General features: G+C 54.9%; 6 protein-coding genes and 1 non-coding gene across 19 annotated transcripts; 3 read left to right on the forward strand and 4 right to left on the reverse strand.

Moving 5' to 3' along the window:
* The first annotated feature begins 7,408 nt into the window (after window positions 1-7,408).
* ITGB4 (integrin subunit beta 4) lies at window positions 7,409-38,970 on the forward strand. 4 transcript variants are annotated; one of them, XM_043460994.1, is made up of 41 exons: window positions 7,409-7,629; window positions 11,139-11,227; window positions 12,231-12,313; window positions 12,529-12,630; window positions 12,784-12,988; window positions 13,942-14,038; window positions 14,222-14,393; window positions 15,366-15,629; window positions 15,905-15,994; window positions 16,270-16,392; window positions 16,831-16,995; window positions 17,163-17,239; window positions 18,129-18,331; window positions 19,915-20,018; window positions 20,122-20,220; window positions 20,357-20,486; window positions 21,043-21,165; window positions 21,262-21,368; window positions 22,104-22,137; window positions 22,318-22,509; window positions 22,749-22,852; window positions 23,152-23,210; window positions 23,350-23,373; window positions 24,631-24,779; window positions 24,866-25,045; window positions 25,859-26,007; window positions 28,848-29,052; window positions 30,209-30,366; window positions 30,711-30,891; window positions 31,019-31,156; window positions 33,370-33,552; window positions 33,643-33,774; window positions 35,349-35,528; window positions 35,944-36,180; window positions 36,331-36,489; window positions 36,870-37,019; window positions 37,552-37,740; window positions 37,829-37,984; window positions 38,070-38,234; window positions 38,336-38,443; window positions 38,557-38,970. In XM_043460994.1, the coding sequence occupies exons 2-41, from the start codon at window positions 11,149-11,151 to the stop codon at window positions 38,694-38,696; spliced, it is 5,595 nt and encodes a 1,864-aa protein (XP_043316929.1). In that variant the 5' UTR covers window positions 7,409-7,629; window positions 11,139-11,148; the 3' UTR covers window positions 38,697-38,970. The 4 variants fall into 4 exon arrangements, with proteins under 4 accessions (XP_043316929.1, XP_043316936.1, XP_043316941.1 ...); XM_043461001.1 differs by lacking the exon at window positions 36,331-36,489; XM_043461006.1 differs by lacking the exon at window positions 35,349-35,528.
* Window positions 28,050-28,121, forward strand: TRNAA-AGC. Its single transcript has one exon. It is a non-coding gene; the product is annotated as a tRNA-Ala (tRNA).
* A 117-nt stretch (window positions 38,971-39,087) lies between the features above and the next one.
* GALK1 (galactokinase 1) lies at window positions 39,088-46,002 on the reverse strand. Its single transcript, XM_043461022.1, has 8 exons — window positions 45,767-46,002; window positions 44,853-45,042; window positions 44,292-44,411; window positions 43,965-44,100; window positions 43,672-43,853; window positions 39,587-39,737; window positions 39,330-39,492; window positions 39,088-39,229 (listed from the first exon to the last, which is right to left on the reverse strand). The coding sequence occupies exons 1-8, from the start codon at window positions 45,929-45,931 to the stop codon at window positions 39,158-39,160; spliced, it is 1,179 nt and encodes a 392-aa protein (XP_043316957.1). The 5' UTR covers window positions 45,932-46,002; the 3' UTR covers window positions 39,088-39,157.
* A 9,066-nt stretch (window positions 46,003-55,068) lies between these two features.
* LOC122436858 (histone H3.3A) lies at window positions 55,069-57,458 on the reverse strand. The gene is made up of 4 exons (XM_043461036.1): window positions 57,305-57,458; window positions 56,706-56,843; window positions 56,437-56,590; window positions 55,069-56,341 (listed from the first exon to the last, which is right to left on the reverse strand). Exons 2-4 carry the CDS (start codon window positions 56,831-56,833, stop codon window positions 56,213-56,215), a joined length of 411 nt encoding a protein of 136 aa, XP_043316971.1. The 5' UTR covers window positions 56,834-56,843; window positions 57,305-57,458; the 3' UTR covers window positions 55,069-56,212.
* A 3,269-nt stretch (window positions 57,459-60,727) lies between these two features.
* On the forward strand, window positions 60,728-94,211 carry UNK (unk zinc finger). Of its 4 annotated transcripts, none has more exons than XM_043461117.1 (16): window positions 60,728-61,121; window positions 80,000-80,209; window positions 81,364-81,540; window positions 81,678-81,808; window positions 82,483-82,618; window positions 83,148-83,265; window positions 83,636-83,720; window positions 84,848-84,990; window positions 85,355-85,555; window positions 86,121-86,186; window positions 86,644-86,818; window positions 87,563-87,664; window positions 87,802-87,990; window positions 90,947-91,128; window positions 91,729-91,986; window positions 92,799-94,211. In XM_043461117.1, exons 1-16 carry the CDS (start codon window positions 61,018-61,020, stop codon window positions 92,952-92,954), a joined length of 2,433 nt encoding a protein of 810 aa, XP_043317052.1. In that variant the 5' UTR covers window positions 60,728-61,017; the 3' UTR covers window positions 92,955-94,211. The 4 variants fall into 4 exon arrangements, with proteins under 4 accessions (XP_043317052.1, XP_043317024.1, XP_043317041.1 ...); XM_043461089.1 differs by having other exon boundaries at window positions 60,899-61,121; window positions 80,000-80,170; XM_043461106.1 differs by having other exon boundaries at window positions 60,899-61,121; window positions 91,729-92,008; window positions 92,799-92,968.
* An 877-nt stretch (window positions 94,212-95,088) lies between these two features.
* UNC13D (unc-13 homolog D) lies at window positions 95,089-110,139 on the reverse strand. 4 transcript variants are annotated; one of them, XM_043461069.1, is made up of 33 exons: window positions 109,838-109,924; window positions 109,576-109,720; window positions 108,793-108,828; window positions 108,450-108,557; window positions 108,303-108,362; window positions 108,148-108,214; window positions 107,750-107,930; window positions 107,179-107,223; window positions 106,986-107,054; window positions 106,739-106,808; window positions 106,476-106,580; window positions 106,299-106,391; window positions 106,120-106,223; window positions 104,606-104,723; window positions 104,372-104,496; window positions 104,140-104,230; window positions 104,000-104,056; window positions 103,817-103,914; window positions 103,673-103,724; window positions 103,464-103,594; window positions 103,274-103,394; window positions 102,765-102,908; window positions 101,832-101,930; window positions 101,523-101,729; window positions 101,269-101,337; window positions 99,676-99,755; window positions 98,341-98,446; window positions 98,186-98,257; window positions 97,704-97,787; window positions 97,498-97,618; window positions 97,178-97,301; window positions 96,504-96,700; window positions 95,089-95,742 (listed from the first exon to the last, which is right to left on the reverse strand). In XM_043461069.1, exons 2-33 carry the CDS (start codon window positions 109,690-109,692, stop codon window positions 95,630-95,632), a joined length of 3,264 nt encoding a protein of 1,087 aa, XP_043317004.1. In that variant the 5' UTR covers window positions 109,693-109,720; window positions 109,838-109,924; the 3' UTR covers window positions 95,089-95,629. The 4 variants fall into 4 exon arrangements, with proteins under 4 accessions (XP_043317004.1, XP_043316995.1, XP_043316986.1 ...); XM_043461060.1 differs by lacking the exons at window positions 97,178-97,301; window positions 109,838-109,924 and adding an exon at window positions 110,073-110,139; XM_043461051.1 differs by lacking the exon at window positions 97,178-97,301.
* Window positions 110,140-110,871: 732 nt separating this feature from the next.
* Window positions 110,872-118,526, reverse strand: WBP2 (WW domain binding protein 2). Of its 4 annotated transcripts, none has more exons than XM_043461131.1 (8): window positions 118,385-118,526; window positions 116,060-116,168; window positions 114,718-114,853; window positions 113,868-113,960; window positions 112,946-113,080; window positions 112,620-112,742; window positions 112,101-112,242; window positions 110,872-111,981 (listed from the first exon to the last, which is right to left on the reverse strand). In XM_043461131.1, exons 1-8 carry the CDS (start codon window positions 118,441-118,443, stop codon window positions 111,768-111,770), a joined length of 1,011 nt encoding a protein of 336 aa, XP_043317066.1. In that variant the 5' UTR covers window positions 118,444-118,526; the 3' UTR covers window positions 110,872-111,767. The 4 variants fall into 4 exon arrangements, with proteins under 4 accessions (XP_043317066.1, XP_043317075.1, XP_043317083.1 ...); XM_043461148.1 differs by having other exon boundaries at window positions 111,689-111,981; window positions 112,101-112,177; window positions 118,385-118,525; XM_043461140.1 differs by lacking the exon at window positions 112,946-113,080.
* Window positions 118,527-121,057: the final 2,531 nt, after the last annotated feature.

A 121,057-nucleotide genomic window follows, 5' to 3' on the forward strand; every position in this document is an offset into this window, starting at 1 on the left:
GGTAATACTACTGCTTTGCAGCATCTGTCCACACCGTCCAACAGCACTGTCCCAAATGCCCGACATGAGATAAGAGCCCAGGTGATGGGAGGGATTGAGGGGGTGTTTTTTGGCCACACCACGCAGCATGCAGGATCTTATTTCCCTGATCAAGGGTTAAACCCATGGCCCCTGCCTTAGGAGCACTGAGTCTTGACCACTAGATCAGGCTTCCAGGGAAGCCTCTGTACTCTCTAATTTTATGCATGAGGGTTTTTTTTTTTGTTCTTTTATTTTCAAATCAGGGTGTGGGAGGTGCATGCAGAGAAACAGTCTGTTTCTTTTATTTAAGACGGGAGCAAGGCAGAGATGCACACCTGCAGAGGGAGGGTGTGGGTGTTCTCCCTGATGAGGAGGAACGCCTTTAAGCATGTTGAAGCTCTCCAGGGACTTCTCTGGTGGTCCAGTGTTAAGATTCCACACTTCCACTGCAGGGGGCGCAGATTCAATCCTTGATCAGGGAACTAAGATCCCACAGGCCTGTGACCAAAAAATAAAATCTTCATAATTAAAAGAAAAAAAAAATCAAGGTCCTTTGAACCATAAAGAATAAGAAAGGTCTCTGTGACCAGATTTGGAGTGGTCCTCAGGAGAAATAAAATGAAAAAGGGCAAGGTGCTGAACAGTGCAGGGTATATGCTCTTGTGTAAGACAGGGAGGAAATACAAAACCAGAAGTATAGAGAGGAAAGAAACACAGAAAACTCGTTTTAAATTTGAATTGGAAATGTCGACATAAGCTCATGATTCAAAAATAAGAAAAAAGTCCCAGCTATGTCCTTCGGAAGGACCCAGAAGCAATGGCTGGCGCCCTGTAGCAAAGAGTACATGTAGCACCCAAATCTTAATCTTCCCTCCCAAAAGGAACCAGGGCTGCTTGCAGAGAAAGGGCTAATCCAGAAATCTAAATGGAATTGCACCAGTTTGTCCCAGAAAGCAAGGAGGACTGCAAGGGGGGTTTCAAAGGTCAAAGGAACTGGTTTGAAAAGACCTCCCACTGACCAATTATTGTGAAAAAGGAAAAACTCCCTTGCTGCCTGTACACTGCTGCTCACAATACACATAAAACGCTCTGGAACCAGGTGTGTGGGCTTTTCCCAACCAAGCACTTCTGACACCAACTGCCTGGAGTCAGCACGGACCCCACAGGTGAAAAGGGCTCCATCCCATAAGACTGTCTCCTACCCAGAAGCCAATTGCAAGTCCGGGCCTCCCCGACTTCCAACTGACTGGCTGTTAATTGGGGGTTCCCATGACCTCTCCTTGGGCTCAATAATTTGCTAGAAGGTCTCATTCAAATCAGGAAAACAGTTTACTTACTAGATTACTGGTTTATTATGAAAGGATACAACTCAGGATCTCAGGATCGGCCAAAAGGAAGAGAGGCACAGGACACAGTATAGGGTAAGAGAGCGGAGTTCTCTCTGGACTCTCCACCCTCCTTCCCAGCACTCGACGTACCCAGCAATCTGGAGGCATCTGAACTCACTCTGGGTATGGTTTTATGTCAGGTTGATGACTAGGCAGGGACTTCCCAGGAGGCCCAGTGGTAAAGAGTCTGTCTGCCTGCCCATGCAGGAGACACAGAAGACGGGGCTTTGATCCCTGGGTTGGGAAGATCCCCTGGAGTAGGAAATGGCAACCCACTCCAGTATTCTTGCCTGGAAACTTCTATGGACAGAGGAGCCTGGCAGGTTACAGTCCATGGGGTTGCAGAGTCAGACATGACTGCGCACCTTCATTACTAGGCATGATTCATTAAACCGTTGGACATTGTTTTGGAGATGAAACTCAATCTCTAACCCATCCCCCTTCTCTGGAGGTTGGGGGTTGGGGTGAGGGTGGGGGAGTATTGAGGCTGAAAGTTCCAGCTCTAATCACATGGTTGGTTCCCCTGACAACCAGTGCCCCTAACTTTAGTGACTTTCCAAAAGTCACCTCATTAACATAAACTCGGTTGTTATTGAAAGGAGCTTCTTATGAATAACAAAGACTCTCCTTTCACTTTTACCGCTCCAGAGCTTTTCCAAGAACCACGGACAAAAACCAAACATATCTTGCTTATTATGTCAGAACATCACCAGTGTAAACTATTGGACAAGTGAAAATCCATTCGTGCATGGTATTTGATGTGAAAGAAACAGAAAAAATGTATTTGCCACCATTTGAGTTGAATATATCAACTCTTTACTCTGAAAGTTAGAATTAAAAGAATTAACCCTTGTGCACTGCTGATGGGATTATAGAATGATGCAATTGCTGCAGAAAACAGTATGGTGGGCCTCAAAAAATTAAAAATAAGACCACCACGTGGTCCATCACTTCTGGGCTTATATCCCATAAAACTGAAAGCAGGGTCTGGAAGATAATGACTGCACACCCGTGTTCACAGCAGCTAATTTACAATAACCAAGAGGCGGAAGCTACCCAATGTCCATTGACAGATGAATGGATAAAAACAATGTGGTCTATATATACAATGAAATATTATTCAGTCTTTAGGGAAGAAAACCCTGCCACATGCTACAACAGAGAGGAAGCTTGTGGGCATTATACTAAGTGAAATAAGCCAAACACAGAAAGACAGATTGTGTGATTCCAACTACATGAGGCACTAGAGGAGTAGTAGTAGCCCCTTGGGCTGCAAGGAGATCCAACCAGTCCATCCTAAAGGAAGTCAGTCCTGAATATTCATTGGAAGGACTGATGCTGAAGCTGAAACTCCAATACTTTGGCCACCTGATGAGAAGAACTGACTCACTGGAAAAGACCCCGATGCTGGGAAAGATTGAAGGCAGGAGGAGAAGGGGACGACAGAGGATGAGATGGTTGGAGGGCATCACCGATGCGATGGACATGAGTTTCAGCAAGCTCCAGGAGTTGGTGATGGACAGCGAAGCCTGGAGTGCTGTAGTCTGTGGGGTTGCAAAGAGTCAGACACAACTGAGTGATTGAACTGAACTGAACTGAGAGTGGTCAAAATCACTGATTCAGAAAATAGAATGATAGTTAATCAGGGGTGGGGTGGGGGACGTGAGGAGCCATTTAATGGGTATAGAGTTTCAGTTTGCAAGATGAAAAAGTTCTGGAAATCTGTTTCCCAGCAATGTGTACATAGTTAACACTGTTGATCTATACACTTGAACTGATTAAGGGAATTCCCTGGCAGTCCAGTGGTTAGGCGCTTTCACTGACCTGGCCTGGGTTCAGTCCCTGGTTAGAGAACTAAGATTCTTCAAGCCACGAGGTACAGCCTAAATAAACAACTGATTATGATGTAATTTTTATGTTTTTACTACAATTTAAAAAAATCTTTGGGGTTGTTTTGTAATGTAATAGTAATTGTTTAAAGTTCTATAACTCGAAAAGATTTTACCCTGTATTTTGGAGGTGTATAATTCATTCCCAGTTGATGAAGGAAACCTTTTTTTTTTTTAATTTGAAGGATACCTTTTATTAAATATAGAAACAGAAAGTCACTACTCTTCAACCCCCAAAGATAATTGATTCAAGCAAGGATCAACAATGGATGCTAGAACTGTTCAGTGAAAGTTTGTTGGGAAAAGGGCAGGATGACAAAACACCATCACCCCCTCTTAATTACTTCTTAATCATAAAGTGAAAATGCATTTTTACAATTAAGAGAGATGGTGAGGCAGCTAACAAGCTGTGCCATCCAATAAAACACAGCACCTCTTAAGACCATCCTTGCCAAGAAACTTTAAATCTAATCAGGCTTTTAGACATAACTTCCAGTTTACAGGAGGATAAAAGTCAAGTTAAAGAACACCATGAGGAAGTAATCAGACAAATACAGACAGTAGGACATTCTTCTGGTCAACTGGCCGATCTCTTGAAAAGGTCAGTGTTTGCGGGTGGGGGAGGGGAGAGGCTGTTCCGGGGGTAAGAAAGATAAAAACACTAACTGTAGTGGGGGTTGAGATAAGGTCTCTAGACGGGTCACCAAACTGTCCCGGTCATACATTCACTGTCCATTTATCATTTAAGCTGTTTATAGAAATGGGTACCACTCTTCCAATAAGTGACATACATTGTCAAGCCAAAAATAGTGGAGGGCTTCCCTGGTGGTCAGTGGTTAAGAATCCACCTGCCAATGCAGAGGACAGGTTTGATCCCTGGTCCGGGAAGATCCCCCGTGCCAAGGAGCAACTAAGCCCATGTGCCACAACTACTGAGCCTGCGCTCTAGAGCCGGGGAGCCACGACTACCTAATTGCCCTCACCCTCCACAGCAAGAGAGACCGCCACAATGGGAAGCCCTTGGACAACCACTAGAGAGTCACCCCTGCTCCCTGCAAGGAGAGAAAAGCCCCAAGAGCAGCAAAGACCCAGCACAGCCAAAAATATAGAAATAAAATGATTTTTTTAAAGTCAATGTTTGGGGGTGAGAGAGAGGAGAGACTGTTTTAGGAGTAAGAAAGATAAAACAGTCAACAGTGGTGGGGGTTAATACAAGGTCTCTAGATGGGTCACCAAACTGTTCTGGTCACACATCCATTGTCCATTTATCATTTAAGTTGTTTCTTTATAGAAGCGGGTACTGTAAGTGATGCACACGGTCAAGCAAAGAGTAGCGCATCTTGTGGCGCATCCCTGGAAAATACACAGCCCACCTCGGATGCCCGTGGTTTAAACTGTAAGCTCTGTGAAGCAAGTAGGTGGTGTGGATCCTTCTTCTGGGATCCCCGGCACCTGGTATAAGAGCTCGTTAAATGCTTGTCAAATGAATAAACGATTGACCTAATAAGGGAGCAAGTCTGGCCTCCCTGAGGCTGTGGAATGAGCGTGGGCAGGTGGGAGCTGCCATCTGGGGTTCCTGGACCTCTGTTTCAGGGACCTCAGCTCTTTGACAGAGTCTGCAGAAAGAAACCCCACTACATACCAGACTCACTCTGGCCCTAAGGCTGCAAAATCAGACAATAGGGGTTTTTGTTTAATTACTTTTTTTGTAAGGAAGTAATATGTAGTACAAAGCTCCTTAACCCTTTGGGGACCAGTACCTATTTCAGAATTCAGTGTAATCGAAAGATCCTTTTCCCGGCAAACCCACATTCCCGGGTCAGATACACCTTGAGCTTCACACGTGATCTCAGATGATTCATGGACCGCCCCCCTGCCCCAGGTCCATACTCAGGTTCCGTGTAATGAAATTCCAGACTTGAAGAAACCGGAGGGACCTCACGGGTTGTCTTCTGAGGGCCTCTCAGGGTGCACGTCCCACCTCTCAGCTGCTGCCAAACTCCTGCTCCCCTAGTCTTTTTTTTTTTTTCGGTTGTGCATCATAGCATGTAGGATCTTAGTTTCCCAACCAGAGATTGAACCTGCAGCCCTTGCATCTGAAGCACCAAGTCTTAACCACTGGACCACCAGGAAGTCCCCCTAGTCACTTTTTATATATGATTTTATTGATTTTTCTTTTTGGCCGTGCTAGGTCTTCCTTGTTGTGCGGGCTTTTCTCTAGATGCTGCGAGCGGGGACTACTCTCTAGTTGAGGTGTGAGGGCTTCTCCTTCCGGTGGCCTCTACTGCGGACCACGGGCTCCAGGGTGCTCGAGCGTCAGTAGTTGCGGCTCTCCGGCTCTAGAGCGCAGGCTCAGTTAGTTGCGGTACACCGGCTTCGTTGTTCTGCAGCATGTGGGATCCTCCAGGACCAGGGATGGAACCTGTGTCTCCTAAATTGGCAGGCAGATTCTTTCCGACTGAGCCGCCAGGGAAGCCCCCCATCAGTCATTTTTAAAAGGGTCTTGAATGAGGAGAGGAAGGGGCTGCTGGGCCCAGTGGGGTCTGTGGCATTACTGCCCCTGGGCCGGGGTCTCCTTCTCTTGGAGGGCGCATCAGCAGCCCCCACTGCGGGGTGCACCCCCTGATGGATAGTGCTGGCAGGCTGCTCCCTGACCCTGTATTTCCCAGGGTGGACTGGGCAACTGCTGGAGCAGCTCAAGTCCGTAGGGCATGACCTGGGCACCCCAATCAAAGTGGGGCTCCTGCCACAGAGCTCCCGAGTCCAGGAGCCAGCCCCTGAGCCCCTGGCCCATGCAGAGCAGAACTCAGAGGACCGGGCAAGGTGGCCAAGGGGTGACCTGTGGCTCGCGCAGTTGCAGTGAGCGCTTGGCGTCCTCGGCGCCTCAGTCAGTCCCAGCTGTTCCTAGGGTCACTCTGAGAGTTGGCGGTGTTTGCGCCTGTTTACAGATGAGAAGGCTGAGGCTAAGGAAGGCGTGTGACCATCCCTTCTGGGTCGACTACACGTTCACTGAGCAACTGCTACGTGCCAGGCACTGAGCTAGGTGCTGGGGATCAAAAGATGTGCTACACCGTGTCCAACCTTGGGGTTCACCGTGCAGTGGGGAAGAGACCCCTAAACAGATAATTTCAAACCAGTATGGCAAATGACAAAAAAAACCAAAAACATGCCACAGGGGTACACAACCCAGTCCAGGGTTCAGGGAGGTCAAGGAGGCTCCTTGGAGCATGTGACATCAGCGTAAGGCCCTCAAGGATAAGGAGGATATACCAGGCTGGGTGAGAGTAGGAAGACCCCAAGTAGAGGGACCAGCCTGGTGTAAAAGAGCCCTGGTCCCTGTTTGCAAAAGCACGCTGGCTTGAAGCTGCTTGGTTGGGGGAGAGAAGGGGGCATTTTGTGCAAGGTGGGGCCAGAGAAATAGACCAAGTTGAAGTCATGGAGCAACAGGAGAGGGTTGGATCCACTTAACCTGCAGTACTTGAGAGAGGATGGGTGGGGGTGGGGGGGCGGTGGTGGTGTCAGATTTGTGAAGCAGCTTGTCAAGAACAGTTGTAACCTTTTGAGTGCCTCTCCACCTCAGGTGGGTGCTACCTCTTGAGGGGCATTACTCTCGCTTTAAGGTTTAATTAGCTTGCCTGCAGACACTCAGAGAACCAGTCCTTGCCCAGAGCTCCCTCTGGGCACACGTGGTGAGTGCTTGGGGAGTTGGGGAGGCTAAGAAGACGGCGGGAAGGCAGACCTGGCCTGGGGCAGCCCAGGGTTCGTCCTCGGCGCTGGCACGCAGAGAGGGGATGCGCGGTGTTGATTGTCGGGTTGTGTGTCTGGGGCACCCGATGGCTCCCCAGGGCAGGGGTGATGGCTCCCGGCCCAGGGTCTGGAGGAGAGGGACGGCGGTCCCAGAAGGGGGCTAGGCGGGGCCGCCTCCAGCTGGGGGCAGCCCGGCCCCCGAGTCTGAAGCCCCGAGGGGCGAGGAGGCGCCGCTCCCGGGGCTGGACCGGAGAGAGGCGGGTGGCTCCTCCCCGGCCCCGCCGCCCTGGGTCGGGGCGCGGGGCCGGGCGCCGCGGGAGCCGCAGCCCTTTCCGGGGGGCGGGCCCAGAGGCGGCAGCGCCCGGCTCCTGCCCCGACAGGTGCGCGCCGCGCGCAGGAATGCGGCCGGCCTGACTCACCAGCGCCTCCTTCCTACCTGCCGCCCGCCCCATAAAGCGGTCCCCTCCCCGCCGCCGCCCGCCCTCCCTGCAGCCCGCCCTCCGCACCGTCCCGGCTCGCCCGCGCGCCGCATCTGGAGCCGCCGAGCGGAGCCCAGCGCGGGGAGGGCGCGAGTCCGCCCCAAGGTAGGTCCAGCCATGCCCCCGCACTCCGCCCGCCCCTCCAGGGCCCCGAGCCGCCGAGGCTGGGCGCGCTCTCGGAGATCTCCGGGAGGAGAAGCGGAAAGGGAGTGCGCACCCCAGCCCCGGGCAGCCCCGCGGGGAGCTGATTGGTGGGCCGGCGGCTTTTGTTTCCCCAGCTCTTCCTTTCCTAAAGGCCGGCCGCCCAGGGCAGGTGCCCAGCCTGCCTGGGTGTGTCCAGGGGACCCCCGGGGCCAAGGGGACGGCAGAGCTGGAGAAGGCGCTTGGTTGTCAGACTTCTGGGTGGAGGATGGCAGCGGGGAGGGTCTGGGCGTCGGTTGGGTGCTTGGGAGAAAGTGGTGGGCAGGGTCCGGGAGGTGGCAGGCAGGCCTCCTGGGCTGCGCCCTTTTGGGGTTCAAAAAGAAGCAGCCACCTAGGGGCAGAGGCCCTCCGATTTGGCTGGGCGGTGCCACCGTCCAACTGGGGTCTGGGGACTCCCTGACTCTCCCCTCCTCCTGGCCGGGCACACGCCTGCCTTGCTCGGGACACCCTTCCTCCAGGAAGCCCTCCTAACCTCACAGCCCACCACTGTGTCCTCCTCCAGGGCCAGCACCCCCGTCCCCACTCCCTCAGCCCCGGGTGGCCCTGTCGGTTGTAGGTGGGAGCTCCTCCTTCTCCCCAGTGGCCTCGCCACACCCTGAGCCCAAGGCTGGACGGGGTTGTGGCTGCCTCGGGCCACAGCTGGAAGTGAAGCCTGCGGGTCTCCGTCCCGGGGGGCTGAACGGGTAGAGGAGAGCAATAGGGACAGCGGGGAAGGGGTGTCTGTCTGTCTCCTTGGCCTTGAATCTGCGGGTGATGGAGCCGCAGAGAGGCCAGAGGATAGGGAAGAGAGCCGTGGAGGGTGGGTGCGGACGTGCCAAGCGGGGGTCCCGTGGGGTGGGTGTCAGAACACTGAGGCCACGTTATGTGGGCCATAGCGCGTGTCCAAGAGTATGTGTGTGTCCCTGAGCCTGCCAGCCTGGGTGTGCCACTATGTGATAACAGTGGGTGGCAGGCACACACTTCCGGGACCCGGCTGCTACATGAAAAGGCCCCGCACCTGGTGGGACCCAGAGTAGCCTGGAGAGCCCAAGGGCTCTGCCCATGCCACCACAGTCACGTCTTCCAGGAAGCCCACAGTCCTAACTCTTATGTCAGATCTTATTTTTCCACCCACCAATGACTACTTTGAAAACTTTTTAGGGAGTCCCCTTGGTGGTCCAGGGCTTCCCAGGTGGCAAAGTGGTAAAGAGTCCGCCTGCCAATGCAGGAGACACGGGTTCGATCCCTGGGTCAGGAAGATCCCCTGGAAGAGAAGATGGCAACCCACTCCAGTATTCTTGCCTGGAAAACTCCCATAGACGGCGGGGCCTGGCGGGCTCCAGTCTGTGGGGTAGCAAAGAGTCGGACACGCCTGAGCACGCATGCAGTGGTGGTCCAGTGGATAGGAATCGGTGCTCTCACTGTCGGGGCCTGGATTCACTCCCTGGTCAGGGAACCAAGATCCCACAAATCACGCAGTGTGGCCAAAAACAAAAAAGCTTTTTAGACAGTTCCCTGGTGGTCCAGTGGTTAAGACTCCATGCTCCCAATGCAGGGGGCACAGGTTCATTTCCTGGTTGGGGAATTAAAATCTCTCATGCTGCAAGATTCAGCCTAAACAAAAAAAAAATTTTTTTTTTAAACACAAGTTGAGTCAAACACAACACTCCTGTGTGCATCACTGCTATTTCAGAGTCTCTGAATATAAGGTGAAGGTTAAATGGGGCGGGGGGTGGTATGCTGCTGCACTGCCCCGTCTCATCTGGACAGAGGGGATCAGGCTGTCCTCCCCCACTGGTTCCCGTGCAGATTAAATGGCGATTATGTACGTGACATGCTGGGCACTCGCCCATTGTGTGCCCGGCCTGCGGGCACAGGAGAGTGAGTAAGAGCCAGGCTGGGCAGTGCCTGTACCTGCATGTGTAATGGTGCCCCAGGGAGGCCTGGGGAAGCAGCCAGCATTGTGTAGCCTGTGGGTGTGGTGCCTGTGCCCCAAAGCCACGGGAAAACCATTTCCCCCCAAGAAGCACCCCTCCTCGGCTGGCTCGGGGCACCCTTACTCCAGGCCCCTCTTAGAGGCGGGCTCCTCCCCAGCTGACTGCCTGCGGACATGTTGGAGCTCCTGGTAGCCACCTCGGAGAGACGGAGGCATGCCCTCCTGCAGCCCCTCGGGTCTCCCCAGAGCCTGGGGTGTGCCAGCCCCATAAGCCAAGGCCTGAACGAGGACCCAAGGATGAGGGCCAGTAGGCATGATGTAGTCTCGGGCTGCTGGGTGACTGGCTCTGCAGAAAGAGGCCGGGGTGGTCACTCTTGCCCTCAGCTCTGCCAGGCCAGGCGCCTCTGGCCTGCCCTTCTCTTCAGCAGGCTATCCATCTTGAACCGTTCTCAGGGATGCCACTGCCTGCCCCGAAGGTCACGAATGACTTGAGATGGTTTAATAGTTGAACCAAAGGGGCCTTCCCTGGCTCAGTGGTAAAAGAATCCACCTGCCAATGCAGGAGACACGGGTTCATTCCCTAAACTGGAAGATCCCACAGGCCGAGGAGGAACTAAGCCCGTGTGCCACACTATTGAGCTTGTGCCCTAGAGCCTGGGAGCCGCAACCAGAGAACCCTGCGCATCGCAACTAAGGAGAAGCCCATGCAGCAAGGAAGACCCAGCACAGCCAAAAAAAAAAAGAATAAATAAATCATTAAAAAAAAAACAGTGAAGCAAAGGCAGATGGGGTGTCCTGGGGTGGCTGGCAGTGTGTGTGTGTATGAGTGGGCTGCAGGGGTTTGTAATCCCGCTCCAGGCTAATTTTCTAAAGGGTGATCTGCTCAGGGCCCCCCAGCTCAACTCTGGGGCAGGCAGAGGTGAGGGGACCCCTCCTCCAATGGGCTAGGCAACCATTACAGAACTTAGCTGAGTAGCAAATCATGTCCTCCCTTCCCCAGGCCCCAAATACTGGGGAGGGCCCCCCTCCTCCTGGGCTGTATCCCATAACCAAAGGGCAAGGAAGTGGGCCAGGACCCTCTAGGGTGGCCCTGTCCCTGCCAAGCCTGACCCAACCCAGTGGGGTCTGAAAGGCGAGGGTGGAAAAAGCCCTGGTCTGCCCTCCGGGGAGCCCAGCACAAGAGACCCGGCACTGGGACTAGCTCAGAGCACAGCGTCCTCGGTGGTGAGAGGGTAGGGGCCTCCCTGGCAGGGCGTCGGCCTGCAGGGCAGCTGGCCGCTCTGGGGATGCCAAGGAAGGGGGCAGAGGAAAAGAGGGGTCAGGGGCCCTGGGCCCTGCCACTTGTAGGCCAGGTGGCCTTGGAACGTCACTAGCGTTCTCAGAGCCTCAGTTTGTACATCTGTGCAATGGGAACGGTGGAGCTCTGACGAGGACCCAGTGAGCTGACACGTGGACCAGGGTTGTCAGGCATCGTGTGTCAATTGTGGCTGTTTTACAGGAAGAGGAGGATGGCAGGGCCACATCCCAGCCCGTGGACCAGGCTGCTGCTGGCAGCCCTGCTGAGCATCAGCTTCCCCGGGGCCATGGGTGAGTCAGACACGCCCCTGCAGCACCCTTCTTGGCGGGGCCTCAACTTTCAAGGCACTGCCGTTATTAAGGTAGCAGGGTGTGGGGAGAGGCTCTCACTCAGAGTCTTACCCAGACCCTCACTCAACCATTCAACAAACAGCCACCACCCACTTCAAGGGCTGCGGAGCCGTGATCCTGAGCTCCGTGGCCCACACACTTAGGGAAGCGGAAGGAGACTTGGTCTAAAGGAGGGAAAAGACATCCACTCAGAGAAGGCCCGCGCTTGCAGGGTGTACTGACGCTTGGACAGCGAAGTTGAGAGATTTTATGGGAGTTAGAAGGAGAGGGAGGTGATCGTCACCCGCTCTCTGAGTGTCTGCAGTCCGCAAAGGGCGCCTACTGAGGCGATAGTACCTGTCAGTGGATGCCATGGCTGGTAGCTCAGAGCAGTCTGTGGTGAGAACACTTATACTTTGGAAATTGGTAAATGCTGCAAGTCAGGGCTTCCCCGCCCTCACTGGAGACAGTGCTAAACATTGACAGCACACTTTTTCCTGAAAGTCCGGGAGCCCCGCCCACTAGTGCACATACTAGGTCCTCGCTGTGATTTTAACTGAACAAAACCACAGGGTATCTATCCCAACCTTTGGGAAAACTGAAGTTTCACCTCATTTATTTATTAAAAACTCATCATGTGCAGGGCATGGGCTCGGCATTCAGGACACTGGTAAACGATGCACCATCCCAGAGGGGCAGGTAGGGGGGCTGGTTAGGGTGTCCCCGCCAGCAAATGGGCCAGTGCCTCCATCCCAGCCCCTACCCTCCTTCCCTCCAGACTTGGGTGGAAAGTCCCAGTTTGAGACCTAGCTCTGCTGGTTGCTAACCACGTACCATTGGCCTCTATTTCCCCCTCTGTGTCTTGGGAGAGAGTCGCTATCTCTTTCAAATGAAGATGCTTAAGGGAAGGGCTTGGCCCTGGGTAAGGCCCATCTCAGTGGGTCCACCCCGCTCTGCTCCCCAGCGAACCGCTGCAAGAAGGCCCAGGTGGAGAGCTGCACGGAGTGCATCCGCGTGGACAAGGACTGCGCCTACTGCACGGACGAGGTGTGTTGCTGCCCAGCCCGGGGCGCCTCCCCTACCTACGCACCCCACCCCTGGGCTCTGGCCAAGTCCACGCTTGCCACACCCTCGGCCCAGCCTCGGGCCAGGCGGGAATGGGAGAACGGGCAAGGGTTCAGGAAAATCAAGGGGTGTAAATCCTGGGTTAGGACAGCAGTGGGGATGGGCCCTGCCCTCCTGATTCATCTCCTTCTGGCCAGGTGTTCAAGGAACGGCGCTGCAACACCCAGGCCGAGCTGCTGGCTGCTGGCTGCCGGCTAGAGAGCGTGGTGGTCATGGAGAGCAGCTTTGAGATCACGGAGGTGCCCGGGGTCGGGGCTCGGGGGAGGCTGGGCCGGCCAAGCTCAAGGCCGGCTGCTCATGGGGCATTATGGGGTCCCCTGGCTGAGCTGAGCGGTCTCTCCGTTAGGTCTGGAGAGACCCCCCAGCCAGGTATCCCCCTTCCCCGGGCGCAGGAAAGGCAGATCGACACCACCCTGCGGCGCAGCCAGGTGGCCCCCCAGGCGCTGCGGGTGCGGCTGCGGCCGGGCGAGGAGCGGCGCTTCGAGCTGCAGGTGTTCGAACCCCTGGAGAGCCCCATGGACCTGTATATCCTCATGGACTTCTCCAACTCCATGTCTGACGATCTGGACAACCTCAAGAAGATGGGGCAGGATCTGGGTATGGAGTGGGGCAGGGCATGGGGATGGTGCCCCCCCCCAACCCCCGCCAGCTGCTCGGGAGGCCAGGGCTCAGGCTAGCTATACCCACTCCTCAAGGAAGGACAGGACTTCTGAGCACCCCAAGAATTCCTTCTTCCCATTCTCAGAGGAGAGCCCCAGCCAGACCCCCAGTAACCACTCAGCAGCACAGAGGAGGGCCCCACTGGGTGGGCCCTAGACCCCCTCTGGTCCTGTTTGGGTTTTTTGGCTGCACCGTGTCACGTGGCTTGTGGGATCTTAATACCCTGACCAGGGATCAAACCCGTGCCCCTGCAGTGGAAGCCCAGAGTCCCAGCCATTGGACCGCCAGGAAACGCCCTCCTCTGGTCCTGACAAGGAGGGTCCCAGCTGCTATGAAGCTGAGGTTAAGTCCTAGCTCGACAGATGGCTGGTCCAACTCCCCACCTGCCCCCTCCAACTTGCTGCATGCCTGACTCTGGGTCCCCCGAGTCCCATTCCCTTCATCCGTAAATAATGACAGAGCTGTTGTGTGCAGGAACTGATGCCAAACATGCAGAGCATTGACGTTAAGTTATTAAGTTATTCTTCCTCTTCCTCCTTCCCAAACCAGCCCCCAACACCTATGTGGACGTGGGGTTCTTGGGGCTCAGCTGCCCCTTCTTTTTTATTTTTAAAAAGTTTATTTTTCATTGAAGGATAATTGCTTTACAATATTGCACTGGTTTCCGCCATCCATCAACATGAATCAACCCCTCACCCTTGAAGCTCCCTCTCACCTCCCCCACCATCCCACCCATCTAGACTGTCACAGAGCCGCCCGGGTTTGAGGTCCCTGAGTGACACAGCAAATCCCCCCGGCTACTATTTTACATGGTAGTGTATCTGCTTCCGTGCTACTCTCTCCATTCATCCCACCCTCAGCTGCCCCCTGTCTTTCCTACTGATGCCCAGCTCAGGTCTTGAGGCAGCTCACCAGCGACTACACAATAGGATTTGGCAAGTTCGTGGACAAAGTCAGCGTCCCTCAGACGGACATGAGGCCTGAGAAGTGAGTGACCGAGTGGACGGGGGTCCTGGCCAGGTGGCCCACCTCCTCTCCACCTAGGCACTTTGAAAATCTTGGGGTTGCAATGAGCCATGGGGGTGGCCCCCCAGGAGGGTGGACATGGGGTGTGGGGGTCTTCTTCCCTGACTTTCTCTCTCCCTGACGCTCCCCTTCCCACCTTGCCAGGCTGAAGGAGCCCTGGCCCAACAGCGACCCCCCCTTCTCCTTCAAGAATGTCATCAGCCTGACGGAAGACGTGGAGGAGTTCCGGAATAAGCTGAAGGGGGAGCGCATCTCAGGCAACCTGGATGCCCCTGAAGGAGGTTTCGATGCCATCCTGCAGACGGCCGTGTGCACTGTGAGTGTTGGGAGGCTCCTTCCGGCCTAGACCAGGGCTGTGTTTCTCTACAAGGTCAAGAGCTGCCCATTGGGAAAAAAAAAAAGAGCTGCCCATTGGCCTGCTCTGGTGCCGCGCTGGGGCCCCCATGCCCTCAGACAAGCTCAGACCCTCTGGGGGACTCTCAGTTCCAATCCAGGTTTAGTGGTTGGGGCCTGAGCAGTCTTACCCTGGCTTTGTATTGGTCAGCGAGCCAGACCTGAGCCTCGGCTTCTGGAATCTTCAGTGTCCCGAGGCCAAGCTCCCTGCTAATACCCATCTCCAGCTGTGCTGGGAGAGGGCACTTTTTACGTGCACATCAATTTTTTCATTTAAAAAATAATGCACCGATGTTATAGACAATTTGGAAAACAAAGAACAGAAATTGCCTATAATTCCACCACCATCAGAGAGCCAGCTGCTTGATACCCCGCCAGCATGTATTGTTCCCTTATGTAGTTGAAATCAGTGCACGTTACAGTTCTGCCTTTTTATCCCCCCACTTATTGCTTTCATAAACATTTTCTCTTGTAAGACACGGTTTCCAAAATCACCCTATATATTTCTCAAACACATGGCCACGTGCAGCTGTCCCTGTTTTGTCTTTTGTTGAATGTTGCGTGGTGTCCATTTTTCTGTGTAATTGAGAGATGCTCGCAGACTGACTGAGACCTTGAGGGGATAGCTAGCTGAAACTGGCTCCCATCTTGCATGGTGCCCGCTGTGGGCACAGTCCATTTCCCGCTCCCCATGGCTGGTTTCTGTGCCCCTTCTCCACCTCCATCATCCTTCCGACGCTGTTTGTCCTGAGTGTTGCTCATGGAGGCTGTGAATCCCGAGTCCTCGCTGAGCCCCACGTTAGGACGTGCCTTCGCCGTGATGGTGAGCAATGCTGTGATGTTGCCGTCAGCAGGCCGCCTGCTCCACGGGCACCCCCCTCCTTTCTCTCCCCAGAGGGACATCGGCTGGCGCCCCGACAGCACCCACTTGCTGGTATTCTCCACCGAGTCGGCCTTCCACTACGAGGCCGACGGGGCCAACGTGCTGGCCGGCATCATGAGGCGTAATGACGAGGAGTGCCACCTGGACCCCACGGGCACCTACACCCAGTACAAGACGCAGGACTACCCGTCGGTGCCCACCCTGGTGCGCCTGCTCGGCCAACACAACATCATCCCCATCTTCGCCGTCACCAACTACTCCTATAGCTACTACGAGGTGCGGGGCTTGGCCTCCCTGGGCTGGGGGAGGGACCCATGGAACTTCTCAGACACACCCCCCACCCTCCTTTCCTTCCTTCCGGAAATTTCGGATGGGCCCTGGTGGGAAGAGGTGGTCACGTGCCCATCCTCTGACCCCACTCCCAACCAGGCAGGAGCTAAGAGCGTCCCCCACCCATAAAGTGGGTGAGCCCCAAAGCTCCTGTCTGGATCTGAAGCGATGACACTCACTCGTCAGAGGCTGAGCCCCAGGTCCGACTCTCTCTCCCGCAGAGGCTGTCATCATATTTCCCTGTCTCTTCGCTGGGGGTGCTGCAGGAGGACTCGTCCAACATCGTGGATCTGCTGCAGGAAGCCTTCAACGTGAGGGCCAGTGCGGGGTCCGAGGGTAGTGGGGGCGGGCGGGAGAGACAGCTGAATGACAGAGGATTGCAAGAAACAGGATGGGAGGGCGGAAGGGTCTCCTGCGGTCCCTGAGGAGCCCCCTGGGCCTGGCCCCAGGCTCCTGCAGGCTCTGCTCCCATGACCCCCCAGCACCCAGGCCTCCAGGCAGGTAGGACCACAGCTCAGGCAGCCAGGCCACGGTGGGTGGGTCTGGGCCCCACCTCCCAGGTCATCGATAACCTACTCCCTTTTAGCGCATCCGCTCCAACCTGGACATTCGGGCCCTGGATAGTCCTCGAGGCCTGCGGACAGAGGTCACCTCTAGGATGTTCCAGAAGACGGACACGGGGTCCTTTTTCATCCGGCGAGGGGAAGTGGTATGCCTCTGTGGGGGCCCCGAGACAGGGGAGGATGGGGAGAGTGCCTGCAGGGTGGGGTCTACCCGAGCAGAGATCTGGAACGTGGCCTCCCGAGTCAGACAGATCTGGGTTGAAGCCCCCTGGAGCAGCCCCTTGGCTGAGCTCTGCACCACGCTTGGCTGGTGCTCAGCCGTAAAGTGGAGATCAGTCAGCACGGAGCCCAGGTTGCTCAGCTGAACAAGCAGGCCGAAGGCAGCCCTGCTTCCTGTTGGGCTCTTGTCATCCTGACTCTGCCTAGAGGGAGCGAGTTGGCAGCCCCGAGGAAGGACGGGCAGGGAGCTGGGTGGCAGGGGCCAGACACATTCCTGAAGCCTTAGGGCCGAGAACCTTCAGGTAGAACTGCCATCCCGGCTGGTCCAGCCAGGCCTGCCTCGGCTAAAGGTGGGGTCCCCGCAGGGCACATACCAAGTGCAGCTGCGGGCCATCGAGGACTTGGACGGGGCTCATGCGTGCCAGCTGCCAGAGGCGGACCAGAAGGGCACTATCCATCTGAAGCCGTCCTTCTCCAACGGCCTCAGGATGGACGTGGGCATCATCTGTGACGTGTGCTCCTGTGAGCTGGTATGCCACGGCCCTGCCCGGGGGGCGCGGGCAGGGAGAGGGTGAGCTGACTTCCCTGGGGACCCAAGTAACAAAGCAGAACTCCCTGTTTAGGGTGCCCTGAGGGGCGGCGGCCAGCATCTCCTGCCCCTCCCCTCCCCACCCACCCCACCACAATTTCATTCCAGCAAAAAGAGGAGCGGTCTTCTCGCTGCAACTTCCACGGGGACTTCATGTGTGGACACTGTGTATGCCATGAGGGCTGGTAAGTGTAGTGGGGGTGAAGCTGGCACCCAGGATGCCAGCAGCTCCCAGAGAAGGGGCCCGCGAGCGCTTGATGCTGGGCACGCCATGGAGGCGGACTGAGGAGGGGGTGGCAGCTGGGCATAGAAGGGGCTGAGAAAGGGGCACGTCCAGTTGGCAGGTGGATTGAATTCAAAGCACTTTGAAAACATGGATATGGGAATTCCCTGATGGTCCAGTGGTTAGGACTTGGTGTTCTCATGGCTGGAGCTGTGGGTTCATTCCCTGATCGGGAAACTTAAGACCCTGTAAGCCATCCAGTGCAACACCACCCCGCCCCCCCCAAAAAAAAACCCTGGATAATTCTTGGAAAAATACCTGGATATATAGGATTATCTCTGGAAAGTCATTTAAGAATCAGGACAGTGGCCATCAGGGGTTGTGGGTCGGGCAGAGAGGGAGGCTGACTTTGCCCTCCATCCCTTTTGAACCTTTAGTGTCTGAGCCATCCTGGAGAAGGAATGGCTACCCACTCCAGTATTCTTTCCTGGAAAAATCCCATGGACAAAGGTGCCCGGTGGGCTACAGTCCATGGGGGCACAAAGAGTCGGACACGACTGAACACACAGCACATCTGAGCCATGGGCCCCTATTCCCTGAGCAGAAGTGAGTCGCGAATGAGTGATAGTGAGAGTAAGGGCTTTTCAAGCTTCAAGACATTGAACAGATTTGTCATGACTGGAGGGGACAGAGGGAGGGTCTCAGGGAACTGAGGTTTGAGTTCAGTTCAACCACTGCTGTCTGCTTAACTTAGACCCACTTAGAGCCTCAGTTTCCTCATCTGTAAAATGGGATGGTGAAAGCCCAGCTGTCTTGCTGGGCAGTGGGGAAGTGACTGGCTCCTCCCGCAGGAGTGGCAAGACCTGTAACTGCTCCACCGGCTCCCAGAGCGACCTGCAGCCCTGCCGGCGGGAGGGCGAGGACAAGGCGTGCTCCGGGCGCGGCGAGTGCCAGTGTGGCCACTGTGTGTGCTATGGTGAAGGCCGCTACGAGGGTCAGTTCTGCGAGTACGACAACTTCCAGTGCCCCCGCACCTCCGGCTTCCTCTGCAATGGTGAGCTGCTGACCCGAGTGGGGTGGCATGGGGCTTTGGGGGTGGCCTGCGTGCCCAGCCCACACCCTGCCCCGCTGGCTCTCCCATCAGAGTCCAAGTTGGGAGAGCCACAATAGGAGTCAGAATTCCCGTGTGCAGGCCTAGCCCTCCTCCAGATTCCCTGAGTGCCTCCCCCAAGTCCAGCCCCAACCTGGACCTCTCTCCTCCTCCAAAAACTTGATGCCCAAGGACCCTGCCAGCATGACATTACCCTTATGTTTAAGACTCTGGTCCCCTGAGGTCCTCCCATCCATGCCCACCTTCTTCTCCACTCTCCCATCCCACTAGGGTGGGTACCACTCAGCTCAGTCTCAGGGATTGGTGCTATAAGGCATGGCGATCTTTCCTCTCTTGGAAGATGCTACATCTCAGGCAGGCAGGGCCTGGGATAATGCATCACACAGGGCCCAATACAGTGTGGGTCCAGGCCAGGGGCCCATAGGCTGGCCAGAGCTTCCGGAACTGGGCAGGGGTCACAGAACCCACAGGGGCCACATGGAAGGACTGACTGGGTAAATGGAGGAGACTGAGTGAAAATCCACTGACCAAACACTTATTAAATCCCAGCTGTATACTTGCCACCGGGGGTCTACTCTTTCCTTCATTCTTGCTTTTATCTGCCTTCTCTTCTCTTTACCTGCCCACCCCACAGTGCACTCAGAGAAATGAAAGGAGAACCCAGGATGTCTGGAGAAAGACAGGTATTTAGCACAGGCGGAGCCATTAGATAGGAAGGGAGGGAGATGCAGCTGGAAAGGCAGAGCCAGAGTGTGAGGGGATTGGATTCCAGGCCAGGATGTATCCAGTTTTTGTCTAGTCCACACTTTTTCTTAAAGAGCCAGACATTAAGTGTTTTCAGTTTTGTAAGCCAAGCCGTTTCTGTCACGACTACTCAGCTCTGCCATTGTAGCAGAAAGCAGCTATAGGCAATACGGAAGCAAACAAGTGTGGCTCTGTTCCAATAACACTTTTGCAAAGGCAGGTGGTGAGCTGGATTTGGCCTGCAGGCTGCAGTTAGTCAACCCCTATTGCAGCAAGGATATTGGACTTTATCCTTTGGGCAAAGGGAGTCATTGGAGGTTTTAATTTCGTTTTCTAACTCTTTATATGTTAACTTTGTATCCAGCCACCTTGCTCAACTAACTTATGAAACCTAGTACTTTATCTATAGATTCTTCTTGCTATTTGGGGACATTTCTGATATTGGCAAATAATGACAGTTTTTTGTTTCTTACCTTCCAATACGTATGTTTTATTTCTTTTTCTTACCTTATTGCATTGTCCAGGACTCATCAGAGGTTCTTAGATAGGGGAGACATGCGACTGGGTTTGTGTTTTGGGGTGATCACTCCCATCTGCAGAGCAGAAGGTAGAGGGCAGAATAGAGTGGGGAAAATGGAGAGAAGGAACTCCAGGAAAGAGAGAAGGAGATGGCTCTGCCCGTGGCTGGAGACATCCCAGCTCCCAAGGCAGCTCCGCCGGGCGGGCAGCCTGGACTGCAGGTGCGCATGTGCCCCTCCTCTCTCACCTTCCCTTCTTTGCAGACCGGGGACGCTGCTCCATGGGCCAGTGTGTGTGTGAGCCCGGCTGGACAGGTCTGAGCTGTGACTGTCCTCTCAGCAACGCCACCTGCATCGACAGTAACGGGGTAGGCCTGGGCATGAGGCAGGCCGTGGGGGACGGTGGGCGGGGCCCCCTCTCAGACAGGGATGGGGGCGCGGCTGGCTCATGGGGGCCTCCTCTCGCCTCAGGGTCTCTGTAACGGGCGTGGCTACTGCGAGTGTGGCCGATGCCACTGCAAGCAACAGTCGCTCTACACGGACACCGTCTGTGAGATCAACTACTCTGCGGTGAGGCCAGACGCGCGGGGTGTGGGCGCGGGGACCGCATGCCGCGGGGGCTGCCCAAGGGGGTGAGGTTGCGGGAGTGGGCCTGGCAGCGGCCGCCCAGCACAGTGCCCGGCTGCCCCCCTCCTCGCCCACCCAGATCCACCTGGGCCTCTGTGAGGACCTGCGCTCCTGCGTGCAGTGCCAGGCGTGGGGCACCGGTGAGAAGAAGGGGCGCACGTGTGAGGAGTGCAGCTTCAAGGTCAAGATGGTGGATGAGCTTAAGAAAGGTACAGGGCAGGCAAGAGGACTCGGCAAGGGGAGACCTCTGAGAGGCGGGGGTGTCTCTCATCGGGGCGGGGCTGTAGAGCTGGGTGGGGGCTCGCAGTCCATACTGAGGACAGGCCATCCACAAAGAGGGGTTCCAGACAGGGCACACAGACCCAGGGAGGGGACCCCCCAGTCTGGCCAGGGCACTCAGTCCTGGGGAAAGGGCCATGAACAGAGCAAAGGCGCATAAACGGGCCCTGGGAGCACACAGCCTCCTTTCCTCTGGATCAGAAACATGTTCTAGAAGCCTAGCTCCTGAGTGAGGCCCAGGACAGGCACAGATTTGCAGACTTTTGACGGTCCTGTGCAGGGTAGCCCCCACTTCGCCCCCTCCGCATGCACAGTCTGCTGGGAACTCACATTCTTCCCAAGGGAGAGGCCTCTCCCTGCGACCCCGACCCCGTGATGGGTGGGGTGGCCCCCAGAGCAAGGCCGCGGTGAGGAGCAGACCCCTCGCCAGGCCCGGAGGTGCTCCGGGCTGGGGTTGAGTGTCCTGCTGATTGTCCGTGCCTGCAGCGGAGGAGGTGGTGGAGCACTGCTCCTTCCGGGATGAGGATGATGACTGTACCTACAGTTACACCGTGGAGGGTGATGGCGCCCCCGGGCCCAACAGCACTGTCCTGGTGCAGAGGAGGAAGGGTGAGCTGGCGGGCCGGCAGGGGTGGGCCTGGGTGGCTGATCAGACCTGGGTAGGGGGATGGCACTGGCTCCCTCCTCTCCCTCCTTCCTCCCTAGAATGCCCCCCGGGCTCCTTCTGGTGGCTTATCCCCCTGCTCATCTTCCTCCTCCTGGTCCCGGTCCTGCTGCTGCTGCTCTGCTGGAAGTACTGTGCCTGCTGCAAGGTGGGGGCTCCCCCGGTCCCCACCCCACTGGGGTCCCTGTAGGGGGCAGAGGCCAAGTGAACCCATCACATTCTGCACAGCTCTGGTGCCCACCCCACCCCAGCCCCTCGCCTCTGCCAACCACCAGTGTCCGGATTCCTGGGAGTCCCTGGCCCGGGAGTCAGCTGCATGCCAAGGGTCACGAGAGCTAAGAGGGAGGAAGGGCTCTGCCCACCAGGAGCTGGCCGTCTCCCTGGGAGGAAAGACTGGAGACAGGAGAGCGCGGAGCATGGCCCAGCGGGGGATACTGAAGCGGGCAGAGGCGCCCCTACGGCAGCCCTCAGGGTCATATTCGTGTGTGTTACAGGGAAAAACAGTTCTGTGATCAAATACTTTTGAGAAAGCGGTTTCTCCTCTGCAGGGCTTATCGGAGCCTTTGAGCTAGTTGTTTGCATAATGAAACTATGTGAGGAAGGAATTCAGTGCTTCTCAAAGGAGTTTGATCACAGAACCTTTTACTTTCCAGAGTAGATAGCGGGACCAGAGTCCCATGGCATGCATTTTGGGTACCCTCTGCCCCTGTTCCCCTCTGTGCCCACACCCAGGCCCCTGTAACTGCCTGGATATCCCAGTGTCTGGGGAAGGCACTGCTGACCCCTCTGGACCACTGGTGTGGGCGGGAGGTGGTAGCCGGAGGGACTTCCGTGGGCCGGGGCAGCCGTCTCAGCTCTCATCCCCACCCTCCTTGCCTCCTAGGCCTGCCTGGCCCTTCTCCCTTGCTGCAACCGAGGTACGGGCCTGGCCTCGGCAGGGGCGGTGGGCCTCTGACGGCTCCTTCCTTCAGCGGGGGTGGAGGGGAAGCAGGGCGCCAAGTCTGGGACAGAGGTGGGGGATCGTGGGGGGGTCCCACGTGGGGGTGTGGTGGGGGAGGGTCTAGGAAGCAGCCCCTACTGAGACCCAGGTCCCCCAGGCCACATGGTGGGCTTCAAGGAAGACCACTACATGCTGCGCGAGAACCTGATGGCCTCGGACCACCTGGACACGCCCTTGCTGCGCAGCGGGAACCTCAAGGGGCGTGACACGGTCCGGTGGAAGATCACCAACAACGTGCAGCGGCCCGGCTTCGCCTCGCACGCCGCGGGCATCAACCCCTCGGAGCTGGGTGAGGGCCGGGGCTGGGCGCCCTTGGGGCCCGGGGCCCGTTCACTGCTCCCCGGCCCGGGATCCAGCATTCCTCTTTTCTCTGGGTGTCGGGTGCAGGCACAGGCCTGGCCACCTACTACCCTTCCTGAGTGGTACACGCCCCCAGTGCCCCCCAATCCGAGCACGGCTTCTGGAGGAGGGGGCTTCTGCGGTGCCAACCGTGGAGAGACTGATGACCCCCCTTCCCGCCTGCCCTAGTGCCCTACGGACTGTCCCTGCGGCTCGCCCGCCTCTGCACCGAGAACCTGCTGAAACCTGGCACTCGAGAATGCGACCAGCTGCGCCAGGAGGTGGAGGAGAATGTAAGGAGCCGGTCGGTCCCGGGCAGCGGGCGCCTCTGGGCCGGGTGTGGGCCGGGTGGCGGGATGGCAGAGGGAAGCCGCCGTGGGGCCTGGATGCGTCCAGGTGGGAAAGAAGGGCTTCCTGGGACACGTGCGTGGCCGGGGGCGTCACCCTGGGATCTGCCCACACTGTGAATGCTTCCAGAAGGGTAGAGCCACTGCGCATGCCCGTGGCCACGCTCCCAGCCATGCCCAGGAGGTCCTCTGGCTGCGGGGGCTCCCCCAGGGCCCGAGCCTCACAGCCCTCCCTTGCCCGGCAGCTGAATGAGGTGTACCGACAAATCACAGGCGCGCACAACCTCCAGCAGACCAAGTTCCGGTGGGTCCTGGGCGCCCAGGGTGGGGTGGGGGGGGTGGTGCTGCCCCCATCGCTGACGCCAGGGAATGTCTCCCAAGCAGATAATCCCTCCCCGCCCTGGGGACCATCTGGTTCACAGTCTTCACTTTGTCCCCTACAGGCAGCAGCCCAACGCCGGGAAAAAGTGAGTCGAAGACACATAGGTGGGGCGGTACCAGCCCCAAATCCCACCTCCCCCATCCCCACTTCCATCTCCATCATCTCTGCCCCATGGGAGAGGAGGGCTGTCCGGGTCTGTCCTGGGGTAGGACTGTCACTGAACACATACCCGTACGAAGCCCTCACCAAGAGCTGGCCCCAGTATGAGAACAAGAAACTTACAGGGAAATGAGCCAACCCAGTCCCTGGCCTCACATGGGCAATAGCCCCCACCCAGGGCCAGGGACGGCCGGTGCCCAGAGCCAGCGCTCCTCTGAGGCCAAAGGCCTTGATCCTGGAGGCGCCGCTGGTTACCAGCCAGATGGTCCGGTGGGTGACCCACTTCTTTCCCAGTTCCCACCCCGAGTCCCAGACCCCCCAGGGAAGAGTGGGGTGGGGTTCAATACCAAGAAGACAAAAAAAGAAGACAGCTCTCACCGGGCACTCTGAGAGCTGATGGCGGCCAGGCCTTGTTCTAAGGACTTGTGTGTGTGGTTCTTATTCACGTGGGTATCATTGCTATTCCCATTGTACAGTTGAGGAAACAGAGGATCAGAGAAGTTAAGTAACTTACCCAAGGTTACCTAGCCATTAAGATATAGAACCAGGGGAATTCCCTGGTGGTCCAGCAGTTAAGGCTTCCCAGGTGGCTCAGTGTTAAAGAACCTGCCTGCCAGTGCAAGAGACAAAAGACGCGGGTTCAGTCCCTGGGTCTGGAAGATTTCCTGGAGTAGGAATGGCAACCCACTCCAGTATTCTTGTATGGAAAATTCCATAGACGGAGGAACCTGGGAGGCTACAGTCCATCACAAAGAGTCAGACATTGAGCAAAACACAGTAGCAGCAGTTAAGACTCAGGCTTTTGCTGCCATGGACCAGGTTCAATTTCCATGTGGTTTGGTAAAAAAAAAAAATTTTTTTTAAAGATAAAGAGCCAGGATTTGAACCCAGGCAGTCTGGCCTGTCCCCTTAGCATCTTTGCTGTTCCGCCTCTACGTGGGCATCATCAGCCCTTCTGGAAGAGGTGGACAGGGAGCCTCATCTCACAGAGCAGGACCCTGAGGCTGCAGGGGGCGGCAGTGGGGCCAGCCTGGGCCTCTGCGCCTGTCTGGCTCTGAAGAAACCGCTTTTTGCTGCCTGGAATCTTGTGCCTGATGCAGAGAGGACAGGCAGGAGGGGCGGACAGGGATGCGTGGCAGCCTCCCGGCCGGCCTGACATCCCCCCCGCCTGCCCCGCCCCCAGACAGGACCACACCATTGTGGACACCGTGCTGATGGCTCCCCGCTCGGCCAAGCAGGCCCTGCTGAAGCTGACGGAGAAGCACGTGGAGCAGGGGGCCTTCCATGAGCTCAAGGTGGCCCCCGGCTATTACACGCTCACTGCAGACCAGGGTAGGTGGGCAGGCTCCCTGTGCCCCCCCTCTCACCTCCCACCCCCATGCGGCCCCCTGACCCCTGTCTTGACGGCTCCCCACCAGACGCCCGGGGCATGGTGGAGTTCCAGGAGGGCGTGGAGCTGGTGGACGTGAGGGTGCCTCTGTTTATCCGGCCCGAGGACGACGATGAGAAGCAGCTGCTGGTGGAGGCCATCGACGTGCCCGTGGGCACCGCCACCCTTGGCCGCCGCCTGGTCAACATCACCATCATCAAGGAGCAAGGTCGGTCAGGGTGGGGGCCACCAGGGGGGGACCCAAAGGGGGTTTCTGGGGCCCTTGTCTCTCCTCACATCCAAGTGGAAGTGGGACCTGGCCATGTGGCCTAGGCAAGCAACTCAACCTCTGAACCTTGGTTTCTCCATCTGCAAAATGGGTATCAGACTCTTGTGAGGGGTGTGGCTGTACCTCTCTGCACAGTGCTTGCTCATTGTGGGGCTTCTCTTATAATCACCAGAGGGTACTGAGTTCTCCCGGAGCTGTCCCACGACCCTCTCCTTGACCTGTGACCTTTGACCTTGAGACTGAATGGGTCCCCAGGATGCCAGAACATCAGAGCAAGAAGGGGCCTGGGGCTGCTTCTGCCCAGGCCTGCCTAGAGGGCGGGCAAGGCATCACACTACTGTCACTCACCTTGCCTCCTGTTCTGGGTCCTCGGGCAACCTGGACTTGTTGATAACCATCCTTCCGGTGTCCGGAGGGTCTGTTCTGGTCGCTGACCCCTCCTCCCCACTTGCCGTAGGACTTAGGCCTGCTCTGCCCCCGCCCTCAGTCTCAGCCCTCATCTCTAGTCTTGCCGCCGCCTGGCCTCACTTCTCTGCCCCGACCCTTCCAGGATGTCAGCTGGACACTGTTCCAGCCTTGTCAACTTCTCCTGGAAGACTTTTCCAGCCCCTCTGTCCAACCTCCCCAGAGAGCAGAGGGGTGAGGGGTGACAAGAAGACTCCTGAAGTCTGTGCCGGGCTGGGCCAGAGGGAGGGCGGGGGCTGAGAGGGGGACTGTGGTCAAGACCCCTGACCGGCGCCTGACTCCTTGCAGCCAGTGGGATCGTGTCCTTTGAGCAGCCCGAGTACTTGTTCAGCAGCGGGGAGCATGTGGCCCGCATCCCCGTGGTCCGGCGCATCCTGGACAGCGGCAAGTCACAGGTCTCCTACCGCACGCAGGACAACACCGCCAAGGGCAACCGGGTGAGTCCTCGCCACGGCGTCAGGCACATCCCAAGGGCCCGGTGGGAGCCGGACACAGCGGCATCCTGGGTCTCTGGATGCTGGTGGCGGGCACGGGCTGGCCTCCCAAGGACACGTTCCCCCTGCCACCCTGCAGCAGGGGCTCAGCTCAGTTCAGTCACTCAGTCGTGTCCAACTCCTTGTGACCCCATGGACCGCAGCACCCCAGGCCTCCCTGTCCATCACCAACTCCCGGAGTTTACTCAAACTCATGTCCATTGAGTCGGTGATGCCATCCACCCATCTCATCCTCTGTTGTCCCCTTCTTCTCCCGCCTTCAATCTTTCCCAGCATCGGGGTCTTTTCAAATGAGTCGAGATCTCCTGGAGAAGGAAATGGCAACCTACTCCAGTATTCTTACCTGGAAAACCCCATGGACAGAGGAGCCTGGTGGGCTACAGTCCTTGGGGTCGCAAAGAGTCGGACACGACCGAGTGATTTCCCTTTCACTTTCACCAAAAAGGCCAGTGATACCCTGAATAAGGCCTCATCATGTCCAGACCATCCGTGTCCCCCTTGTAGCATTCCAGGATTCACCCAGGCACTCTTCAAAGAAATAAACTGCCCCGTCTGTCATGGTCCAGGGGCTCTGGCCTCCTTGATGGGGGATCACAGGCCTCATGTCCCCAGACTGTCATTGCCAGGCAGGCCCTCTCTGGGCCAGGCCACAGGACCAACCCTTCAGGGAAGGGAGGGCCTCCTGGTGGGCTGGTGTCAACTTTATCACAACTTTATCACTCTTAGACAACAGCCATGTCCATACTTAGTTTGGCTTCTACATCTGTTTGTTTTTCTAAATTAATTACCAACATTTTGTGTATTTTGATTGTTCTGGCCGTGCTGCTTGGCTTGTGGGATCTTAGTCCCCCAACCAGGGACTGAACCTGGACCCAGGGACCTGGCAATGAAATTGCAGAGTCCTAACCACTGGACTGCCAGGGAATTCCCTATTACCATTACCAATTTTTTTAAATTAATTTTTTTATTGGCATACAGTTGATTTACCATATTAGTTTCTGTTGTACAGCTAAGTGAATCAGTTAAACATAGACATATATCCACTCTTTTTTAGATTCTGTTCCCATATAGGTCATTACAGAGTGCTGAGTAGAGTCCCCTGTGCTATACCATAGATTCTTATTAGTTATCTATTTTATACCTATTACCAATATTTTAAAACTAAAAATATTCATATCAAAACTTCACTGAAAAAAAAAAATTCACTGGATTTTCCTCTTGGACCAGTGGTTAAGATGCTGTGCTTTCACTGCAGGGGGTGTGGGTTCAATCCTGGTTTGGGGAAGTTCCATATGCCACAGGGTGTGGCCCCAAATTAAAAATGAAACAAAAAAACTTCACTCAAAAAGTAATAAAGGAAAAAAAAAAAAGTAATAAACGTTAGTCTCACTGGCCTGCAGGCCCACTTGGCGATCATGAGAGCAACTATGCGCACACACCCTATTCTTTATTTCTTTTTATAGGTAGGAATGTTCTCACTACTGCTGTAATGCTCCCAGTAAAAATTCCAAAGAGGAATTTGTACAAACATAACTTTTCAATGAAAGTGAAAAAATGAAAGTGTTAAGTCACTCAGTCGTGTCTGACTCTTTGCGACCCCATGAACTGTGGACCCCCAGGCTCCTCTGCCCATGTGATTCTCCAGGCAAGAATACTGGACTGGGTTGCCTTTCCTTTCTCCAGGGGATCTTCCCAACCCAGGGATCAAACCTAAGTCTCCTGCATTGCAGGCAGATTCTTTACCATCTGAGCCACTAGCGAAGCCCTTTATAAAGATCCTTTGGTTGTGAACTATGGTTTTTTTTTTTTTTAACATTTTTTAATATTTCTCAACTTATTTTGAAAAACTTCAAACCTACAGCAGAATGGAAAGACTAATAAAATTAGCACCCATTTACTCTTGACATGGATTCACCCATTGTTGATAGTTGCTTTGTCTCTTTCTATACAGATGTGTACATGTATGTATATACAGACAGATGCCTGGGGGTATAGCTCAGTGGTAGAGCGCATGCTTAGCATGCATGAGGCCCTGGGTTCAATCCCCAGTACCTCCATCCTTTCAGTTTTGGGCTTCCCTGGTGGCTTGCTAGCAAAGAATCTGAATGTTAGTTTGCAGCGCCACCTAGTGGCGTCAGGTGAAAAGGCTTCCCCTACACACACACTGCAATCTATCTGCCCCATACAGGTACATGTTAATCCCAGGATGTTCAGGAAAAAGCTCTAGGGCATTGAAAAACAAAAACTGGAGAGAATATAAGCACCCCATCCCGGAGGCAGGGCCTGGGGGCTGGTGGGATCCAGACTTTAGAGCCCCAGGGTGGGGAACGTTTCCTCCCTCCTAGGTGAGGCCTGCAAATCTCAGCGCCCCTGGCTGAGTGCCTGCCTGTGTGGGACCCTCCAGTATCTGCATCCTTGTCTCTCTCACCCCCTTTATCTTCATCCCTGTCTCTCTGTGCCTTGGTTCAAATCCCAGCTCCACCACAACTACCTGTGTGAACTTGGGCAGCTTTCTTTACCTCTGTGTTCCTCAGTTACCTGATCTGTAAAATGGGGACAGTAATATCTCTACCTCACTCTGCCCCGAGGATGAAACGAGCTAGTATCTGGAAAGTGCTTGATGCCCACGAGGTGCTGTATAAACAGGAGCCATTCCGTGTCCATGTGGGACAGTCTGTGCGTGAGGGTCTCTGCATTGGCTGTGGGGTGGGGGTGGAGGATGGGGGTGTGGCCATGGCACATCTCCCAGGCCTGCTCCAACTCTGACCCCTTGCCATTCCTAGGACTACATCCCCGCAGAGGGTGAGCTGCTGTTCCAACCTGGGGAGACCTGGAAGGAACTGCAGGTGAAGCTCCTGGAGCTGCAGGAGATGGACTCCCTCCTGCGGGGCCCCCAGACCCGCCGCTTCTACATCCAACTCAGCAACCCCAAGTTCGGGGCCCGCCTGGGCCAGCCGCAGTCTGCCACCGTCATCATTGGGGACCGAGGTAGCCGGAGCCTGGGGTCAGGTTAAGCAGGTGGGGAGGGAGGGCTAGGGGCTTCTTGACAGTCTCAGCCGGTAAAAATACAGGATGCTCAGTTAAATTTGAATCTCAGACAAAATACAACTGAGCTTGTAATATAAGTATATCCCATGCACTATTGGGAAAGTACTTATTCTTTAAAAGTATCTTTGCGTGAAATTCCAGTTTAACTAGGCATCTTGTATTTATCTGGCAACCCTGCTGTCAATCAGAGAGACTGGGGCCATGTGGCCACCGGCCTGCCGCTGGCTTGGAATCCCGCCATTTGGCCTTAGCCCTTTGACGACTTCAGCCTTAGTTCAAGCTAAAATGCAAGTGTTCCAGAAGGGGTGAAACACTTCTTACGGGCCCTTAGGTTCCAGTATAGAGGGGCCTGTGAGCCCACCCTGGAGAGGCGATTTGCCAAGAGGGTGGGGGCGGAGGAGGAGTCTTGGGGTAGGGGAGAGAGGAAGGGCATTGGGAAGAGAAAATGTTCTCCGTGGGGCACACCTTGGCTGCCAAAGGGACAAAGAGGGCAAGCCCTCATCCCTCTAGAGATCCTCCTGGGTCCTCCTGGAGCAGGAGGAAGATTCAATTCAGTCACTCAGTCATGTCTGACTCTTTGTGACCCCATGGACCGCAGCACACCAGGCCTCCCTGTCCATCACCAACTCCTGGAGTTTACTCAATCTCATGTCCATTGAGTCTGTGATATCATCCAACCATCTCATTCTCTGTCGTCCCCTTCTCCTCCTGCCCTCAATCTTTCCCAGCATCAGGGTCTTTTCCAATGAGTCAGTTCTTCGCATCAGGTGGCCAGAGTATTGGAGTTTCAGCTTCAGCATCAGTCCTTCCGGTGAACATTCAGGACTGACTTCCTTTAGGATGGACTGGTTGGATCTCCTTGCAGTCCAAGGGACTCTCAGGAGTCTTCTCCAACACAGTTCAAAAGCATCAATACTTTGGTGCTCAGCGCTCTTTATAGTCCACCTCTCACAGCCATTCATGTGATGTGAGAGAGAAGGAGCCTTGGTGTTTAACTGGGCATATGGTGCCCCCTGGTGGTGCAGATGGGTTCCTGCCCCCCAAAGCCAGAGAGGAGTCTCTGCTGACTGCCCTGCCCTGGCTTGACACCCTGCAGATGAGCTGGACCGGAGCGTAATGAACCAGACCGTGTCATCACCCCCACCGCCCCGGGGCGACCTGGGTGCCCCACAGAACCCCAATGCCAAGGCTGCTGGGTCCCGGAAGATCCACTTCAACTGGCTGCCGCCTCCTGGCAAGCCGACAGGGTACCGGGTAAGGTGGGGGGGCGCGACGAGGCAGGTGGATGGGGGGGCCGGGCACACGTGGCAGAGATGGGCCCGCCGAGGCCAGAGAGGGCCCCAGGGAGAGGAGAGGGCGTGCTTGGCCTCAGTGGGTGGGGAACCCCCATCTGCCCCTGAGGGAGAAAGAAGTCCCTGGAAAGTGGCCCCCCAAACCCGGAAACACCTGTGCTCTGTGCCAGCCCTGCTGCGTGCGCCTGGCAGGGCGCTCAATCCTTCCACGTCTGTGTGCCCACGGGACCGTAAGGGCGGGGCTCAGCGGAGGGACAGTGGGCTCTGCCAGCTGCCCCCCACTGACCAGCCCCGGCCTGGGCACAGGTGAAGTACTGGATCCAGGGTGACTCCGAGTCCGAAGCCCACCTGCTCGACAGCAAGGCGCCCTCGGTGGAGCTCACCAACCTGTACCCGCACTGCGACTACGAGATGAAGGTGTGCGCCTACGGGGCTCAGGGCGAGGGCCCCTACAGCTCCCCGGTGTCCTGTCGCACCCACCAGGAAGGTGAGGCCCCGCCACATCCATCCCCAGCCACCCGGATGCCAGCCTGCCCGGCCCCGCCCCGCCCAGAGCTCTGCCCCTTTGTCTGCTGTTGACAGCGCTCTTCCTGCACCCCCTCTGCCCCACCCAGTGCCCAGTGAGCCCGGGCGTCTGGCCTTCAACGTCGTCTCCTCCACGGTGACCCAGCTGAGCTGGGCCGAGCCGGCCGAGACCAACGGCGAGATCACAGCCTACGAGGTCTGCTACGGCCTGGTCAATGAGGACAACCGTAAGGGCCCGCCCTCTCCTTCTGCCCCCAGGGAGGGGGGTGGGGTAGGAGGAGGTCACAGCCCCCAGGTCAGTGGATGAATCCCCATGTCTGGTTGCCTGGGGGCATCATTAAGTTTGTGGTCAGGTTTGGGCTGAGTTAGTTGCATTCCAAAGCAGAGCCCAGAAGCTCCCAGGGCAGGTGAGGATGGAAGGGCCTGAGGTTATGTGTGTGCAATGGGGTCACAGTGCCTGCCCACGCAGGTCAACGAGAGAGGCTCAATTCTACACGGGTCTCTTCAGGCCAGGGTAGAGAGATTTAGCAAATAAAAAGCAGAGGACGCCCTGAACTTCAGACAAACAATTTTTCTAGTACATTTCATGCAATATGTTATCTGGCAGCCCTAGGCCAGAGCACCTGGCAGAACTCTTTTATTTTTCTCCCGTCCTGGAAGGGAGAGGTGACCCCTGCAATTGTCAGGATGGAAAACTTTTCAAGGGAACTCAGTGCCCTGCTCTTGCCTGGTGCAGGGCCCTCCTCTTTGCATCCTCACCAGTTCATCCCAGGGATGCAGAGCTTCGCACCCCCAGATGCAACCTGTGGACCCTAAAGTGGGTCAGGCTTAGCACTCCCTAGTGGCCCACCAGGGATTGTTCTGGGCCTCAGGCTCCTTGCTCTGTTAGCTTGGCCGACCAAACACAACCTTCTCAGCTGCTGCGTCACACCTTGGCTCTTTCTGTTGGCGACTCCTGGTCCACCCATGGACCACTGTCAGGAAGTCTTTTCTGACCCGGCCTTTAATCTTAACCAGGCGTGACTGATGCTTTCGGCCCACAGTCTTAGCTCCTGTCTCACAAACATGTGAGGAAGCCCTCCTGACTCAAGGGCATCAGCACTTTGGGGTGGCCCCCTTCCCTTCTCCCCCTGGCAGACAGATGTAAGGGGGGCCCCCACCTCAGCACTCAGAGACCTCCCCCAGGCAGTGGTCCAACATCAGCCAGTTCTTGGAGCACAGCCACTTTCTTATCAGACAGCATCAAGCTTCATAGGTGGGGTTTTCCCCAAGAGCCCTCCTTTGGACCCCTCGGACACTGGGATGTCTTCTGATCACCCAGAGGGCCCCATCTTTTCAGGTCAGGGCCCCTAGGCACTGTAAGTCAGAGCAGCCTGGGGTCTCTTCCTCCCCCTCCCAGGGCTGCGTGTCCTCCCTCCTGGGTGTGGGGGAACTGCCTCACCTCTGCTCCCGGCTAACTGACTCTTGTGCAACCTCCACCCCACCCCGGCGCCCTCAGCTCCCGCAGGCCTCAGCCTGTCCCCGGCTGCAGGATCAGGCCTGCCTCTCTCCTCCTGTCCTTGCCCAGATGACCAGGGCAGCCATGGCGAGTGTCTGAGTGTCTCCACTTTTAAAATACTTTTTATTTATTGTTTTGGTTGTGCCGGGTCTTCGTCGGGGCATGCGGGATGTCCAGTCTTCATTGTGGCACGCAGGATCTGGGGCTTCAGTTGTGGCCTGTGGGATCTGGGGCTTCGCTAGTGGCTCAGTGGTAGAGAATCCACCTGCCAATGTGGGAGATCTGGGTTCGATCCCTGGGTTGGGAAGATCCCCTGGAGGAGGAAATGGCAACCCACTCCAGTGTTCTTGCCTGGGAAATCCCATGGACAGAAGAACCTCAAGGGCTACAGTCCATGGGGTTGCAAAAGAGTCAGACACAACTTGGCCACTCAGCAACAACATGTGGGATCTAGTTCTTTGACCAAGGATTGAACCCGGGTCCCCTGCATTGGGAGAGCAAGGTCTTAGCCCCTGGACCACCAGGGAAGTCCCCAAATGTCTCCACTTTGGATTTCCCAACAGAGCATGTGGGGTTTGGTTGGGGACGGTGAGGCACAGGTGGTGATGGCACTCTTGGCTCTGGAGCCAGTCTCGCTCAGACGCACGTGAATGTAGGACCTTTACCAACTGGTTGAGGTGACTCGGGGCTGACCTGAGTCTAGTGTATCTCTGCCATTCACCTTAGCGATGAACCCCGTGGAGCCCTAGCAACACTTCTCTAAGCCAGTCATACCCAGGTTCTCAGGGCTTGGCTCGTGGCTGGGCATCAACAGTTGCCCTTTCCCTGCCTTGTCCCCCTGCACCCCTGGGTGCAGTTCAGGGGCCGCATGACGGTCCTGGGGCATCCAAGACCGGGGCCAGGCTGGGGCCAGACCCTTCTGAGGCGCTCTCCCTGCCCCAGGACCCATCGGGCCCATGAAGAAGGTGCTGGTGGACGGCCCCAAGAAGCGGACGCTGCTCATCGAGAACCTGCGCGAGTCCCAGCCGTACCGCTACACGGTCAAGGCTCGCAACGGAGCAGGCTGGGGGCCTGAGCGGGAGGCCATCATCAACCTCGCCACCCAGCCCAAGCGACCCATGTCTAGTGAGTAGGGGGCAGGGAGGCACGGGGCGGCCAGGGGCGGGCAGGGGTCTGAGGTCTGGGCCCTGGCTCACCCCTCCCCTCGCCCCACAGTCCCCATCATCCCTGACATCCCCATCGTGGACGCCCAGAGTGGGGAGGACTACGAGAGCTTCCTCATGTACAGCGATGACGTGCTCCGCTCCCCAGCCGGCAGCCAGAGGCCCAGCGTCTCTGATGACACCGGTGAGTGGGCCAGGGATCCTGGCGAGGATGGTGGGGGTCCTGGGTAGAGAGTGGGGCTCTCGCTGGTGTCCAGAGACAGCGAAGGGGCCAGTGACCACTGGGCACGAAGATCAAGACGGAAAGTCCCCTCTGCAAAATCAACGATCAGCATTCTGGCTCTGGGTACAGAGGGGACAAAGCCGACACGGTTCATAGGACTGGTGTGCACGTCTCTGTGTGAGGACAGACAGACAGACAGACAGACATGGGCTTGGGGCACATGCACACGGGCTTGTGCACATGAGATTGGAAACACAGGTTTGAGAGTGGAGGGCTCACCAGCTGTGCAGTGCCGTCAGGACACCCAGGGCACCTGCCAGACACAGGGCTTCAGGCGAGGAGGCAAGCCTGGTCCAGGAGCCCCAGAATAGCCACTGGCTCGGGGGCCCCAGAGCAGTGCTCCTTGCATGGCCCTGTTCTGCTTCCCTCTTGGATTCCTGGACAGTGTGATGCAAGGAGCCCTCGACTGGGATGCTTGGGGTCTGTTTTAGCTCTGGCTTCACTGCGGGACAGCTTCCCTTATAGCTCAGTTGGTACAGAATCTGCCTGCAATGCAGGAGACCTGGGTTCAATTCCTGGGTTGGAAAGATCCCCTGGAGAAGGAAATGGCAACCCACTCCAGTATTCTTGCCTGGACAATCCCATGGACAGAGGAGCCTGGCGGGCCACAGTCCATGGAGTCCATGGGGCAAGAGTCGGACAGGACTTAGTGACTAAACCACCACTGTGGGAATTCAGATGAATCACGTACATTCTCTGCCTCAGTTTTCTGATCTGTGGAATGGGATGCCAATCATACTAGGCTGAGTGAAAATCCACCAGGATTTGTATTTCCTTTTTATGTAATTTATTTTTGACTCTGCTGGGTCTTCGTTGCCAGGCAGGCTTCTCATCGTGGTGGCTTCTCTTACTGTGGAGCAAGACGGGCTCTAAGGCTTGGTAGTTGCAACTCAGTAGTTCTGACCTATAGGCTTAGTTACTCCGCGGCATGTGGGATCTTCCAGGTTCAGTTCAGTTCCGTTGGGTCACAGACCAGGGATCAAACCTGTTTTTCCTGCATTGGCAGGTAGATTCTTTACCACTGAGCCACCAGGGAAGCCCCAGGATTTGTGTTTTCGTCCTTCCTTACCTACATGAGGCCTCCATGGAGTCAAGCTAGGGTTCAGAGGTCTTGAGGGTTTTGAGAGTATGGGGTAGAGAGAGCAGCTGGTATGAATCAGGTTCCCCAGCTTGTCGGCACTACACAGATCTACTCCGGCTGCTGGAACTCGCTGGGAGGCAGGCCGGGGAGACATCACTCCCTCCCTCATCCAGACCGGAAGCAGGCTCAGAGCAGAGCCAGGGCTCTGGTCCAGGGCGTCTTCCCTCGCCAGCAGCGGCCCAGGCCGCCCTCTTAACACCTCCGGGCTGAGGGTCCCGCCTGCCGCTGGCTCCCCGCCGCAGCACACCCAGATCTGAGCCGGGGGAACGCCGGCCCTTCTCCGCGCCCCCTGCGCCCCCTGGCGGTGCCAACGCGGCCCTTCGTTGTTCCCAAGGCGGCGGCTGGAAGTTCGAGCCCCTGCTGGGGGAGGAGCTGGACCTGCGGCGCGTCACGTGGCGGCTGCCCCCGGAGCTCATCCCGCGCCTGTCCGCCGGCAGCCGGCTCTCCTCTGACTCCGGGCCCCCGGGAGACGGCGCTGCCGATGGGGGCGCGCGGGGCGCCGGCGGGGAGGGAGGTGACCGGCACGCCCCTACCCGCACCCACCTCAGCTCCAGCCAGAGCCCACCGCAGCCAGGCTGGCTTGCCAGGGGACCCCAGAGCCGGGGGACCCCAGGGAGGCGTGTGGGCTCTCCCCAGGGCGGGGCCGACTGCAGGGGCTGCGAGGCCCCAGCGGAGGTCGGGTCCGTGGGGGGCCTCCTGCTGGGCCAGGGGACCTGCGTTCCAGAAGCCTGCGGGGGTGGGGGGCCGTGGACTCCTCCAGGGGCCTCTGTCCCTGGTGGGCAGAGGGAGGCTGGGTGTTTTGATGCCAGGAGGCCCCCGGAGGGTAGGTAGATAAACCCCCGGAACTCCCAGGGCTGCAGCAGCCTGACCCTCGGGGCTCCGGGGTCTGCGGCCGGGCCTGTGGGAGTGACCCTGCCCTGTCCCCGCAGAGCACCTGGTGAACGGGCGGATGGACTTTGCCTTCCCGGGCAGCGCCAACTCCCTGCACAGGATGACCGTGAGCACTGCGGCCCACGGCACCCACCTGAGCCCGCAGCTCCCCCACCGCATGCTGAGCACCTCGTCCACCCTCACGCGGGACTACCACTCGCTGACCCGCACGGAGCACTCACACTCGGCCACGCTGCCCAGGGACTACTCCACCCTCACCTCCCTCTCCTCCCAGAGTGAGTGCCGCCCCCTCCCCGGGCCTCCGGCCCATCCTTCCTCTCTTCCAGCTCCTGGAGGCGGGGCGGGGGCTGCTGTCCCCCCGCTGCCCATCGTCCAACACGCACACCCGCCCCGCCACGGCTCACTCATATTTTGTCCTGCCCTAGGCCTCCCTCCCATCTGGGAACACGGGAGGAGCAGGCTTCCGCTGTCCTGGGCCCTGGGGTCCCGGAGTCGGGCTCAGATGAAGGGGGCCCCCCGCTCCGGGGACTTGAGAGACTCTATAATCCTGGCTGGGCAGCCAGCAGCGCCCTCTTGGGGCCCAGGTAGTACAGGGGTGGCCGTCCTGCGTCTCCCTGGCTGTCCGGCTCCATGTCACCATCCACCCACCATCAGCATTGCCCGCGCCTCCTCACTCTCCATTCCATCCACATCCACGCTGGTGCCTAAAGCGGCCTGTCCTCCCAGGGTGCTGGGCTGGGGCTAGGGCAGGAGAGGGACCAGCTGAGGAGGGTGGGGGGCCGGCCAGCTCAGGCAGAGCCCGCTCCCACCGAGTGCGGTGGGGAGGCCCTGGGCGGCCTGGAGAGGGTGCTGCAGGGCTGAGTGGGCTGCCTGGCCAGCGGTCAGGGAGGTGTGGCTGAGAACCAGGGACTCCTGCCCAGACACCCCCGCCGCAGGCTGACTGCGCCTCCCCCCGCATCTGCAGGCTCCCGCCTGGCTGCGGGTGTGCCCAACACACCCACCCGCCTGGTGTTCTCCGCCCTCGGACCCACGTCTCTGAAAGTGAGCTGGCAGGAGCCGCAGTGTGAGCGTGCGCTACAGGGCTACAGCGTGGAGTACCAGCTGCTGAACGGCGGTGAGGCCTGGCTGCTGGCGGGCTGACACACAGGGGCTCGGGCTGTCAGGAGCCCAGCCGAGCCACTTGACCACTAACGGGCCCCACTCCCACCCCCCCTGCCTTTCTGAGAGGGTCTTTCTCTTCCGAGTCCCCCACTGTCCCCTTCACTGCCTTCCCTATTCCGCTGCATCCTCAGCCATCTCCCTGAACCTCTCTCCGATCAGTTCCCCTGCAAGGTTTTGCTTAGGGACCCAGGGCCTCTCTGCTGGGCTATGAGAAGTGGCACTTCTCTGGACAGGCATGACCTGGGCCCGTAAACAGCCATCATACACAGATGGGATTTCAGGCTCCACACACCCTTTGTATAGTGCACAACCTGAACCACCAACCACACCACACAAGGCCGACCCCACCTGTGCCCCAAACACAGCTGACCCTGGCTGAGTGATGACCAGGTCTGGGCTGCAGTCTCGGGGAGGGGCGGGATCAGGCCAGGGGTTAGGAATGAGGAATGAGGCTGCTCCGCTGTCTGCCTCCGTCCCCCACCCAGGTGAGCTGTATCGCCTCAACATCCCCAACCCCAGCCAGACCTCGGTGGTGGTGGAGGACCTCCTGCCCAACCACTCCTACGTGTTCCGCGTGCGGGCCCAGAGCCAGGAGGGCTGGGGCCCAGAGCGCGAGGGCGTCATCACCATCGAGTCGCAGGTGCACCCGCAGAGCCCACTCTGCCCCCTGCCCGGTGAGTTGCCGCCCCCACCCCCTCAGGTGCCCCCACCTGGCACTCAGACACCCACCCAACCCCTGACAAGCTTCCTCGCTATCCCCAGGCTCCGCCTTCACTTTGAGCACGCCCAGCGCCCCCGGCCCGCTGGTGTTCACGGCCCTGAGCCCCGACTCTCTGCAGCTGAGCTGGGAGCGGCCCCGCAGGCCGGACGGCGACATTCTGGGCTACCTGGTGACGTGTGAGATGGCCCACGGAGGAGGTGCTGCCCGCCCCGGGTAGGGGGGCAGGGGAGGGGAAGGGTGGAGAGGGAGCTGCAGATACTGAAAGGGATCCTCCCTGCCCAGAGCCAGCCACCACATTCCTGGTGGACGGCGACAGCCCTGAGAGCCGGCTGACCGTGCCTGGTCTCAGCGAGAACGTGCCCTACAAGTTCAAGGTGCAGGCCAAGACCACCCAAGGCTTCGGGCCGGAGCGCGAGGGGATCATCACCATCGAGTCCCAGGATGGAGGCAGGCTTCCTCGCCCCTTCTCCAGCCCCGCCCCTTCTCTGGCCACGCCCTCTCCTGGCAGCATCCTCTAACTACGCACCCCCCGCCCCCCCCCTCTCCAGGACCCTTCCCCCAGCTGGGCAGCCACTCGGGGCTCTTCCAGCACCCAGTGTCAGGGGAATACAGCAGCATCACCACCCACTCCAGCACCACTGAGCCCTTCCTACTGGGTGAGTTGCCTGGTGGGGGCTCCTGGCTCTCCCCGGGGAAACAGAGCTAACAGGAAGCGGGGGGCGTGGTCAGGACCCCGGGGGTGGGTCCTTCAACGCTTCTTCCCCTGCAGATGGACTCACCCTGGGCTCCCAGCACCTGGAAGCAAGTGGCTCCCTCACGCGGCACGTGACAGAGGAGTTTGTGAGCCGGACGCTGACCACCAGTGGGACCCTCAGCACCCACGTGGACCAACAGTTCTTCCAGACCTGAGCCCCCCGCAGCACCCCGCCACACCCCCTCCCCCAGGCGCTGCCTCAGCTACTCCATTCTTGGACCCCTGGTGGCCCAGCGCACCTGCATGCTGATCACAGGGCCGCTGCCTCTGGCCGTGTCCTCTGGGCGGCACGGAGGGGGCAGAGGTCCCGGAAGGCCCTTCTGGCTGCCCCCTTGCCCCAGGCCCGAGCCCCTTTGTAACCAAAGAGCTGGACCCAGCATGACAAGGACCTGGCTTTGTTCTGCACTATAATAAAGGATTTTACTACTGCTTGGTTCTGCCCTGACCATGTTTCTGGGGCCTGCCCAGAGCAGGGAGCGGTTCTCACACACCCCTTTTCTGATGCCCCAGCACACATCCACCTCCTGAGGCAGGTGGGCATCAGAGTCAGAGATACAAGTTTATTGAGCACCCAGACAGGAGGGGAGGCCCACCGCGTGCCGTCCCGGCGAGGGCCTCATAAGCGCAGCACCTTGGCGCCATCAGCCGCCTGGGAGAGGTAGAAGGTGGCGGTCCCGCGGTACTGCTCCTGTGGGCAGGGGGTGGGGGGGGGGGTGGTATGAACTCAGCGGGGCCCTGGGAGCCCATCTCTCCTGCTCCCCGCGCCCCACAATTCCAGCACTGCCCACCTGGATGTGCTGCATCACCCGGGGAGCGGCGGAGGCCTCCAGCAGGGTCACCGTGCAGCCCCCGAAGCCACCGCCCGTCATGCGGCTGCCGTAAACCCCGGGCGCGGAGAGCGCGGCCTCCACCAGTTGATCCAGCTCGGGGCAGCTCACCTCGTAGTCGTCTCTGCGGAGAGGATAAGGGGGGAGGGGGGAGGCCTGGAGCCGGCCCCAGCTAGAACACGTGTGCCCGCGGGGTGCCGGGCACCCAGGGGCCTCACCTGAGTGAGTGATGACTCTCCACCATGAGGCGGCCGAAGGCTCTGTAATCACCACGGCGCAGGGCGGCTGCCGCCTGGGCCGTGCGCTGGATCTCGCCCACCACGTGCCGCGCCCGCCGGAAGGCCTCCATGCTCATCAGATCCCGGCCAGCTGGGGAGGAAAGGGGCTCAGCAGACCCGCCACCACAGCCTCTGGGCCCCTGTGGACTCCAGGCCGCTGGCCCCGGGGGTGCACGGGGGCATCTCCACTCTGGTTCTGACGAAGCCGTGGGTAGAACCTCGGGTTGGGGAGCAAGGTTTCAGACCTCACCTCCTCAATTACAAAAGGGGGTACCCAGGACGTCCCTGGGGGTCCAGTGGTTAAGACCCCAAGCTTCCACTCTAGGGAGCATGGGTTCAGTCCCTGGTTGGGGAACTAAGATCCCACGTGCTGGGCAGTGTGGCCAAAAAAGGGGGCATGACCCACCTCATTCGGGGTGTGGGGAGAACTCTGAGCAGACACATGCAGAGCCCCCAGCGTGCCCGGCACACAGTGGGTACTCAATAAACAGCCGTTTGAGCCCCAAACTCACTGCTTCCATAGCGAACAGGACACTGCTGCCTTTCAGAGGCCAAGACAGAACAGAAAGGAAAGGTTCTGCTGGTGTTTTTGCTGGACTAACAGTGAAACCTCCAAGGGCCAGGAATCCAAAACTGGGGTACAACCCAGGTCTGCCTGGGATACCCCACGGAACCAGCAGGCTGTCCAACTGGCCAATGTTGAAGTGAGCACAGCCAGCCGAGTCACTAAGGGCGGCCCTGAACACTGAGGAGACTTCCAAACTTAATTCCGGGTGCCAGTGAGGTTCTGGAGCCGGGGAAGGACAGAGCTGAGCTCTGGATGACAAAAGTAACCGCCTTGGGCAGGGGCCCCGCTGGGAGAGGCGGCGCCAGGAGTCCAGCTGGCGGCTGTTAAACGTCAGAGACCAGGAGGGGCCCGATGTGGGGAGGAAGGGGAGGAGGAGGAAGAGGTCAGAGACCCGAGGGGGCTGGGGGCCAGGAAGCACTCAGGGGTAACTGAAGTTTCAAACGGGAGTGACAAGGGTGTGGAAATAACAGACAGGTGAAGTCAGGAGCGGTGCCCAGGAGAAGGATGAGTTCTGCCAGGGCCAGGTGAAGGCTCCAGGACCCCAGATGGGAATGGGGGTTGGACTCCCATCTGAGTCCTCAGTGGGGCGGTGGTGGTGTGGCCAGAGTTGAGGTGGGGACAAAGCCTGGGGCCTGGGGCAGGCCCGGGAGGAGGAACAGGGCTCTGACCAAGCAGATCCAGCACTGGGGGGGCGGCGAGGGCAGCCCCCAGGAGAGCTGTCATACCAGGTGGCATGGGAAACCAGCCACCGGGTTCAGAGGATTCAGAAATGAGTAGAGAGGAGAAAGGAGACAGGCGGGCAGGTTCAGAGGACTCAGAAATGAGTAGAGGAGAAAGGGCTTTCCAGGTGGCATGAGTGGTAAAGAACCCGCCTGCCAATGCAGGAGACACAGAGAGACATGGGTTTGATCCCTGGGTTTGGAAGATCCCCTGGAGGAGGAAACGGCAACCCACTCCAGTATTCTTGCCTGGAGAATCCCATGGACAGAGGAGCCTGGCAGGCTACAGTCCATGGGGTCGCAAAGAGTCGGACACGACTGAAGTGACTCAGCACGCACACAGAGAGGAGAAAATGCGGGTCGTGAGCATCGGGCACCCTTCCCAGAGGACTGGCATAGGAAGGAGACTCCACATGAGGATGTTAGAAGACGGGGCATGTTTAAAAGCAGAAGGTGGGGAGGCAGGCGGAGGACAGAAAGGCAGGCAGAGAGGAGCACGATTCCTGAGGGAGACAGAGACCTCCAGGGCTGGGGGGTGGCGGGGGGTGGCGAATGGAAGGGCCGAGGAGGAGGGGAGAAACAGCCAAGTGCTCAAGGGTAAAAAGCTCAACCACCGTCACCTGCACAGAGCAGGTGGGGAAGGTCTAAAGATGTTGGTTCACCACGAAGGACAAGATGGTCCCTGAAAAGGGCTCCCCACTGCCAGGGAGGGCAGCTCCTAAGGCCAGCAGCCTGGCCCGGAAGGTAGCAGGCCGGACTGATCTGCCTGGGATCAAGTCTTAGCCTTGCCACTCACTGTATATCCCCATCACAAAAAAGTGAGAGGGATTCCCCTGGTGGTGCAGTGGATAAGACTCCACCTGCCAGTGCTGGGGCCACGGGTTTGATTCCTGGTCTGGGAGCATCCCACAGGCTGTGGAGCAGCTGAGCCCGTGCACCGGTTACTGAGCCCAGGAGCTGCCACCACCGAAGCACTCGTGCCTAGAACCACCAAAACGAGAAGCCTCAGCACCGCAGCCAAGAGCAGCCCCGGACTGCCGCAACTAGAGAAAGCTCAGGCAAAGCAACAAAGGCCCAGGGCGGTCAAAAGTAATAAATAAATAAAAACTGTTTAAAGATGAGAGTAATATCTGTCCTACAGAGTTGTGAGAGAATTCAATGAGTTTATGTTTACATGACCTTTAAACTGTTCAACAGACTACCTTCCTGGCCATGTATATCTGGAAACTTAAAAATACATGTTATCTTTTGACCCTGTGATCCTACTCCAAACAATCTAATCCTGAGAAAAGAGGAGAAAAACGCAGAGAAAGAATTATGTATAAAAACATCCCTCGCGGTGTTAGATGTGATTATCAGAAACTGGTTAAGTAAATTAAAGGGCACCTATATGCTAAAATGCTACAGTAGCTTTAAAAAGCCATGTTGATGGGGACTTCCCTGGTGGTCCAGTGGCTAAGACTCTGTGCTCACAAATCAGGGGGCCTGGAACCAATGATTGTTCCCTGGCCAGGGAACTATTAATAGGCCTCACATGCTGCAACTAAGAGTTCACATGCTGCAACCAAAGATTCCACATGCCGAAACTAAAGCCCCAGACAGCCAAAAAAAATAGCTTCCAGTGGCAGGGTCTGGGGAAGGGGTGGCAGGCACCATGTCGGACCTCAAAGATGGCAAGAAGAAGCCCCTGATGCAGCCCAAGAAGCAAGCCAAGGAGATGGGACGAGGAAGATAAGGCATTCAAACACAAACAGGAGGAGGAGCTAAAAGCCAAAGCCGAAAGGCCCCCTGCCCACAGGAGGAATTAAGAAATCTGGCCAAAAAATGTTCCTTGTGCCTGAGGCAATGATGATTCTTAGTTCCATTCCTGTTTAAACTTCTGGACTCCCTGCCATTAACATCTGTTGCCACCTATAGCTACAATGAAGTGTTGTCTTGTCTTGGAACCTATTGTACATTTAAGAGTAAACTTTTGTTGGGGAAAAAAAAAGCCATGTTGATGACCGGCCTTTCATGGTATAGGGAGTGTCCTGAGGGAGTTAAAGGTGATAAAAGGGCAGGTAGCAATACTGTATTTACTCAACTTTGAAAATACAGGTGATGAAACCAACACAACAGTGTAAATCAACCATAATTCAATAAAAAAAATTTTAAGTATTTTTAAAAAAGAAAACACAGGTACAGAAAACCACTAAAGGAGATATATCAAAATGCTAACAGTAGGACTTTCCTGGTGGTCCAGCGGTTAAGAATCTGCCTGACGATGCAGGGGACACAGGTTCTATCCCTGATCAAGGAAGATTCCACATGCCAGGGAACAACCAAGCCTATGCGCCACAGCTACTGAGCCCATGGGCTGCAACTACTGAAGCCCGTGTGCCTGGAGCCCATGTTCCACAGGAGAAGCCCAATCATCACAACAAAGACCCAGTGCAGCCAAAAAAAAAAAAAGCTTAGTGGCTATCTCTGGGTAGCAATCTTATAGCTTGTTATTTTCTTCTTTGCCCTTTTCTATATTTTCCACGGTGCATATTTAATTCTTAGATTATAAAAAAATGATATCGAGATATCAAGCAGTCCTATGTTAGCCGTGTCAGGAGTGGGCAGACCTTGGCAGAGATTCCGAGAGGCGAGAGGAAGTACATCTGGGCCCCGCCCCGCCCTGCTCAGCAGCCCCCTCGGGGTGCCGAGCAGTCTCCAGGACAGAGCGCACCCGCCAGCCGCCACCCTCCACTCACCCTCTAGCTCCTCCAGCTGTACCTCTCGAAGGCTCTCCTTGCCCAGCGCCCGGGCCACCTCTTCACACTGGCGCCGACGCAGGGGATACTCGCTGGAGCCCAGTGAGTGGCGGACGTTGGAGTTGGTGATGAGCACGGCCAGCTTGGGGTCTGACAGCGGCACCAGGCTTGTCTCCAGGGACCTGGGGTGGAGATGGAGCGAGGGGAGATGACAAGGCCGGGTGTCTGCTTGCCTTGCAAGCTCCATCCAGGAGCTCCTGTGAGGTGGGAGGTCCAAGGGGGGAGCCCCTGACCTGCAGTCAATGAGCAGCGCATGGCCTCTCTGCCCCAGCAGTGCGATGAACTGGTCCATGATGCCACAGGGCACCCCTGCGAAGCTGTGCTCGGCCTGCTGACACACCTGGGCCCGGGCAGCTATTGTCCCCGAGTCTGCGGCACAGGGCGAGGTGGGGAGGCTGGGGCCCAGGACGGGGCACGAGGGGTCGGCAGGCGGGAGCAGCAGTAGCTCCAGTGACGTTCCAGGGAGATTCCCCCCCTACCCCGCCAAGGCCACGGTTGGCGTAGGAAGCTCTGATCACAGGACCTCGGGGAAACAGGGCTGGGTGGGGGCTGGGAGGTACCTGGGCAGAGCTGCTGTAGGAAGGTATACGTGGCCACTTCCAGGGACGCCGAGCTGGAGAGCCCACCCCCCAGGGGCACGGAGCTGACCACCACTGCGCTGAAGCCAGGGAGGGGGGCAGCTGCAGGGGAAAGAATGGATGACAGTAAGATGGGCCACCGGGAAGGATGAACACAAGAAGGGTATGCGGCGTTCTGATGCAAAGGGAGGCAACTGCCTGGCAGCTGCTGCTGGGGGAATGTGTCTCAACTGTGAGAGGTCACCAACCTGCTGGACCAAGGGGTCCGCTGCCCTCCACCCTCCCACCCTAAGGGTCCTGAGACACAGTCTCCCAGTTGTCCGGATGCAGGGCTCTGGAGACCAACACGTTGGGGTTTGAGTCCTGGCTCCTCGGATCGCTGGATGGGCAACCCAGGGCTAGTTCTGGAACCCCTGGGGGTATCAGTCTCCTCACCTGCCCACTGGGGAATCTCCACTCTGCACACCTACCCCACAGTGGGTCAGACGAGCTAACGGGCTTTGTGGCCCACGAAGGAATCTGACCCCGCCCCGGGCCCCATACCTGGGTAGTGCTGAATCACCCCCTTGACGTAGTTGGCCCAGTGAGGGGTCCCAGGCTCCAGTGGCTTCTGGCTTGTGGGCAGGGGAAACTGCAGCCGCCGGGGCTCGTCAGCATCCTCAGAGGTAGTGAGGAGGGAGACAAGCCCGTCCTCACGGGGGCTGCCCGCCAGCACCGTCACAAGCTCCAGAGCCTGGCAGGAGAAACAAAAGTATGCAAAACTCCCAACATCAGGGGCCCTGGGGCAGACAGGGAGCTGACCTCCGGGCTCCAGGTGAAGGGAATGGGGAGTGTCCCGGGGAAGAGCCTGACGGCTCATCAGGCCTTGGGGGGCTTGAGTCCTGCCCCAGGGGGAAGGGTCAGTGCTTCCGGAGTGCAGACCTGAACTCTGCCCTGAGCGTGGGCTCCTGGCTGTGACGCAAGGGGGAGAGAGAGAGTTCAACAGGGAAAACAACAGAAGAGCTCCTTTTGGCGCTTCCCCATTTGGAGGCAACCTCAGAGGCACTGTACTCACTCAACCTGCCAGGCTGCACCGAGAATGGACACGGCCCCAGGCTAAGGCAGTCCAATCGCCGCTGTGTGACCTTGGGCAGATCTCTAGCCCTCTCTGAGCCTCCTCTGCGAATTGAACGGGCTGGACCAGGAAGCTTAGGGCTTTACTTCGCCCGGATCTACCCCTGCGCCCCCGCTTCCGCATTCCCCCACACCGCGAGGAGGCTCCCAGGGAGACGGCGAGGATCAGCGGTCCACAGCCGACTTCCTCGAGGATTCCCGCCTTCCTGCCTGCCGACGTGGGAAATGCCCCATCCGAGGGCCTCTCTACGTGCTCGGGCCCCACACGCGGCGGGAGTGAAACTTCGGAGCGGCCCGCGCAACGGTGCACGCGGGGCGCGGGCGCCTCCCGCCCAGCCCCTCACCATGGGCAGCACCAGGCCCCGGTTGTAGTCCGTGTGTTCCCCGATGAGGTTGACGCGGCCCGGGGCCGACACGGCTAGCTCGGGCTCGGCCCCGAACTCCTCCAGGAAGGCTCTCCGGGCCTTGGCCAGCAGCTCCCCGACCTGGGGCTGCTCCGAAGCGGCCATGACGCTCTCCCGGCGGCTCCGCCGGGCGCAGTCCTGTAGGCGCGGGATGCTGGGGCGGGGCCGCACGGCGTCGGCTCGCAGTAGCTGCTCGCGCCGCCCCAAACCGGGCCGTGCCGGCCCGGCCCCGCCCCGCCCGCCGAGCCGGCCCAATCCACCGGCCGCGGGCGAGGGGGCGGGCTGGCGGCGGGCTTCGGGAAGGATCGCTGGGAGCCCACCGCGGCGGGGATTGGCCGGACCGAGAGATCTGAGCTGCTCTTCCTTGGCCTCTGTGTCACACCCATCCACCCAGCCGTCTACCTCGGCCAGAGCTACAGAGCTGGCCTCCAGCACACCTGGGTCTCCCAAAGGGCTTTCCCAGGTCCTAAAGTCGTGCAGAGGTCACCAACCCCTGATCAGGAATCTCTAAGAGGGTGGCCAGACAATCAGTATAGAGATAAGGACAGCCCGAGTTTGGTGGAGTCACTTTCTGTAGGATCCTTTCCTGGAGTGGACCCGCTGTCCCAGCTCCTAGCAATGGGGCAGTAAGGAGGGTGGTAGTGGGCAGTGATGGGCCCAGCTGTCAAGGCAGGTGCTTCCTCAGTCAGGAACCTTGGTTCCAAAGTCGGGTGTTCTGAATGTGACATCCTCTCTCACCAACCTGCATCCTAAACCTTCAAGCTTGTCCACAGTTGGACACTCCATAGGAAACCTTGGAAGGGAAAGGCTGAAATATAAGCAGACTGTTTAAAATTAGGGAGGGGAGTTTTGTGGAGGGCTGTGGCCCCGGCTGTAGCTGGGGATCTGCTCAGAAGTTGCCCCAAGAGCATTCAAAAGTTAGCTCTGAAAGCTCCTAGAAGTAAACATAAGGGTAAACCTTTGGGATGTTGGCTTAGTCAGTTGTTGTTTAGATATGACTCCAGAGCACAAGCAACAAAAGAAAAATAGGCAAAGTGTACTTCATCAAAGTAAAAGACTTTTGCACATCTAAGGACCCCATCAAAAAAGTGAAAAGACAACTCACAGAATGGAAAAAATAGCTGCAACTCATATATTTTAAGGACTTGTATCAGAATGTATAAAAGGGACTTCCCTGGTGGTCCAGTGGGTAAGAATCCGCCTTGTATGAACCCACATAAAAAGTAAAAGTGAAGTCGCTCAGTCTTGTCTAACTCTTGTGACCCGTGGACTGGAGCCTACCAGGCTTCTACATCCATGGGATTTTCCAGGCAAGAGTACTGGAGTGGGGTGCCATTTCCTTCTCCAATAAACCCACATGAAGGGGGAAAAAGCAGCTCTTGTGCTGCAGTTGAAACAGTTTACCTCATATTGGGACTTAAAACCCATGTACTAAAAAAAAAAAAAAAAACACCCATGTACTGGGACTCAACCCTGGAGAAGGAGATGGCAACACACTCCAGTATTCTTGCCTGGAGAATCCCATGGACAGAGAAGCCTGGCGGGCTACAGTCCATGGGGTCACAAAGAGTCAGACATGAGTGAATCGACTTAGTGCTGGGACTCAAACCCAGTCAAAACCCCACCTGGGACTTGAACCCACGTGGCTGCAGCTTGAACACGGCCAAAACCCAGAGTCTTCCAACTGAGATCATAGACCTGGTTTCATGACCTAACGAAGCTTAGGTTCTTGATCTTCATCGCACAAACAATTCAGTGAGAGACAAAGTGATAAGTAAGAAGTGGATTTATTCAGATCAGAGAGAAACACACTTAACAGAGAGTATGGGCCATTACAGAAGTCAAGTGTGGTGGCCTTGAAAAGTGGCATGGTTAGTTGTTATGGACTGGATAATTTCATAGGCTGAGTGGGATATTATTTCAACTATTTGGGGGAAGGGATAGCGATTTCCAGGAATTGGGCCAGTTTTTGGTGAACCGTCCTGGAGCCTCTGGCTGTGTCATTTAGCATGCTGATTGAGAATCAAGGTCTAGTGGAAATTGACTTGTCTGCCATCTTGGATCCATTTGATTCTAATCGGTTTATGTTATCGGTATATGTCCTCTGGCTATGTCATTCTTTCAAAAGTTGTGTCCTGTCCCTTTCCCTCCTATTTCACTACGTAGCGCAATCGCTCTGGAGCTTGCTCAGCACAGCGAAAGATCCCACATGACGCAACGGAATTCCCACAGGCCGAAACTAAGACTCCATACAACCAAATAAATAAAAATAAATAAATAAAAAATGAAGTGCTGAGTCTTTAAAAAAAATCTTACAATAGGAAAAAAGACGACCTTAAAATGAGGGGGGAAGAAGATTACTGATAAGTCCTGGGGATCAATAAAGAAAAGTTTTTAAAGCTAGAAAAAAATGGGCAGAAGATTTGAACATTTTTCCAAAGAAGACATGAAAAGATGTTCAACATCATTAGTCATTTAGAGAAGGCAAATCAAAGCCACAATGAGATACTACTACACATTCATTACGATGGCTAAAAATTTTTTTTAAAGACAGAAAATAACAAGTGTTGGTGAGGATGTGGTGAAATCAAAACCCTCATACACTGCTGATGGGAATGTAAAACTATTAAGCAGCGCCATAACATGCTAATCGTAGAGTTATCGTATGACCAAGCAACTTTACTCCTCAATATACACTGAAGAGAATTGAAAACGAAAACATGTGTCCCCACAAAAACTTGTGTACCAATGTTCAGAGCAGCACTAGTCACATTAGCCAAAAAGTGGAAGTGATCTGAAAGCGATAAATGGATAAACAAAAGGTGTCCTATTTTTTAAATTATTTATTTTTGGCTGTGCTGTGCCTTCGCTGCCCCAAACAGGCTTCCTCTAGCTGCAGAGTGAGGGCTCCTCTTCAGTTGCGGCGCGTGGGCTTCTCTTAGCGGTGGCTTCTCCTGCTGCAGTGCACAGGCTCTAGGGCGTGTGGGCTCAGTAGTTGCAGCTCGAGGGCTCTGGAGTTCAGGCTCAGTAGTTGTAGCACACGGGCTTAGTTGCTCTGTGGGATGTAGGGTCTTCCTGGACCAGGGATCAAACCTGTGTCCCCTGCACTGGCAGGCAGATTCTTAACCACTGCACCATCAGGGAAGTCCCAGTGGAATATTTAGCTATGAAAAGAATGAAGTTCTGGTAACTGCTACAGCATGGATGAGCCTTGAAAACATAGTAAATGAGGGACGCCAGTTACAAAAGACTACAAATTGTGTATCAATCAAAAATGTCCAATAGGCAAATCTAAAGAGACAGAAAGTAGATTACTGGTTGCTTGAGGCTGAGAGAAATGGGAGAATAAGAGGTGATAAGTAAGAATACCAACTTCTCTTTGTAGTGACGAAAACATTATAAAATTTACAGTGGTAATGGTTGCCATATCTGTGAATACATTAAAACCACTTTAAATGGGTAACTTGTATGGTAGGTGCATTTTTATTTTTTTAACTTATTTGGCTATTCTGGGTCTTAGTTGCGACATGTAGGACCTTTAATCTTCATTGCAGCCTGGGGAATCTAGTTCTCTGAACAGGAATCGAACGTGAGCCCTCTGCATTGGGAGCTTGGAATCTTAGCCGCTGGACAACCAGGGAAGTCCTTATGCATTGCATCTTAATAAATTTTTTTTAAAAAAACAAGAATAAAAGCAATTCCAAATTTCATCTGGTGGCCTGCTCCTTTTGAGCACTCCTCAGCTTCCCTGGTGGCTCAGATGGTAAAAGAATCTGCCTGCAGTGCACGAGACCAGGGTTCGATCCCTGGGTTGGGAAGATCCCCTGGAGGAGGGCATGGCAACCCACTCCAGTATTCTTGCCTGGAGAATCCCATGGACAGAGGAGCCTGGCAGGCTCTAGTCCATGGAGTCACAAAGAGTCCGACATGACTGAGCGACTTTCACTCACTGATTCCCAGTAAAGCACAGGCATTTTTTGGCATAGGTAAAACAAAACAAGATAAAACAATGAGTGGTTCTTGGGGCTGGTTGAAATGGAAGTAAACTCAAACCTGGCCTCCATACAAGGCAAAGATGCATCCTTGTAGGGAGTAAGGACCCCTTGTAGGAGCAAGGATCCCTTTCTCTTCGAATCATTTACCCACCTCAACTCTGATGGCCAACCACTCTGAGCCCAAATCTCTCTGTCCTTACTAGTGTGATATCTGAGTCAGATGACTTATCCTCTCTGAGCCTCAGTTTCTCATCCATCTCGTGGGGCTGGTGTTTCCTTCCTGACAGACTGTTTCAGGAGGAAGTGAATGAGATCATCTTCACAGAGTGCCCAGCCCAGCCTCTGGCACTTGGTAAGCACAGAATAAATATTTGCTGTTATTATCAGTCATCCATTAATACATTGTTGGACTCTCCTGCAAGCAATGGGCCAGATAAGAGCCTCTGGCTCTCACTGTCCAATAGGGGATAGTCTCAATCTAACCCTCATCCCTCACTGAGATAAATGTCCCGACAGAGGAGGAAAGAGCTTTCTGAGAGAGAGGAGGAATTCTGACCACTAAGCAGCTCACACCATTTTTTTTTTTTTTAATTTCCATTGTTTTATTTTGATTGAAAAGATGCCCTTTTCACCCATCTTCATCTTTTGTATAGTTTCAGTCGTTCCTGGAAAACCTTAATTTGACCCAAGGTCGAGTTCTCCTGTTGGCTCACACTGGACTCTGAAATACTGATTTCATCTACAAGAACTGTTTACTATCAGTGTTTGAATGCTGTCTAGCATGTTACATAAAATTTGTTCAGAAGGAAGTCTGCTTCTGACCTTTGACTCTCCCTCCCATTTCCTGGCCAAATGTCACAAGATTGGGGGGAAGGTGGCACCTTAAAGGGGACACTGCTACCCAAAGTCTGTCCTCTGCTTGTCCATATGCTCAATTCTTAGTCCTTGGGGCCTCGCTGCTAGACCTGGTCTTTCCTCATGCAGTGAATGTCTCTGTGCTTCATGCAGCTCTGGCATCTCCACTGCAATTACAGACAAGACTGGTTTCCTTTAGTTGTGGCTGTGGGATCTAGTTCCCTAACTAAGGCTCAAGCCCCGGCCACCTGCATTGGGAGTGCAGGGTCTTAGACACTGGACCACCAGTAAGACTGACTTCCTGGTGGGGCTTGGGTCCACATCTCCCAAGATAGTCTCTGAAAATACTTGCTCTCAGCAGATGGCTCTCCCTCACACGGATTCTGGGAGGCTTATTTGTTGTTCCCACAGGGTTAACCTATCTTCTGATTTGGGCCCCCTTTGCCCTTCTGTTTCATAATGATGACAACTTCTATAGTATTGATAATACTGATAGTGAGTTTGTGGGGGGCCCTGGTATCAGGACTGAGATGCAGCCTCTAGGGCTGCACTGGTTGTTCAGTGCCTGTTCTGAATGGTCAGTGCTCCAGACTTTTGTTGTCAAATCTTTTAAAAGGCACCAGACTTTGCACGGATTGTTTTATTAAATCCTTACAAGCCTATGCGGTAGGCATTGGCTTTATCTCCATTTTATGGTTGAGGGAAAGAAGCCCAAATGGATCAAGGAACTCATCCAAGTGGGACAGCTGGGCCTTGAACCCGGGTCTGTCTGACCCTGAGATTGTTCTCTCAGCAACCACCCTGTCCCCGGGAGCACTCTGACCTCCTGTGACATCTGCTAACTGAAGATCCCAAACTTAGCCTCTTGGTAAGGAACAGGAGGGGTAGCAGCTCTCCTGGACCCCTGGAGCCCCCATTCCCAATTTGGAAGTCGACCGACCAGTAAGCAGAGCTCTTGGGAACCTGACTGACTGCCACCTGGGCTGGGAACAAATCCAACCAGCTGTGCTGTGGGGCTGCCAGGGCCATTGGGTTGGCCAGCACCTGGAGTCTCTGCTGTGTGCCAGGCGTGACTCCAGAGGCCCTGCCTCTGGAGCGCCAGGAGCTTCTCGTCCATCCCTGGCCCCAGGGCCCCTGCTAAGAGGGGGCCAGTTGCAGGTCCCGTCTTTATTTGGTGAACCCCACTGTGTCCCTGAAGTTCCTGCCCTCTGATGACTACCCGGCTGATGGCCAGGCAGGGGATGCCGCTGCAGCTGACGCTCCCTGTACCTCGCCCTAGGCACTGCAGCAGGACCAGTGCCCAGGCCACCGTGGGTGGGCAGGAGAACCAAGACTGGCCGTAGACGGGGCACTGAGCGGGCAGAGGCCCCCGGGCTCAGCCAGACTCTCAGGTTGCATGAAGGCTGGGCCTTGGACCCAACCCCATCCTGTCCCCTCTCCTGGTGCTCTTGGCTCAGTGCTAAGGCAGTGAAGAGTTTATGGGAATGGTCCTGGGGCCCAGTGTGTCCAAAAGAGGGGGAGTAGGGGGTAGAGGTTAACAGAGCCCGGGCACCACCACCCTGGGAACGTGTGCAGTCCCTCCCACACCTCTCAGCAAAGGCTGCCAGCCCCAAGCTTGCAGCCCAGCGCCCCCTCTCATCACTGGGACTGGTGGCTGGGAGACGGCCTCCTCCCTTTCAGGCCACTCTCAGTGGAAGCACTGTGTATGGTCCCAGAACTGCAACTTCCTAAACAGGGGCTGCCAGCTATCAGAGAAGACCCCAGACCCTGACTGCCTGACCACGACCCTCTGCACATCACTGGCCTTACAGCTCCTCCAGGAGTCACAGCCTCACTGACGAGCCGCCTCCACTCCATCTTGCTGATAGCAGAGGTGACTGCACCACCTCTTCCCCTCTCCCACAGGAAGGGCATTGGGGTAGGTGGGATGGGGGTGGAGGGTCCTCTGCTCAGGGCAGAAGCTGAGACGTGCCGCTCCTGGGCATGAGTGATGGTCCTCACCCTTGCTGGACACTGCACGCAGTGCTCAGGTGGGGACACCTCACATGGAAGTCCCATGACTGCCTGGAATAACAATGGTTGTCAAGGCGGGATCCGTCACTGCCTGGGACAGCTGGACAGTCAGCCTGACCACAGGGAGCAGGCACCGCTCCCCTCAGCCCGGAAGGGACGACAGCCTCTGACGCCACCTTGCAGCTCAGCTTCTGTGCATAAGCTTGAACCTGTTCCAGCTGCCCCCACCCACCTTGGCCCAAAGCCTTGCTCAGTCCCTAGACCTGTGGCCAAAAGGGAGTCCAGAGGCTGGCCACCTGGCCAAGGACATGAGCCCTCAGGGAGTGCGGCATGATTTGGGTCGGCAAGCCGAGCTAAGGTCTGTTCTTCCTTCCTCCAGCCTCACCCTGAGGCAGACAGGTGGAAGGTGGGTTTGCTTGTGGGAGTTGCTGGCCAGAAGCCAGGCCCAGCTGGATGAGACGGTCTGGGCCGCTGACATCCCTAAGGAATGCTGAGGCAGGCAGGACCACCAATGGGGTGAGGAAGAGGCTGGGGAGTGCAGACAAAGAGCACTCAGCTCAGCTGTGTTCTATCAGGGCCTGGGGTGGGGCTTATTTGCAACCCCATGGACTGTAGCCTGTCAAGCTCCTTTGTTCATGGAATTCTCCAGGCAAGAATACTGACTGGTGTAGGGGGCCATTTGCTTCTCCAGGGGATCATCCTGATCCAGGGATGGAACCCACTCCTGCATTGGCAGGTAAAATTCTTCACCACTGGCCCCATCTGGGAAGTCTGATTAACTACCATGAAGTGACTTAAGTCAAGGGATGGGGAGGGAGTGGGGAGGACTGTGCCCAGGAAAAGTGCTCAAGGCTCTGCGCCTCATGGGCCACACCACCCGCAGTGACAACGGCCACAAAAAGCGTGCAGAAAACTCACCCTTCTCCATGGAAGGTTGGCCGTAAGCCTGAGGCAGACTGCTGACCTGCTGTTGTTCCCGTCCCCGTGTACAGGTTGGCCTTTGCCTGTAGAAACTTCAGGGCAAGCCCAGTTTCCTGCTGATCCAATGACAGCTGACAGGGCCCACTCTACCTTCCGCTGCCCTACTTGAAAGTGATCCAGAAGGGGCCTGCTCTCCAATTGAAGCACAGGTCCCAGCATCAACACCTACCACCAGTCAAGAAGCAGTGCTTGCAAGGGGCCAGGACAGGGGAGACCTGAGCAGGGTCCAAAGCTTTCTGAACATTTCCCCAGAGAAAATTTTGTGGAAAAAAAACGTATCATCCAAATGAAGACCATAAAGATAAGTCTAAACTTTAAAAACTTTATTTTTGTTTTTTTCATACTACCTAAACCCAGGGATATAACATATGGGAAGTTTCCTAACCAGAAAGTACTTTTGCCTTCTGGGTTAAAAATAAACTCTGGAAGCGCAAGCTCTACTATTTACGCAGCAGATTCTAAGTTGCCCAATAAAATTCGACCTCAGGATGCAGACTTCAGGCAAGTTCACGCATCAGCCACTTGAGTGGTACTCAAGGAGACTCACCACCACTGGCCAGGGTTCCCACCACCACACATTCCACTGGCTAGGATTTCAACATCCTTCACGAACACAATGAATCAACTGTCAGAACTCGTTATGATGGACCTTCTAGGAAACCAGTTTATTATATCAGATTCCACTTTTGGCACCTCAAAAAACTATCAATTCTCAACCCTAATTTAACTCGCTGCTTTCCAATGGAACCCCTTAACCCTTAGTATTTGAAACTAGTCCAAACTTAAATCCCACTGAACTGTATCAGTGTATCTTTCTATAGCCACTGACTTCAAATTATACAGAATGCTTTTGTCTGACTGTAGTTCTTGTGTCCATATTCACACTTCACTGGTAGCCATCACTGGCTAGGAACACTAGTTTCACACGAAACAGGCAGCTTAAGACTTAAAACGAGTTCTACACCTGTGGGCACTTGTTATAACTTGTATAAAGAAATCTATACTGGGAGGGGACATATGTACACCTACAGCTATGGCTGATTCATGCTGTTAGAAAACAAAGTTCCGTAAAGCACTTATCCTTCACTTAAGAAATTTAAAAACGTTCTTCACAAATAGGTTCAAGAACAAACCCCAAATTTGAGTTCTAGAATTAAATTTCCTTTCCTTGACAGATACGGGGGAGGCAGGGAAGCCTTTTAGCGGTAGGTCCACACTGCAAATACGTTGTCATAGCGTCTTTATAAAGCCTCTAAAAGGCTGTTTACATGCTTTGTAGAATTATTCTTGTAAATACTGCTTTCGTCTATCAAGCAAAATTTGAAATAAGCTAAACTTAAAAGAACCTAGACAATGACTATTAAAGCTTTGCATTCAATTTAGGTTTTTGACACTTAGTTGAATAAACAAGTTTATTTGTAAATTTAGTCAACATACATAATTGACCTAAAAACTTCAATAGAAGGATAAACTTTAAAACCACTTGGAAAGCCATCTCTATGAAGTGATTTTCCCAGAACCTATGCCACATGAACACCATTTTAACTGGCAGAGGTTCCATAAGCTGAAGCTGTGTCCCTCCCCCACAGCAAGTTTACCCTAACAGTTATTATAATACAAACCCCACAAGGAAAAAAAGTTCGGTATTGTTTCCTCTTGATAGAGAAAAGTTCAACCTAGTTATGAGACCAATCACAACACAAAGAAAAGCTGCACTAACTACTGTATTAGTAACAGATGATGCTGGTGTGAATAACTTGTATTATAGTCTAGAGCCCTTATAAATAAATCCCCCTCCCCGTTAGTGTTTGCATTATCAGCTAGAGGGTTAGTTTAACATGTGGTAGAATGAGGACTTATGCAAGGTATAACGCGCCAAGCATTTTACTACGTAAACAAGTGCAGTCTACTCAGGAGAAAACCAATCGAACTCTAAATTACACACACCTTAAAGACAACACTCCCCACCACATGTCAATGTAAAACATTTAATTTAAAAATGTTGACACTACAATATATAAAATAGCTATTATAAATGCACATAGTGTATTCTATAGCTGCCAGGTTTACTTTTTTTTTTTTTAAGGAAACTGTAAGTTACACTGTGGTTAAGACTTGTATCTTCACCCTTGAAAAAGCCCACATTCTATCACAGTGATGTATGGTCAGACTTAACAGCCCCAATTGTTAAACACTTGGATCAAGTCATAACCAGTTTTATTGCAAAAGGACCCTGTACACATTTATCAATTCTAGTACCTTAATAGCTACCCAACAAGTCATTAACATACAGAAACATGCATCATGAGAAGCAAGAAGTATCACCCATCCCTTCTGCATATTAGCAACTTGTCACTCCTGAGCAACAGTGCTCACATCACTGAGGTCTGTGAACAGTCACTTTTCGCATTCATCCTGAGTGAAAGATGGAATGACTTAAGTACAAATGCAACATATAAACAATTTCTTACAAAAAAAGTCACAAATTAAACCGAAGTATTTTACAGAATTTACTACAAAACACCATAAAAACTGCCTTCACTTAAGCTCTCTCTCCCCGTATCCGGCGAGCCAATTGGATGTCTTTGGGCATGATGGTGACTCTCTTAGCGTGGATGGCACACAGATTAGTATCTTCAAACAAACCCACCAGGTACGCTTCGCTAGCCTCCTGTGGAGGATAAGAGCCACACTATTAGACTCTCTCCGAGGAGGGGGCCGCGCACCAGCCCTCCGCCCGGCCGCACACAGCCCCCGCCAGCTCACCTGCAGCGCGCCGATGGCGGCACTCTGGAACCTCAAGTCGGTTTTGAAATCCTGGGCGATCTCTCTCACCAACCTCTGGAAAGGCAATTTCCGGATCAAAAGCTCGGTGGATTTCTGGTAACGACGGATTTCTCGAAGCGCAACAGTCCCGGGCCTGGAGCGAGCAAAAGAGCGCAAAGGGACACCGGTTACTACAGCGCCCCACGAGCCGCGGGAACCTTCCCGCCCGCAGCGCCGCCGAGTCATCGTCTCCCTGTCTCGCTGCCTACCTGTAGCGATGAGGTTTCTTCACCCCGCCGGTAGAGGGGGCGCTTTTCCTGGCCGCTTTGGTGGCCAGCTGCTTGCGGGGCGCTTTCCCACCCGTTGACTTACGAGCAGTCTGCTTGGTTCGGGCCATTTTCTTTTACCTGTAGAAGACACCCGTGACTCCAAGGCCGAAGCACGCTCGCCTCCCGGTGTGCGGCGGCCCGGACAACCGGAGCCCCGACCCTCCCGCCTCCTCGCGCCCCAAAGCGGACGGCAGATGGCCGAGGGCCGCCGCCTCCTCCCCCCTCCCCTAATGACTCAGGGTGTGAGTAGCAGCAGCCTCCTCCGGGAGGGGGGGCGCGGGGAGGAGTCACTTCCCCTACTCGACGGGCGGAGGCCCGGCTGCCCGGAACCCAGCGTCGGGACCTCTGATTCACCAGCGGGAAAAAGGCGGAGACGCGGTTCCGGAACTAAACCCCAGGGGAAAACTACCCGCCCCCACAGCCGGCGCCAACAGCCGGGGTAGCCCGCACCAGCCGGCACTTGGCTCTCAACGGCCGCGAACCGCGACATAAACGGCTGGCAATGCCTCAAGTCACGGATAAAACCCAAGAACACTTACCTAATGCCGAAGTTATACGCCGCTTCTCCAACCACCGCGCAGCCGCTGCTGCCCAAAGAGCCGCAGTAGCTGAGACAGAGAAAGTACCCCTCCCAACGAACCACCAAACCGCTCTGCGCTCTAAGCCCCCCTATGCCTCCGTTTTTATACCCACGCTTCACGCTGCGTCTCTGCGTCATAGGACCCTAATTTGCATACACCAATGACTTTTTCTATTGGCTGACGCTTTCGCCGACGCGCTGACATCCCCGACACAAAGGCCGTGCTTCGGCCCCATTCCCTGATTGGCGGATATCTAGACCACTGATTGGCTGTTAAAGTGGCCTAACGATTGGATGAATGCAAAGAGGAATGGGCGAATCAGAGTTTAGCACTAAGCCGCTCTTCTGATTGGATAAAATGGAGCTATGTTTGGATCCTTCCCTTGGTTCCAAAGCTCTACAATAGAAAGTCAATGCAAATGAATTGCACTGGTCCTTATCAGGACTGGTCCTTAATCAGGACAGTCGGGAGGGCAAGGGGCCTAACGTTATTTGCATCAAGCTAATACAATGAAGGAGAGGGTATTTTAATGAAAATTTTGTAAATATTTTCCAATGTAAAATAAAATGCATTCCTTGTGATTATTTACTTTTCATGAACGTTTTGATAGGTGGTAAACGAAAATTAGAATTCAGTAAAATCATGTTATCGAGTATTTTATCTATCAGGCATATACATTTTAACCAAAATGCAGTTCTTTTGTTTGGTGGGATGGGGAGAGGTAAATAACAAATACAAAGAAACAAATGTCAATAAATTATTTTATTTATAAGGACTGTTTTCTATGTCCTTAGACCATCACAACACACTGTGATTTCAATATGCTTACAGTTAAACAAGGAGTAACTTACTAGACAACGTATTTTTTTAAATTATGTAATTCAACTGAACGAAATCACTACAGCCAGAATGGGAAGAGTCAATTCTAAACCAGTATTTGGAAATCCCTAAAGAATAAACAAAAGACATCTAAATTAAATATGGTTCTTTGTATTTAATGGTCTATCCTGGAATATATTACTTCTGAAGAAACATAAAATGGTAATCCCTACCTTTGCCTACATGTCTTGAGTGGATTTTCATACTTAGTTCTTCAGATGATTCACTTATATAAAATATCAAAGCAGGCTTAAGGTTAAGACCAGCCAAACAAAGTTCAGAAAATTGAAACAAAGCCTTGGGCATTCTACTCCGCAGTTTTTACCCTGGATTCACCGAATATTTTAAATTATTTAAAAAAGCAGAAAAATCAGGTACATATAGATTCCAACAGAGAATTATACTACATAAATACAAATATCTCAGAAATTTACATCTGACGTCAAAAGTTCCTCCTCTCATCAAAAGTGAGAGGGAAAAAATGCACAGTTTGATTTAAAGCAGCTATGGCAAAAAACACCTTTGGCCCAACCTCTAGCTCCAAATTCGTTATTTCGACCCTCTCAATCATAACACACACACTATGTATTTAATTATCATATATCTATAAACTTTTATATTAGAATAAAGTCAACTTCAGTTTCTTTCCTCTGCTCAAAGTTTAGGGTAGAGGAAACATTATTTCATGCCAGGCTGAGAAGAGAAACCAAGATGAAGGTTCTTGCCCTGTTCTCAAAAATTGTGTAAAGCTGAAAAACAGGGCACTGATTATACCCCAGGTAAGACTGTCAAATGTCCTTGAATGTAACCAGAAAAATACCCTGCCATCTTTTTTTGACTGCTCAGATGGCCTGGAGAAGGAATAGGATCCTAAATTAACACCCACTTTTGTGTTTCAAGTCTTTTCTAGGAGTTCCAGAATCCTAGCTGTCTCATGCTTTCTACAGAATACAGTAGTGATCCATCCCCACCCCACACATCCCCGCCCCCAGTTTTGCTAATTATTAGAGATAAACGAAACTAGGTATGGATTTACATGCATCCATTTAAGATTAGTGGAAATAATCTGTCCCTCTTACTTGGCAGTCTTTATCGGTAGGTTTTTCTTTTTCCTAACCCTAAGTGAATGCAAAAGAGGAAAAACAACACAAAAATAGGGAGCAACCGAAAATGCTAATACAATCAAAACAATGCAGAATGTGAGGCAGCATGTAGGTTACTGTCCTAATTCCTGTTCTGTCACGTACTTGGCTGAGTAACTGTGCACAAGTTACTTAACCTCTCTGAGTTTCGGTTTCCTCCTCTCTAAATTAAGCAGTTTGGATGATATCATCTCTCAATTCTACTAGTACACAGTTATTCTGAAGCTCGTGGTATACACTCATTAAAAATCTAGCACGCTGAACTGTATTTCTTCAATCAAATCACACTTGGGTAATTCGGAGGAGAACCTATAAGTTGATTACTTGGATTTAACAATAGGATTAAAGCAATACACCACAATTTACACAACTTTTTTGTCCTTTCTGAATTTTTCATCTTCAAACACCCCTAGTGCTTAAACAATTGATTTGGTCTGTTTAAGAAATACCAGTTTCTCAACTTGGGTTTGGCTTCTGATATGAAGTTACTCGGAACAACATAAAATAGATATGTATCAATCTCAAACATGAAAAATTTCCATTCAGCCCACGTAGGTTAATCGAATGTTTTTTAAATGAAATTATCATTATTTAACGTTATCTAATAAAATGTAATTAGCCTGCACAACAAGGGTTTTGAATAGATTCAATATGGAAAACAAAGTTAAATGTTAACTTTGTTAACAAAGTGTTAAAATATCTGTCAAGAACTTCGCCCAACTGGCGGGAAGAGGGGAGGAGACATTTTCCCCAGTAGAAAGGCTGAGGGCCAGAGCACGAGAGTGGGTTATAAGTCGAACTCCCTCCTCAAACCCAGGCCCTTCCTCTGATGCTTTTCGACGCTCCTGCAACTTGCCGTGTACCTGAGACTACGCTAGACGGAGATTAAATTCGTTCTTGGCCCTTAATGTACTGGAAACACGTTGGTTGGGCCAGGTGTCGAGTTGAGGGACTCAAGTCGTGTGGAGTTCCAGGTTTCAGGGCTGGTAAAGGTTTATGGAGCGCCTCGGCAAAGGCGCGGGAACAGAGCATTGGGTTGTACTGCTCTTCGTTAGCAGAACTTTCTCAAGCGGACTTCCAGCAGGCCGACTTTCCTTCATGCTTGGTCCCGTCGCAGGAATGAGGATGTTGGCGGAGTCCAGGTGCCTGCAGCTCAAAGGCCCACTGCTAGGGACCCGCATCAGAACCGAGCCCAAGCTGGGATAAGTACGGAGGCGAGGTAATCATTATCCTGTTGGCAGTGAATTTACACTTGGAAAGGTTTCACAGCAGTCGTTAGGACCCCCCTAGCTCTAGGCCTTTTCGAACCCAAGGGCTCCAATTGCAGGCAAAGGCTCCCCTACGAACCTGGAAACGCAGTTAAGAAGTAACGCAACCGAACTGCAAGCCCCACAAACCGTCGCGGGCCCTCAGCATCCGGGACACCGTCCGCAAGGCTCTCTGGGTATTGTGGTCCGTTCCTTCGGCAGCAACCCTCTGCCGGCGGTAAAATTCCAGCCAAACCTGGGACCACAACTCCCAGCAAGCCTTGCTGCCGCGCGGGGGGTCTTCACGTTCTCGTGGCGCGGCGCAGCCGCACTAGGGCCTCGGCGCGGACCGCGCAGACTGAATAATAAAAGGGGAGCGGCGAAGAGGCAGGAAGACAGGACCATGTCGAAGGGCCCCGGGCCCGGCGGCTCCGCAGCTTCCTCGGCGCCCCCGGCCGCTACCGCTCAGGTGCTGCAGGCACAGCCCGAGAAACCGCAGCACTACACGTACGTAGAGCCCCCCCCGCCGCGCGCGCACGCCTGACGTCAGCGGCCAGCGTGAGTCACGCGCGCAGGGAGAGCGCGAGGCGGCCTCTCCCTCCCCCCCTTCCTCCTCCGGCCCGGCCCAGACCGGTTCCAACCTGCTGGGGCCGGTCCCAACTGCCTACAACTGCCACCAACCTTTGGTCGGGCTGAGGGGCGGGAAACCCGGTCTCCGGCGCCGAGTGGGGAAGGCGGGAGCTTGGGATGCGGAGTGCACACCTCGTAGGCCGGGGCCTTTCGAGGCCTAACTGTTCCTCAGGCCGTGAAAACCACAGTCCCAGGCACTTTTCGGGGTGATAAGAGTCCAAGACGCGACCAGGATGAGTTCCTAAGGGGCCAACCTTAGACCCGCTTATGAATGGACGGTTAGCGTGAAGTCCTGTCAGGCGACCCACGTACTAGGAACTAGAGGCCTTTTGTGACTGCAAGCTCCATATGTTGTCCACGGAGGCCACTCTTGCTGGAATTCACTTACAAACAGTTGCCCCAGGCTGCGTGATGGGGTCCGAGTGTTGGCCTCAGGCCCAACCCAAATGTGGCCTCAGAGCGAGCCCCAAATGCTGACGCTACAAGTCTAGTGAGATGGAAAACCTCTAACTGAGAATCTGCTTGTATCTTAAGTGGAGGTCCCTGTCTTCTCTTTATTTCCCTTCAGGGTACTTCTAAGCAACTACCTAGAGCTAGATGTTTTGGGAGAAAGTGAGAAAAAGAGGCAGGTCCTCCTGTCGAGTAAAATGTTGGTTTCCATTTTCCCTGATGTTGAGTACCGGACATCCCCTTGGGCTCCCAAGTCGTCTACAAGCCTAGAAGGATCCCCAAGTGTACTAGAGATTTGGAACCTGGGGGTTGAACAACCCTTAAGGGGCACACGATAACGTTGCCTGGTGAACCAAGTGCAAGAAGCATGTGTTGGAGTAGAAATGCCTGAAAGTAGACAGGAAGAGCTCTTGTTTGTCACGGAAGTAAGACCCATTGGGAAACTTCTGGGATTAAGGAACATCGATTTTAAGAAGTGTATTGGTTTCTTTGTTAGATTCTCTGCTATTGGTTGAAATCATTTCAAACTTTTTCTTGACTTCAGTCTGACCCACGTTAACTAACTTTTCTAATGTGGAGATTGCTTTGCTGGTCCTTTCTTGCTGGAGTTCTTTCTGCAACCCGGCTATTGGTTTTGGTGAGATGGTCTTAGAGAACTCAGGGATCAGATGAAGGGTATGGTCCAACAGCATAGTCTAGATTTGGACATCTGCAAACTTCATCTTATTGGAATTTATTTATAATCTCTGGTTGCTCAGATCACGTTTTTTTTCAGTAAAATATGGATAACATTTTGAGTAATATGAATCTTGGTTTCAGCAACTTTTGTTTCTATGTTGTCATTCAGTGTAGTATGGACTCTGTATTAGAAAGGCTTTCTAACCGTTTTGGAATGGAGAGGTGAAACTAATCAACAGCTGTGTAAATGTTAATATGAGTCTTTGTTTTCTTGATGTTAATTGTGTAAAATTTATTTATTTGACTGCGCTGAGTCTTAGTTGGGACATCTGGGATCTAGTTCCCTGACCGGGGATGGAGCTCAGGCCCCCTACAGTGAGAGCGTGGAGTCTTAGCCTCTGGACCACCAGGGAAATCCCTGATGCTCATTGTTAAAATGAGATTTGTTTAAAATCTGTCTTTCCGCTTCTTGTGGGATAAGTACAGAGTAATCAGTCTTGGCTCTTGAAGTGGCTTAGTAAATGGACAGTAGCAGATGTAAAAGCCCAGGTCTGATTGAAGGTTGGAGGTGTTACTCTCTTTATTTTATGTTATCTGTTCATGTGTGTCTGTGTGTTTGTTTTTACCTCCAGAAATCAGAGGTAGAACTCAATTGGTAGAAAGAGATAGAACTCTTTCTTGATAGATTTATGGGCCTTCAGAAACCTGGACGTTTTGGAAAGCTTCATCCCCTTGTCATGGGGTTTGAGGAGCAGGAAGCATAAAGAGCTGAGTGTGGCGTCAGTATGTTTGTTGGCTCTGAACCCGTTTGTTGTCCTTGGGGCTAGAAGACAGGAACGTTTTAATTTTGATTGTATTATTTTCTATAAAATTTTGAGCAGCCCCACATTTTTTTTATTCTCCTTCATAGCATGAATTTCTAGAATTTATTCCAATCTAAAGATGATCTTATCTATCGCACTGATAGAATAAAGGTACAGATTCCTTTCTTTTTTAATGTTTGTATTTTTTTACCTGTCAATTTTTTTTAACCTTTAAAAACTTGCTTATACATAAATGATGTTAATTTCGTGTATTTTTTTTGTACCTGATGTTATTTGAGATTATGTGACAAGCAGTAATTTTGCAATAATTCAGAAGAGGTTTGCACTAAAATTGAATCCCACTGATCTACAGTCCATGGGGCCACAAAGAGTCCCACACAACTGAGCAACTAAGCACATACATCATAATGGCAGTATTGGCAAATGCTTCTGAATCCATCAAAAGTAAAAACACCTTCCTGTTGGCTTGCTTCTTGCCCTTTATTCTTATCCCACAGCCAAAGTCCTAGAGTTTGAGCCCTCCTTTTTCTAAACCAAGAGGATTATCATAACATAGTTTGAAAGATAATTATTTTGTTGGGTGTTTTTTTAAGCTCTTGAATAATCTTACTTGAAGAGAAACAAAAAGTAATCCTTTCAGAAAATTGGTGTATTGGGCACTTGTGCTAGGCCTGAGGAATTCGACGCTTTTAGAAAGTGGTTATATCAGAATTTCCTGTGTTGTACAATTCCATGTGTCTGATTAGCTCTAAGTAAAATGATAATGTGCCTGTATTAGTACTCTTCAATACAAGAACACGTGACCTTTTGCTAGGTAATTTTTCTTTTTTTGACAGAGACTAAGTTTAATGCAGCTTTATTTAGAACAAATCTATCATATTTTAGAAGAGTTTTATGAAAGCAGATTGAGGAATGGGAAATTTTGGAGTAATACAAATTTAGCTAACCTTGGGCTTTTTTACTATATAATTATATTGTTAAAAGTGTATAGCTGAAAGGTCAACAAAAAAACTTGCCATTTGGGATTTGGCAAGTCCCTGATTTTGGGAATTCCCTGGTAGTCCACTGGGTAGACCTTGGCACTTTCACTGCTGTAGCCTGGGTTCAGTCCCTGGTCAGGGAACTAAGATTCTGCAGCTTAGCCAAAAAAAAAAAAAAAAAAAAAATCAATTTTTGACCTCGTTATTTTTATTCCATAAGTGGATATAAACCTCAAAGATATCCTTTTTGGATTCTTTTAGTTGGCAGTTGATTCTCAGACTTCTTAATGCTCTGTATTAAAGGAAAGTGAAATTCTAGTTTATTAAAGGTTCCTTGGAGCTTTCTGACCACTGGGTGATCTCCTATAGGAAGACAAGATAAATGCCTTAATAGCCTTATCTAGCCAGTTGTCATTTTAATTGAGGACTGTTTCCTGGGTATCTTTAAACAAGAATAATGTAGCGCTACTTCCATAGATAAACGATTTTGAGGGAAATCTGTTAGTGTATGCATTATGTAAATCTCATGAGCTTAGCTTGATTGCATCTGTGTTTTGGAAAATTCAGGCAATGAACAGTATTTAAGTCATTATTGCAAATTGCAGTAACATTGTAACACATTACTCTAGAGCACAACTTGTTGCACAGTGGAAGTCACTGGAAGGATTCCTTAGCAGCCTCAGCAGGAATGAGTTAAATAACCAATAAACGTTTCTGGATCTTGTTTGCTCACTTATCAAGGAGAGCTAATTCTTGCAGGACAAAATTGAGAGCTCACTGTGGCCTTCAGGCAAGCCTAGAAAATCCCCATTAATAAGTGTTAAGTGCCCGTGCTAAGGGTAGCCTTAAATTTAGCATCTAGTTGATATTTGCCATCATTTAATGATTAAAGTGAAAATTTGCTTAATGGTTAAGTTTTTTTGTTTTAATCCAGCTATGTTAGATACTAAAGAAGGCTTCCCCACCATCCATATTCATCTGCTTTGACTGGTGTTTTCTCTCAACCTACAAAGACTGTGGCTTATTGGTGAGGGCAGTTGGACAACTCTGAGAGCAACTTAGAGAAATCCATCTTGAGCTCCTTCTCTGGAAATAGCACCCCAGATAAGTGCCCAAAAGCAAGACACCCTCATGGACCTACTTCCTCCCGCTTTCAACACGTTGATGCCTGAAGGTGAGGTCTCCTTCCTATGTGTCTTAGGGGCCATTAGTTCACTTAGGTAATGAGAATCCTGCAACAGCCTGAGCGCCACTCACCTGCAGGCTTTCCTACCAGGCCTTTGCCTAAAGGTTGTTTTTCTCCTTAGGAAAGATGCTAGGTCAGAAGCCTGGTAAAAGTCATTTAAAGCTGCATTACTTTAATTAGAGGACTGGTCTAGAGATGATTTTCCCAAATGGTGATGATATTTGCTTGATGATTAAGTTTTTCATTTTGTTTTTTGTTTTTGATCCAGCTGTGCTTGATACTAAAGGAGGTTTTCGCACATACGCATCTTCTGTATTTTGCAATTACAACTGTGGACAGTTTTGGCTAATCCTAGTAGAATGTCTTCCCTTCTTTTAACATCTTGGATGAATTTTGGGGCACATTAATGTGTTATGGAAGATAGATGTTGAATGTAAGTTTCTTGTTATTCTTAGCCAATATATGAAAATTACAGTTAGCCTGATTGCTAAAAATGTCAAGGATTTGTGATCAGTATCCTTCTGGAAAATGTAGTTTTCTTGTTTTCTTACCATATAGATTCTTTGTAGAGTTACCCCAACCAGCCACCTTAAATACCTGCATGGGCAACAGAGAGATCTGTGGAGAGAGTTTGGGTAAAGTCAATGCTTATGAACATAGGTATGGGGTTTATTTGGGGGGATGGGAGTATTCTGGAATCAGACCATGTTGATGGTTATACTAAAAGCCACTGAAGTGTACACTTTAAAATGGTGACTTTTTATGGTGTATAAGTTACTTCTCAATTTTTTTTTTTTAAAAAAAGGATTGTTAAAATCAGTGTACTAAAAAAAATTTTTAAAAAATAGATGTATATGAGTCGCTGCTACTCAAGAGACCTTAGACACATGGCCTGTCAGGGCTTGGTAGTATCATTCAGCATGGGAGAGCCCACAGTTTTCAAAAAGCTCCTTGGCACCCTTCTCCCAGCTTTCTCAATGGCTTCATCTCCGTATATCCATTCTAGGCGAATGCCTCCATGTTGTAAGTCTATGGAGATTCTTTTAAGAAGTGAATACTCAGCAAGTTTGGGATTCTAGTTGTTGGTAGTTGTACTTTAAATTGTCTCTGAATTGATAACCATTATATAGAACAAGCACACTTTTCCAATAGCTTCGTAAAATGAATTGTGTTTATTTAGTAAGGTGGGTGGGAGGTAGAAGAGGTTGCTGTTCTGCTAAAATGAACTGATTCTGTTCATCAGGTGTTGTGATAATTGTTTTAATGATCACATGGACAGCATGTATACTATCTATGGTGAAACAGATCACCAGCCCAGGTGGGATGCATGAGACAAGTACTCGGGCCTGGTGCACTGGGAAGACCCAGAGGAATCGGGTGGAGAGGGAGGTGGGAGAGGGGATCGGGATGGGGATACGTGTAAATCTATGGCTGATTCATATCAATGTATGACAAAACCCACTGAAATGTTGTGAAGTAATTAGCCTCCAACTAATAAAAAAAAAATTAAAAAAAAAAATGATCACATGGGTATTTCTGTAAGGATAGGCCATGTGTTTCAGGCATTTAAAATGATATCAATGGCTATAATATTTTTAGTTCAAATAATCACAATTAACTTTTAATTTCTTTATAAAATCCCTCAACTTTAACCCCTTTTTTCTTTGCCAGTGTATAGCATTTGATAAGTTTCAAGAGCTGATGAGGAAGAGAAGATGGAAAGGAGTCTAGAGACTAAAAAATCTCATAGCGTTTTCTGTGAGGTGACCTTTTTCCTGTTGGTGGCTCAATTTATTTAGGAGACAAAGATACTAAGGCCTGTGATAGTATTGTCATGCCATATCTGAACTTACTGAAATATTCCCTCCCTTTCCTTATTGTTTATATCTTGGTTTGCTTTTTGTGTTCATAAGTTGACTCATTTGTTTCCCATTAGTATTTGAAACATCTTATGGCCACCATGAGTCCTAACAGAATGACTTCTTGTGAGAAGCCGATGGGTGTTCCCACATTCCTATGAAATTTTGGCCTATTCACTAAACTACTGCCATTGAAGAGAGATAGTTAATGCTTCAGAAGGAAGAGGTTGATAAACCCTTGGCGTGGTGTGTCATGACTTGAAAGTTTTTAAGCAGTGGTTTTTATATCTAAGCTTGTGTTCATTTTGGTAAGAGCATTACTCTTTTTATTTTACTTTTACTGCTAAGAAGTGCCAAGCATCTGGTAGTTCAGGATTTGTGCTAAGTCAAACATAACATAAATTAGACTTCTCTGGTGGTCCAGTGGTTAAGACTCCATGTTTCTAATGAAGTGGGTGTGGATTCAGTCCCTGGTTGGGGAACTAAGATTCCATGTGCTGCATGGTGCAGCCAACAAACAAAACAACAAAAAACCCACATAAATTAGAAGCACACACTTGTATTTTCTTAGTTAAAACCAAATCAGACAGATTTTTACTATTGAACTAAGTACTTTTATAATGAATACACAAGATGAATATTATATACCCAGTAGAGTATGTTGAAGTTAACATTTCTGTTTTTGTTGTTATTTTATGGTATTGTAAGTATGGCCTGTCAAAAACTCCATGACATGTTTTCAACAGCTTCTAGAGAGTTGCTCATACTTATTTATTACTGCTGCTGTTTTTCCTATAGCTCAATGAAGAAAAGCATAGTTAACAGTCCACACGGTGTTTAAGAGTAGGGACACTAGGCCCAGACTGTCTTGCGTTGCAAGGCCAGCTCTCCCACTTACTAGCTGTGGGATTTTGGGCAAGTGACTTCCCTCGTGCGTCAGTTTCCTGACGATACTGATAGTACCTGTGCCACGGGTCGTTATGAGGATTCAGTTAGTTAGTGTGTCTAAAGTGCCTAAAACCATGCCTGGCACTTAGCACAGTGAAAGTACTATTCTTACTCATTATCTGAACAGTGCCCAAGTTACTGCTTTCAGGAGCATTGCTGTCTCCTTCAACAGCCTGAGCCTGTGTTGTCTTCAGAGCGTATTCCTCTCTTCTGTATCCACTGGAATTTCACTTCAGTCGCCGTTCTTACAGCCTTCATCAGCCTGGTTATAGCTTACATGATGAATTAGTTCTAAACAGATCTACTCTTTCAGGGATACAGACTTTGTTGTACAGAAAACTGTTAAAAATAACACATCAGTTCAAGCTTTGTACTAAAATGCTCATCAAATTGGAAGCTTTTCAGGCCAGTTGTGTACAAGAAGACTTTGAATCAAAACAAGGTGTTATCTAATTTAGAGAAGAATAAACCAGAATATTCAATGGTCCTCACATATTCTCCAGAATCAATGATACGAGTCACTGATTACATGAACTTGCTTCAGTTTTACCTGTTGCAAGATCCTTAGGCCAAGGAGATAGTTATAGAAAGAGGAAACCAGGGACACCATCTGGTACTGTTCATGGTTCTTGTTCATTCTTGGGGCTGGGGCAGTTCACAGGTGTCAGCTCTTTCCCAGTGAAGAATGGGCTGAATTCATTTGCGATGAGTGACTCCCTATGTTAAATTTTTGCTTGCTAAAATGCCTGTTGTATACACATACACATACACAGGACCATGGGTCCCTGTGTATGCATCTGTGTTAGGATCGTTTCACTGTATCTCGGAGGTTGCTACTGGCCCTAAGGTCTTTGGCTAAAACCTAGTTATAGAATCAAAGCCTGTCTTAAAGATTTAGACATACACAGAAATTTACTAGATGCTTATTTTGTTTGCCTGAAGAATACTCTTTGAACTTGCTTTTTCTGCCAGAAAGAATGTTCTAAACCAGGATCACGTCAGAAGATAGCATTTTGCCAGAATTTATCAGTGCTTTATCCAGATATTTACCAGTTACGAATTTTAGCTCTTTTTTTTTTTTTTTTTGGCTGCTCTGGGTCTTCACTGTGGCCCACAGGCTCAATAGTTGCAGCATGTGGGCCTAGTTTTCCCGTTGGCATGTGGAATCTTAGTTCCCTGACCAGGGATCGAGCCTGTGTCCCCTGCTTTGGAAGGTAGATTCTTAATCACTGGACCACCAGGGAAGTCCCTGGTGCAGTTTTTTAAAAAACTTTTTTGGTGGGGGGTGGCAAATCCTACTGGTGTGGTTATTGTTATAATGTTGTATGGTTTCTGGATTATGTTGGGTGTGAAACAGAATGTGTTTGTAGATCTTTACACACGTTGAGTCTAGAACTGCTAATAGTTTACCTAACATTTTCCAAAAATGAGGAAAGATTTCTTCGCAAATTCTAAGAAATATTTATTGTTACACACACAGATAAATAATTTAGGATTCTTAATGTACTGCTTATCTGCTCTTACAATATTCTTGAAATTAAGGATTTTATTCTCAAACTTAAAAAGGAAGAATCTTTGATAAGCCATTAAGTATGAGCTCTGTGACCAAATTTCTTTATAGGAGTTATATATGGGAGAAAAAAAAGTAGCCAGTAAGGTTAATATGAATATGGACAACAGTAGATTATATTAGTAGATAAGTGTCATTGGACACTACAGTAACGCGTTTTTTTTTGGGGGGGGGGGCTTGTTTGTTTTTCCTTTTGTTAGTTTCAGAATCCTGTCATGTTGTGACTCGGTCTCAACAAGGAATATTTAAGAACAGGTTCGTTTCTTGCATTTTAAGATTTCTTTTTCCACAATAAAGTTTGTATATTGCCTGAAACAGACAAAAGTCAGATTTTATAAGACTAGCTGTAATAAAGATGAACAGTGGTGACTTATTAGGGACATGGGTACATCTGTCGTGTTGCCAGATCTCTGTGGCCCCCGTGGGAGGCTTAGGAGCAATGACCACTGACTGGCTAGGAGAACAGCCGGGCTCCCAGGAGCAGGGCCATGACCTCCAGGCTGCGAGGCGTCCAGGGTGGGCTGCTGCTGTTGGCTCAGTCTGTTGTCTCCTTTTTGTTGGGCTCATAGATTGCTGTTTATCGTGCACATTGGGAGTCCTGAGCCCACCCAGTGTTGCCGCACCATCTCTTCCTGTTGCTTTTCCAGAGGCCATCATTGTCTTGCCTTTTTGTTCAGATCTGACCATTCTACTACATATGAATCCACTCAGACTTTACATATCAGAAGCAGGATGACATTTTAGGAGTCATTCGTTTTACAAAAAAGTTTACCACAGTTGACTTTTCACTTAACTATTCTGACTTATTAGCAACATACATCTTTTGTTTAATTTTGGATCAGATAGATTCCCTGTCAAGTTGTCAGTAAAATTGTAGACTTCTTTCCTAACAAGTTTTCTTTATCTTAAATGTAAAGTTACAGTAAAGAAAAGTTATGATAACCACTAAAATCAACCATTAATACTGGATGTATTTTTCTTTCTGTATATAGTTTAGCTAGTTGTCTGGTTATATTTATATATTTTTTTCTTTCACTTAATGTATCTCTGTTTATCTTTGCACATTCTCAGCAACAACTGCAGAGCAAGCCATCCCACTGGTTGCTTTTCTAGTCTGCTTGTGAGGCTGAAGATCTTAAATTTAGCGTTGAGTGTGAGAAACAAGGCCGTGTAGACATTGTGGGGAAGGTAGCTAGAGAAGTTACTGGTTTCTTAAATCGCCAGGAGAAACATCTAAGTTGCCTCTCAGTGTTTCATTGGGTTAGTGCACAGCTGCTGTGGACCAGGCTTATACCACTTGGGATGCTTTAATGTTTTTGCTTTTTCTCGGACAAACGTGTCTTGAACACCTGCTGCAAGCTGGCTTTGTGCAAGGGCACAAAGATGAGCAAACCTGGTTGTATACAGAGCAGTTGAAATTCTCTATGGTGGGGCCATACCAGTTGTCTTCAAACAGTGTGAAGGAAACACAGAGGAGGGGGTGATTAATACCCCTGGGCAGGGCAGGAAACACTCCTGCGGATCCAGACACAGCCCAGAGGGGATCTGGAGGCAGGAGCAGCATGACCGAAAGCATGGAGATAAAAAGTGAGGGGAGGCTGTGGTGTGTTGCGGATTACCCATCCCTCAGATAGAGGGTGGCAACCTGGGGCTCTGTGCCAGACCCACCCAGCTGCCTGCATGTGTGTGGCGGGTGAGCCGAGAGCAGGTTTTACATTTTTAATGGTCGAAAAAGAACAATATCTTGTGACACATGAAAATTACAAGAAATTTAATTTTCAGTATCCATAAATAAAGCTTTATTGGAACCCGCGCTCATTGACTTACATATCGTCTATGGTCGCGTTTGCAGTTTAACCACAGAGTTCGGTAGTTCTGATGGAGACCAGGCGGTTGCTCTGCATTCACACATGTGCTGGAAACGGCTCTGAATTGCCGTGTGGTGCACTACAAATCACGGTGACACAGTTACAACGTGACAGTGTTTCTAGCGCCACAGTGTTTTATTTATTCTTTATCACAAGTGCCTAACTGTCATGTCAAAACGAGAGGAAGAGAAAAATGGACTTGAAATGCCATGTTTTTAGGGCACAGCGGAGTGGATTTTCTTGTCCCTGCATTAATTGGCTGAGCTATCTGTAATTAAAAAGCTGTACTGAGAGAGTCCATCAGCATTACCAGACTACACAGTTGTCACAATATTCCCAACTCATAGGGAGGCAACAGTCAGAAAAATTAAAATTTTAAAGAGACTGTTTTGTTACAGCGGAACTTCTCCACAAAAATGAAAATGAGGCTACAACTGAAAATGAGGCCTCATTTGTTAACCAGGCAAGGGAAGCCATACTGATATTGAATTAATTAAATTGCATTTGATTGCAGGAACTGAAGCAGTATGTCCAGAGCATTTGTTTAAAAGAGTGTTAGCTGTTCAGCAAGAACAGTTTCACAAAACGATGAGGTCAATGGGAGCAGCATCAATAGTCAATTAAAAACAAGCCAAAGTTTTTCTTGGCTCTTGATGAGTCAACAAGCTGTTGTTTTATTCATGGAGTCAATGCCATGTTTGAAGTGAGTGAAGAAGTAGTCTCTTTGAATAATCTACTTAAAACAGCTGCAGCTGAGAATATTTTCAAAAAGACAAGAAAATACTAATTCAGTACAACCTGAAGTATAATCTGTTAATATCTGTCACAACAAATGATGGTAGGAATATGTGCAGAGCAGAAAATGATTTAATCTGTCATGAGCTATTGAAATGCTAGGATCAGTGATGAACTTCACTCCCTCTTGTGGGATTTAACCATCCTCAGTTCCATGAATTTTTATCAGAAATAAAGGCTGAATATTCTGACATGCCCTACTACACAACCATTTGATAGCTTAGCAGTGGTAAAATTCTCTTGTAGTTTTTTGAATTGAGGGCCAAGATTGAAATTTTTCTGAAAGAACAACCATTTTCAGCCACTATTACTGAACGCTGAATGGCTTTGGAAATTAGCTTTTGCTGCAGACTTGATGATTTTTCTTAATTCATTCTAAAATTACAAAGAAAAATATCACTTATATGCAAACTTTATATTGAAACGCTGGGCTGGAGGAAGCACAAGCTGGAATCAAGATTGCCAGGAGAAATATCAGTAACCTCAGATATGCAGACGACACCACCCTTATGGCAGAAAGTGAAGAAGAACTAAAAAGCCTCTTGATGAAAGAGGAGAATAAAAAAGTTGGCTTAAAGCTCAACATTCAGAAAACTAAGATCATGGCATCTGGTCCCATCACTTCATGGGAAATAGATGGGGAGACAGTGGAAATAGTGTCAGACTTTATTTTTGGGGGCTCCAAAATCACTGCAGATGGTGATTGCAGCCATGAAATTAAAAAGATGCTTACTCAAAAATAAAAGACGCTTACTCCTTGGAAGGAAAGTTATGACCAACCTAGACAGCATATTAAAAAGCAGAGACGTTACTTTGCCAACAAAGGTCCGTCTGGTCAAGGCTATGGTTTTTCCAGTGGTCATGTATGGATGTGAGAGTTGGACTGTGAAGAAAGCTGAGCGCCGAAGAATTGATGCTTTTGAACTGTGGTGTTGGAGAAGACTCTTGAGAGTCCCTTGGACTGCAAGGAGATCCAACCAGTCCATCCTAAAGGAGATCAGTCCTGGGTGTTCATTGGAAGGACTGATGCTGAAGCTGAAACTCCAATACTTTGGCCACCTCATGCGAAGAGTTGACTCATTGGAAAAGGCCCTGATGCTGGGAGGGATTGGGGGCAGGAGGAGAAGGGGATGACAGAGGATGAGACGGCTGAATGGCATCATCGACTCGATGGGCATGAGTTTGAGTAAACTCCAGGAGTTTGTGATGGACAGGGAGGCCTGGTGTGCTGCGATTCATGGGGTCGCAGAGTCGGACACGACTGAGCGACTGAACTCAACTGAACTGAAAGTTATTTTGACAACTAATATTTGAATCATAAGTCAAGCTGCCTTATACACTTTCTCTGCTGCTAAAAGTTAAAGGTGAGACCTCTATTCCAGCACAGATTTACCATGGATATAATTTCTGAACACAAATTACAGTTTGAGCAGTGACTTTGCATCTCTATAGGAATACAAAGGAAATTTCCATATTTCAAAATATTTGCAAATAAGGGGTTTATACCAAACCTTCAGATGAAAATGATGAAGAGAAAAGTATCAAGACACTAATACAATTCTATAAATGTCTTCCAAAACTAATATATGCTCAGTTAAAGTCATGCTTGTGGAATGATAACAGCACTTGGCAGGACCTATCTGTGTGAACAGACATTTCCAAAAGTGAAATCAGTCAAATCCTGTTACAGAGTCAGTATTAACAGATGAACATTTGTAACCAAGTTTTGATGCAGGGGACCCCCAACTTTGCAAATGTTATACTTGCCCCCCAAGCCCATTCTTATTAGTAGACCTGTATTACCAAAAATTGTGGCCAGTTATTTATCTTCAACAATAAAAATTTGTGAGATTTTGTTTTTTCTCTTGTTACATAAGTACCTACATAATATCCTGAGTCTAAACTACTTACTGTATGGTCCTTGGCAGAAAAGTTTGCTGACCCTGCCGTGGAGGTCAGCCTGCTGGTGGGGGGAGTGCGTCCCTGGCTGCAGGGGCAGCAGAGTGAGGCCATGCCAGATGCTCTTCTTAGAGCAGTGGGGAGCTAGATGCGGGTTGAGACACTAGCTGCTGCTTGCCTGTTGCCTCCAAATTTACATAGTTTTTCTAACAGTCATCTCTAGTACTTTTCTGTTTATCTAGATTCTCCTCACACTCCTCCCCCAGAAGAGTGAAAAACCTAAATGGATAAAGCTATTAAATGAGACAGCTTGGAATAGGATTAGTTGGAATTCCCTGGTGGTCCAATGGTTAGTACTCTGCTTTAAAGCACTGCCAAGGGTGCGGGTTTCATCCCTGGTCCTTGGAGCTAAGATCCCGCAAACTACACTGTGGGACCAAAAATAATAAATAAAAAGTTTAGCTGGAAATTGAGCTAGTAGCAGTTAGCGCTTCTTTTCACACCTACTTAAGAGTGATGTAATTTACTGAATTTATTGTTAATCCCATATGCCTTATCACTGTTGGGTTAATGGGTCAAGTGAGTGAATTTAGCTATCAAGTAGGCAGATTTTTGTCATTTTTTTTTTAGAACTTTGGAAAATAAAATAATCCAGTAAATATTAAAAGTATTATTTGATTTTTTTTTTTTTTTAGTTCTACCACTTTATTGCTACCAACCCATCTCCCTCCACGCTTGTGCACACATGCTCAGTCATGTAACCCCATGGACTGCAGCCCGCCAGGCTCCTCTGTCCATGGACTTTTCCAGGCAAGAATACTGGAGTGGGTTGCCATTTCCTTCTCCATTATTTGATTTTTTTTAAAAAAGATATTTGCATGTATTTGATTTTAAAAGTTTTTAGGGAAAAGTATTAGTTTTATAAAGCAATTTAGTACCTTGATACCTATGATTATATTTGTGTAAAAAGACTGGGAGAAAATTTACCAGAGGTCTAGCATTATTTGTGGTAGAACTTAGGATAAATTTGCCCTTTTCTACATTTAAAATTTTTTTGTAAGTGGACATGTTACTGTCACAATGATCTTTTATAAGTAAACCATTTAGAGGATAGTTAATACGATATCCCAAAAAGGAATGAGCGATGGCTTTGATCGAAAGTCAGCCCCCGGTGGGACACACGTGCAGACACTGCTCCTCAGTTAAGGTGAGCCCCTGACCAGCTGCCGTGTCCCTCTAACCTTCCTTGATGCTTCTGCTGCGCGAAGGTGTGGCTGTCTCCATCGGCTCTTATTTACTCAGGGCCCGGGTGGTTTCTCAACTCATCCTGGCCACAGTGGGTCACCGGCGCCTTACAGTTTGCAGCTAGTCTGTGTTCACTGACGTTTATCCTTGAGTGGAGTGCTCCCAGGAGGTGGTGGGGGAAGAATTGAGCTCTGTGGCCCTGTGCGTCCTTCAGATCTTGGAGTGAGGCCAGGGTGGCTGGTGAGTCTTCTCTCCAAACGGAGGATTCCAGGACAACTTGATTTTCCTGAGAGCTGGTTGAATTGAAGAGAAACCTTTATAAAATAGAAAGATGGGTTGGAGCTTAAAGAAGAAAATTGTGCATTTCTTCTGAAAATTTGTTTTATTTCAATCCATGAAAGAGTGATTTCTGAGTGGGTTTCTCTTTGCTGTCTGGGCACTGCATTGCTGGTTAGCACAAGGTTGGAGGGAGCCGGGAAGTTCTCATTAAACAGCTTGGTTCCCAGGTGGTGGATGGTACAGTTCTGTTAGCAGAAGGTTAGAAATTTTTCTCATTAATTATTGCTGGTTGACAGTGGTTACTCTGCCTGCCTGGATTTGGTCATTTGACCCCTTTTCTCACAAGAGGCTTTTATACAGGACAGTCTGCCCTATCCCCTGAGTTAGAAATTTCCTGCACTGTGGTCCTTTTCACAGGGAAATAAATAGTTCGGGCTTCCAGCTCTCAATGTCTGCCTGCTGGAGGCATCATAAAACTCTTGGTATTGCTTTGTGGACTTTGCCCGTTGTGCGACTTTATTTCTTGTTATATTCATTCAACAAACTTTGTTACTGTAGTGGGTTCTTACATGCTTGCTATCAAGGACTTTATAATCTAGTAACAGAGGAAAATGTACACATTAATATGCAGTGCGGATAAGGGCTATAAGAAATGTCTAGAGAAAGTGCCATAAAAACTTAGAGATGATAACTTAATTGGGGACAAGGGCAGGAGGGGGAGGGTAGGTAGATGTGAAGGAAAACTTCATGGCGGTGATGGCATCAGAAGGTTCATTACCTTTGAATTCAGCCTTAAAAGATTTTTTCGGGTGAGGGAGGGGATAGGTGCAAAGGCAGGGAAGTTAAAGATCTCTTTGCAAGATACCAAGGACTCCAGAGTTACTGGAATCAAGAGAAATGAAGCTGGGCCAGATGTGTAGGACTTGAAATGCCAGGCCAAATAGTTGGTCTTTATCAGTGGCTACTGTAGAAGCTAAAGGCTTTCAAGAAAGTAAGAATTCTGTTTGGGCTCTGGGAGGAATGATGAGCGCAGTGCAGCATCCACTGGACACGGGAGGCCAGATGCAAGGGGCCTGTTTATTAAAAGGTCTCAAGTGTTTGCCCCCGGCAGTGGGGATGGAGGTGAAGAAGCGTCAGATGAGGTAATCGGCTGCCTCCATGTCTTCTCCGAGGCTTCCCTGCCAGCTGGAACCCTTTGGAGCCCCAGCATCTGCTCGCAGCACTGTGGACATTGCTGCCCCATGGAAGCAGGCCTGCCAGGACCTCTTTCTCCAAAAGGACAGGCAGTTCTCTGGGCAGCCTCCTTGGGTTTCTACTGAGGCACTGATAGGTGCCATTCTTAGGGTCACTAGATTTAGCAAAGAAAAATACAGGATGCCCAATAGAGTGAAATTTCAGATAATGGAAAATTTTTTAGTACAAGCATGTCCCATGAAGTATTTGATGTATCAAATTCCAGTGTAACTGGATGTTCTGTAATTAATCTGCCAATCCTGACTGCTGCTCCCTCTTCTCCGGCCCTGGGTTCATCTTCCTCCGCCCCCATTCCCCACCTGTTACCCTCCCAAGTGGGTCTTCTGGGGGCTGGACGCCAGGTGGAGTATGTGCTGCCGGGGAGAGCTCAGTCTGGCCGCTGAGGGCTTAGTGGCCCAGCTCAGCGCCAGGTTTGGTCTGTGTGGACAGCACACAGGGCAGAGTTCTGTCTAATCAGACAGGGAGCCAGGGAGACACACCTGTGTCCCAGTGCCAGAGAGGGTGAGCGAAGCCCTAGGGAGCCTTGCAGGGTTCAGCCAGTGTCTCAGAATATACCTGCAGCCTGGAGGTGCTGTGCCTAAAATTTGGCCCCTCTCACACCTCACCTCCTCATCACTTCTTTTGGAGTTCTCCTTCCCTACTCACATTCCACAAAGGCACTTGGAGATCTTCACCTCCACATACTGTTTCTAAGAAGGCTGAGTGCCAAAGAATTGATGCTTCTGAACTGTGGTGTTGAAGAAGACTCTTGAGAGTCCCTTGGACTGCAAGGAGATCCAACCAGTCAGTGCTAAAGGAAATGAACCCTGAATATTCATTGCAAGGATTGATGCTGATGCTGAATCTCCAACACTTTAGCCATCTGATGCGAAGAGCCAACTCATTAGAGAAGACCCAGATTCTGGGAAAGATTGAAGGCGGGAGGAGAAGGGGACGACAGAGGATGAGATAGTTGGATGGCATCACCGAGTCAATGGACATGAGTTTGAGCAGACTCCAGGAGATAGTGAAGGACAGGGAAGGCTGGCATGCTGCAGTCTTGGGGTCACGAAGAGTCAGACATGACAGAGCTATTGAACAACAGCTGTTTCTAAGCTCATACTGTTTCCTTTGCCTAAAGCACCCTTGCTACATTCTTCACCCACAAGTACCTCTCCTTCCCTTTCCCATTTCTCTGTGCCAGCTTGGGTCCAGGATCCTCCTTCTGGGTTCCCAAGGAACCCACAGCAAACCTTCCTTATAACCTCTGCAGTTGACTGATTGCCGCTGTTACTGGTGTGTCTCCCATGGTGATGCAGGCTTCCTGGGGATAAGGACCTGCTACCTCAGCGTCCTCGGTGCGCATCCCCGCACCAGTACCTAGTAGGTGCTCAGCAAATAGCTGCTGAATGAACAGGACGCTATTTGAAGGTTTTACTGCCCCTTAAACACGTCTCTGTGATCTTTAGGGAGCACCCACCTCCGGCTTTCCCCCTGCCCAGTGCAGAAGCCTGGACACTTCTCCATACTTCAGGGATGGGAGGATTTTTTTTTTTTTTGGCCACGTTACATGGCTTGCAGGATCTCAGTTCCCCAACCAGACATTGAACCCAGGCCCTCGGCAGTGAAAGTGCAGAGTCCCAACCACTTGACCACCAGGAAATTCCCCTTGTCTGGGGGATTTTTTCAGCATTTTCATTAGCATTAGAGAAAACCTGTCTGGAAGGTCTCGGCCCTGTCCTCACACCTTCAACGTGCCCAGGCTGGCAGGGCCCGAGCACCCTGGCATGAGCCAGGGACGAGGGCTGGGCCTGCTTCCCTGTGTCCCAAGTCTCCCAGCTCTAGGTGGAGCTCGCAGGCTGGACAGAGGCTCCAGGTCAGTTGGTCCCCTCATGCTCTCTTCTGCCCACAGCTTTCTGTGCCTTCTAGAACCATCCTCCTCACTGGCTTCAAATGCCCTTTATCAAGCCATTTGTTGCCTGCATTGTTAGGACTTGAGGAAATGAATAAGAACTGGCCTGCCTGCCTGCCCCCAGTGTGTGTGTGTGAGTGTGTTTATGAATCTAAGAAACGCTCCACCAGGACACAAAGTGAACAAAACACAGATGGATGATGTGGTTCTGTGAGGGGGTCGGGCCCTCCTCTGGGTAGTGATGGGGGTGGGGCTTGGAGTTGTCTTGTTATTAGATGCAAAGTAAAGGAGAGAGATGCAGGTTGGGAGGAGGCCAGAAGGACAGCCCTGAAGCCGGGGTGAGTCAGGATGGGAATAGAATACCTCAGTCCTGCAGGTGGTCGTTCGTGAGACTGTCGGGGGAGGCATGGCCAAGAGGGAGTGTCTTCAGATGCTTCTAACATGAGCTTCACAAACAGACGTTTGGGTGGTGCTTTAGGAAACGTCTCCTGGAAGAGCTTGGCAGACAGGACAGTGACTGCCTGGGACAGGGTCTGGAGGGACACCTGGTGACCTGGGTTTTCAGTTCCAAAGCAGCAGCCTTCCTGGCGCTCAGCCTGGCGCCCATCCCTGCTCCTGGGATGAGCGAGGCCTCCTGGCCTGGCAGGCAGAACTGGACAGCAGAGACCCCGCAGGACACTGCAGAGAGGGCCCTCAAGCTCCTGTTTGCAGCCTTTCCCCTGCGATCAGTGGTTTGGCCTAGGAAACCTCGGGTGTACTCAGCCACTGAGGAAGCCCTCCCCTGGTCACCATGGGAGGCAGCTGATCGGGGAGGCCATCTGTGGTTCTGCCCTGCAGGCCGGCAAGGGACCTGCGTGTCAGGAAGGATCCTCACGCTAAGGTCCTGCCTTCAGCTTGGTCTGCTCTGGTGTCTCGGTGGAACCGGCCCCGCAGAGTAAGGCCCTTGGGGGACTGGGTGGCCCACGTCTTGCTGGGAAGCAAGGGCCGTGACCGCGCTCCTGGCCTGCTCACCGGGGGCTCCCTCTGCAGGTACCTGAAGGAATTCCGCACTGAGCAGTGCCCGCTCTTTGTGCAGCACAAATGCACTCAGCACCGGCCCTACACCTGCTTCCACTGGCATTTCGTGAACCAGCGTCGCCGCCGGTCCATCCGCCGTCGGGACGGCACCTTCAACTACAGCCCCGACGTCTACTGCACCAAGTACGACGAGGCCACGGGCCTCTGCCCGGAGGGCGACGAGTGAGTGCCGGCCAGCCTGCCCTCCGAGGAGCCATCTCCTGGGTCAGAGGCTGCCTTCGGGGGACTGCTGCAGCCTGGCCCACCTTCCTGTGACCCGGACCTGGGCTCAGAGCCTGCCATCCCCCAGGGGAGGCCCCTTCTCCTTTTCCCACTTTTGGGAGACCCGGCACAGGCCTTTCTTTTCCTAAGCGTGAAGGCCACGCCTGAGCCAAGGTGGCTTCCTGGGCCTCCTGTCCTGGTCCCTGCAGGTCACAGGACCCTCTCAGCCCACGCAGTTCCCACCATAGCTGTTTACACAGAGCCTCTCCAGTTCCCCTTTTTGCTGACTCTGAATATTTTGCCAGGGCTTCCCCCAGTGGCTCAGTGGTAATCGATGCGGGTTCGATCCCTGTATCTGCTGGAGAAGGAAGTGGCTACCCACTCCAGTAGTCTTGCCTGGGAAATCCCATGGACAGAGGAGCCTGGCTGCAGTCCATGGGGTTGCAAAGAGTCGGACACGACTGAGTGACTAAAAGAACAACAAAATATTTTGCCACAGAGCTCTGTGAAGAGACAGCATAACGAAGGACAAGCATAAGGAGGTGGCACACCTAGGAAGGTCTCAGAGGGCATACGTTGTGACCCTGCCTAATGTGTGCTTCCCCCACGCAGAGGTGGCGGTGGGGGGCCATCCTAGGGGTTTGTGGGTGCGCCTCACTGACCGTCCCGCACCAGCCCTCCCCATTCTCTCAGGGGTCAGAGGCTTGCTGGTCTCACCCCCAGCCTAATGCAGCACCCAGAGCTCAAGGCAGTTTGCCCATGTTTTGAGCAGGCTGTTTGCTTCTCTGAAGACCCCTGACCTGGGCAGCATGTGTTCTCCCAAGAGTGCCCCCCGGGAAGCTTCTTTTCAGGACAGCCCCCCCGACGGAGTAGCCTTTGAGAAGCTGACGTGGAACACCAGGCCTTGTCAGGCCCCACTTTGGGCTGCAGCCCGCTCTGGCAGTGGGAGGGTGGCTCTGTTACCACAGGAGGACTTGTCGCTTGCTCGCCTGCTTGACCCACATCGGTGCCTCCTCCGGGCCATGAAAAGCCTTCCACGGGCCAGGAAAGGGCAGGGCTGGGGGCCCGGCTGCGGCGGGGGAAGGCGAGTGACCCGCACCCCCGCTGTGCTTCAGGTGCCCGTTCCTGCACAGGACCACAGGGGACACCGAGCGCCGGTACCACCTCCGCTACTACAAGACTGGGATCTGCATCCACGAGACTGACGCAAAGGGCAACTGCACGAAAAACGGCCTGCACTGTGCTTTTGCTCACGGGCCCCATGACCTCCGCTCCCCTGTCTACGACATCAGGTGGGCTGGAGGCCGTGCCAGGCTGATGGCTGTGGGCCCCGGGCGGGACCACAGACAGAGTGCCTGGCTGGCACTCTGCTGCCTTTCTCCTCATGCCCCCTCCCTGCTCTGTCTCTCCTCCGCTGCTCTCCCCGCAGGGAGCTCCAGGCCATGGAGGCCTTGCAGAACGGCCAGACCACAGTAGAGGGCAGCATGGAAGGCCAGTCGACTGGGGCCGCGAGCCATGCCATGATAGAAAAAATCCTCAGTGAGGAGCCACGGTGGCAAGGTAAGGGTGGCCACATGGATGGCCAAGCCCCTGCCACCAGCTGCCTGTTCTCCCATAGCCTCCCCGAGCACCACCCACTGCCTTCTCCACCCCAAACCACCACCTCTCCTGGGAGGCCTGTGCCCCCTCACCCCACCTCACACCAGCCAACTGCAGCCCAGTCCTGCAGGGGCCCTGCTGGGGGATTCTCCCCCGGGACCCCTGGCCCTGGTCCTGTCATCCCAAAGTGTTAGGGGTTTCCCTCGTGGCTCAGACAGTAAAGAATCTGCCTACAATGCAGGAGACCTGGGTCAGGGAGATCCCCTGGAGAAGGGAATGGCAACCCACCCCAATATTGCCCCCTGGAGAATTCCATGGACAGAGGAGCCTGGCGCTCCCTAAATGCCTTCAGGGGCTTTCCCACACACACATGGCTGAGCGTGTACACGAGTAGGTGTGTTCTGAGCCCTCCCGAGGGCTCCCTGTTTACTCTCTGACCTGTGAGCTTCTCCAGTGAGGGATGGTGGCATCCTCTCTCCCTCTCTCCTGGGTTGCAGACTCGGCATTGGCCCACAAGGAGGGGACCCTGCTCATTGCTGTCACCAGAATCTTGGCTCCTGGACCCTTCCCAGTGGCTTCCCCTTTCCCTGCCCCCACCCTGCCCAGCTGACCCCTGCCTCTGCCCCCATGTGCAGAGACCGCTTACGTGCTGGGGAACTACAAGACGGAGCCCTGCAAGAAGCCCCCGAGGCTGTGCCGCCAGGGTTACGCCTGCCCCTACTACCACAACAGCAAGGACCGGCGGCGGAGCCCCCGCAAGCACAAATACAGGTCCTTAGGGCCCAGCAGGCCAGCCGTGGGAGGAGGGTGGCAGCAGGCAGATCAGGGCTGAGGCTGCCTGCACTGTGCTCCCGGGGGTGGGGGGCAGGGAGGCCAGCCCCGGGGGTCGCAGGACCCCAAGAGCAGTGGGAATGTTTAGGAGAGCCAAACGATCCTTTGGTGTGAAATCAGGATCTTTTCACTAGAAACTCCTCTAGTTCTGACCCAGAAGGGTGTCTTCAGGGCCAAGCCAGAATGTGGCTATAGCCTGGCTCTCCTGCGGCACAGTGCTGGGGGGAGGGGAGGACTTGGCTGAAGGGAAGAAAACCGTGTCCTTCTGGTGATGTAGCCAAGCTGGGCAGGGAAGCAAAGCCTGGCTTCTGGCCCGAGTAAGGCCCTCACTCTCCAGCTGATCTTTACTGTTTCTGAGCCTGGCTTTTCGAAGCCAGGAGACCTGAGAGGGGCCCTGAACAGCTGCGATCTCGTTAGCATCCCCCAGGTCCAGTCTGTGTCCCTCTGACCCACCCTGTTATTGAACCAGGTCGTCTCCATGTCCAAACGTAAAGCACGGGGACGAGTGGGGAGACCCCGGCAAGTGTGAGAACGGAGACTCTTGCCAGTACTGCCACACGCGCACGGAGCAGCAGTTCCACCCCGAGGTGGGCCTTGGCGCCGCGACCCTTTGAGGGGCGGGTGTCCTGCGAACGTGGCTCCCTTAACGCCCAGAGGCACGCTGGAAAGTCATAGCCCTGACCAAGATCATGAGTGGGAATGATCCCTCTGTGAGAGCTGGATCAGGGCTGGTTGCGCGTGTGACCCAGGAAGGGAGGTCGTCCCTGGCGTGGGGGTAACCATGTCTGCTTACTCTGTCTTGAGCAAGAAGTTGGTAGGGAGAGACTTAGAGAAGTGGCCTCGAGTGGGGAGGAGAAAGAAGAGACTTCTAAGCTAACCCAGCCCTGCGGAAGGCACCCCGGCTGCTGTTCCTCTCTGCCCAGGCCTGACCTGCCTCTCTTCTGCTCTGCCCTCCAGATCTATAAATCCACCAAGTGCAACGACATGCAGCAGTCGGGCAGCTGTCCCCGAGGACCCTTCTGCGCCTTTGCCCACGTAGAACGTACGCTCTTCCCGCTGCCCTGGGGCAGGGCCCGTTACCCCGCCCCGCTCCCCTGCTGTCTGTCAGCCAGCAGTGGGCCCTGCGCACACTGGGAGTTCCATTCCCCCGCCGCCCCACCCCACCTCTCTGGAGCTGGCTGGAAACCCGGAGCTTCCAGGGTGGTGAGAGAGCAGGGACTGTGCCCCTGGTGGCGCGCTCAGAGTCCCGGCAGAGCCCCGGCCACTGCCTCTCCCGTGGCGGACACCACTGATGGGACACGGCGCTCCGCCCTGCTGGGAGCAGAGCTGTCCAGGCGAAGCCTAACGCAGCCCCCCGAGTCATCGCAGGTTTTCAAGTAACCTCACCCAAAAAAAAGGAATAGTGTTAGTTTTAGTATATTTTTATTTAACCCAACATAAAATAATATCATTTCAAATATAATCAATATAAAATCAAGATTTTTTTTCCCCCAAACCAAGTCTTTGAAAGCCGGTGTGTACTTGAATAGCTACAGCACGGTCCAGTCCAGACCAGCCACATTCTGGTCTCAGCCGCGGCCTGTGGTTCTGGGCTGCCGTGCCGCTCAGCGCAGCTCCACACCGCCCTGCCCGTCTTAGAGACAGGCCTGAGTTACTGCCCGTGTCCACCCCAGACCACACTGCTGTTGGTCCTTAACCCCTTCCTAGCCTTAGGCCTTGTCTCAGGGATTAGACTAAAGAAGAAATTGCAGGCCCACTGAGGGGGAAGCATACACTCGGCTCAGAGGTGGCCTGGGTAAGGCAGCACAGAGAACTGATGAATGGCCCAAGCTTTGGAGTCGTGTGGCTTGGGGTTCAAATCCCAGTTCTGTTTGCTAGCTCAGCCACCTTGAGAGATGTACCTAACCACTCTGAGCCTGTTTCCTTATCTGTAAAATGGAGGCCATGATATCACTTCCATCTTCCAGTCATTGTGAAGATTCACAATTCATACAAATCGCCAGGCACATAGTAAGTGCACAGTACGGTGTGTGATATTGATAGAAATAAGGAGGAGCCTTCCCTTCATACACAGGGGGCTATGTGGTCTCCTTTAAAGAGACCCGCAAGCATTTTTGGAGGGCCGGAGCTGGCTCGGGCCTGCTGACACCCTGCCCCCGTCTCTTGCAGAGCCCCCCCTCAGTGATGACCTGCAGCCTTCCTCAGCTGTGTCCAGCCCCACCCAGCCAGGCCCCGTCTTGTACATGCCATCTGCTGCCGGAGACTCGGTGCCTGTGAGCCCCTCGAGCCCGCACGCCCCAGACCTCAGCGCTGTACGTGCCTGTCTGGGGGTGGAGGTGGGGGCACCATTCCTGCCCAGAGCCAGCATCTGCCTGTGCTTGGGGAGGTGGCCTCTGCCCAAGGGGTTCTGCCCTTTGAGCTGCAGGGTTCTTCTGTCTGTCAAAAGCTGATCGTGGCTGGGGTGGTGTCCCCAGAGCCTGTATCAGCCTGGGTAGAGCTGTAGATGGGACAGAGAGCCTCATGAGGTTCTGCGTTCTCAGGTGCTGGTTGCTCCCCCTGGCAAATGGAAATGGAACTGAGCCTCTTGCTGGAGACTCTCCCTCTGACAAGGGGATGGAGGGTGGCCATGCCCCACCTGCATCCTGCTCACTAGCCCACTCTCTTCCTTCGCTGCAGCTCCTCTGTAGAAACAGCAGCCTCGGCAGCCCGTCTAATCTCTGTGGCTCCCCACCCGGCTCCATTCGGAAGCCCTCCAATCTGGAAGGCCTTGTCTTTCCTGGGGAGTCTGGCCTTGCCCCTGGCAGCTATAAGAAGGCTCCTGGCTTTGAGAGGGAAGACCAGGTGGGAGCTGAGTACCTGAAAAATTTGAAATGCCAGGTAAGGGGTGCGGGGGCAGCCCAGTGAGGTTAGCCATATTCTGCCTGTGGCCGGAGAAGCCCTGGAGGGTTGTCCTGGCCCAGCTAGGGGGAGCGTGACCCGGAATTAGAAAGTCCTTGATGCCAGCCTCTCGAAGACTTAAGAGAGTGGGTGAGGCCATCCCATTTTACAGATGAAGACAGGCAGGTTAGAGGTGAGCTCCTCACCCAGCATCAGAGCCATCAGCCGAGGGCTAGGGTTCCCACCGTGGTCTTCTGGCCCCATATCCCGTCTCTGCTCTGCCCTGTGCTGCCTTGGTGGAGCAGTAGGGCCTTGGGGAGCAGGACAGGAGGGTCCGGAACTGGGCTTCTCTGTGACTTGGAGTCACCGTGGAGGAGAGGAGCAGCGCCCTGGTCTCCAGGGGAGGGAAGGAGGGTGCGTGTGAGTGAAGGAGGGCCACACAACAGCGCCTCATGCCTCCTCGCCCCCAGTCCCTGCAGCCTCCGCAAGCTGATGCTTGGGAGGACTCTTAGGCTCAGGCGGCCTAGCACCACATTCATCTCCTGCTCCCTGACTTTTCTCTCAGGCCAAGTTAAAACCCCACTCACTAGAGCCCAGGAGTCAAGAGCAGCCTCTGCTTCAGCCAAAACAGGTATAGAGCCCTCAGCCCCCGCCTTCCCCTTCTGGCACCCGCTGCAGACAGGATAGGCCCAGAACCCCAGGAGGCTTCTTCAGGGAGCTCCCGGCACCGCTTTCTCTACAGATTGAGGGCAAGATTAAGGTGGGGCCCCAAATCCAGAGGGGGTGGGGGTCAGGCCCTGGAGCCCCTCACCACCTGGACTCATTCATTAGAGAAAAAACTCATTGAAAAAAAAAAACTCATTGAGCAACTGGCACTGAACTTGCTTCCCCCTTCCCTACTTAAGGGTTTTAGGGGCGAGGGGGCCTGCAGTCTCCAGGCCACACGTCTCCCTCTCCAGCCCCTCAGGAGGGTGTTGAGGGAACAAGCCGAGAGCTGGGACGCGCCCTTCCCATCTGCCCAGCCAGCCTCTGCCGCCAGCCTCCATGGGCGGCCATCCCATTCCATCTCTTCTTCATTCTCGTTGCAGGACATGCTGGGCATCCTCCCCGTGGGCAGTCCCCTCACCTCCAGCATCTCTTCCAGCATCACCTCCAGCCTAGCAGCCACTCCCCCTAGCCCTGCTGGCACCAGCAGCGTCCCTGGCATGAATGCAAATGCTCTGCCCTTCTATCCCACCAGCGACACGGTAGAGTCGGTCATAGGTAATTGGGCCACTTCTGTTGCGAGTCTAGGAGCAGACTGTAGCCAGGGATACTGGGTCTCTGAAGTGCGGCTGGTCGCTTCAGACATCAGTCTCGGGAGATCAGAAGGTGGGCGCTGCGAGTCCTTTGACCTGGACAGAACATGCGTCCCCAATGTGGGGCCGAGATGGCTTTCAAGCACGTGAGCCCCTCCATGTGCTCTGCTGTGCATGTTGGAAGAGGGGCCTCTCGCCTTGGGGGTGTGCAGTCTTATTCCACCACAGGCGTCAGTCAGCCCCAGCGGGCGTCCTTGTGAACAGCCCGCCGGCTGTCCTCAAAGCGCCTGGTCATTAGATGCCCCTGCCCTCTCCTCCGCAGTCACGTGTGGGTGAGGCTTGGTGCCGGATCCCCACAGGCACTGGGGTGACAGATGAGACAGGCTGTTCCTGCACTCCCCGTCCAGCTCCGCAGAGTGCAGTGGACAGGTGCTGGGCAACTGCTAGGCACTAACCAGAGGAGGAGGCCTGTGAGCAGGGGCTCGTTTTCCCCTGGGGCCAGCAGAGACGGCTTCAGAATGGAGAGCCACTTGGCCGGGGGTTGGTCTGGGCGGAGGAGCAGCCCAGGCACTATGGAGCCTTGAGATGTGGCAGGGGCAGGAGAAGAGGCAGTTAAGGGCAGGTGGGTCCAGATGGCAGGGCCTGGAACCTGGGGACCATGTGGCCCCTCAGGAGGCCGGCCGGCTCATACGCCGCTCACTGCCTCCAGAGTCCGCGCTGGATGACCTCGACCTGAACGAGTTTGGGGTGGCTGCCCTAGAGAAGACCTTCGACAACAGCACGGTGCCCCACCCAGGCAGCATCACCATGGGTACTGGGCGGTGGGGGGCGGGGGCGGGTTCACGGGGTCCAGCCTGGCCCGGGGGTGGGCCAGCGGGCAGTCCCCTCTCGGTGTGGCCCCGCATGGCTCACCCAGCCCTCACTCCCCGCTCCCGGCCTCTCTTGCAGGTGGCAGTCTACTGCAGAGCTCCGCGCCTGTGAACATCCCCGGCTCCTTGGGCAGCTCTGCCTCCTTCCACTCCGCGTCCCCGTCCCCTCCCGTCAGCCTCTCCTCACATTTCCTGCAGCAGCCCCAGGGCCACCTGAGCCAGTCAGAGAACACATTTTTGGGGACCTCAGCATCCCATGGATCTTTGGGTAAGAGCCAGTATGGCTCCCTAAGGCCTGGGGCGGGAATCTGGGCTTTTGGAAAGTGCCTTTGGGTGTTCTCTCCCGGCTGGAGGCAGTACAAAGCGGAGGTAGAGCCAGGGACCTGGGCTCAGAGGTGAGTCAGGCCTCTGGTCCGCCATGCTCTGAGCTGTGTGAACACGGACAAGTGACTTAACCTCTCTGCCTTAGTTTCCTCTGTCATGTGGGTATAATGGCAGTACCACCTCGTAAGCTGGTGCTGAGGCTTAAATAATGCGCGTGAAGTGCCAGGTGCCAGACTGGTACACAGTGAGGAGCACGGCCTCAGAGCTGCCAGGGCCTCCGCCTGTTCTCTGTGCCAGTGTGGTGGCTCTGCCCATCACCCAGAGCTCCTGGAGGCCAAGGGAGAGGTCGAACAGGGTTGCCCCCAGCGTAGGGTGGCCTTCCTGGCCGGCAGAAGTGCCAGGGAGACACAGCTCTAACCCCACAGGCTGTTTGCCAGACCCACCATTGGAACTGTGAGGAGCGGGGCTCTGGAAGGCAGGTCAGAGCAGAGGGGCTAGAAACGGGAGGAGGGGACCTGGGTGTATGAGTGGGGCCCGGTGAGCGTTCACTGCGGGAACAGATGTAAACCGGCGACGCCCAGCCGGCTGCCTCTCAGTCACCAGCAGCTACTACTCTCGACTCCCCCTCTAGCAGCTGTTCCCAGAGACCAGAAACACCACCCTGCCCCCCGGGGCCCCCGAGGGTGCTGGCCGTCCAGGTCACACTGAGCCTGTGCCTCCGCGGTGCGCTTTGACTTTCCCACCAGGTGTGGGTTCTGCCCTGATCTCTGGAGACACTTAAGAATGGTGTTGAGCCGTCAGCTTCGGAGGCTTAGAGCTATGTCTGTCTGACTTGCCTCACACATTCTGGAGGCATCTTGTCGGTAGCCCTCCGTACTGGCCACCCATTCATTCATTCCTTCCCCGCTGAGCAGTATATGGATACAGTGTGGGCTCAACCATCCCTGCTGGCGTGCTGTGGTCTTCTGGGGGAGGCGCAGGTGCCAAGCCATGAGATCATACTTAGAGACCCTCACGATCGTGTGGAGGCAAAGGGCCGGCTCTGTGACTCAGGATAATGGGGGGACCTAGCCTGGAGGAAGCACACCCGAGTGAGAGGACGGGTGCAGCGGCGCGCCTGGCCTCCAGGACGGGCCGGGAGCCGTGTTCTCCACACAGGACGCTGCCGGTCACATGGCTGTACTTGTGTTGCTTGGAAGACAGACTTAAATCCATTTGGTTCTGGAATAATCTGATTATATTAGTGGGAAAGGGAGCAAGAAAGAAGTCATTAGAGTGATACATGTGGGCAGAAGGAGGCCAGAGGTGGGTATAGGGCTCCCTCGGAAGTCAGGGGGCACCTTAGGGGCCACGGAGCAGGGGCACATGGTATAAACAGTTCAGTTCAGTCGCTCAGTCGTGTCCAACTCTTTGTGACCCCATGGACTGTAGCACACCAGGCCTCCCTGTCCATTGCCAACTCCCAGAGTTTACTCAAACTCATGTGCGTCGAGTCGGTGATGCCATCCAACCATCTCATCCTCTGTCGTCCCCCTCTCCTCCTGCCCTCAATCTTTCCCAGCATCAGGATCTTTCCAGTGAGTCAGTTCTTCACATCAGGTGGCCACAGTATTGGAGTTTCAGTTTCAGCATCATTCCTTCCTGTGAATATTCAGGACTGATTTCCTTTAGGATCGACTGGTTGGATATCCTTGCAGTCTAAGGGACTCTCAAGAGACTTCTCCAACACCACAGTTCAAAAGCCTCAGTTCTTCAGTGCTCAGCTTTCTTTATGGTCCAACTCTCATATCCATACATGACTACTGGAAAAACCATAGCTTTGACCCGACGGACCCTTGTGGACCAAGTAATGTCTCTGCTTTTCAATATGCTGTCTAGGTTGGTCATAACTTTTCTTCCAAGGAGTAAGCATCTTTTCATTTCATGGCTGCAGTCACCATCTGCAGTGATTTTGGAGCCCAAAAAATAAAGTCTGACACTATTTCCACTGTTTCCCATCTATTTGCCATGAAGTGATGGGACCGGATGCGATGATCTTAGTTTTCTGAATGTTGAGTTTTAAGCCAACTTTTTCACTCTCCTTCATTTTCATCAAGAGGCTCTTTAGTTCTTCACTTTCTGCCATAAGGGTGGTGTTATCTGCATATCTGAGGTTATTGATACTTCTCCCGGCAATCTTGATTCCAGCTTGCGCTTCATCCAGCCCAGCGTTTCTCATGATGTACTCAGCATATAAGTTAAATAAGCAGGGTGACGATATATAGCCTTGACGTACTCCTTTCCCGATTTGGAACCAGTCTGTTTAAGCAAACACCCACCGAATGACCAGGTGAGGGCTGAGCAGGTGATGGCGCTGGGTGAGCACATGGCTTAGCTTATTGCAGAGTGCAGGCCTTTGGAGCCAGATGTCCCAACTGTGTACTGGCTCTCCCGCTTACTGTTCCTGTGATTCCTGGCAACGTGTTTTATCTCAGTTTACTCGTTGTAAAACAAGGGGGTTGGGCCCAGGGCTCCCTGAGCTCTTCCTGCTCCAGCTCTGCCATCATCTGAGGCTCTGACCCGTGTCTTGCTTTCCTTAATCTCCTCCCGGGCCTTCATATCACAAGAAGGCTCTCCTTCTAACCTGACAGTAAAGTTGGGATCACAAATCACCATGCTCTCCGGCTGCTCTCCCCAGTCCCATGAATCACCTTGGGAGGCAAGTGAGGGGAACCCCACTTTACAGACAGGGATGCTGAGATGCAGAAGTAACAGGTGGCACTTACACATCCCTGTGAAGTTCCCAGCCTGGCACTACTGGAGCCTGGCACAGACAGCCCCCGGGAGCCCCCAGGCAGGACTGACAGGGCCCGGGCCCAAAGCCCTTCAGAGCGCTGATGGCCCTCCCCTTCCCGGGGCAGGTCTGAATGGGATGAACAGCAGCATCTGGGAGCACTTTGCCTCTGGAAGCTTCTCCCCGGGCACTTCCCCTGCCTTCCTGTCAGGGCCGGGGGCTGCCGAGCTGGCCCGGCTTCGGCAGGAGCTGGACGAAGCCAACGGCACCATCAAGCAGTGGGAGGAGTCCTGGAAGCAGGCCAAGCAGGTACTGAGCTCCCAGGCCCACCCGCCTTCCCCAGGGCCCAGGGCATTCAGCCGGAGCCTGTCTTACACGGAGTGGGTGCAGGGGTTGGGGGAGCCAGGGGTCCTGGAGTGCAGGGCAGAAACGTGGTTGTTTATTCTCTGCCCCGTGGAAAAACTCGCCTTGTCAGTTGGGATCCTGGGGTGGCTGGTATCACAGGCCTGGTATCCCCTTTCCAAGCTGTTCATTTGGTCTGGTCCCATAGTACTGCGTGCCTCTCCCCAGAAGCCCTGACTCCTGAGCTCTGGGTCAGGGTTCTAGGTTCTGAGATGGGCCACAGCCTGGTTGCCCCTCAAGGTGCTGGCCAGCTCCGCCTGGCGCTCCCCTGCTCCACTGGGCTTGGCCCCCTGCCCTGCCCACAGAGGGTCTCTCGCAGGTCCTGAAACTTCTCTTTTCTGCAGGCAGCATCAGCCCTCCTCCCTGCCCCCCTTCCCAGACACCTGCCCCAGCTCCCAGCGGGCCCCGCAGCCACGGTGGCTCCCACGGGCCCCCAGAGACGCACTCTCGGGCAGGGGAGAAGGGTAGCAGGCCATCGTGACAAGGTGCTGCGTGTTGGGCCCACAGGCTTGTGATGCCTGGAAGAAGGAGGCAGAGGAGGCCGGGGAGCGGGCCAGTGCGGCGGGTGCGGAGTGCGAGCTGGCCCGGGAGCAGCGGGATGCCCTGGAGGTGCAGGTGAAGAAGCTGCAGGAGGAGCTGGAGCGGCTGCACTCCGGCCCCGACCCGCAGGCCCTGCCCGCCTTCCCGGGCCTGGAGGCCCTCTCACTCTCCACCCTCCACTCTCTCCAGAAGCGGCTACGGGCTCACCTGGAGCAAGTGGACAAGGTCAGCACCCCGGGGAGCACGGGTGAGGCTGCGCAGTGGCCTCGGCCAATGCTGGGACCCGCTCAGGGCTGGCCACCCTCCTCCCGAGAGCCTCTGCCCCAACCGAGCTGACCCAGGACGCCCGCACTGGAGTGGAGCTCGGAGGAGAACATCCCTGGGGAGGGGAGAGTGGAGGTGGAGGGCGCCAGGGCCCACCCCTGCTCTTTGGAGGGCAGGCCTGAGCTGAGCTGCGTCCGTGCGCCTGTGCCCTAGGCTTCATCCTGACCACTTCCCTGCCTGTGAGCTCTGTGCACGCCAGCAGACGTTCCAGAATGTTAAGTCCCCGGGGCTCTTGTCTGCATTCCTCAGTGCCCTGCTGGGCCCCGGGAGCATGACCTAGCAGGGAAGAGCTTTCTTCCCTTCACTGGACTTCGGGCAGCCAGGCCCCACACTTGGCCCTGTCACCTCAGGCCCAGCGGTACCCTCTCCAGACCCAAGAGTTCTCACGGGGGACCTAGGGTCACTACAAGATCTAACAAGACAAGAGGCAGGAAGCCTCGGTGCAAGGAAAAGTCTGACCCAGTGGGAGCTGCAGAGCAGCCCTGACCTTCCCCCACCCCACCGGGCCCCACTGGGCCCACTGGCAGCTGCAAGCAGAGATCGGATGCCTCAAGGCGATGGACCTGGCCTCTGACCCTGCCCTCCTGGGGGGCTGTGAGCAGGCTCTAGAGCTCTCTGCCCCAGTTTCCTCTCCCGAAGGGGCTGAAGTGAGAGTTGAGGGAGCTCCTGGTTGCTGAGGGCCAGGCCGGTGACCGGTGTCCCTTCCTCCGCAGGCCGTGTTCCACATGCAGTCGGTGAAATGCCTTAAGTGTCAGGAGCAGAACCGCGCCGTGCTGCCGTGCCAGCACGCCGTGCTGTGCGAGCTCTGTGCCGAGGGCAGTGAGTGCCCCGTCTGCCAGCCGGGCCGGGCCCATCCCCTCCAGTCGTGACCCTGCAGGCCTGGCCCCGGCCTGGCTCAGAGCTTCTCACCTAGGACTTTTTAAAGTATATATATATATGTATGTATGTATGTATGTATGTATGTATGTATATGTATATGATTATGTATATGTATACATTTCTGTACGTGTGCAGGTATGCGTGGGCAGCCAGCGTGTGAACAGTGTCTGTGTGTATATCTGTACATAGATATAGACACACACTTTAAAACAGACTTACCAAGCACTTTTTAAAAGAAAAAAACTATTTTGCAGTTCTCCCCCTGCCCGCTCCCTACCTTTCCTGCTGCCGAGACAAAGTCCCCTCTTCTCCCACCAGCCTTCTGGCAGGGAATTTGTTTCTGTCTCTTTTTTATGTAGGAACTAACTATTTTTAACTTTTTCCTGGGGCCTGAGCAGGTCAGGGTGGGAAGCTCGAGGGGGCCGAGGGGAGGGGACAAGCCTTCAGGGCAGGCCCTGTTCACCCCGCCTTCCCAGGCCAGGGCGAGCGCCAGAGTGAGGAGGACCCAGGGGCAACCCTGGTTCCCAGCTGTGAGGCTGAGAGGGGGTCCACTCCCGCCGAGCTCCTAGGTTTACCAAATGTGTATTTAGTCCGGGCTGGCAGGCCAAAGCTGTGGGGCCAGCCCCACTCCCGACCCTGGGCCCTTGACGCTCCTCGAGGGGCAAAGCCCAGGCGTTCTTACCCCTCAGGTACCTGAGGCCGGGGGTCTTCCCCAGCCCTCCCCCCAGCCCTGGGCTCCTGGAGCGGCCTCCCTGGCCCTGGGGCACCTGGAGGCTGGCACTGCCCTTTCCACCCCACCCCTGCACAGCCCTCCCCCTGGCAGCTAGCAGGGCAGTGGGCGGGGAGGAGCTGCAGACCGTGAGGACCAAGGCAGGGCCCTGTATGCATTCCGTGGTGCTCTCTGAGTGCAGCTGACGTCCTGCCCCGGTGGGGGGCAGGCGCCCGTGTGCATGTGTGTGCGTGCCTGTCCGATGTATATTGTGTCTTAGCTTCCATTTTAAAAACTGTTCTGTACAGAGAGATGCGGCAGGGGTGGGAGGGCAGAGTGGGCAGAGGGAGGCCACCCCGCCCCCGCACGGGGGGCGGTCTAGGGTGGGAGCGAGAGGGCCGCAGGGGGTCTGGCCCGGCCCAGGCCCCACCTTGGGCTTAGCACGAAAGGGCTTTCAATGAATCAAGTGAAAACTTTTTTACAAAAATGCAAAAATCAAAGCTCCAAACGTATTGGAAAATAAAATATGAACTTGTGATGGCGGCTTATTTACATGGGGGTGTGGGAGAGCGGGGCCCTAAATGAGGGCCTCTCGACTGTGCACTGGACCGGCGCCCAGCCTGGCCATCCCACCCAGGCCCAAGGGCTGCTCGATGCTCCTGGACGGCGTGTTCTCTGACACAGGCCTGCTGGGGCCTTTAGTCCTGGACCCGGAGACCGCCCAGGCCAGAGGACTCATCAGAGCTCTGTCGTCAGTGGCAACTGGTGTAGTTAACTGTCTTCCAGAAGACAAGGCCCCTAGTAGTTTCTCAGGAACAGACAGTGCCTGCTCATAAAAGCATCAAAAGAAGGGTGGGCCTGTCCCTTGACCGAGCCTTCAGGCCACCTCCCTCCCCCTGCCTCAGGGGAACAGGGCTGCCCGGAGCCTTGGAGATGACCTTCTCTGATACCCCTCTGCAGACTCGGAGAGGTTAAGTGACTCAACCACGGGCAAGTGAATGACAAGTGAGCCCCAGGCTCTGACTCCCAGTGTGGGCCACTCCCCTAGGCAGGCCTGGGGCGCCCTTCCTCTAAGCCCTGATGTTCAGAGCGGCGCCTCGGGCTCAGCCTGCCCTGGGAGAGGCCCCGACTCCAGGTGCTCTCAGGAGAGCGCCAGGCCTTGTGCTGGCACAGGCCACAGAGCCTGCTATGTCTGGTTTCTTCGAAGCCTTCAGCCAAAATGCCAGGGATCCCAGTTGCCCCAGCCCCTGCTGTGGCGTCAGTTACCTCCACACCCACCTCGCTGCTCTGTAATGGGGGAGTGAGGGGTGGGCCGGGGTCCAGGATCAGGGCAGCTCAAGGTCTCCTGAGGGCTGAGGAGGGAGTTTGCACAACCTGACTGTAACCCAGGCCCCACTGCAGGCCAACACTTCATGTTTGGTGAGAGGACAGCGGATTGTTAGTTTATTTTTGCTAAGACAGTTTCTAGGTGGTAGGTACTGTCCCAAGGAGGAGTGGGTCCTCAGCAGCCCGCCAGTTCTCACACTTCGGAGCCAGAAGGTCCCTGGCCCCTCAGGAGGGGACTGAGGTTCTCCCCAACACGGGTGCTGAAGAACAGGCCCCAGGAGCCTGCCCCCCACCCCAGCGGCTAGAACAGGAGACGGGGGCCGAGAACCTGCTCTGCCAGAGGAACTTCTCCCCAAGACGGGGGCAGGGGTGAGGGAAGCAGACCGCTGTCACCCCACCCCAGGACGGGGCTTGCAGGGAATGCCGAGGCCAGGACCGGAGGGAGGAGGGAGGGAGTATAAATACTGTGAACCGGGCTCCCATCACTGGGCCCCGGCTCTGGCAGCAGAAGCCCCCACACACTGGGGCTCCCCAGACCCAAAGGGCCCTTCTAGGGTGTTAGGCCAGGCGGGAGGGCTGCACTGTGGCAGGAGAACCCAGACTGCCCCCCCAGGCACCGAGCCTCCACCGCTACCGCCCCGGCTGCTGGGAGGCCTGCTTGGCCCGCTGCCGCCGCAGCCGCACAAACGCCTGGGCCTCGCGGTCACCCTTCCGGCTCTCCAGCAGCTGCAGGATCGGATCCCCTGCAAAGAGAGGTGTTTGCGGGTCAGACTCGCCAGACGCGGTGCCTGGCGAGTGGCCGGGTCTGCGGTCCCGCCCCGTCCTCCCGAGCCTAGGGATGGGCCCACCCAGCCACGCTCACAGGACAGCTTGGCAGACAAGACGGGAGAGGCGTTCGCCGTCCCCCTGGGCAGCAGCGCCAGCCGGAACGCTCAGCCCAGCTGCAGCACAAGAGGCTGATGTGCCTCGGGTGGCAACCATGACCTTTTCAGATAAGAACCTTGAGCCAGTTAACCAACGCGGGCCTCTGTTTGCTCATCAGGAGAACAGCAACAGCTGCCTCGCTGGGTGGTCGTAAGGGAGTGGTATGAGGGTTAATGGGTCCAGGGCTTAAAGCTGGCCCGTCAGAAGTGCTCAAACACAAGACTTAGTCCTCTCATCGAGCTCAGAGGCTGCTCTGCAGGAACATGCCCCCTGAGCAGAGAGATAGCCCCTCTCCCCAAGCAAAACACAGTGACCTTATCCCACCAGGGAGAGGCGTGCACACCCGACCCAGCTTAGACATCATGGGTCCTTGATCAGACCTGAGATCTCATCAACACAAGCACCACTCCGGCTCCACAGGCTTCCGCCTCTAGGGAGGTGTTCCTGATTCCTGACCCCCACATCGCTGCCTCTCTTGGGGCTCCAGAGCCTGGCGGCCCCTCCCCTGCATCCCCATGCTGGGCCAGGCCCCGCACTCGCAGTCTCTCGGCCTCTGCCCCACCCAAGGGCTCAGGCCTACCGTCAGGTCCGGGGTAGGTGAGGGGCAGGCGGGTCTGAGGCACCTCGCCAGGCTCCTCCGTCCCTGCCAGGCCGGGCACGGAGCGCAGCGGCAGGAAGGCCTCCCCCTCCAGGTCATCGGTCCCCAGCGTGTCGTGGTCCAGCACCGTGAGCAGGAGGCACGCCCCGTCCTTCTGGCACGGCTCAGCGGGCACCAGGCTGGGGGGGGGACAGAGTCAGCTCAGCTGCCCTCCCCGCCTAGTGCCACGGCCACCCACCCCCGCAGGCGGGCTCGCCCAGACGGGTGGGGATTAGGATCGCGTCAGCGCTCAGCCTGGCATATCTTGGGGCACACGCTGTCATGCCTGCTCTGACTGTGGGCTGATGCTTTCAACCAGGGGCCCCTGTGTACCCAGGCCCCCCCTGTCTTGGGGAAAAGAGGACCCCGGAGACAGGACCCTTCCCTGAAAGCAAGCCTCTCAGTCCAGCATGTGGGAGGAGGCTCCCCAACAATGCCCCCTAACTCCACCTGCGGGGTGCAGGCTTGAGGCATGTGCCACCAAACACTTGTCTCCAGTGCCCCCTCCCTGGGACTCACACCGGGTCATCTGAGGGGATCCCCTGGGCCCCAACTGGGATGAGCAGGCCTGAGGCTGTCCGGGGTTGGGGAACACAGCCAGTGTAGGGACCACTCACAATTCAAAGGTCTCATCAAACAGTGGGTGAAGGTCCTTCTTGTGCTTTTGGGTCTCCCGGGGGGCCAGCTCAGGGAACTCATGCCTGGGTTCCAAGGTCAGCTGGACAAAGGGGTCGCTGGAACCTGGCAAGTGGCCCGGGAAGGGACGTTGGCCAAGGATGATACCCCAAGCCCTGAGAGCAGTCCGCACCCCAGCAGCGGTGCCCTGCCCGCTAGCACTGCCTCCTCGTGGTGGTCCCGGGGAAACGCACCGAGCGCCCAGGAACTCGGGGGGACCCGAGCGCAGACGCGGAGAGCGGCCGGGGCAGCCTCCACTCACCATTGGAGTCCAGGGGCAGCAGGTTGGAGGCGCTGAGCAGCTCCACACGCAGCTTCTGCTCGGAGGGGCTGTAGGAGGCTTTGACGGTGACGGCCCCGAGCTCTTCGGAGGTGGTTGCTGCCTGGGGGCGGGGCGCAGGGGCGGGGTCAGCGGGGGCCGAGCGGGCGGGGCGGGGCTCCAGGTGCGCGGTGAGCGCGGGGCCTCACCTGCTGCTGGAGGCGGCAGCAGAAGTACCTGTTGACGAGCTCCCGACTGGAGGCCGCCTGCAGCTCCAGGTCCCTCTGCAGAGCCTGAGGAGGGGACACACCCTGGACGGTCACCCCCAACCGCAGCCCAGGGCTGCCCTTCAGAAGGCCACGGCCGATGGGGAAGCCCACAAAGTGATGTGGAAAGCAGGGGGTGCCCTGGGACCACAAGCCAGGGTTGCTCCGGCGACAGCCAGAGGCACCGACACGGCGGGCTCCGCAGGTGTGTCTCAGTCGCCCTGCCCCAACCGGCTTTAGAAGAACCTCACATTCGGTTTAATGTTCTGCTATTGCTGTTTTAAATTTTTCTTTTAATTTTTTTAAGAAAGGGCCCGTATTTTCATTTTGCACTGAGCCCTGTAAATTATGCAGCAGGCCCTGGACACTGGCGAGCACAGGAAGGCAGGCTCCCCAGTGCCGCCAGCTCACCCAAAGGTCCCTACCTGAAAGGTGGCGGTGTGCAAGGCCTCGGGCGGCAGGCCACAGCCCTCTGCGTAAAAGCAGATCTCCAGGTTCTGGGTGGGGGCGAGAGGTGAGAGATGAGCCCCCCAGGCACTCGTCCCAGCAGGGTCATCATTATTGTCACTGGCGTTATTACCTGTAGTGCAAACTTCAGCCTGCTAGAGGCCAGGAGGCAGCTCCGCTGGGAGGCAGCCACTTCTGCCAGCACCGTGAGCGTGTGTGTCCAGAGCAGACTCAGGAGGCTGGGGGGACATGCAGAGGGATGCAGGACACAGGATGGGAGGACAGAGAAGAAAGCCAAGATGCTCTTGAGAAAGGGGAGGCCTCAGGGCCCCCAGGCCTGCCCCGCCCCCACCATCCACCTGGTGGGACTTCACTGGTGGGACTGGACCTGGGGTGCAGGCAGGGTAGGGAGGGGGGCTGGTCTCCTGAGGGAAGGCGGGGGGCAAAAGGCAATCAGGCCCAGTCCTATCCGCAAGCTCGTAAAGAATCCTCATAGGATTATCAAACCCCAATAAACAAGGGGGGGGGGGTGGTCCCCCAATGACAGAATCTTGAGTGAAGATGCAAGTGGCCAGGATGAATAGGATCTCATGGATCAGCAGGTACTACTTGCAGAGAGAAAAAAATAGCAAACCAAGCCACAGTCCATCCTAATAATGGCCTGAAATAACTGAAATTTCACTTGTCAAAGTAGAGTCAGGCAGAGAAACACACACACAAAAATGTGATCCTGGTGATCCAGTGATTAAGACTCCATGCTCCCAATGCAGGGGGTCTGGGTTTAATCCCAGGGAACTAAGATCCCACACACAGCAACTAAAGAACCTGCAGATGTGCTGCCCCGGCGGGAGAGGAGCAGGCCTCCGGGGGCCAGCGGCCCTGTGTGGGGAACCAGTTGGCATCATCGTCACCGTCCTCACGGCGGCTCAGTCACCGACCACTTCCTTTGTTGCAAACTCTGCTCTCAGCACCTCACGTGACTCATTTAGTCCTCAACAGAGGCCAGAACTATGATCAACTGCACAGAAAATTTGAGTAATCTGCTCAAGGCCATCCACCAAGCAGCAGTGAAGCTGGAGTCTGAATCTGGGTCATCTAGAGCCCACGCCCTTGACCTCTACCCCCTGCTGCCTGGTGTTCGGGGCCCTGCTTCAAGAGACCCTAATGGGAAGCTCTCCTGGAACATGGGAGAGGAACACCCAGGGAGGGAATATTGGGGAGGGCAGAGCTTGCAGCCCCCTGAAGATGCAGCCCAGGGCCAAGGGAGGGCGACCGGCAGGTTTCAGCTCAGCCCGAGGTGAAGTGGACGGGCTTGTGCAGTCCTCAGCACCCTGACCTGGGCAGCGAGCATTTTTAGAACCCGGTTGCATCCTCCCCCCGAGGATGGATGCTGAGGCTGGGCAGGAGGGGCAGGAGGGAGGCGAGAAGGAGGCGGTGAGACACCGCAGGGCAGGCGGCTACTACAGACCTGCTGAAGTTCTCCTGCACCAAGTTGGTGTTCATGTAGCAGAGCTTCACCTCCAGGAACTTCATCAGGGGCAGAATGGCCTGGGGAGGGGTAGCAGCATGTCTGGCTCTGGCCCATTTGGGTCCCACCCCCATCCCCTCACCCCGACCCAGAAAGGAAACAGGGCCAGGGGCTTTCCTGCCCGTCTCTGCAATGTCTGCAGAGCCGACCCCGGCCCCAGTGGGCTCCAGCCAACTGGCCTCCTCTACAGCCCCTGAACCTGCCAGGCGTGGTCCCGCCTTTGCCCGTGCTGTTCCCTCCCACAGAAATCCTCATGGCTCCCTCTCTTGCTTCCTTGAGATCTTGACTCAGCTGTTACCCTCTGAGTAAGGCCTTCTCTAGCCACTATCTAAAACTACAGTCTTCAGGGACGTCCCTGGTGGTCCAGTGGTTAAGCCTCCACACTTCCACTGCAGAGGGTGCAGTTTCCATACTGGTCAGGGAACTAAGATCCCACAAGCCACATCGTGCAGCCAAAAAAAGAAAAAGCAATCCTTTGACCCTTCCCACTCCCGTGTGTTTTTTTTCTCTAGAGAGTTTATCATTATCTGACACATGTGAGTTTCTCAGGTGGCACTAGCGGTAAAGAACCCTCCTGCCAATGCAGGTTAGGCGTAACAGACGCGGGTTCGATCCCTGGGTCAGGAAGATGCCCTGGACGTGGGCATGGCAACCCACTCCAGTACTCTTGCCTGGAGAATCCCCTGGACAGAGAAGCCTGGTGGGCTACAGTCCATGGGGTCATGCAAAGTCGGACATGACTGAAGTGACTTAGCACGCGTGCACATGTAGACATATATACGTTTATACACACACACATATGTATAGTTCCAATAATAGCTACAGTGACAGTTAATATTTAGCTCTTTTTTAACCTCCCCTACTAGAATGAAAACTCTTGGAAGGCAGGGATTCTTATGGTGTCCATCGCTGTATATCCCCAGTGTCTAAATCAATACCTGGGACAAAGTGGGTGCTTAAATAGTTGATGAATTAATGAGTAACATTCTCCCAAACTCTGATAGCTGAGTTGGTCAAGAATCCGCCTGCAATGCAGGAGACCTTTGTTCTATTCCTGGGTCGGGAAGATCCCCTGGAGAAGGGAAATGATACCCACTCCAGTATTCTGGCCTGGAGAATCAGCCAAAGAGTCAGACAGGACTCAGCGACTTTCACTATTCTCCCAAACAGTCAAAGGTGTACCTTACTATCCCTGATTGCAGATGTGGAACCTGAGGTCAGCTGGCCTGAGTAACCAGGACAGTCATGTGACTAGGCAGCTGAGAAGGATGCAGGGCTATCTGGCTGCAAAGTCTAAGCCCTCCCCCACTGCACCCCCACACTGTCAGTGCTAGGAGAGCCTGTGGGATGACCCAGCCCCACCCTCTTAGCATCCAAGGAGGAAACTGAAGCCAGGAGGGAACATTCGTTGCCCATGTCTGGGGAGCTTAACTCTGAAACCTCATGGCCTTCAGCCCCCTGCCCACCCTAAGCCCCTTGGCAATCCCTGACCCATGCTGCTGGCAAAGTCAGTGAGCAGGGCGGGCCACTCACGTCTTCAGGCAGGACGGACTCCCTGATGCCCACGAGTTTCTGGATGTGCTTGGCAATGCCCGCCTCCAGCTAGACACACAAAATGGAAAGAGGGAGGCCAAAGGTGTGAGTCGGGGGCGTCGGGAGAGGTTGCTTGGGGCCTGGGTTTAGGTTGAGGAAGGGGAGGGGGCGGGGCACTGACCCCAGGCCTGCTGGGAGAGGACTGCAGGCTGAGGTTGGGTGGGCAGGGGGTCACTGTGGGTCACGCGAATCACCTGCTCGGCCAAGGTGCGGACGCCGGTGCGGATCTCGTGGCCCAGCCCCGCCAGGGCGCCCTGCAGCTGGGCATGCAGGGTGTTCCGCAGCTGCTCCTGCTCCAGCACAGCCCCCACCCGCTGCTCCAGCGCCTCCCATGCCAGCTGGGCGGGCAGCTTGCCGATCACCAGCCGCAGCTGCTCCATGTCATTCACCACCACGCACAGCTGCAGGCGGGCAGGGGCACAAGGAGGCAGGCGTTCCCGAATAGTGTCAGCACTGGCCAGCTCCACCCCCAGCCCAGTCCAGCCCCCCGCTCCGGCCCTTACCATGTTGGCTGCCTGGCCTTGGTCCTTCTGGCCTGCAGAGAGCTCCCGGGCACGGGCCTTTATAAGGCTGCAGTACACCAGGGCCAGCCGACAGGTGTCCTGGGGCAAGGGGGGGATGATCAGTTTGGTGGGGGAGGGTGCCGGGAGAGGCAGGTAGGGGAGGCACAGGAACCTCAGTGTCCTGGGGAATTTAGGGTGGAGTGTTCTGGATACCGCTAGGGTGAGAACTGGGGCTTCCCAGGTAGCTCAGTGGTAAAGCAGCCGCCTGCCAATGCAGGAGACACAGGTTTGATCCCTGGGTTGGGACGATTCCCTTGGAGAAAAGAGAAGTGAAAGTCGTTCAGTCGTGTCCGACTCATTGCTACCCCGCAGACTATACAGTCCATGGAATTCTCCAGGCCAGAATACTGGAGTGGGTAGCCTTTCCCTTCTCCAGGGAATCTTCCCAACCCCGGGATCCAACCCAGGTCCCCCACATTGCAGGCAGATTCTTTACCAGCTGAGCCACCAGAGAAGCCCAAGAATACTAGAGCGGGTAGCCTATCCCTTCTCCAGCAGATCTTCCTGACCCAGGGATCAAACTGGGGTCTCCTTCATTGCAGGCAGATTCTTTACCAACTGAACTATCAGGCAAGCCCTTCCCCTGGAGAAGAAAATAGCAATCCACTCTAGTATTATTTTTTTTTCCTCCTAGTACTTTAATCCCACTCCAGTAGTCTTGCCTGGGAAATCCCAGGGACAGAGGAGCCTGGTGGGCTGCAGTCCATGGGGTCACAAAGAGCTGGACATGACTTAGCAACTAAAACAAAGAAACCAGTGGCTAAGACTCTGTCCTCCCAACGCAGGGGCTCAGGTCCGATCCCTGGTCAGGGAACCAGAGGAGAACCTGGGTGAGAACTTGGGAGAAATGGTGGAGTGGGAATGAGGCTGCACCTCCACGAACTTGACAGTGATCATGAAGGCCTCCTCCGGGTCAGGCCAGTCCAGCTGCTGGGCAGTGTGGCTGATCTGGGCGAAGCAGGTGGACAGATCCACAGCCGACGTGCTGTGCTTGGTCAGCTCCCCCAGGGGCACCAGCTAGGAGGTGGGGGAGTGTGTAGAAAGGAGAGTTCTAGGCTTGCCAAATCCATGCCCCTTCTGCCCCGCTTCCATCTGCAAGCATCCAGAGTTCATACAGCCAGCAAGCTCAGAGCCGCGCAGGGGGCTGCAAGGTGCACAAGCAGGGCTCCACTCACAGCCCGCAAGCTGCCAGGATGGGCCTTTATGGGAAGCCACGGTTTATCCCGGAGTGTTACAGGAGACAGCGTTTCACACCTGCAACTGGCCTCAAAAGCACCACTCAAAGCTGGTTACCCGCTTCCGCACCTGCTGCAAGGTCCCGGCAGAGCCGAAAGCCACACCCGCAAATCTGGGACTCCGCCCATAGCAGGCCCGACCCCTACCTGGTCCATCTGTACCGCGCGCTGCACGCGCGCCAGGGCCTCGCTGTAGGTTTTCTGCAGCCAGGACGGGATGGCTGGCTGGAACCAGCGGTGGAAGCCTTCCAGGGCCAGGACGCCATCCCTGGGAAGAGCAGGGGTCAGCCCGGGGGGCTGCGAGCCCTCCTCGCCCCGCAGCCAGTCGACTACCCACCTCTCCGAGGGGAGCGGGCCCAGCTGGTAGAGCTCCTTGAGGCTGATGTAGAGCTGGAACAGGCTCTCGCCTACCTCTGGGGTCACCGAGCTGCCCACCAACGCGATGTGGTCCTGCACCCGCTTGGCCACCTGAGGAGGGAAGGCATGGTGGGCGGAGCTCCAGAGGCAGGTGCGGGGGGCGCAGCCGTGGGACGCGGGGAGCCTCACCAGCCACTGCAACTCCAGGAAAGCCATGGAGAAGAGGTCGATCTTGAGCACGCTGGAGGAAAAGCAGCAGGCGTGACCTGGCGGCACACAGTCGGGTCCCTCCGCGAGCCCCGCTGCCCCGCCCCCGCCCCGCCGCCCGCTCACTTATGGAAGATCTTGTTCCATGTGCGCTGACACTGGTGCAGGTCGCCAATGATGTCCTGTACCAGGCTCAGTAAGGCCTTGCCCATCTCCAGCAGCCCCTGGCAGGGACAGAAATGAGCCAGGCAGGGCTTCGAGCGGTGGGCATCCGGTCCCACCACCTACCACCTGGCACGAGCCCCTCACCTGCACCATGGGCTGATGATGCTGCTGCTTCAGGTGGAACCATCCCACGGTGCCAGCCTGGGGGGCAGAGAGGCCGTGAGCAGGGAGGGGTGCCAGGCCCCAGGCATGCGCCCTCCCCACCCCCAGGGCGGTCACCATACCCGCAGCGCCTCGGTCACCAGGCTGGGCAGGGGGGGGCTGTCCGGGCACAGTTCCCCAAAGGCCTTCATCTTGCACATCTGTACCAAGACCCTGGGGGGATGGGGAGCCGTGTTCAAGATGCCGCTGCCCCACGGCCCCCCCTCATTCCTCCGGCAGGCTGCCCACCCCTCCCCTCCACCCCCACCCCCAGCCCAGATGTGCCCCCGGATGGGGGTGGGGGTCACCACTGACCTGAGGAGGGACTGCAGCCGGGCTGGGGAGTCAGGCACCGAGAGGGGAAAGACAGACCGGAACCTCCGGATGAGGGAGAGGCCATAGGCCAGCAGGGAGCTGAACGAGGTGGCCAGCTCCTCCAGCTGCAAGGCCCGGAAGGTTCCGTGAGGTGGGGGCTGCTTTAGGGGGCCGAAGCCATTCCCTGAGCCCTGCCTGCCCAACAACCCCCACCCCCAGCTCCCCCCAGCCCACCTGCTCGGCCTTGAGTCGGCCCTGGATCCACTGGTATTCGATGCTGGTGATGGGGAACAGGAGGCAGCTGCTAGGGAACTCCAGGGTCTGGTAGAGACGGCTGTAGGCCAGCCACTGCCTGCGGCAGACAGGAAGCCCTCAGTCAGCTGGGGGACCTCCTTCCCCACAGCTTGCCTGGCCTGGGGGAGGGGGTCAGGGGTGGACAGTGCCCAAACCTCCCCAGCCCCACTCTGCCCCAAAACCTCCCGGGTTTCTCATCAACCTTTAGAGGCTGAAAACAAGTGACTGAAAATAACCCACGGGATTGCTTTTGTTCCCATAGTGAAAGTCGCTCAGTCATGTCCGACTCTTTGCGACCCCTTGGACTATACAGTCCATGGAATTCTCCAGGCCAGAATACTGGAGTGGATAGACGTTCCCTTTGCCAGGGGATCTTCCCAACCCAGGGATTGAACCCGGGTCTCAGGAATTGCAGGTGGATTCTTTACTGTCTGTGCCACCAGGGAAGCCCTTTGTTCCCATAAGGGCTTTTTAAAACGTGTAAATGAATTGCCCCGTCTCTTAAATTAGAATCTTTGTGATTTTAAAATTCAGGACTTCTTGTTTCTTTCGAAAAATCAGATTTGGAGACTTAAGCCTTCAAGTCCAAGTCCAAGTCAGCCAGAGCATCCCTTTAGAGAGCTGAGGGGAGACTTCACAGAGGGGGCCGAGGGGAGACTTCACAGAGGGGGCCGAGCGGAGACAAGTGGGAGGGTGAAGGAGGCTGGGGCGGGACAGCAGCGCAGGACAGGCCTCCGCCATTCAGGGATGCAGCAGCCGCCCGCACTCCTGCTGGGGCCCTGGGGCTGGGGCGGCAGACTCAGCTGCCCAGAAGGACTCAGGTGATGTCAGAGAGTGAAGCGTCCAGAAGGCAGCCATGATGGATGGGGGAAGCCAGGCTTCCCTGCCCTGACACCCTGCCTCCCAGCAAGGTGGATAGCCCTGCCGCTTCAGCATGAATCTTTCATGGGAAGCTGGAGATGTGGATCTGCACGGGAAATCTCCAGATTTTAAAAGTTGGTGACTGGACTTCCCTGGTGGTCCAGTGGTCAAGACCCTACCTGCTGATGCAGGGGACACAGGTTTGATCCCTGATCCGGGAAGGTGCCCCATACAGCTAAGCCCATGTGCCACAATTACTGAAACCCGCACACCCGGGAGCCCTGCTCCACAACAAAGAGAAGCCACTGCAGTGAGAAGCTCGCACACCACAACTAGACAGTAGGCTCTGCTCGCCGCAACTAGAGAAAAGCCCACACACAGCAGCGAGGACCCAGCATAGCAAAAAACAAAAAGTTGAGTCAGTGGCCAACTCAACTTAAAACTCAAAACTTAAAATACACAGTTTGGGCCCCAAACAGAAATCTCTGGAGAGTTAGACTTGGGGCTGCCAGCCTGAAGGAGGGCAAGTAGGGAGGGAGAGGGTGGTGCGGTGCAGACGGCCTTCGGGCGCTCTGGCTGAGCTGGGCACTCACGCCAGGGACCGGTGGAAGTCCGACAGGTCCTTCTGCGTGGCGTGGAGGAAGAGGATGGTGGCCGCCTGGGAGCTCAACAACCCATCCCAGGAGGTGCTGCCGGCCTGAGGAGGCAGGCGGAGGAGTGTCAGGACCTGGCAGGCAGGCCCTGGCCCCGCCCGGCCCTAGCAGGGCACTACCTGGTGCTGGGTGACCTCGTGGGACACCAGCTGCTGCAGGAGGTGGAGGTGCACCGTGTAGCTGGGCTGGGAGCGGCTGGCCTTGGTGGCTCTCTGCGGGGGGGGCCCAGCATGGCTGTGAGCAGAGGACCCCACGCCCGGGGCGGCCCCTCCTGCCCACCCGGCCGGGCCACCTACCCGCTTGTGGATAAACTGGAACTGGAGGTGACACTGACCGCGGTCCGGGTAGGTGTCTGTGCAGGGCTCCAGGGGGTACCAGTGATCCTCACGGCAGCGCAGATCCTGGCAGGCCGGGCAGGCAAGAGGTGCCCACGTCCTTGAGCCGCAGGAGCCGCTCACGCTTGGGGGCCAGGGAGGCGATGGGAGGCAGACCCCGGGCTCCACCCGGTATAGCCCTGACACCCCTCCCTTGGACCCCTCGTCACCCCCACTCCACTCACCTGTAGTCTGAGAACCACGTTCCCCAGAAAGTCGTCCTGGCCTTTGTCCTTCCGGGCCTCCTTAAATATCCTGTCCCAGGGAGAGGGGCGGAGCGCCTGGCCAGGTCAGGCTGGGATCTGCTCCCCACCTCTGGCCACCTGGGTCCAGCCAGAGCCTCCAGTCCAGCCACCAGGGTGCATGTGGTGGGGGGGCTGCGGGCAGAAGGAGCCCCGATTCCTTCCCCGGGGAGGACCCCATGGCACTCACCTTCTCAGCCCATGCAGGTCTGTGAGCTCCCCAAGCTTCTGTCTGACAGACTCCACAGTGTCCATGTCCCTGGTGTGGGCAGAGGCTTCAGCGGGAGGCAGACAGGGTGTCCTGGGAGCCCCCGGCTCCTTCCTGCCAGGCTCACTCCCGCCCCTTCCCTTACCCACCCCAGCGGGCGGGGCTCGCCCCTTACCACATGTCCAGATGAAAGCTGGCGTTGCTTATGTCCTCAAACTCTCTGTAGTGAGAAAAAAGCATGGCTGAGGGGCTTGGACGGCTAGGCCCCCTGACCAGGTCACTGGACCCCAGGCCCGAGCCTGCCATCCTCAAAGTCAGTTCAGTTCAGTCCAGTCGTTCAGTCATGTCCAACTCTTTGCGACCCCATGGACTGCAGCACGCCAGGCCTCCCTGTCCATCACCAACTCCCGGAGTTTACCCATGTCCTCAACGTTACCCATCCTCAAGTCTTAGCCCTTGCCTGCCAACTCCTCCTCCTTCTCAAATGCATCGCCCCCTCCTTCACCCCCATTAACCCAGACCTGCCTGACCCCCCTTCCCCAGCACGTGGCGTTTATGACACTGCCTTGTCCTGTCTGGCCTCCGGTCTGTCTTCCTTGCCTTGGGAGCAGCCTCCTCCTCCGGCCAAGCCACGCTCTCTCCCCCAAGCCAGGAAGTCCTGCTGATCTCACTGATGGAGGGCACCCCCACCACCCGACTAGCCCCTGACGACCAGAGGGGGTAGGAGCCGGGGCAGGGCCACGTACAGGATGAAGGTCTCGTCCCAGACAGGGTTGAGCGTCTGGGTGATGACCTGGGTGCGGTGGGTCTCCTCCTCGGGGATGGTGTGCCTCACCACAGCTTTCTGCCGGCGCCGGAGCCCCGGGCTACCCCCGGACACCGTCATCCCCTGCTCGATGCCCAGCAGGCAGTAGGGGTCACTGAACCCTGGGGAGGAGGGGGTCAGGGAGGCAGCCAGGGTATTGGCTAGGCTCCCAGGTAGAGTCCTTATCACCCTCTCTCCATCCCAGACTCCAAGGGCCAGGGGCCAGCAGTCCCCAGCTGAGCCCCAGGGGACATTTGGAGAATGGGAACTCTGGGACAGGCTGTGATGGGGAGAGGAAGGAGCTAGGAAGAAGGCCCCGGGTCCCCATCACCTACTCACCGCTGACATCCTTGCCCAGGATACCCTTGGCTTGTTTCACCGTTGCCTTCAGACAAAAGACTGGTTTCTGGAGTGACAGGAGGTGGGGGCTGAGTCCCCGAGGGAGCTGGGCTTCCCAGCACCCCTGCTGGCCCAGGGCGGCCCTGGCGGGTTACCTCGAGCTGCTGGACACACTTTAGCATCTGCTGATGTTCCTCGGGATCCATGCGGAAGGCCTGGTGGGGCAGGAGTGTGGGAAGCTGGGGGCACGGGGTGGGGGCGGCCAGGCTGCAGGGAGGCGGGTGGGAGGGGGCTGGGCTCACCTCCTGCAGGTACCGCAGCAGCTCGGAGGACTCCCTCACATGGTTGGGCTCGGGCTGCCCCAGCCGGTACAGGACGGTGTAGAGAGCTTCCTCGTAGAGCAGGGCCCGCTGAGACATGGCAGGGTCACCGCGGGATCCCCCGTCCACCCACCACCACAAGGTCTGAGCGCCACCAGCCACCCTGGCACCCACAGCACATGCCCGATGCGGGGACCAGGCGTCCGCACACACAGGGAGGGGAGATGGTTGAGACCCAGCCTTGGCAGGGGGCGGGGGGCTGTTTGGGAGGATGCTGGCCCCTTCCTAGCGCCCCTCTGTACCCCCGAAACACCCCGATTCTTACCTCCTCAGGCGACAAGTGGTGGGATGAAGGCTCGATCTGGGGAGCGAGGCAAAAAGACAAGGTGTCCCAGGGGCCTGGACTGGGGTTTGGATGCCCGTAAGGCTCCCCCCAGGGCAGGCCCGGCCCGAGGGCTCAGGGGCCCCAGCATCCGGCGTCCGGCCCCACGGTGCCGCGCACCTGTTCCCGCGGCAGGCCTCCTGGGGGTCCAGCCCCCGGGCCACCTTCCTTGTCCCCTGGCCTGCCGTGGCTCGGGTCCATCGGTTCTCAGCTGCCCCCCCGGCAGCGTGAGCTCAGCACGGCCAGTGGCCCCAGCCTTCCTTCCTTCCCCAGAGGAAACAGGGCTGCTTATCGGTGGCTCCGCTGCACCCCAGCGGCGGAAGTGAGGCCCAGCAGCGAGGTGGGAGACTGGGGGTCATGCCCAGCGGGCCTGGGGCTGCTCAGTGGGTCCCCCGAAGCCCAGCCCACAGCAGCGACACTCCTTGCCTAATGGAGCCCACGGAACTGGACGAGCTCAGGATGGCCAGCAGGGGTAGGGGTGGGGGCCGTGGGCGGGGGCGGGGGCCCACCAGAGGGAGGGGTCTCAGAGAGGCTCAGACCCTGGGCCTGAGGCTCTAGGGAGCCCAGAGAACTCCACTGGCCGACTCCGCTGTTCGGCCAAAGGCTCCGCCCGGGGCCGAGGTAGGGCCAGGGAGGGGAGTAGAGCTGCAAGAGGTGGGGCCCCGCACCCAGAGCCGGCAGAGCCCCACCCAGGCCTGTTCGGCTGCCCACTGAGGTCCCTCCTACCTCCTGAGCCCGTGGGGGCCGGGGATCCTGCAGATCTCTGACCCTGTGGCGCCTTATCTTGATGGCCTGGCGCAAGAGGGGAGGGCGCCGCTGGGGCCGGGAGAAGAGGGTAGCCATGGTGTCCAGCCCTGCCCTTCCCCTCCGCCTGGGGGAAGATAGTGAAGCCGCAGGGTTATGCAAAGAGCCCGGGGCTGCCACCCGGTTCCAGGGGAGGGGGAAGGAAGGGCAGGCCCGGGGGAGGGTCAGGTCAGGGTTTCACCACCTCGGGGTGAGGGCCCCTGGCTCTCTGGCCCCTGCACCTTCCTCCCTGGGGCTGGCTGGGACGCTGGGAGGAAGCTGGGAGGACTGGAGACAGAGGCAGACTGGGGGGGCGGGGGGCGGGGCTGCCCCGCCACAGCCTCCCACACAGGGGCCCTGGGGAGGGTCCAGCACCGTCCAGCAAGGAGCATGAAGGCCGGGGGACAGCAGCACCCCCCGGGTGACTGAGGGAGGCCCACCTGGCCGATGGGTCCTCACTCACAGCTTCCCCGGAATGGGCCGCAGACCTGGAGTTGGGGTGGGGGGTGGGCAGGGCACAGGGTGGGGTCCCCGGAGAGGCGTCTCTCCGGGACCAGCCAACTGCTCAACCTGCTCTGCCCCACAGGTGACATTCCACTGAGCTGACGGGACCAGGCTGTGCCGGGCGGGGACGGCCGCACGGCCCCTGTCCCCACAGGGAGGGCGCCCTCTTCAAATGCCCTTGCAGAGGGTTTCGCCAAGCCCGGGGCTGCTGGGCAGGGCTGGCCAGAAGGAAGGGGCTGGGGAGGTGACTTGGTCCAGAAGGCACAGGACCATGGATGCTTCAGGCTAGGCTGGGCCCCACCACATCCAGAGCCTCCCTCCAGGTCAGGGTCCCAGGGGTGCAGGCCTGGACGTGGGCTGTGGCCATGTCCCACCCTTCTTGGCCTCAGGCACCGAGGCTCTTTCCAAGGAGGGCGGGGCAGTGACCTCAGGGCAGGGCAGTGACCACACCAGGCATGGAGCGAACACCCATCCAGCCCGGCTCCTGTCCGAGGCCTCCCACCTGGGCAGCTGCTGGGCCCGGGGGTACTCCGTGGGTGGACCTGTTGCTGAGCAACCCCCGTGAGACGGACACGGGAGAGGCCTCAGCATCCTGGGCCCAAATAGGTCAAGAGAACAAGGGACTCTCAGGCGGGAGGGAACACCACGGCCCTGGGCCTCCCCCGCCTCCATAAGGAGGCCAGACAGCCCCCCTTCCCATGAGTGCCTCCCTCACCACACAGAGCCAGACAGGGGTCCAGTCACTTCACTTTTACTAGTTCACATTTTGAGCAGACAAATCAAGGTGCAAACAGGATTTATTTCACATTAATATATTAACTGAAATTTTTTTTTTTTTTGTCAAATAAATAGGGAATCCTCTTTAAATAACCATCTCCTCTCTTCACAGCCAGTCCAGGAGCAAGTGAGAGCAAAATTTTAGTGCATCTAGAGGACACATTGCCAACCAGGCGTGAAGCTTAAAGGGAAGAAGGCAAGCTGAGGGGCTGGCAAGAGGTCACGGTCAACGTCCAGGCCGGGCCCTGGGGGCTGGTTGCCAGCCCACCCGGTGGCCCCCAAATGGACATGCATTCTCCAGTTCCAGTCTGAGAGGCCCCTTCTAGAGGGAAAGGAGAGGTGAACGGAAACAAATTCCAGAAAGACCAGTGAGGCAGCAGAGGGGCACTGCCCCCAGCCACGGCTGCCCTCAGGCCACCCACTCCCGGCGGCGAGGCGAGAGGAAGACCCAGGACGAGGCAGGGACGGGAAGGTGAGCGTGAAGGGACGAAGTCGGCTGGGAACGGAATGCAGGTGGACAGTCGGCGGGCAGGTGGCCCTCCTCAGCCAGGCACAGAGGAGGGCAGACGGAATGTGAGTGGGGCCTGACAGGGCGCCTGGGGCGGGGCCGGGAGCTGGCAGGGCGCCTGGGGCGGGGGCGGGAGCTCCCAGGGCTTGTGAGGCTGGGGATAAAGTGGCTACAAAATCAGAGAGCTGGACTGCGGCAGAGGAGGTGGCCAGAGAGTCCCTCCATGGGCAGAAGCTTCGAGAGCAGGATGGGGACGAGGGGGGTGCCCCCCCGCCCCCCAACGGGACGGCTCAGGAAGCCGGCGGGCTCCGGGCTTGTGTGGGAAACTGGGAGGCACCACCCCAAGTCAAGGGGCCCCCCTTCTCTCAAGGCGAGTTCCTGATAATTGTTTTATATCAGAGCTGGAGGAAGGACAAGGCCTTCCCATCACGCCCCACAACCCCGACTCAGCCCCAAGGGGAGGGGAGGAGAGAGCGAGGGGAGGCAGGAGGAGGGGGTGGCGGGGTCTACTGGGTCTTCTTATCTTCAGGGGGGTAGTAGGGAGGTGGTGGAGGCTGGTTCTGAAGAAGAAAGGAAAGATCACGTTAGGACCGTCCGAACAAGACGAGGTCTCTCCCGCCTCTGAATCCCAGCAGCTGGGGCTGCGGGGGCCCCTCCAGCGCGCACCCACCCCACTCACCGTGGGCATGTAGACGTTGTGTGGGTTGCCCGGGTTGTAATAGGCGCTGGCAGCTGCTTCCGCGGCCTTGGCTTCAGCTGTGAGAACACGCACATTTGGGGTGAGCCCCAGAGACAGGCCTCCCCGCCGCCTCTGGCCGCCCCTGCAACCCCAGACCCCTGGTGCTCGGGTGGCTGGTGTCAAGGACCCAGTTCCACGAATCAAGCAGTGGTTAACCTTCCCTGAGTGCTTCCGGCACTATCGGGACACCCCGTGCACACCTCCCCATCAGATCTTCACCGCGACACCCCCAGGTGGTTCTGTTGGCACATTTTGTGGATGAGAAGACTGAGGTACAGAGGAAACCTTTCCCAGGGAGCACGGCCAACTAAAGGCGAGAGAGTAGGCTGGTGTCTACTGATCTCTCTTCACCACTGGCCACCACGCGGCCGGTCCCCTGGGGCTGTCCCTAGGCCAGTGGTCGTGCGTTATCTGGGGCTTCCGCGCACCCGTGGGGAGCAGCCCAGGGGCTGAGCTCACCTGCAGGAGTGGAGGGGACTTCGGGGCCACTGACTGGAGGCTCCATGGGCCCGGGGTAGGGCGGCGGTGGGGGCTGCACGTACCCCATGGCCCCGTCCATCATGGGGGGTCCGGGATAGAACTCTGCTCGGCGAGAGGGACGGGACCTGGTGAGCGGCACCGCCCTGGCCCCTCGGCTGGCGCCCCCCCCACGCCCCTCTGGCTGCTCCGTCCGTCCTGAAGCAGGTCCAAGAACAAGTCTCCCCTCTGCAACCCCGTCGCCTGGGCGGGGGTGGTTAGTGGGCAGGAGGCAGGGGTGCGGGGTGGGCAGCAAAGGTCACACTCACCAGGTGGGGGCGGTGGGTAGGGGTAGCCAGGAGGGCAGGGGTACATTCCATTGGCGACTGGCGGGGGGAAGACATAGGCCCCGCTGGGCATGTAAGAATAACCATAGGCTCCGTTGGGGGCTTCGCCTCGGGAGGCTACAGTACAAGGGGAGAGAGAAGTGAGTGTCTCCGGCCTCGGGCGCGGGGAGCTGCAGGATCCCTGGGTGTGCGCAGCAGACGAGCCTCAGCCCTCCCGGCTCGAGGCCGCCTCGGGCAGGGGTGGGGCGAGGGGTCTGGGTGGGGAGGAGGTCAGAGCTGCGGCGGAGGAGATGGGGTGAGGGGAGGGGAGGAAGGAGGTCCAGGGAGGGGCAAGAACGGAGCTGGGGGAGCCTGGGGCCAAGGTGAGGAGGTCTGCAGAACACAGCCCTTGGGGACTGCACAAGTTGCCTCATAGGAGCATAAAGGCTAGATTTGTTTCTGTGAGGCCAAATGTCCTCGAGGCCAGACGGCTCTGGCAAATCGTCCTATACCTGCTCCAGGCAAGGGAACCTCAGCCTTTGGGGTACGGGGCAGTGGTGCTAATTACAGGTTTCCTTCCCACCGCCCCGGTGGTTTAGACAGGAAAGAATCTGCCTGGGATGCTGGGTCGGGAAGATCCTCTGGAGAAGGCAATGGTTACCCATTCCAGTACTCTTGTCTGGAAAACTCCATAGACAGAGGAGCCTGGCGGGCTACAGTCCAAGGAGTCGCAAAGAGTCAGAAAGGACTGAATGGCTAACACTTTCACTTTCCCTTTCCCAACTCCCAGCCCTGGGCAGCCCGGGGCCCAGGAATTCACCTCCTGACTGTTTAAAAAGCAGAACTAAAAGGAAACAACCCAAATGAACAAAATGGCACACGCATTCCACGTGTCCTCAGCCCCGGATTCTGAGAGCCTCAGTACCTTGAGATGCCACCTGTAACATCCGCTGCCCAAATTCGATGGCGCCCCCGGACGTAAAGGTCAGCTTGTAGGATGCAGAGCCTTCCCAGCCACCTGAGAGGAGAACAGCGCATCAACAGCTCAGAAGAAGAGTGTTCCATCTGAAGCGATGGCTGGACGTCCTCTCCAGGCCCCCTCCAATGGCCTGCCGCGCACGTCGCACGCCAGCACTGCGACCCGGCCAGCCCCCTGCCCACTTTCTGCGCAGTCTTGTAAGCACAGCTGCCCTGGGGCCTCCCACCCCAGCAAAGCAGCAACAGCTGGTCCAAGTTCAGAGCCGACCTCTCGCTCCCGGGAGAGGGGGTGGCAGTGCCGAGAACAAACCCCGACACCTCCAGCCTGGCTTCCCTCCAAAGGGGAACCATGAGCTCAACAGCAAGGCTCAGGCCAGGCTGAGTGTGGGGGACAGTGAGCATGGCGCCTGGGTCTCTGGGGTCTGCCAAGAGCCTGCCAGCAACCAGGCTGGGCGCTAGAGACGGGCTCAGGGCAAAGGCCCCTGCCTCCCACGCACCTGACAGAGCTCCCTCCCACACCTGACGTCTGACACGCGCCCCAGGTCACAATGAGCGTTCTCACTGGGGCTGCAGTCATCGAGCCGCCTTCGCGCGCTCTCTCTGATCTGAGCTGTCATCCTGAATGCCAGCATTTCCCAGCTCTTGGCAACTTCACCCCCCAGTGAATGGCTGGCAGCCCAAGGGCTGGTCTTGGAAGCTACTCCAGAGCCCAGAAGAGGACCAGCTAGGGTGTCAGGGAGCCAGAGCCCCTCTCCAGGGCCGCGGTCAGAGGTGCCCCGAGCCCCCTCGTCACCCACCTCCTGCTTCGGCCTTCACCATCCCCTTGATGTAGTTTGCCCCAAACACAGGCTGCTTGATCTCACAGTCCTTCATCAGATAGAAGGGCATCATAAAGGACTTCATGGCATCCTTCGCCTTGGACAGAAAGATGACCTGCAAGGAAAGAGGACAAGGGCCATCACCGCTCGGACCACAGCCAGCCTGGCCACCGCTTCCTGTGTGTGAGGTCGCCGCTCCCAGGGCTGCGGTGGGAGGCCACAGCCAGCACCCAGCAGCCCCAGGGCACTCTCTGCAACAGCCACCCCCGGAGGGTGCCTTTTGGAGTAAAAGGCCCCACGTGCAGCCGGGCTGGGGAGGCCAGATGTGTGAATTCACAAGAAAAACGCGTGACTCAGGCCACACTGTGAACAGGACGGTCTGCTCTATAATTGATGGGTGGTGAGGAGGCGGCGGACGCAGAGCCTCAGTGAAGAGGCGGCGGGGCCAGGGCAGAGGGGCGGGGAAGGGCTCCCGAGGTGGGGGTCCAGCCTGCACTCCACAGAACTGAAAGGGGGGAATGAAAAAAAAAAAAAAAAAGAAAGGGGGGAATGGCAGCGGGTGGCAGACCCCAGAAGGGGCACACTAACCCGCCCATGGACTCTGCCTGATTGGCAAGGCTCCCACCCCGCGTGCGAAGCACCTGCTGTTTTACACCCACGACTTCAATCTGTGACTGGAGATGCCAACTTGAACCCCCAGAGACAGGGTTTTGAGACCCCCTCCCCACCCCTACCCGGGTCTCCTCTAAGGCCTGTGCGTCTCTCCCCCCTCCACCTCTGTCAACTCTCAGGTGGCCCCAGGCAGCTGTCTTCTTCCAAGAACATCTATTTGTGTTTCTCTGGAAGTCTGAGTCTGCCCGGGGAACTCTTAGGTGAGGCCCATTCTGCAGGCTGGCATTTCTTGCTCTGCTGGGTTTGGCCGGGCTCTCTGCCCAGCCCAGAGACTGCGACAGTGCTACTGAATCCCGTGGACCACACTTATCACCCTGGACATGCACGAGGGCCTCATGGGCTACTCCTACAGCACTCAAAGTAACCACGGCCTCTCCCCCCAGGCCCAGGTCACTCCAGCAGCTGCACTGAGCTCCACACTGCTTGAAGCAGCAGCTCGGGGATGCGCATGGACTCACTGCCCAGCCGTCAGTTTTGCTGCACGAAGATCCTGGTGGTTCCAGAACCAGGGACATGTGACAGAAACATGCTGACGTTCATCAGGGCTCAGAGGCCACTGGACTCACGAGGCTGAGGCTGCCCTAAGGCTCTCACATCAGCCTCCAGGAGCCACGAATCTCCAAACCAGCTGTCTCACTGTACAACTTACCCGGTATGGGGTAAGGTAGACTGTGCCTTTCTTGGTCCCTTTGAAGGCCTCTGGCACATTCCTCATGTCACTGAACGTAAGCTCGACATGGTCATAGGACATCAGGATGCTGTGAGAAGAGAGGACAGGCCCTGATGAGGCTGCTGGAGTCACAATCTGTCACCCCCAAGGACTGAACCCTCCTGGGTAGCAGCTGCCAGCATGTGGTCGTTTCAACACTGCTGTGAGGAGTGTAACAACACGGCCATGGAAAAAATGAGCAAGCTGGGTTCCCCGAACCCCACCCACACAGCCCCGAAGTGACCAGTGTAGGGACTTCCCTGGCAGTCCAGTGGTTACGACTGCCCATTCTCACTGCGGAAGGCCCAGGTTCAACCTCTGGTCGGGGAACTAAAATCCCACAAGCCCCAGGGCACAGCCAGGGAAAAAAAAGTGACCAGTGCAGTAGAAGAGCCGCAGGGCTTTGCAGGCACCATAATCCCTCCAATCAGTTTAGATCATCTGGGTTAACTCTTCTGTTTTTCTTCCAAGTCCTTACGGCAGGTGCTCTCTATTTGTTGCTTTGCTTTTTTAAGCCTGATGCATAACATTTTAAGACATGACTCTCCACCTTACCAAAGGGCTGACTTCAGGGTTTCTCTAAACCTGGGGTGCTTAAGCTGAGTCTGCAGGGGTATCAGTCCATGAGCCCCTGAGATGATCACACACGTGCTTTTTCCTGCGACAGTCCATAGCTCTCATCGCTCTCACAGGGATTCTTGATGTGAAGAGTGAGGTTCACTATTTTACACATCAAGCTTTATATGCTGAATGGAAGACTTCAGCCGCTGTTTACACAACTTTTTCAGGAATGGGGCTCAAGCATTTGCTAAAAACAAGGCACACCATTATGCAGCAGCACCGAGTCCTAAACCAGGTAGGAGGCGCAGGAGGATAGATAACATTCTTTTTTTTTTTTTTTTTTCTTAAAAGAACATTCTTGTCCCGGAAAAGCCCCACTGAGAGAGAAAGAACGGTCCCAGGAGATGGTACCAAATGGCATCAGCAGGGTTTGTCCACCCTGGGACTGGCTCGCACACAGAGAGGCTACACACCCAGGGCAATGTGAGGTTTCTCTGATTACAACGCGGTCCAAGTTCACGTGGTTCTATTTGTCTTTTTTCCCCTCCCAGATATCACAACTTCCTTCACTGGGGAGGGGTATGTGGAAAGAGGACCAGTACCAGAAAAGACAAGGAAAGCTCAGAGAAAAGAGGTCATGACCAGGAACAGGCTGGGCCTGGCAGACCCTGAGCCAGTAACATGGAGAGTCAGTATTCTGGGCTCCCTGAGTGCTTTCCTCTGACTCAACAAGCATGCCGGGTTACAGCCCTGGGCTGAGTGCTGGCCTTAACCAGCGTCTAGGCTCTGATCCCACCAAGTCTCTTCTGGGGACTCAGATTCCTTCTCTGCTCCTTCAAGAGGTGCTTTTGGGTCATCAGAGCTCAACCAGGGCTGGCTGGTCTGATTCTCAACGCCCAAGGAGCAAGAGGAAAGAAGCCATTCAAGGAGTGGATGGTAGGAGGAGAGACAGAATTGAGTGGGGTTGGTCAGGACAGGTGGGAGACTACTCTGGGAAGTGACCCGAGCCAACAGGAATTCAAGGGGAAAAGGCAAAGACTGACCTTTATAGGAAATATGTCAGGCATCTGACGATCGTTAACTATGTAATTTCACCTCTGGGCCTCAGTTTCTCACCTGGAATCTGAGCAGTTCTGGAATATACTGGAAGGCTACATGCTGGTAGTTAAGGCTACTGACTTTGGAATCAAGACTCCTTTGCTCTTTACTTACAGCTCTGTGAGCTCAAGCAAGTTTCTTAACTTCCCTGTGCCTCAGTTTCCTTACATGTAAAATGTGTAGAGTAATAGCATCTGCCGCACAAGATTCACCTACTGAAAAAAGGCAGACCAGATGCAGCCCCCCTCCCCGACACGCAGTAAACGCCTAAACAAATGGCAATTATTTTTGTCTAAAGCTCTCCGCGTTTCCTAACGTCTCCTACTTTGCGCAAGGGGTTCGAGAACGACGCACGGGCTCCACTTGTCTCTGCAAGGCCCCCGCCCCATCCGGCCGCCCCGGCCCCATCCCACCGCTGATCGCAGCATCCCGGCCCCTCCCTCAAGACCCACTCAGCCGCCTGCAGCCCCGCCCCCAGCCGTTACCCACCACCCACCCATCAGTTTCGCCTCTTCACGGGTTCACACCGAGCGGCCCGCCGCCCACCGCCCACACCCTCGACGCCAGCCCCTCCGGCCTTCTAGGGTTCTTCCGCACTGTCTTCACCTCTCGGTGTTGTTGACGATCACTCCGCCGCCCTCCGAGTGGTTCTTGTTGAGCGCCATAGTCCCTCGGAAAAGGGTCCCGAGCCTGGCGACGCAGTGCGCTTGCGCCCTTCTTCGGTCCGCCCCTGGTGGCGTCGTTCGGATAAGCGCCAGCCAATCACAGCTCCCGTGCGGAGGCTGGCCCTACCGCCTGATCCCGGGCGTCACGTGCTAATAGTTTACGGCCTCGCCCCCTCCCCCTCCCCGGTTGCGCCTGCGTCACAAACAAGCTCGAGACTACAACTCCCAGAAGGCAACGCTCCCTCAATCCCGACCTCTCCCTACACGCTAGCGGAAGGATTCATTCTGGAACTTGTAGTCTCCGAGACCACAGGCCCCGATTGACTCCACGAGTTACATAATCCCCACCTCTACTCGGTCCTCCCAGGGAGCCGAAAGAACAGTTCGGTCCGCCACAGAGGAATTAATCGTAAAGGCGCTGGAGGCAAAAGCTCATACCCACAGGATGGGGATTGTAACCTCCCCCAGCTGTAGGAGCGCTGATCACTAACGGGCGGCTTCATTCCGTCTGCAAACGTTTGGGGAGAACTTCTTATATGACTTTGCTCCCCCGCCCCGCCCCCCCCCGCCCCCCCCCGCCACCTTGAGTAATCACTGAGCCAGACAGATGAGTGCAAGACCAGTCTCTGTTTTGGCAGAGAAGAGTCAGGAAAAACTACGATCGCTCCCATGAAATCAAACCCAGACCCTCCGAAGTGGGCAGTGGGAATCGGTGCTGGGAGGAGAACCCGAGCCCAGCGCCTGCATCTCATCGCCGCGTCCACCGCAGCTGGCCTCGCGGTGGCGCTGCTCCCTCTAAAACGTTATGGCTTTGCCGCCCGGCCCTCCCAGCATTTTCCAGGCTCGAAGATTTAAACCAGACTGGGAGTAACTGAATGCAGTTGGGCACAGTGCGAGACTGAGTGCTTAAAGCTGACTCACAGTGACCCGGCACTGTGCGGTCCCCGCTCGGCCGCTGTAGTTTTGTAAACTTCCCCCACCTCCCAGGCGAGTCTTTCCCGGAAATTGGAGTGGGAGTTGGAGCGGGACGAGGGGGGTGGTGGTGCATCATTGATTTTAAGGGATCAGAGTTTGATTTGAAGCACACTGCTAATTTTCTGACACGTGGTGGCCAACTTTGTGATCCACCTGCTTGACTTTCGTTTTGAGTGAGATTTTCTAGATTAAGGGTCAAAAACTAGAAAATATTATGTAGCAGGTAACAGTTTTCTATAAGATCTAGTGCAAAACCGGGTTGGACGTGCGATGAAGTAGTACATCAGAGGACATGATGAAATCTGCCCTTGAAGGTGAGGTTAAATTCCATACATATGGGACTTTCCTGGAGGTCCAGTGGTTAAGACTCCGTGCTTCCACTGCAGGGGTCAAGGTTTCCATCCCTGGTCAGGGAGTTAGTGAAAGTCTCCTAGTCGTCTCTGACTCTGCAACTCCATGGACTGTATAACCTGCCAGGCTCCGCTGTCCGTGGAATTTTCCAGGCAAGAATACTGGGATCTTCTGGACCTAGGGATCAAACCCGGGTCCTCCTGCATTGCAGGCAGGTTCTTTACCGTTTGAGCCACCAGGTGGTAAAGGCAGGGCACACCCTATGTCCCTGACGCAGCCAAAAAAAAAAAAAAATCCACACATGCAATCTCTGCAGTCGTTGAAAAGAATGAAGTAAAATTCTGTGTGCTGAAATGAAAAGAATGCTAAGGTTCATCTGAACAAATGGTGTGTAAATAAACTTACATTTGTCTAAAAAATAAGATCTAGGTATTAAGTCTCTTGAAAGATCCACCAGGCATCCTTTTTGGCATTACTACTTTGAAGCTCAGTTCTGGGAATTAGTGTTGGCAGGTTACTTTTTGTGCATTGTATGCTCTTTTATAGGACTTCCCTAGTGGCTCAGATGGTAAAGCGTCTGCCTACAATGCAGGAGACATGGGTTTGATCCCTGGATCAGGAAGATCCTCTGGAGAAGGAAATGGCAGTCCACTCCATTACTTTTGCCTGGAAAATCCCACAGACGGAGGAGTGTGGTAGGCTACAGTCCATGAGGTCGAAAAGACATGACTGAACGACTTCAGTTTCATACTCTTTTATACTGTTTGTTTACTGTGCACATTTTATTTATTTTTTGGCTATGTGGCATGTGGGATCTCAGTTCCCCCACCAGGGATCTAACCCGTGTCCCCTGCAGCAGAAGCACGGTGTCTTAACCACTGAACCACAAGGGAGGTCCCTACTGTATGCATTTTAAATGTTGATAATACATTTCAAAAAGAGAGGAAAAAAAAGAGAAAACTCACACAATAATAGGTGTGCAAGAACAGCTGCTGTCAGTACCATAAGAGGGAAGGTGGGACAACAGTGCACGACCCCGATGGGTGGCGGAGACAGAGGCTGGTTTTGTGGAGCCTGAAGGCTTGTGTTGGAGGCCCTGTGTAAGAACTAAAACACAGGATTATAAACACATCGTGCTGTGGCCACACTGAGGCCTCATGACAGGAGGGGAAATGTGATGAAGAGGAAGTCTGAGTGGAGCAAGATAGCAGGCGTAACCCATTCTGGCTTAAGTCTCCAACTTTTGCAAGGTTCATAAAACACATGTGACCATGTGAACGCATTGTTA

This window comes from Cervus canadensis, chromosome 1 (assembly GCF_019320065.1).
Source record: "Cervus canadensis isolate Bull #8, Minnesota chromosome 1, ASM1932006v1, whole genome shotgun sequence".
Lineage (NCBI taxonomy): Eukaryota > Metazoa > Chordata > Mammalia > Artiodactyla > Cervidae > Cervus > Cervus canadensis.

What these genes read in the sequence shown, in the direction of transcription:
- GALK1 (XM_043461022.1), bottom strand. Translation starts at nt 45,931, where the DNA reads ATGGCCGCTTCGGAGCAGCCCCAGGTCGGGGAGCTGCTGGCCAAGGCC. An exon ending in GGTGATTCAGCACTACCCAG is followed by an intron (nt 44,412 to 44,852) that starts GTATGGGGCCCG and finishes TTTCCCCTGCAG; the next exon opens with CTGCCCCCCTCCCTGGCTTC. An exon ending in GAGAGTCATCACTCACTCAG is followed by an intron (nt 39,493 to 39,586) that starts GTGAGGCCCCTG and finishes TCCTCTCCGCAG; the next exon opens with AGACGACTACGAGGTGAGCT.
- UNC13D (XM_043461060.1), bottom strand. Translation starts at nt 109,692, where the DNA reads ATGGCTACCCTCTTCTCCCGGCCCCAGCGGCGCCCTCCCCTCTTGCGC. An exon ending in TGCTGCGGTACCTGCAGGAG is followed by an intron (nt 108,363 to 108,449) that starts GTGAGCCCAGCC and finishes CTGCCCCACCAG; the next exon opens with GCCTTCCGCATGGATCCCGA. An exon ending in TCCAGTTTATCCACAAGCGG is followed by an intron (nt 106,392 to 106,475) that starts GTAGGTGGCCCG and finishes CCCCCCCCGCAG; the next exon opens with AGAGCCACCAAGGCCAGCCG.
- LOC122436858 (XM_043461036.1), bottom strand. Translation starts at nt 56,833, where the DNA reads ATGGCCCGAACCAAGCAGACTGCTCGTAAGTCAACGGGTGGGAAAGCG. An exon ending in AAGAAACCTCATCGCTACAG is followed by an intron (nt 56,591 to 56,705) that starts GTAGGCAGCGAG and finishes TGCTCGCTCCAG; the next exon opens with GCCCGGGACTGTTGCGCTTC. An exon ending in CCGCCATCGGCGCGCTGCAG is followed by an intron (nt 56,342 to 56,436) that starts GTGAGCTGGCGG and finishes TATCCTCCACAG; the next exon opens with GAGGCTAGCGAAGCGTACCT.
- ITGB4 (XM_043460994.1), top strand. Translation starts at nt 11,149, where the DNA reads ATGGCAGGGCCACATCCCAGCCCGTGGACCAGGCTGCTGCTGGCAGCC. An exon ending in ACGTGTGCTCCTGTGAGCTG is followed by an intron (nt 16,996 to 17,162) that starts GTATGCCACGGC and finishes ATTTCATTCCAG; the next exon opens with CAAAAAGAGGAGCGGTCTTC. An exon ending in ACACCGCCAAGGGCAACCGG is followed by an intron (nt 26,008 to 28,847) that starts GTGAGTCCTCGC and finishes TGCCATTCCTAG; the next exon opens with GACTACATCCCCGCAGAGGG.
- WBP2 (XM_043461131.1), bottom strand. Translation starts at nt 118,443, where the DNA reads ATGGCGCTCAACAAGAACCACTCGGAGGGCGGCGGAGTGATCGTCAAC. An exon ending in GGTGAAGGCCGAAGCAGGAG is followed by an intron (nt 113,961 to 114,717) that starts GTGGGTGACGAG and finishes TTCTCCTCTCAG; the next exon opens with GTGGCTGGGAAGGCTCTGCA. An exon ending in ACAACGTCTACATGCCCACG is followed by an intron (nt 111,982 to 112,100) that starts GTGAGTGGGGTG and finishes TTTCTTCTTCAG; the next exon opens with AACCAGCCTCCACCACCTCC.
- UNK (XM_043461117.1), top strand. Translation starts at nt 61,018, where the DNA reads ATGTCGAAGGGCCCCGGGCCCGGCGGCTCCGCAGCTTCCTCGGCGCCC. An exon ending in CCCAGGCAGCATCACCATGG is followed by an intron (nt 87,665 to 87,801) that starts GTACTGGGCGGT and finishes CCTCTCTTGCAG; the next exon opens with GTGGCAGTCTACTGCAGAGC. An exon ending in CCTGGAAGCAGGCCAAGCAG is followed by an intron (nt 91,129 to 91,728) that starts GTACTGAGCTCC and finishes TTGGGCCCACAG; the next exon opens with GCTTGTGATGCCTGGAAGAA.